At 42.7% G+C, this 136,059-nt stretch overlaps 3 protein-coding genes across 14 annotated transcripts; 1 reads left to right on the top strand and 2 right to left on the bottom strand.

Annotated features, from left to right (window-relative positions):
• Positions 1–14,433: 14,433 nt before the first annotated feature.
• On the bottom strand, positions 14,434–36,538 carry LOC145505294 (putative selection and upkeep of intraepithelial T-cells protein 1 homolog). Its single transcript, XM_081487020.1, has 6 exons — positions 35,521–36,538; positions 27,062–27,409; positions 23,339–23,620; positions 20,891–21,001; positions 18,688–18,795; positions 14,434–14,642 (listed from the first exon to the last, which is right to left on the bottom strand). Exons 1-6 carry the CDS (start codon positions 35,594–35,596, stop codon positions 14,434–14,436), a joined length of 1,134 nt encoding a protein of 377 aa, XP_081343146.1. The 5' UTR covers positions 35,597–36,538.
• A 15,152-nt stretch (positions 36,539–51,690) lies between these two features.
• On the bottom strand, positions 51,691–126,189 carry LOC145504416 (selection and upkeep of intraepithelial T-cells protein 7-like). Of its 12 annotated transcripts, XM_081485175.1 has the most exons (11): positions 125,984–126,163; positions 124,234–124,309; positions 120,762–120,818; positions 79,076–79,210; positions 69,371–69,628; positions 64,591–64,938; positions 63,972–64,253; positions 61,350–61,514; positions 59,527–59,628; positions 53,166–53,288; positions 51,691–51,887 (listed from the first exon to the last, which is right to left on the bottom strand). In XM_081485175.1, the coding sequence occupies exons 6-11, from the start codon at positions 64,835–64,837 to the stop codon at positions 51,826–51,828; spliced, it is 981 nt and encodes a 326-aa protein (XP_081341301.1). In that variant the 5' UTR covers positions 64,838–64,938; positions 69,371–69,628; positions 79,076–79,210; positions 120,762–120,818; positions 124,234–124,309; positions 125,984–126,163; the 3' UTR covers positions 51,691–51,825. The 12 variants fall into 12 exon arrangements, with proteins under 12 accessions (XP_081341301.1, XP_081341300.1, XP_081341292.1 ...); XM_081485174.1 differs by lacking the exon at positions 79,076–79,210; XM_081485166.1 differs by lacking the exons at positions 120,762–120,818; positions 124,234–124,309 and having other exon boundaries at positions 69,548–69,628; positions 125,984–126,160.
• Positions 108,381–128,739, top strand: SLC5A9 (solute carrier family 5 member 9). Its single transcript, XM_081485163.1, has 14 exons — positions 108,381–108,542; positions 110,968–111,039; positions 113,860–113,964; positions 114,269–114,433; positions 115,527–115,632; positions 116,441–116,521; positions 116,834–117,039; positions 117,212–117,347; positions 117,810–117,917; positions 120,707–120,857; positions 122,368–122,536; positions 124,105–124,320; positions 127,386–127,545; positions 128,153–128,739. The coding sequence occupies exons 1-14, from the start codon at positions 108,381–108,383 to the stop codon at positions 128,359–128,361; spliced, it is 2,046 nt and encodes a 681-aa protein (XP_081341289.1). The 3' UTR covers positions 128,362–128,739.
• The last annotated feature ends 7,320 nt before the right edge of the window (positions 128,740–136,059 follow it).

Here is a 136,059-nt window from a genome sequence, read left to right as displayed (position 1 = left end):
TATTTCTGTGTTAAGTATCAGTATCTCCATTTTTATGATCTCTCATAAAATAAATCTGGGCATGATTATTAATTTCTTTATTCTTCTCAGACTCTTTTCCTACCCAACACATCCTCTTGTTTCATCAATACTGTTCACTTTTCCTTTAAAATATGCCTTTTAGAAGTACTTCTCACTAATGAGGAATTGGAAAATCACATTGGGAACTCTGAGGAAGGTAAGTATATTAGAAATTTTGAAACAGGGAGAGGATAGGAATTGATACCATCTATATGAAAAATCTGCAGATGGTAGCCCTACTTGCATTTAAAAATGGAATAAATTACATGAAGAGGACAAAATAGAAGAAAATAATTAATAATGTATTATTCAAACCTTTATTCTGATGATAGAGACTGTTTTATGGACAAAATTACTGAAAATCATATCAATCACACTGTATCATGTATAGTTCTTAGAAAAGTAAGGGATGCAGATTGTTGCCAAAATCCTATTCCTGGAGTTTGGGTAAGGTAGGCATTGAATATTAGTGACAGTATAGTCTGAGTCACAGACTAAAATAAATATATCTCTTGATACCTCAAGTTTATTTAAAAACAGTGAGTTAGAGATGAGCTATTTTTAAGTAACTTTTTTCTAAATCTTTCATAACATATTTTCATTGGTGCACTTTTTATTTTTGAAGGGAAGTGGGAAGAAAGGAGCAAATTTTCCTAATTATTTGACAAAGTTAGTGAATATTGATATGCACACTATAAAAGAGCACAAAAAACCTCATACAACCGTTGAATTTATTCAAGAATCGTACACATAATTCTTGTAAGTGAAATTAAACATTACATGAAAACTAACTTCTGACTCAATCAAGAAGAGGATCAAAAGGATCCTTTACTATTAAGAAATTTATTAGCATAATATAATGCATTGATTAATCCAATGAGAAATATGATAATAATATAGTTGATGTCATTATAGTTATTACATTTCAAAACAATTTCTAACTCAAGCTAATCAAAAGAAAATGTCTATTTTAACATTATATATATTAACCTTCAAAAATAGAGTATTGGAAATATCAAGTATTATTATTATTAAGTAGCTGGATATGAACTTGGGCAAACTCCAGGAGACGGTGAGGGACAAGGAGTCTTGGCGTGCTGCAGTCCATGAGGTCGCAAGGAGTCAGATACAACTTAGCAACCGAAAACAGCAACAAAAGCTGGAGAGAATGCTCCTTGTTCCTTGCATTAGCTTATTTAGGTGATGGGCTGAGATACAGAGTTTTTAAATGAGCTCAAGATCAAAGAGTTAAAAGTCCATGTATTTTTGAGATTTATACCACTGGTAAAAATTTTGGAAGATCTGAGTATCCTGTGGCTTGACTGGTGCTACCCTTTTAGTGCAGCCTGAGATGAAGGCCTCTGATTCTATACACCCCCCACAAGGGCCATGTTTCATTTGAAAGTAAACCTTTACCAAATCAAGAAGTTATATAAAAGCCAAAAAGCTAGAAAATGAATTTCAGAAAGTAAAATGTAGAATCAAATAATATAAAAGCATAAATAAAAAATGTTCAATTACCAACAAAAAATCCTTGATTTTTTCCTTAGTAAAATAGACACATACCACTATTGAAATTTTTTATGAAAAAAAGGGACAGGTCATATGTAAAAATATAACAAGAAGGAGTAGACAGTTCAAGCCATGATGAAACAAGATGTTCCTAAACTCTTCTTTTTGAGCTGCTTGAAAAGATGAGTAAAACATGTGTTTATATGTATGTAAACATATGTGTCAGTGAGACATACATGTATGTCAGTGAGAATGGTGAAGTAAGAAACTTCAAAAATCCTTCTCTGATACAGACTGTATCCCCACACCCAAAATTCATGTGTTCACACCCTAGCCTAATTTACTTGGAGATAGGACCTTTACAGAAATAATGAAGATTAAATGAGGTCATAAACATAGGGTCACGATCAAATAGGATTAGTTTCTGTGTAAGAAGAAACATGAGAACTAGTGCACTGTCTCTCTCCACACTTGTACCCAAAGAGGTAATGTGAGCACACAAAAAGGCGGTGGTCATCTACAAGTCAGGGAGAGAGGTCTCCCCAGAAATGAGACTGGCACCCTGATCTGGGACTTCAAGACCCCAGGACTATGAGAAAATACACATCTGTTGTTTCAGCCACCCACTTTATGGTATTTTGTTATAGCTGCCTGAGCAGGTTGATGATTTTCTTTTATGAGATTAAGTACACTAGGGAAAAAAATATGCCAGAAATCAACTTTTTTCAGAATTCTGGAAAGTAATCACAAGTTTGCAGTCAGGGGAACAATTAGAAAAAATAGCTGAATTTCACTAAGAATAGTGAGCTTTGTGGCATTCTAACTTAACCTGTTCTTATCCTCTGCTTCCCATCTCAGTGGTAACCTTTAAAAGAAGAGCTTAACTCACCTGCTAGTATTGGAAGAGGTAGTAGAATAGACTTCAATAGCAAAGATACAAACAGGATGGAATCCACATGCATGGACTAGATCCTCATTTGTTGCTGTTGTTCAGTCCCTCAGGCTTGTCTGATTCTTTGAGAGCTCGTGGACTGTAGCATACCAGTCTTCCCTGTCCTTCACTATCTCCCTCAGTTTGCTCAAATTCATGCCCGTTGAATTGACGACGTCATCAAACCATCTCATCTTTTGTCGCCCCCTTCTCCTCCTACACTCTGTCTTTCCCAGCATCAGGGTATTTTCCAATAAGGAGGCTCTTTGCATCAGGTGGTCAAAGTATTGGAGCTTCAGCTTTAGCATCAGGGTTGATTTCCTTTACAATTGACTGGTTTGATCTCCTTGCTGTTCAAGGGACTCTCAAGTGTCTTTTCCTGCACCACAATTCTAGAGCATCAATTCTTTGGTGCTCAGCCTTCTTTATGGTCCAACTCTCACATCAGTACATGACTACTGGAAAAACCATAGCTTTGACTATATGGACCTTTGTTGGCAAAGTGATGTCTCTGACTTGTAATATGCTGTCTAGGTTGGTCATAACTTTTCTTCCTAGGAGCAAGTGTCTTTTAATGTCATGGCTGCAGTCACTGTCTACAGTGATTTTGGAACCCAAGAAAATAAAGTCTCTAGTTTTCCATATTTTCCTCATCTATTTGTCATGAAGTGATGGGATTGGATGCCATGATCTTAGTTTTTTGAATCTTGAGTTTTTTAAAATTTATTTATTTTTTAATTGAAGGATAATTGTCTTACACAATTTTGTTGTTTTCTGTAAAACCTCAACATGAATCAGCCATAGGTATACATATATACTCTCCCTTTTGAACCTCCCTCCCATTTCCCTCCCCACCCCATCCCTCTGGGTTGATTCAGAGCCCCTGTTTGCATTTCCTGAGCCATACAGCAAATTCCTGTTGGCTATTTTACATATGGTAATGTAAGTTTGGTAAAGCATCTGCCTGCAATATGGGAGACCTGGGTTTGATCCCTGGGTCAGGAAGATCCTCTGGAGAAGGAAATGGCAACCCACTTTAGTACTCTTGCATGGAAAATCCCATGGATGGAGGAGCCTGGTCAGCTACAGTCTATGGGTCGCAAAGAGTCGGACACGACTGAACGACTTCACTTCCCCTTTCACTTTCACTCTCCATACATCTCACCTTTTCCTCCCCTCTCCCCCTGTCCACAAGTATGTTCTCTATGTCTGTTTCTCCATTTCTGCCCTATACATAAATTCTTCAGTACCATTTTTCTAGATTCTGTATATATGCATTAGAATATGATATTTATCTTTCTCTTTCTGAATTACTTCACTCTAGGTTCATTCGCCTCATTAGAACTGATTCAAATGCATTCCTTTTTATGGCTGAGTAATATTCCATTGTGTGTATGTACCACAACTTCTTTATCCATTCATCTGTCGATGGACATCTAGGTTGCTTCCATGTTCTAGCTATTGTAAATAGTGCTGCAATGAATAATGGGATACATGTGTCTTTTTCAATTTTGGTTTTCTCAGGGTATACGCCTAGGAGTGGGATTGCTGGGTCACATGGTGGTTTTATTCCTAGTTTTTTAAGGAATCTCCATACCATCTTCCATAGTGGTTGTATCAATTTACATTCCCACCAACAGTGCAAGGGCATTCCCTTTTCTTCACACCCTCTCCAACATTTATTGTTTGTAGACTTTTTGATGATGCCCATTCTGATGGGTGTGAGGTGATATCTCATTGTAGTTTTGATTTACATTTCTCTAATAATGAGCAAGTTGAGCATCTTTTCATGTGTTTGTTAGCCATCTGTATGTCTTCTTTGGAGAAATGTCTGTTTATGTCTTTTTCTCACTTTTTGATTGGGTTATTTGTTTTTCTGGTATTGAGTTATATGAGCCACTTGCATATTTTGGAAATTAATCCTTTGTCAGTTGTTTCATTTGCTATTATTTTCTCCTATACTGAGAGTTGTCTTTTCACCTTGCTTATAGTTTCCTTTGCTGTGCAAAAGCTTTTAAGTTTAATCAGGTCCCACTTGTTTATTTTTGTTTTTATTTCTGTTACCCTAGGAGATGGGTCATAGAGGATCTTGCTTTGGTTTATGTCATGGAGTGTTCTGCCTATGTTTTCCTCTAGGAGTTTTATAGTTTCTGGCCTTACATTTAGGTCTTTAATCCATTTTGAGTTTATCTTTGTGTATGGTGTTAGGAAGTGTTCTAATTTCATTCTTTTACATGTAACTGTCAAGATTTTCTCAACACCATTTATTGAAGAGATTATCTTTGCCCCATTGTATATTCTTGCCTCCTTTGCTAGAAACGAGGTACCCATAGGTGCATGGGTTTATTTCTGGGCTTTTTATCTTGTTCCATTGGTCTATATTTCTGTTTTTGTACCAGTACTGTACTGTCTTGATGACTGTAGCTTTGTAGTATAATCTGAAATCAGAAAGGTTGATTCCACCAGCTCCATTCTTCTTTCTCAAGGCTGCTTTGGCTATTTGGGGTCTTTTGTGTTTCCTTATGAACTGTGAATTTTTTTTTGTTCTAGTTCTGTGAAAAATGTGATTGGTAATTTGATAGGGATCACATTGAATCTGTAGATTGCATTTGGTAGTATAGTCATTTTCACAATATTGATTCTTCCTACTCAGGAACATGGAACATCTCTCCATATGTTTATGCCATCTTTGATTTCTTTCATCAGTGCCTTATAATTTTCTGTGTACAGTTATTTTGTCTCCTTAGGTAAGTTTATTCCTAGATATTTAATTCTTTTTGTTGCAATGGTGAATGGGGTTGATTCCTTAATTTCTCTTTCTGATTTTTCATTGTTAGTATGTAGAAATGCAAGTGATTTCTGTGTATTGATTTTGTATCCTGCAACTTTGCTAAATTCACTGATTAGCTCTAGCAATTTTCTGATACTATCTTCAGGGTTTTCTATGTACTGTATCATGTCATCTGCAAGCAGTGAGAGCTTTACTTCTTCTTTTCTGATCTGGATTCCTTTCATTTCTTTTTCTTCTCTGATTGCTGTAGCTAGGACTTCCAGGACTATGTTGAATAGTAGTGGTGAAAGTGGACACCCTTGTCTTGTTCCTGATCTTAGGGGGAATGCTTTAAGTTTTTCACCACTGAGAATAATGTTTGCTGTAGGCTTATCATGTATGGCCTTTACTATGTTAAAGTGGGTTCCTTCTAGCCCATTTTTTTGAAAAGTTTTTAATCACAAAGTGAAATCACTCAGTTGTGTCCAACTCTTTGCGACCCCATGGAATGTAGCCTACCAGGCTCTTCTGTCCATGGGATTTTCCAGACAAGAGTACTGGAGGGGGTTGCCATTTCCTTCTGCAGGGGATCTTCCCAACCCAAGGATCGAATCTGGGTCTCCCGCATTGCAAGCAGACACTTTACCATCTAAGCCACCAGGGAAGCTTTAATCATAAATGGGTGCTGGATTTTGTCAAAGGCTTTTTATGCATCTATTGAGGTTATCATGTGTTTTTTATCTTTCAATTTGTCTGTATGGTGCATCATACTGATTGATTTGCATATACTGAAGAATCCTTGCATCCCTGGAATAAACCCAACTTGATCATGGTGTATGAGCTTTTTGATGTGTTGCTGAATTCTGTTTGTTAAAATTTTGTTGAGGATTTTTGCATCTATGTTCATCAGTGATATTGGCCTGTAGTTTGTGTGTGTGTGTGTGTGTGTGTGTGTGTGTTGTCTTGTCTGGTTTTGGTATCAGGGTGATGGTGGCCTCGTAGAATGAGTTTGGAAGTGTTCCTTCCTCTGCAATTTTTGAAAGAGTTTTACAAGGATAGGCATTAGCTCTTCTCTAAATGTTTCATAGAATTCTCCTGTGAAGCCATCTAGTCCTAGGCTTTTGTTTTGGGGGAGTGGATCACAGCTTCAATTTCAGTGCTTGTAATTGGGTTGTTCATAATTTCTATTTCTTCCTGGTTCGGTCTTGGAAGATTGAACTTTTCTAAGAATCTGTCGATTTCTTCCAGGTTATCCATTTTATTGCCATATAGTTGTTCATAATAGTCTCTTATAATCCTTTGCATTTCTGCATTGTCTGTTGTAACGTCTCCTTTTTCATCTCTAATTTTGTTGATTTATTCTTCTCTTTTTTTCTTGATGAGCCTGGCTAAAGTTTTGTCAATTTTGTTTATCTTCTTCAAGAACCAGCTTTTAATTTTATTAATCTTTACTATTTTTTTTTCAGTTCTTTTTCATTTATTTCTGCTCTGATCTTTAAGATTTCTTTCCTTCTATTAATTTTTGGGGTTTTTTTGTTCTTCTTTTTCCAGTTGTTTTACTTGTAAAGGTAGATTGTCTATTCGATGTTGTTCTTATTTCTTGAGGAAGGATTGCATTGATATAAACTTCCCTCTTAGAACTGCTTTTGCTGTATCCCAAAGGTTTTGAGTTGTCATGTTTTCATTGTCATTTGTTTCTAGGAAATTTTTTATTTCCCTTTTGATTTCTTCAGTAATCTATTGGTCGTTTAGAAACATATTGTTTGATCTCCATGTGTTTGTGTCTTTTATAGTTTTTTCTTGTAATTGGTATCTAGTCTCATAGAGTTGTGGTCAGAGAAGATGCTTGATAGGATTTCAATTTTCTTAAATTTACTGAGGTTTGATTTGTAACCCGAGATGTGATCTATCCTGGAGAATGTTCCATGTGCAATTGAGAATAAGGTGTATTATTCTGCATTTGGGTGGAATTTCCTCAAGATATCAATGAGATCCATCTCATCTAATGTATCATTTAAGACTTGTGTTTCTTTATTAACTTTCTGTTTTGATGATTTGTCCATTGGTGTGAGTGGGTGGTAAAGTCTGTGTTACTGTGTTATTGTCAATTTCTCCTTTTATGTCTTTTAGTGTTTGTCTTATGTATTTAGGTGGTCCTATGTTGGGTGCATAGATATTTACAATTGTTACGTTTTCCTCTTGGATTGATCCCTTGATCATTATGCAGTGTTCTTCCTTATCTCTTGTAATATTCTTTATTTTAAGGTCTATTTTGTCTGATATAATGATTGCTACTCCAGCTTGCTTTTGCTTCTCATTTGCATGAAATATATTTTTCCATCCTCTCACTTTCAGTATATATGTGTCTTGAGGTCTGAAGTGGGTTTCTTGTAGATAGTATATACATGGATCTTGTTTTTGTATCCATTTAGCCAGGCATTACAAAGCATCACTACGAACAAAGCTAGTGGAGGTGATGGAATTCCAGTTGAGCTATTTCAAATCCTGAAAGATGATGCTGTGAAAGTGCTGCACTCAACATGCCAGCAAATCTGGAAAACTCAGCAATGGCGACAGGACTGCAAAAGGTCAGTTTTCATTCCAATCCCAAAGAAAGGCAATGCCAAAGAATGCTCAAACTACCGCACGATTGCACTCATCTCACACACTAGTAAAGTAATGCTCAAAATTCTCCAAGCCAGGCGTCAGCAATACATGAACGTGAACTTCCAGATGTTCAAGCTAGTTTTAGAAAAGGCAGAGGAACCAGAGATCAAATTGCCAACATCCGCTGGATCATTGAAAAAACAAGAGAGTTCCAGAAAAACATCTATTTCTACTTTATTGACTATGCCAAAGCCTTTGACTGTGTGGATCACAATAAACTGTGGAAAATTCTGAAAGAGATGGGAATACCAGACCACCTGACCTGTCTCTTGAGAAACCTGTATGCAGGTCAGGAAGCAACAGTTAGAACTGGACATGGAACAACAGACTGGTTCCAGATAGGAAAAGGAGTATGTCACCCTGCTTATTTAACTTATATGCAGAGTACATCATGAGAAACACTGGGCTGGAGGAAGCACAAGCTGGAATGAAGATTGCCGGGAGAAATATCAATAACCTCATATATGCAGATAACACCACCCTTATGGAAGAAAATGAAGAACTAAAGAGCCTCTTGATGAAAGTGAAAGAGGAAAGTGAAAAAGTTGGCTTAAAGCTCAACATTCAGAAAACTAAGATCATGGCATCCAGTCCCACCACTTCATGGCAAATAGATGGGGAAACAGTGGAAACAGTGGCTGACTTTATTTTTCTGGGCTCCAAAATCACTGCAGATGGTGACTGCAGCCATGAAACTAAAAGATGCTTATTCCTTGGAAGAAAAGTTATGACCAACCTAGACAGAATATTGAAAAGCAGAGACATTACTTTGTCAGCAAAAGTCCGTCTAGTCAAGGCTATGGTTTTTCCAGTGGTCATGTATGGATTTGAGAGTTGGACTATAAAGAAAGCTGAGCGCTGAAGAATTGATGCTTTTGAACTGTGGTTTTGGAGAAGACTCTTGAGAGTTCTTTGGATTGCAAGGAGATCCAACCAGTCCATCCTAAAGGAAATCAGTCCTGAATATTCATTGGAAGGACTGATATTGAAGCTGAAACTCCAATACTTTGGCCACCTGATGTGAAGAGCTGACTCATTTGAAAAGACCTTTGTGCTGGGAAAGATTGAGGGCAGGAGGAGAAGGGGATGACAGAGGATGAGATGGTTGGATGGTATCACTGACTCAATGGGCATGGGTTTGTGTGGACTCCAGGAGTTGATGATGGACAAGGAGGCCTGGTGTGCTGTGGTTCATGGGGTAGCAAAAGTTGGACACGACTGAGCGACTGAACTGAACTGAATATCCCTGATGAGCTTCCCAGGTGGTGCTGCTGGTAAAGAACCCACTACCAATGCAGGAGAGGTTAGACACAGGTTCCTACTCCAGTATTTTGCCTGGAGAATCCCATGGACAGAGGACCCTGGTGGGCTGCAGTCCATAGGGTCACAAAGTGTTGGACATGACTGAAGTGACTTAGCACGCACACACACCTTCCTGATACCTACCATGTGGGTTACCCACTGAATGGAAATTTTTTTCCAATTTTCTTCTAGACTATAACTTGAACTTGTTTCTACCCTATGGTTTTTGTTATTTCAGTCATTATGAAAGTCAATCTTGAAATAAATTTATATACTAAAATTTTCCTTGTGTCCCTTATCAGAGTAAGTATTCTGGCTTCATTTGAAAACTTTATCCCTCTTACATTTAATTTAATGTACAAAATCATTTTTTTAGCTCAATGTACAGAAGATGTGTTATCTATTTATTTAATTTTTATTAGGGATTCTCATGCTAAGATCCTTCTGATGCATTTCCCTGATTGATGTCCCAGATATGTTTAGTTGCTGATAGATATGACATTTAATTCTGATAGGTATAGATTTATTTCTACTTTCAGAGTTACTTTCATTTTCCCATGTAGATTACTGACTTTATTTCAGTCATTACCCTAATTTGTTATCTTCTGTCTTCTGATTACTTTTCTATCCTTTTTAACTTTAACATCGTTTGTACAAGAGCTACAAATGAAATGCAAATCTGAGTGTACAAACATATTTTATTTGCTCTCTACCTGGCAATTATTTGGCTTTGTATAAAATTGCAAGGGAAAAATTAAACTGTGAGGGCATAGATACTTTTCTTGGAGGTCTAAGCCTACTGATCCTCTGTAGTCTATCCATTGTCCCAGATGAAACATTTGGTGCTTGCTTAATCCCTTAATTTTGTAGAAAACCTGTTGAGGAAATAAAATGTACTCAAGCTATCGTAAATTCACATTTTACTAAAGGCAACTAGTTAAAATAAAAACATATTTGAGAACATATTGATCTCTTCCAAGATGCCAAAGACATCTTTGGAAAAGCCATGAGAAACAACTTTTATTTAGAAGTCATTAACTTGACTTCTCTGGCTTAAATCAATGAGAGGAAAATCTCTGCTGGGAGGATGTGTGTAAGGAATAAAGGTATTCTAGAAAGGAGTCTGATTTAATTTGCACAATATCTCTTTGCAACTCAAGTAAATGAATACCCTGGTGAAACTATAATCAATAATATATATTCACACACATACACTATCTCTTCCTGTCTTTTTTCTCCTTTTCTCTTCACCCTCATAACTCAAACAGCAGTGAATCACTCTATATTGTGTGCATTTGCTTGGAAAAGGCTATCGTTGCACAATGTTATCTGATGCTTAATATCACAAGGCACATCAGAAACTGCAGTAAATCTGTGGACTTGCTTTTTAAATTTTTCTAAATATTCTAATGTATCCCTTTAACCTTCTAGAACTTGAAAAGTTGTGAAATACGAGAGACAGAATTGGAATAATTAACTTTTCAAATAAGAGAAGAGCTGAACTCATTCAGTGAAAGGATGCAGAGAAAGAAAGCTGTTACTGAAAAAGCGATGAGATTCATTCTAAACCCTAATACAGTAGACTGGAGAAAACATTAAGAAAAATTGCTGAAAAAGTATTTAGGGCAATTATTTCTTCTTTGTAAAACAAAATTGACCTTATTATGAGAAATGGTTGATTTTCTTTTCTTTTTTTTTTGGCCACACCCCACGGGATGCAGGATCTTAGTTCCTCAGAGCAAGGATCGAACTTAGCCACCCTGCAGTGGAAGTATGGAGTCCTAACCACTAGAATTCCCAACTTTCTAAAATTTAAAAATCTAGTAGCTAATGTAGAGCATTTCAGTTTATGGTCAAGTTTGATCTTTTCCAATTTTGGCCTATTGTGAGGTTGCTGCTATAGATTCTATAATATTAGCAATGTGAGATATATTAGTATTAATAGACTGTAAATGGTGATAAGTAGAATGAATTGGGTCTTTTCAGTCAACTACATTGCACAATCTCTCTTTCAAACCAGTTAACATATTTTCTTGATTTATTCATAAACATCTGGGAAAGCAAAAAATGTAACTGACAAAATCTTTGAGAGGCTAAAGCAACTCCTTCATTAGTCTCCACGGGACAAAGAGGAGCAGTGCTGAGAAATGGCCTTATGATACCACGTGGTTGAAAACAGGATTCATTTTTTAATAACTCTGGTCTCCAGTGTGAAAGACAGTAAAATCTGTCCTTGATTCTAATTCTTCTTTTAATCCCACTTGGTCAGCAGGTAAGCCTGGCTTTTTAGAGGATGAATACTGGCTACAGGCTCCTTCCTGCTCTCCAATATCACTAATCTGTGCCTCATAGGATGCAAGGATAGTGATTGAGTTATTTTCCTCAGTGGCAGAAACTAGGCCTGAGAAGCATAAATCTGTACTGTGGGAAGCACACATTTGTCCTTGCAATTGTTTAATCTCAATGGGTGGAATGTTTCTCAACATTGGAGAGATGATGAAGGGTCTGACTTCAGTCCAGATTGCTATATGTGATTCCTTATGTCAGACCATAGGAAATGACAAAGGATTTGCCTAGCAGGCTCCTCACACCAGACTTGGAGCACCTTGCAGTTTCTGGAGGGAGGCGCAGTCCAGGACTATGTCCTTCACTCCCAGCAGCCATGTTCATATGCATACTTGCATTCCTAGCCCAGGTACCTCTTTTTGGAGGCTTCCTTACTAGAGTTCTCAGCTAAAATGCTTTTTTTAAATTTTTAGTACCCTCTGCTGAGACCTTTTATTGGGGGAGGACATCTTGATTGAATTATTCTTCCCTACTTTAACTCAGGATTGTTCCATTCTAGTTCTCTGTTTTTCCTTCCCATCCATTCTCCCCCTGAGTTCGTAAAATGGCAGGAGTCTTTTGTGCAGTGTTCTTTATAGTGAGACACTATTTCAAACCCAGGTCTCCTGCATTGCAGGTGCATTCTTTACTGACTGAGCCACCAGGGAAGCCCAAGAATACTGGAGTGGGTAGCCTATCCCTTCTCCAGGGCATCTTCCTGACCCAGGAATTAAACTGGGGCCTCCTGCATTGCAGGTAGATTCTTTACCACCTGAGCTACAAGGGAAGCCCTAGTGTTCTTTATAGTGAGACACTATTTCCCCAACCTGTGCTGCAGGTCACCTGACCCTTGTCCAGTGCTGGAACTATGAGGAGCCAGCACTATTTTCTTTTTTGGCCTCTTACACACCCACAATAAGGGGATAAAAGCATGACTGTTACTTTTAGTTTCTCTTGTCATCCTAATTGGCCACCTCAATATTTGGCAGCTCTTGACAGGTAGTCCAGAGAGACCCAAGAGTCAATGGATGCAAAGGTGAGAGAGCAAAGTAACCATTCTTTGTGGTTCTAGGCCTTTTTAAGCTTAAGTAAAAATAATTTCTCTGTATTGTCCATAATAACTCATCATAGATTTGCATGGTATTTAAGGGAAAGAGCCTGTTAGTAATTAAGAGTATATATTTTTATAACCTTGCATACATTTTTTAATGGAACATTTTAGGATTATAGATTAAAAGAATCAAGTATCAAAATTTTTCTTCTTGCATAACTAGTTTTACATTTCCTTCCATTGATTTCATAAGCAGATTATATTTTGCACATAAAACCAGGACTTTCAATGTTGGGTGTTAGGGAATTTCAAAGATATACACTCTACTGTGAACATAGCTTCAGAAATATTCCTGGTTCAGCCTTTGTAGAGGCCTACAAGTTTCTATAATGTTCAATTATTATTATTAACTATAATATTAAATTTTTAATTCTGTCTTTGAGATCAAAATAGAAGAAAATGCCTACACGTCACGAAGAGCTCAGCCTTGAGTGTTTCTGGATCACATGCTTGGACCTTTCAGTTCTGCTAGAATTATCACAAGTGTGAAGTCAGAACTGAGACTGTCATTGGAATCTGAGGCACTAACATTGCCCTTGTAGAAACCCCAGGGAGCCCCAAGCTGGCTACAGTCAGAGAGCCCTTATACAGGCACAAGTCTTCCTCCTCTCCCCCGACATTCCTTCCTTCTTTCTTTCCCCTCTTCCTCCTTTCCACCTTTTCTTTCTTTCTTCTCTTTTTTGGGAAGAGACTATATTGTGTTTATTTCTTTTCAGTGATGTCAGCTGGTACCTTAGTAAGATTTTTTTTTAAATAAATTTATTTATTTTAGTTGGGGGCTAATTACTTTACAATATTGTAGTGGTTTTTGCCATACATTGACATGAATCAGCCATGGGTTTACATGTGTTCCCCATCCTGAACCCCCCTCCCACCTCCCCCCCCATCCCATCCCTCTGGGTCATCCCATTGCCCCAGCCCTAAGCATTGTCTCATGCATCGAACATGGAATGGTGTTCTGTTTCTTTAAGCGAACAGTCAGAGACAGTGAGAGGCAGTAAAGGTAGCTGTTTCAAGAGGCATAGAAGCCCAGAGGAAAAGACAGATTTCACCGGGGTAGAATCTGACCACTTCCGGTCTTCCTCCCCTCTGGTCGGCTCTCTGATGTGTGTGTATGAGCAGATATATGCATATGTGTGTGCAGGTGAGATTTATTTGAGTACACAATATTAGATCTTTTACATCAAAATTCCTCATCTGCATAACCTCATAAGGCATGACTTATTTTCCCCATTTTGTGGAGGAAATAAACATTAGATCAGAAGAGAGAAGCCATTTACCCAGGGTCACTCAGCATCATTAAGCCAGGATAAAACCCAAGCTTCCTGGGTTCAACAATTATGTTCTTTTCGTTAAGCAACCATCCTTCTCTAGCCTGAGTATAACGTTGTCTCAAAATTACCTTCTTTCAGCCCCCTTCCCCACCACTTTGTTTATTAAACAGGGCACTCCCCTCACCTCTTTTTTCTTTGTTCCACAATTCTATTTAGTTAAATTTAAAGTTATCTTGAGACTATTATCATCTTGGCTTGGGCAGCTTCATTGCCCTTGTAGTTTCATTACGTGTACCAAAGACATCATGTTAGAAAAGTATAAATTCTGGCAAGAAAATCTCTAATGTATTATTCTTACATCAAATTCACTGAGAGCTTTGTACATTAACAGATCAAAAGAAAATGCTCAGGTCTTTGTTTTTCCCCCAGCTATTAATGCGCAAGGACTGGAAAGGTCACTTTTGTAGAAACCCAAGGAGCCTCAAGAAGCTGCAATCGGAGACTGTATCTGGAGATCAGTTAGAAGAACGATGTCTTCTGAGTTACCACCCTTCCCATTCCTTTTACCTCTGAGTGTAAAGTAAACAGAGGACATGATCACGGTGATGAAGACCATCAGAACACACAGGATCACAGTTATATCCTCCAGCCACATGACATCCAACTCGAAATGTGGATCTGAAACAGGGACTGTAGAGAGATGCAAGCATTAGAAGAGTCACAGCAGGGAAAGGAGGACTGGGTTACAGACTAACAATAGGTTTGCTTTTCACATTCTTGTTGCTCCATTCTTCTGGGCTTGTATGAGGGTGAAGGAGAAGTAGGCTGGGTTGTGTAGACGATCCTGGAGATGAGCAAATTTGGGCTAAGTGTGGAAGACGGCTGTGAAGAGGCAGATACTGTTTCCTCCACCCAAGCAAGCATCATGACACTTGCTCTGGTTGGCCAGAGTCTGAAGGATGGATAGACACATTATACCTTTGTCTACTTCATGAAGTGCTGCAGGCCCTCAAGAACTCTAGACCTCTTGAGAAATATGGTGAAATAGAATAATCTGGAATGAGCAGAATCTCTGAGATGAAAAAGATATTATAATTCTCAAAAGTTATCCTCATATCTGTAGCAGACGTCTTCTGTAAAGTATGTTTTCTGGGTGATTATAAAAGTGGAGAATATCCCCTCCTCATAATACTGATTAATATGTCTTGTGATGGGAGCACCATTACCAACAGTTAGGGTATCTGTTTCATTACTGGTCAGCTATGCCTATTAAAAATTACTTTCCTATATTAACTCTAGTTTGTTTAGCTGACATGATTGTTCACTGATTCATACTATCTTGTACAGAAGGACAACCAAGACAGACAGGATGGGGAAACAGGAGTCAGGAGTCTTACATTCATGTCCTTGAAATAATGGTTGAAATAACTGACAATATTCTTCTTGGAGAAGAGAAAACTCAAAAGTCACCAAAATTGTTGCCCTCACAATATATTCCATATGGTCGTAGACTGTACAAATGGAGAGCAAACTATTTCCCTAATAAATATCTACTTTACCCTATAATTTGATATAAATTCTCAGCCCTTAACTAGATTGGAGATCCCTTTTATAAGGATGATAGCTTGAATTTTTTAAAAATAGAAAAATTGCCCTGGGAGCATGTGCAAAATGATCAGAGAGTGAAGAGTCTACAAGTCTCTCTCTTGGTCACACACCTCTATTTTTCTCAGATTAACGTTAAGGAGAGCTTCAAAGCTCTTCTCCTAATGGGTAGAACAAAATTTAAAATAAAATTGAAAGAAAAGCTTGGTAATAAAATAGCTCTAGGATGCTAAGAGTATCAGAAGATTGTGTGTGTGTGTCTGTGTTTAAACCTATGCTGACTTTTTAATTTTCTTTCCTTCCTACATGGCTAGGGATGTCCATGCTTAGAAGGAAAGTTAAGGTCATGGTGGGGTGTGAGTGAAGAAAGAGCTTAGGAGAAAAGGGAAAAACGATGATGGCAAACACATGTAGCCCAATCTTCCCACCAGCTGAGACACCAGACAGGGAATTGTGACAGAATCCATAGATAATGCTAATAATAATGATAGTAATAATAGTATCAAATATTAGTGTGGTTTGCACTATGTGTGAACCCAGACTAAATGACTTCAATATATTGACTAATTTAACCTAAAATAACCTTATGAAATAGGCATTATCATCAATATTTTAAGGATGAAGAAACTACAGTTCAGAGACTTTAAATAAGTTCCTCAAGTTCACACAATTAGTAGTATAGCCAAGAAAGCCTGACTCTAGTCTGGCACTGATTTTTGGAAATAAATGGTATACATCTCTTGCAGGTTTCTCTGTGCATGACCTCCACAGAAAGCAGGAAGAGCAGAATATGTCTGTTGGAGACTCAAATGCTGTCTCTTTCTTGTGAAGAAACATTTACCTGCATTTAGAAAGGCAATCTGACTTATTGTAAAATATTCAGAATAAGGGACACATGATTTGAATCCCAGTAATAATTTTATTATTTGCTGGGTCAACTGATGTAAGTTTATCAAATTTTACATTCTGCTGTATCTGCAGCTCCCAAGTGAACATAATAATAAACACTGCATAAAGATGTTAAGAATTAAAATACACAATGTTTGTGGAATTTCCTGGAAATTTGTATTTGTTAAATGAATTGACAAGTGCTTTCTGAATTGATAAACATCAAGAAGGAAAATCAGTTCAGAAAGTCATGACAAACAGAAAGTAGCCTAAATAAGGAGAGAGGCTGCTAAATGAGATAATTATAGAGGAAGCAATATCCATGGGGGAAAATCCATTTTAAGTAAGGAGAAGAAAGTTCAGTAGCAATTAGAAAAGAGATTAGTGGATGGGTGTTACTTGCCTAATTACCAGGAGTTGTGAGCACTATGGGTAGAGGCCTCTGTGATCAGTGACTCAGTTTTAGGTCTTCAAGTTAGAGTAAGCAAAAATAAAATTTTAATTCTCAGATTCACTCTTAAGGATTCCAGGTCTGCTTCGACAATGACAGTGACCTGCAACCTATTCTTGGGGTTTACGGTTATATCCAACAGAAGCCTCATAAATCACTAAGTACCCAGGCAATATTTCCCTGTAATGATCAATTCCTTTTCACAAGGCTGCTGACTAAATATCTCTTTCTTTTTAATTTTATTTTTAGTCTTTCCATAGAGAAACAGTACACTACAGTTATTGAAACAGAGGTCTAAGTGCCTGACTGGGGTCCGGGCTTTGCCATCACTTAGCTGTGCGAATAGTTATTCAACTTCTTTGTGTTCCAGATTTTATCACAAATAAAATCTAGTTCACTGAAGAGTAAGTGTATTAATATTATAAAATCCATACAGCACATAATAAATATTTAATATGTACTATCTATTATCATCGGAGAAGGCAATGGCACCCCACTCCAGTACTCTTGCCTGGAAAATCCCATGGACGGAGGAGCCTGGTAGGCTACAGTCCATGGGGTCGCTAAGAGTCGGACACGACTGAGCGACTTCACTTTCACTTTTCCCTTTCATGCACTGGAGAAGGAAATGGCAACCCACTCCAGTATTCTTGCCTGAAGAATCCCAGGGACGGTGGAGCCTGGTGGGCTTCCGTCTGTGGGGTCGCACAGAGTCGGACACGACTGAAGCGACTTAGCAGCAGCAGTAGCAGCATCTATTATCATAGTATCTTGCTCCTTTCCTCCAGCACAAATGGAGAGATTATTTAGTTTGCTAACATGCAAAGCAAGATTCAGGTATGGCTTTTCTTAAAGTGAAATATAAAAGCAGTTTCAGTCTAGTCTTGTTTAAGACTATTTTGTCTTTATTGCATAGGAGAAAATTAATAAATAAAATCCTCTGAATAGTTCAGCCCCACTTTGTGCATGGGGACCTCAAAGATAGAGCTGAGGACCCATTTTAAAATATGCTGGGTTCAGCTATCCCCAAACTTTCACAATTCCCTTTCAACTTCACCTGCAAAGAGAGTCAAAGAGAAGGATCAGTTTCAGTTGTCCATACAGACCATGAGTAGTAGTAGTGTTAGTTGCTCAGTAGGGTCTGGCTCTTGGCGACCCCATGGACTATAGCCTGCCAGGCTCCTCTGTCCATGGAATTCAACAGGGAAGAATACTGGAGTGGGCAGCCATTCCCTTCTCCAGGGAATCTTCCTGACCCAGGGATCAAACCCAGGTTTCCTGCATTGCAGGCAGATTCTTTACCATCTGAGCCACTAGGGAAACCTGAAAACAGATCATAAACTTAAGCAAAATATCTGTGGACATATAAATCATTTTGAGAAGAAGACTTTTTTTCTTTGTATCAGTCTCTTAAAGTAATCTATAACCCCCAAAGTTTAAGATATACTGAATTATTATCTCCTTTAAGCTCAAAGTACAGGAAGAATTGGCTGGATCTTTGGCAAAATATAGCTATTTTACTGAAGGAAGTATTTTCTTTTGCTAGGGAGAAGAGGCATCAGCAGTTTGTATCATTAAACCTACAAAATTCTGGAGGCTGGAATCCAAATCCAGTGACATGAGGTCCAAATATTTATTGTTCATGGAATTCAAACAAACATTTGAGATATAAGAAGAAACCCAAGCTTTCAGATAAACAGCATTGTCACTCTTCTTTGGCTAAATGTTTTACCAGATACTGAGCACTCGGAGATATTCTCACAAAGTTCTCATCTTTTTGGTCCCACATACCTCTTTTTTTGTAATGCAAATAGAGAATGAGGGAGACAATCATACTGAATGAAGTCACGACTATTAGTATGCCCACTAACCAAGGAGGTTTTGCATTGCAGGAGCAACCTGAAAAAAAAAAAATAGAGGGAGATCACCATCAGTTATTGGCGTGGAGATACTTCGGATTGGGGGAAATGCACCAGAAAAGCAAGATTTATAGTTTAATGCCATCCCTCTGTATTTATTTAGAATAAGACTAAGAGTGGGGGTGCAGGAAATATAGGGCTAAGGCTTAGGACTAGTGGATCCCAAGTATCTAAAGGCTTGGGTCTAAAGCTCTTGGTCACTGGGACAAAAGCAGAGCTGTTTCTAGGATGGGAGTGGTTTGGGGCTGAGGCTAAACAGACCCAGAGGAAAGTAACTCATTTGTCTTTTTCTTCCTCTAGCCCATCAATCAGTGTGCCACATTAGGGAGAGTGAGACAGAGCTATGCACTAGTCCTTACTATATCTAGATTCAAAATAGGCCAGAGTAGGATAGGTCTGGAGACCTCTGAACTGTCTAAGAGACCATAAGAGCTCTGAAAGTAAGAATCTCATGAAAGAGTTGTTAGCATACTGCTTAAAATCTTATTTAGCACACATCATTGTGGTGTCATTTGGCTATCTAGTCTTCCCAAGAAAATATTCTATTACATGGGGGCTTAACAACACAAGTGATGCTCATTCCTCCATTGTGGAGTATTATGCATAGTCTAGGGCTTCCCAGATGGTTCACTGAGTAAAGAATCTGCCTGTCAGTGCAGGAGATATGGGTTCGATCCCTGGATTGGGAAGATCCCCTGGAGGAGGGCAAGGCAACCCACTCCAGTATTCTTGCCTGGAGAATCCCATGGACAGATAAGACTGGTGAGCTACAGTCCATAGGGTCACAAAGAGGTGGACATGACTGAAGCAACTTAGCAGACACACATGCACGGTCTAACTTAATGTTTAAAACCTGGGATACAAAGATTCATGAGCATCATGGTAGCATAGATGACTCTCATTTTTGTCTCCCCATCAACATCAAAAATGTGGCATCCATCCATAAAGAGAAGTACCTCTATAGGACACAGAAGCATATACCAAGGGACCTGGGAGGAGTTCTGCTCACCTGTGTGTCGGGTAACAGGAGGACAGTATTCAGTACAGGCTCTTGAACATAGTGAAGATTGTGAACTGTTTCTGGCTCCTCTTTTCTGTGCTCCTAGAGAACATGCAGAACACTGAGCTACTAAAGAGAGAGGCTTTGTGGAAGTCCAGGTTTTCAGCTAGAAAGAGACCTCAGAAGAATGTGGTCTTGAAAGATAGAGCTATACCAGAAAGGATCTGTGAATTTGAAAGTTTAATTTATTCATTTATTTTAATTGGAGGATAATTACAATATATTGTGATGGTTTTTGCCATACATCAACATGAATGGGCCACAGGTATACATGTGTCCCCCCCCATCCTGAACCCCCTTCCCACCTCCCTTCCCACCCTATCCCTCTGGGTTGTCCCAGAGCACTGGCTTTGGATGCCCTGCTTCATGCATCAAACTTGCACTGGTCATCTATTTTACATATGGTAATGGACATGTTGAATTTGAAGGTTTTAAAACTGAGTACACCTTCAAGTAATGAACAGCTTTTTTGTGTGTGTCTTAAAATTTCCCCCTAAATCATCCAAGTCCATTTCCCCCAAAGCAGCTTGGTTAAGATGGATGAAAACTTTCTCCTTGGGAAAGGTAAGCTACCTGGTGTAACTCTCCCTGTATGCTCTGTTGTGCTGATGCTGTGTACTATTTAAGTGACCTCTATGCAGCTGTTTCTGCCCTGTGCAATCAGGACTTTATTTCCTGCCCCGATGGAGTCATTGTACCATTTAAGCAGTCAAGTGAGAGATACGTGTAAACTGTGTTAAGTGCTAAGTGCTAAATATTTAAAAGCTCTCCCAATCTGTTGGGAAAGCTATCACCGTAGGAAAAAAAAAAACTTTGAATTTGATTGAGGTGCAAGAAAGCTCAGGCTTTCAGACACGCAGCATTGTCAGAAGGTCGAGGAATGGTGAAGAGCATACATTTAGTAACGACCTAAGAATTCAGAACTTTCTGAGGCACGCAGGCTTGGAAATCAAGGGTCATGCAGCTTTAGCTCCCCCTCCCCCCTTTACATCTCCCACCCTTCAAGCCCACTTACTTTGCAATCTGCGATGTAGAGCAACACTGGGTACCATGATAAAGGTCAGCAGTAGAGCCAGAATTAAGCCCAGAGTCAGCTTCCAAACTGTATTCCATAGAAACAATTTATCTGAAATAGATTCATCCAAAGCACTCAAGACCCCACAATGCTGAGACATTAGACCTAAGCTAGTTTGGGGAGGCAGTTATATAATTGGGTGAGGGAAAAGCGACCAAGAGTCTGAAATGGGACTAAGCCAAACGTGATTTAGTTTGAGACTGGAGCAAAGGTGAGTGAAGACTGCTCATTCCAATTCTTCCCATCCATTCTATCTCATGTTCCCCTTGAGGTAGGGCTGGTTTCTTCCCGCTAAGCCTCAGACCAACTCAGTCCTTTAGTCCTTTTGTTTAAGCAACGAGTGTATGGTAGTCCTGAGTTCTCCAATGTGTTCCTGGGGCTGGCATTATTCTTCTTGAATACATTTAGAGATTATGTAAACTTTCCTCCTCTCCTATTTACATGAACAAGTATCTGCTTTTGTTTGCTGATTTGCACATACTGTACAGAAATAGCTGTCATTTCACTGGGAATCTGGTATTTTTCTCCCCAGAGAAATAAACGCAAAAGTATTCTAAAAGTAGTAAATTGCTTAACCTGTTGGGGACTTATTCCTATTATAATAATCTTGAATTGGGATTATTCAATTATTCAATCTCAATTCTCTTGAATTGAGATTACCCCTCTCAGTATTTGGCTCCAATATTAATTTCATAGACATATACAAATACATGTACAGTTACTTAGCAGTTTCCAAGGCACTCATTTTGTTTTATTTCAATCCTTCAAGTATCTATTATTTTTTGCTTATCAACTATGTGCCATGAAATATTTGAAGAAGCTGGGGTATATCAAATACAACCAAGATCTCTACCTCTGTTTTAGAAAAGGAGATAGATAAGTGACAAAAAAACATAATAAATAATCTATATAGTAGGTTAAAAGGTGATACTACTATATAAAAAAGAAAAATGAAAAGTGGGTAAGGTGATAGGAAATCCCAGGTAGAGGAAGTGGTACAAGTTGCATTTTTTTCAAGTTGGTTTGTCAAAGTGGTCTTTATTTCAAAGGTGAGACGAATATAGACTTGAAGGAGATGGGTAATTTATTGGAATTATAGCATTCTGGCAAGAGAGAACAACGGGAGCAAAGACCCCAAAGCAGGAGCAGTTCTGTCTTAGTTGGAGAACCAGCAAAGAGGTCTGTGTGACTGGACTAGAGGAGACACAAGAGAACATTAAGGGATAGGTCAGGTAGGGAATAGGAGCACAGGTAGTGCAGGGCGTTGTGGGTGGTTTTACTTAGAATAAATTGGGGAATCATTGCAGGGTTTTAAACAAAGGATGACATGTGTTTCACATTTTAAATGGGTCTTGATATCCATATGATGAGAATATACTATTGTGGACAGGAGAAGAAGTAGGGAGAACTTTCTAGATGCTATTGCCAGTATTCAGACCATGGACAATAGTGTCTGACTTGGACAGCAGCAAAGGTGGTAAGAAGTGGTGAGACTCTGGATATATTTTATAAGTAAAACTAGTATTATCTCTTGACACATGTGATATAGAATATAGAGAAAAATGGGAGTCAAGGATGACTTCAAGGATTTTTTTCCAAGAAACTAAAAATATGAAGTGTGACTGGGAAGGCAGTAAATCACAAAAGTTAACAGGTAATTAAGAGTTTCATTATAGATCTGTTTCAGTCACAATATTTACTAGATGTCAGTATTGAGATGTTGAGTTTAAAGATGAGACTAGGGTTTGGGAGAGAGATCTGGATAAAAGATATCATTTGAGGAGTTATTATGATTTCGTGTTAAACCATGAGATGGAATTAAGTCACACTAGAAGAAAGTGAAAGTTGCTCAGTCATGTCCAACTCTTTGCTACCCCCATGGTCTATACAGTCCATGGAATTCTCCAGGACAGAATACTGGAGTGGGTAGCCTTTCCCTTCTCCAGGGGATCTTCCCAACCCAGGGATTGGACCCAGGTCTCCTGCATTGCAGGCAGATTATTTACCAGCTGAGCCACAAGGGAAGCCCAAGAATATTGGAGTGGGTAGCCTACCCCTTCTCCAGCAGATCTTCCTGACCCAGGAATTGAACTGGTGTCTCCTGTATTGCAGGCAGATCTTTACCAACTGAGCTACCAGTGAAGCCCACAATAGAGGAAAAAAAAGTCTCAAAGACTATGCTTTGGGAAACTTGTGTTATCAAGAAGTCAGAGTGAAAAAGACGAAGTAGCAGAAGAGAATAAGGAAGAAAACAAGCAAGTGGGTGAACAAAGCCAAGAGAATATAGTATCCTAAAAACCAAGTGAAGAGAGTATATTTATTTTTCTATTTAATTTATAAATTTGATGACAATGGTCATCATCTGAAGAACAAACACACATATCTCACTTGATAGGACAATGCTTGTCCTCTCCTCTTGACCAGTTACAGGGTTTCGACGGTAGCAGGTGACATTCCCATGGGTGCTCTGTATTAGGAGAAGGGTCATCTTCATGTTGAACAATTTGTCTGTATCCTGTGAATGGGATTTTGAGGAAGGTGGGATGATCTCTTCTTTGCTGTCTCTCCATTCCATTTGAGGCTGTGGGAACCAACCTCCTGAATTACACTCCACTAAAAGACCTTTGGTATTAGGAGGATGCACCAGAATCTGGGTTTCTAGGCTTGTAGCTGTTGGAAAGAAAGGGGAAAACAAGATTTAGGTGATGGGTTGGGGAAATATGAGAGAGAAGGAAAGCCCCCTTCCACTTTAAATCTTGTGCCTGTAGATATACTGACAGCTAAGCACTGTAAGGTTCTGATTGTTTCTACGAGCTAATCAAAAGGAAAACAGGCTAAGCCAGACTGAAGGGTTGCGATATACAAACACCCTAGTCCTAAGAAGTCAGCACAGTGCATTTGTTTGATCTATTCATTTAGTAATTCAAAAATATTTATTGATTATTTTCTAAATCTAGGAGACTGAATTTGGTCATGGATGAACAAAAACAATCAAGATCTCAGTCCTCATAGAATTTATAGTGTAACATTTTTCTTATATTTTCATCATTAGTCTCATATGAGTTACTATAATTTATTATTAAATAGTAAATAGCATAAAGTCCAGTTTGCAGCTTTAACTGAAACTTTAATTTATGTGCTCTTTGCATAAAATAGGTAACATATTACTATTGGGTTGGCCAAAACGTTCGTTTGGCCAACTAGAACAAACTTTTTGGCTAACCCAATATTATCAAATAAATTACTATGTACTGGTTTAAAGAAAATAAACAAGTTTTTAAAAAATTTCAGTATGTTGCTGGGGATGTAAGACTTGCCTAAACTGTGAACAAAGAATGGGCAGAGATTTAAAAAATTACTCCATTTTACTTTACATTAAAGTTATTTTAATGTCTGTTAAAATTTCTTCAGTGATGGAAATATTCCACATATCTGTGGTCCAATCAGTAGTGTTTTGCTACATGAGATTTTAGCACCTAAAATGTAATAAATGAGATTAAAGAACTAAATTTTCAATTTTATTTAATTTTTACTTTTAATTTTATTAAATAAAAATTGAAGTAGCCACATGTGGCTAGTGGCTATCACATCAGATAGGTTAGTTCTAGGCAATACAGATGAGTGTCACAATAGCCAATGAAAATGTTATGTGTGAATGGGCCTTGGACCCTACCCTTATGCTCTCACATTTGGGAACCCCTTCAATTAACTTCGAGTCTTCCATTTCCCCACCATTCCTGTGCTATTAAGAAAACTTGAAGACTGAGGTAATTTTGGAGGACATGGAAGATTTTGGATAAGGATTTTTGAACTAGATTTAGAATTAGTTCAGTTCAGTTCAGTCACTCACTCGTGTCTGACTCTTCACGACCCCATGGACCACAGCACGTCAAGCCTTCCTCTCGATCACCAACTCCTGGAATCTACTCAAACTCATCTCCATTGAGTTGGTGATACCATCCAACCATCTCATCCTCTGCCATCCCCTTTTCCTCCTGCCTTCAATATTTTCCAGTATCAGGGTCTTTCCAAATGAGTCGGTTCTTCCCATCAGGTAGCCAAAGTATTGGAGTTTCAGCTTCAGCATCAGTCCTTCCAATGAACACTCAGGACTGATCTCCTTTAGGATGGACTGGTTGGATCTCCTTGCAGTCCAAGGGACTCTCAAGAGTCTTCTCCAACACCACAGTTCAAAAGCATCAATTCTTCGGCACTCAGCTTTCTTTATAGTTGAACTCTCACATCCATACATGAATACTGGAAAAACCATAGCCTTCACTAGATGGCCCTTTGTTGGCAAAGTAATGTCTCTGCTTTTTAATATGCTGTCTAGGTTGGTCACAACTTTCCTTCTAAGGAGTAAGTGTCTTTTAATTTCATGGCTGCAGTCAGCATCTGCAGTGATTTTGGAGTCCAAAAAAATAAAGTCAGCCACTGTTTCCACTGTTTCCCCATCTACTTCCCATGAAGTGATGGGACAAGACACCATGATCTTAGTTTTCTGAACGTTGAGCTTTAAGCCAACTTTTTCACTCTCCTCTTTCACTTTCATCATGAGGCTCTTTAGTTCTTCTTCACTTTCTGCCATAAGGGTGGTGTCACCTGCATGTCTGAGGTTATTGATATTTCTCCCGGCAATCTTTATTCCAGCTTGTGCTTCATGTAACCCAACATTTCTCATGATGTACTCTGCATATAAGTTAAATAAGCAGGGTGACAATATACAACCTTGATGTACTCCTTTTCCTATCTAGAACCAGTCTGTTGTTCCATGTCCAGTTCTAACTCTTGCTTCCTGACCTGCATACATATTTCTCAAGAGGCAGGTAAGGTGGCCTTGTATTCCCATCTCTTGAAGAATTTTCCACAGTTTATTGTGAGCCACACAGTCAAGGCTTTGGCATAGTCAATAAAGCAGAAATAGATGTTTTTCTGGAACTCTCTTGCTTTTTTGATGATCCAGTGGATATTGGCAATTTCATCTCTGGTTCCTCTGCCTTTTCTAAAACCAACTCGAACATCTGGAAGTTCACGGTTCATGTATTGCTGAAGCCTGGCTTGGAGAATTTTGAGCATTACTTTACTAGCGTGTGAGATGAGCGCAATTGTGCAGTAGTTTGAGCATTATTTGGCATTGCCTTTCTTTGGGATTGGAATGAAAATTGGCCTTTTCCAGTCCTGTGGCCACTGCTGAGTTTTCCAAATTTGCTGGCAGGTTGAGTGCAGCACTTTCACAGCATCATCTTTTAGGATTTGAAACAGCTCAACTGGAATTCCATCACTTCCACTAGCTTTGTTCGTAGTGATGCCTCCTAAGGCCCACTTAACTTCACATTCCAGGATGTCTGGCTCTAGGTGAGTGATCACACCATCGTGATTATCTGGGTTGTGAAGATCTTTTTTGTACAGTTCTTCTGTGTATTCTTGCCACCTCTTCTTAATATCTTCTGCTTCTGTTAGATCCCTACCATTTCTGTAGTTTATTGAGCCCATCTTTACATGAAATATTCCCTTTTTATCTCTAATTTTTTTGAAGAGATATCTAGTCTTTCCCATTCTACTGTTTTCCTCTATTTCTTTGCACTGATCACTAAGAAAGGCTTTCTTATCTCTCCTTGCTATTCTTTGGAACTCTGCATTCATATGGGTATATCTTTCCTTTTCTCCTTTCCTTTTCCTTAGTTCAATTTAGAACTAAGTAGTCAGTAAATTGAGCCAAGGAAAAATGGGAATAAGAATGATCATTAAAAAGACAATTGTAAAGATTTAGGTGACTTATAGTGTCAGGTTTTACTAAAGTGTTGCCAAAAATAATTGAAAAAAATAGTAATAAACCCTGAAAGGATTCTGTTGATACTTTACAGATCTAACAGTGCATATGGACATGGGAAACAGACAGTTCTTGCTGATAAAGGTAATGTGTGAACAGACACAATTAGCATTCTTAACCCTCCACTTTTCCCCATTTAAAGACTAACTATATGAATCTGAACTTGCTAACTAAACCCTGACTATGAAATGGTCAGAAATCCTGAGAATTTTCTTAATACTCAGCCTCAGATGGACTGAGAATCATGGATGCATAGAAGCCTCAGAGGGATCCATCCTTACCTGTGACCTTTACCTCTGTGATGGCCTCCTCATAGAAATCACCATCTTTGAAGAAACAGTGGTATGTCCCGTTATCATCAGCATTCACATTAAAGATTCTTAGGGTCACCTTACCCTCTCTAATGGCATCTGTGAGGAGCTCTGTCCGCTCCACATAATTAGAGATGGTTTCTCCATACAAGTCTTTACCATCCTTGTACAGGTGAACAGGTTTTTTGTAGTGGTTCCGGAACCAGCGTATCTCCATGTGTTCTGCACTCTGTGGTGGGGACAGCTGGCAACTGAGCTCAACTTTTCCACCCAGTGGAGCCAAGATTGGCCCCTCTATGCCATTCACTGTGAACTGCTCTGGGAAGGGAGATAGTAACCAAAAGGTGAGAGAATGAGCCAGGACACACCATGTACGTGATTCATATATGTACCTGCTGAGTTCCTAGCTTTCTAGGTATCAAGGGGCCCTTAACATTCTCTCTAAATGCCACCTATAGGACCGCCTTACTTTTTTAGTATCTTTCTAGATACTCCCAAATTTTCCCTTTGAATAGGATCAAGACATAAATTTCAAGAAAATAGAAAAACAGAGACCAGCTAAAAGTTCACCAGGCTAGGTACTTAATAAAGGACAGAGTATTAATACTTTGCCCTTAATAATGACACAGTATTGAGAAGAGTTCCCTGTGCCATACAACAGGTCCTTACTATTTATCTATTTCATACACAAGGTGGTGGTTTAATCACTAATCGTGTCAGACTCTTGTGACTCCATGGATTTTAGCCTCTGTCCATGGGATTTCTCAAGCAAGAATACTGGAATGGGTTGCCATTTCCTTCTGCAGGAGATCTTTCTGACCCAGAAATTGAACCTGAGTCTCCTGAACTGCAGGTGGATTCTTTACCACCTGAACCACCAGAGAAGCCCCTATTTCATATATAGTAGTGTGCCTATGTCAATCCCAATCTTCCAGTTTATCCCCCACATCCTTTCCTCCCTGGTAACCATAAGCTTGTTTTCTACATCTGTGACTGTTTTGAAAATAAGTTTTAGATTAAAAAATAAGTTTTACCATTTTTTAGAGTCCACATATAAGCAACATCATTTGATATTTGTCTTTATGTCTGACTTACTCCACTAAGTACAACAATCTCCAGGTCCATTTATGTTGCTGCAAATGGCATTATTTCAACTTTTATGGCTGAGTAATGTTCCCTTGTATATATGTACCATATTTTCTTTATGCATTCATTTGTCAATGGCTATTTAGTTTGTTTCTATGTCTTGACTATTGTAAATAGTGCTGCAATGAACATTGGGTGAATGTATCTTTTTGAATTATGGTTTTCTCTGGGTATATATCCAGGAGTGGGATTGCTGGAACATATGTTAGTTCTATCCCATCAGGAAGCTTCCATAAGCCTCTTATCCTTCTCTGTCAGAGGGCAGACAGACTGAAAACCACAGTCAAAGAAAACTAACCAATCTGATCACATGGACCACAGCTTTGTCTAACAAAATGAAACTATGAGCCATGCCATGTAGGGCCACCCAAGATGGATGGGTCATGGTGGAGAGTTCTGACAAAATGTGGTCCACTGGAGAAGGGAATTGCAAACCACTTCAGTATTCTTGCCTTGAAAACCCCATGAACTGTATGAAAAGGCAAAAAGATAGGACACTGAAAGATAAATTCCCTAGGTTGGTAGGTGCCCAATATGCTACTGGAGATTAGTGGAGAAATAACTCCAAAAAGAATGAAGAGATGGAACCAAAGCAAAAACAACACCCAGTTGTGGATGTGACTAGTGATAGAAGCAAAGTCCTATGCTGTAAAGAGCAATATTGTATAGGAACCTAGAATGTTAGGTCGGTGAATCAAGGCAAATTGGAAGTGGTCAAACAGGAGATGGCAAGAATGAACATCAACATTTTAGGAATCAGGGAACTAAAATGGACTGGAATGGGTGAATTTAACTCAGATGACCATTATATCTACTACTGTGGGCAGGAATCTCTTAGAAGAAATGGAATAGCCATCATAGTCAACAAAACAGTCTGAAATGCAGTACTTGGATGCAATCTCAAAAATGACAGAATGATCTCTGTTCGTTTCCAAGGCAAACCATTCAATATCACGGTAATCCAAGTCTATACCCTGACCAGTAATGCTGAAGAAGCTGAAGTTGAACAGTTTTATGAAGATCTACAAGACTTTCTAGAACTAACACCCAAAAAAGAGGTCCTTTTCATTATAGAGGACTGGAATGCAAAAGCAGGAAGTCAAGAAACACCTGGAGTAACAGGCAAATTTGGCCTTGGAGTACAGAATGAAGCAGGACAAAGGCTAACAGAGTTTTGCCCAGTTTTGGTCATAGAAAACACCCTCTTCCCACAACACAAGAGAAGACTCTACACATGGACATCACCAGATGGTCAACACCGAAATCAGATTGATTATATTCTTTGCAGCCAAAGAAGAAGAAGCTCTGTACAGTCAGCAAAAACAAGACCAGGAGCAGACTGTGGCTCAGATCAAGAACTCCTCATTGCCAAATTCAGACTTAAATTGAAGAAAGTAGGGAAAACCACTAAACCATTCATGTATGACCGAAATCAAATTCCTTACGATTATACAGTGGAAGTGAGAAATAGATTCAAGGGACTGGATCTGATAGACAGAGTGCCTGATGAACTATGGACGGAAGTTCATGACTTTGTACAGGAGATAGAGATCAAGATCAACCCTCAAAAAAAGAAATGCAAAAAAGCAAAATGGCTGCCTGAGGAGGCCTTACAAATAGCTGTGAAAAAAAGAGAAGCAAAAAGCAAAGGAGGAAAGGAAAGATATACCCATTTGAATGCACAGTTCCAAAGGATAGCAAGGAGAGATAAGCCAGCCTTCCTCAGTGATCGGTGCAAAGAAACAGAGGAAAACAATAGAAAGGGAAAGACTAGAGATCTCATCAAGAAAATTAGAGATACCAACAGAACATTTCATGCAAAGGTGGGTTCAATAAAGGACAGAAATGGTACGGACCTGACAGAAGCAGAAGATATTAAGAAGAGGTGGCAAGAATACACAGAAGAACTGTACAAAAAAGATCTTCACGACCCAGATGATCACGATGGTATGATCACTCACCTAAAACCAGACATCCTGGAATGTGAAGTCAAGTGGGCCTTAGGAAGCATCACTACGAAGCTAGTGGAGGTGATGGAATTCCAGTTCAGTTCAGTCTCTCAGTTGTGTACGACTCTTTGCGACCCCATGAGCCACAGCACACCAGGCCTCCCTGTCCATCACCAACTTCCGAAGTTTACCCAAACTCATGTCCATTGAGTCGGTGATGTCATCCAACCATCTCATCTTCTGTCGTCCCTTTCTCCTCCTGCCCTCAGTCTTTCCCAGCATCAGGGTCTTTTCAAATGAGTCAGCTCTTTGCATTAGGTGGCCAAAGTATTGGAGTTTCAGCTTCAACATCAGTCCTTCCAATAAACACCCAGGACTGATTTCCTTTAGAACGGACTGGTTGGATTTCCTTTCAGTCCAAGGGACTCTCAAGAGTCTTCTCCAACACCACAGTTCAAAAGCATCAATTCTTTGGCGCTCAGCTTTCTTTATAGTCCAACTCTCACATCCATACATGACTACTGGAAAAACCATAGCCTTGACTAGATGGACCTTTGTTTACAAAGTAATGTCTCTGCTTTTTAATATGCTGTCAAGGTTGGTCATAACTTCCCTTCCAAGGAGTTGTTTCAAATACTAAAGATGATGCTGTGAAAGTGCTGCACTCAATATGCCAGCAAATTTGGAAAACTCAGCAGTGGCCACAGGACTGGAAAAGGTCTGTTTTCATTCCAATCTCAAAGAAAGGCAATGCCAAAGGAGGCTCAAACTGTCACACAACTGTACTCATCTCACACGTTACCAAAGTAATGCTCAAAATTCTCCAAGCCAGGCTTTAATAGTATGTGAAGTGTGAACTTCTAGATGTTCAAGCTGGATTTAGAAAAGGCAGAAAAACCAGAGATCAAATTGCCAACATCTGTTGCATCATTGAAAAAGCAAGAGAGTTTCAGAAAAACATCTATTTCTGCTTTATTGACTATGCCAAAGCCTTTGACTGTGTGGATCACCACAAACTGTGGAAAATTCTAAAAGAGATGGGAATACTAGGTCACCTGACCTGCCTCTTGAGAAATCTGTATGCAAGTCAGGAAGCAAGAGTTAGAACTGGACATGGAACAACAGACTGGTTCCAAATAGGAAAAGGAGTACATCAAGGGTGTATATTGTCACCCTGCTTATTTAACTTCTATGCAGAGTACATCATGAGAAACGCTGGGCTGGAGGAAGCACAAACTGGAATAAAGATTGCAGGGAGAAATATCAATAACCTCAAATATGCAGACGACACCACCCTTATGGCAGAAAGTGAAGAAGAACTAAAGAGCCTCGTGATGAAAGTGAAAGAGGAGAGTGAAAAAGTTGGCTTGAAGCTCAACGTTCAGAAAACTAAGATCATGGCGTCTGGTCCCATCACATCATGGCAAATAGATGGGGAAACAGTGGAAACGGTGTCAGACTTTATTGTTTTGGGCTCCAAAATCACTGCTGATGGTGATTGCAGCCATGGAATTAAAAGATGCTTACTCCTTGGAAGAAAAGTTATCACCATCTTAGACAGTATATTAAAAAGCAGAGACATTACTTTGTCAACAAAGGTTTGTCTAGCCAAAGGTATGGTTTTTCCAGTAGTCATGTATGGACATGAGAGTTGGACTATGAAGAGAGCTGGGCGCCAAAGAATTGATGTTTTTGAACTGTGGTGTTGGAGAAGACTCTTGAGAGTCCGTTGGATGACAAGGAGATCCAACTAGTCCATCCTAAAGGAAATCAGTCCTGAATATTCATTGGAAGGACTGATGTTGAAGCTGAAACGCTAATACTTTGGCCACCTGATGTGAAGAATGGACTCATTCGAAAAGACCCTCATGCTGGGGAATATTGAAGGCGAGAGGAGAAGGGGACGACAGACGATGAGATTGTGGGACCTCATCATCGACTCAATGGACGTGAGTTTGAGTAAACCCCAGGAGTTGGTGATGGACAAGGAGGCCTGGCATGCTGCAGTCCATGCAGTCCATGGAGTTGCAAAGAGTCGAACTCAACTGAGCAAATGAACTGAACTGAACTGAGCTGAAACAAACATATGAGAAGAAACAATATCATGTGTCATTAGTAACTGTAAATTAATGCAATCAGATACTACCAAAAATCTATTAAAATGACTGAAATTCAAACACTGACAACATCAAATGCTGACAAAGTTGTGGAGCAAAAGAAACTCTCATTCATTGTCAGTAGAAATGCAAAATGGTATAGCCACTTAACAGAAGAGTTTGGTAATTCCTTTCAAAGCTCATTATGTAATCACTATATATTCTAGCTATCAGCCTTCTAGGTATGCAACCCAAATGGGTTGAAAACTACATCCACACAAAAACTTTCACATCAATGTTTCTAGCATTTTTTATCCATAATTGCCTTCAAATTAGAAGCAAACAAGATAACCTTTAATAGGTGAATGAATAAACAAACTCTGCTACATCCAGACAATGTAACATTATTCAGTGGTAAAAGAACTGAGCCATCAAGTCATGAAGATACATGGAGGAAACTTAAATGCATATTGCCAAGTAAGGAGGTCATTATGAAAGGCTATGTACTATATGATTCCAACTATACGACATTTTGGAAAAAGGCAAAACTATGGGAACAGTGAAAACAGCAGTGGTTGCTAGGACTTCAGCAGGAGGGAGTGATGAACACAAGGAACATAGGATATTTTTAATATGGGGTAAAATGGTTCTGTGTGATACTGTAATGGTAGACACATGGCATTATGCATATATTAAGATAGTACATTTGAGGATTTAAGAGCTGAGCAATGAAAAAGATATGACCACAAGGTGACAGTAGCACCTGTATTTGAGAAGCAGTTTGACAGACTTGCATAGGTGACAGTCCCCACAGTATGAGGGACCATTTAGAGGCACAGGGAACACCATGCAAAAGGGGAGAAGGGCAAGGGAACTCCCAGGGGAGAGACAAGTCAGAGAGAAGTTTTATGTGTCTAGTAATGTCACTCCACAGCACAGTGAAGAGCCAAGGGCTCTGCAGGACAGCAGTGGCTTGGGGTCTCTCTAGCTACAGGGCTTATCTTACTTATGGCTAGCAGATGTTGGGTGCAATTCCAAGGGACATACAAAGCAGAAAGGCCTTACATAGTTAAAAGTGTGATCATTTTTTATATATTTAAAACAATTGGATGTGTGAAAATTTGAGTTTGACACTGGCAAGCTTTCGAGTGAGAGGGACTCAGCCTACTTTAAAGAAGTAAGCAATGTAGGGCCAGGATGCAGAGGCCACTTGCATTCATTTATATAATAATTTGTTAAAAGCCAGAGAGCTTTATAACACGAAGCACAAACCCTAATGTGAACTTGATTTAATAATATTAATAATTATCAATATTGGTTCATCAATTGTAGTAAATGTATTGATACTGTACTATATAAGATATTTGTAGTACGGGAAACTTTGGATGGGCAGGGAGAGGAAGGGAGAATAGGGTTTTGTGGAAATGCTATGTAATTTCTTTTTAACAAATATTTATTTATTTTTGGCTGTGCCCGGTCTTAGTTGTAGCATGCACACTCTTAGTTGCAGCATATGGATTCTTGTTCCCTGACCAAGGATCAAACCTGGGTCCCCTTCATTGAGAGCATGGAGTCCTAGCCACTGGACCACCAGGGAAGTCCCTCTATGTGGTTTCTACACAATTTTTCTGTAAAGATAAAACTGCTTTAGAAAATAGAGTAGTAAAATTTAAAAAGTCAATGAGGATAGAGAGTAGGACAAGATAAAGGGGGACTTCAGAAATCTCATAATTTACAAAATAAAATGAAAATTCAAAGCAAAAACCTCTCTGCATATTCAAAATATAATTAATAAGTCAATACACAATTATGAACTGGTAATAAATAAGTAGGATAGGTACAACAGATAAAAAACTCCCAATATTTAAGAGTTCTTAAACAGCAATGAGGGAAAACCAACAATACGAAGAAGATGTGGAGTAAAGACCTATGCAGGCAGTTCAGAGAAAACGAAATACCATTTTTGTCTGAAAGATATTCGGTCTCACTTATTAACAAAAATGTAAAATACAATTACTCTGAGAATTTATTTTTCATCTGTAGGTTTGGAAAAGATAAAAAGCTCTGATACCTGTAATATCTGAAATAGTGATATTACCTGTTGGTGGAAATGTAGACTAGTAACGATTTCAGAGTGACATATTCAATAGCATAATAAAAACCTTGACCAGCAGGTCTATTCACTGGAATATTTCCTACCTTTGTACTCACAGGTATGCTCAAAAACATATATACGAAGACATTGGTAGCAGCACTATTTTATTTGCCAAAGGCTGGAGCCCACCTAAATGTGCATTGCTTATATTTCTGTCACTTAATAAGCAGCTTTTTCTAGAAATGTTTAAATCTTATACTCCACTTGATGCCTCAGGCTTTCTATTGGTGGTGGTGGTGTTCAGTCACCCAGTTGTGTCCAGCTCTTTGCGATTCCATTGACTGCAGCAGGCCAGGCCTCCCTGTCCCTCACCATCTCCTGGAGTTTGCCCAAGTTCATGTTCATTGCACTGGTGATGCCATCCAGTCATCTCATCCTCTGACACCCTCTTCTCCTTCTGCCCTCAATCTTTTCCAGCATCAGGGACTTTTTCAATGAGTCATCTGTTCGCATCAGATGATCAAAATTCTAGAGCTTCAGCTTCAGCATCAGTCCTTCCAGCGAATATTCAGGACTGATTTCCCTTATGATTGGTTGGTTTGATCTCCCTGATGTCCAAGGGACTTTCAGGAGTCTTCTCAGCACCACAGTTCAAAGGCATCAAAGAATATACAGGCTTTCTATTACTTATCTGTAAATATACTATTATTTCTGCTTTGCATAGATCCCTTTATAAATGTGAATTTTCATCACCTGTCAAGTTTCCACCAGCCTATTGCATCCTTATTTTACTAATAATTCGCATTGATTCCAGTATGGATCTGTGCCTTAGACCACTTCTTGAAGGTATAAATATTACTTAAATTTGTCTCCTAAATATGAATATTGGTTCTCAAGGGCAAGTATTAGGTCTTTATTTGCCTTTTTCCATGGAACCTAACAAAAATCTGGGTACATGATAAAGAAGACTTGCTGATTAGAAATATTTAGTTTTTCTAACCATAAACTGGATCTTATCGTACACATCATCATAACATAACTACATATTAAACCTAGAAACAATAGTCCCTTTTGTTTGGTTCTTGTTTTCCCTGACCTACTTGATATTGGTGTGGCTCAGAAGAGTAGGAGAAAACTTCATACCTGAACTTGGTGTTATCATCTGCAGGAGGAGCATGACGATAAAGTATTTAGAGAAAGATTGTCCTATCGTTTCCATTACGCCTGTGATAAGAAATGAGGCAAGTTTAGAGACAGTGTTAACAGGAGCAAGAAGTTGCAGAAATCACGTATCTCCACATCTTTTTTTCTGCAGTAATGGACTGCCAAATAGTGCCGCCAGATAAAATGTAAGACTCCCAGTTATATTTTAATATCAAATAAAACAGTGACAACTCTTTAGTATACGTACTTTCAGTACAACGTTTGGCATCCTGTAATTTTTATTTACTAAATCTGGCAACCTTGCTCTTAAGAATGGCCATTGTAATCACCAAGTCCAGCCACTGGCTTCTTTCCCATTAAAAGATTGCTTCCTCTCCGGTTAGATGTCATTTGTCTTCTGGTTGTGAACTACTTCCCCAGGGAAAGTGTGTTAGTCCCTCAGTCATGACTGACTCTTTGCGAACCTAAGGACTACAGCCCACCAGGCTTCTCTGTCCATGGCATTTTCCAGGAAAGAATACTGGAGTGGGTAGCCATTCCCTTCTCCAGGGGATCTCACTGACCCAGGGATTGAACCCAGGTCTCCTGAAATGCAAGTGAATTCTTTACTGTTTGAGCCACCAAGGAAGCCGGGAAAGTGGCTGCCTGTTTAGGAGATAGGTCCTAATCTCAAAGGTCCCTCTGTTCTAAACAGAGACACAGTCAGTTACATTTAGTTACAAAGGAAAATCTAAAGACAGAGATTTAGCCTGTCTGGAGGGATAAACCAAGTGGCCATTTTAGAAAGGAATCTGACTTTCTTCCCTTTAGTTGGCACAATCCCTCTGAATTTTCTGCTCCTGGAGGACTCACAATTAGAGACAGATTTGTGGACCTATATGGCCAGTAAAAGCAAGGGAAGAATGAAATGGTCTTTCTTAGCCAATCATGAAAGCTTTTTGCCAGTTCTATAATGACTTGGCTTTTGACTCAGCACACAAATGTGATAGTCATCTTCTTTGTCCTAAAAAAAAAAAAAAAAAAAAGGTTTGTTAAGTACTAGGGGATTATGACAAAATGAACAGACAGTGAATGGTTATAATAATGTGAAAATGCTATGCTCTGTGCCTGATATACAGATGTCTGGAAATAGAAATGAGCCACAGAAGCCAGTAGGCTGAATTCAAAGAAGTTTGGTTGGTGATCACTCATGATGACCATGGGCTGTTTGCCCTTTGCGCTGACAATTGGATTGCTCTGAGGGATGAACCCCATTGGCTTGGACAATGAGAAGCTGAGGAGTGAATGGTCATGAATAAGCCCTCATGGGGTCAGGATTGGTAGAAAGATATTTGGATTTACTTTCAAGAGCCTGAGGTAGTCCTCACTATCTTCCATGTCCCTGCTTATAATATGCTGACACCCCTTGGCAACAAGAAGCTAGCTGCCCTAGCTTGGGTATGTGACCTGGCAACTGGTCTTTCAGTAGATACAGCAGATTGGGAGCACAGAAGGAGTGGTCAGGTAGGATGGCACATTGTCAAAAATGGTGGATTTCCCTTGAAATACAGAGACATTGTTAATGTAGTAGTTTTATATCCTGTATGTTCTAAATAATATCCAAGGCAACTGCCAAAGGAGTCTGGGGTATTCCAGCAGACTTTCCAACTGGTAAGAGATTGGTAAATTGATTATATTGGCTCCGACCCTTCAGATGAGGGTTCTAAGTTTGCCCTGGTATGTGCAGCCACTGTATTTGGCCTAACCCAAGTTTTCCTCTGTCCCTGTGCAAGCCAGGCGGTCACCATTAGGGCATTATGAAAACAGTACCATGCAGGATACCCTCATTGAACGAACAGTGATCAGGGATCATGTTTCAAATGTCATGATGTGCAAGACTAGGCAAAAGTCCATAACACTGAGCGGAGATTCCACCTTCCCTAAAATCCACAAACAGTAGGGTTAGTAAAAAGAAAAAATGGAATATTAAAGCAACAGATTAAATGTCTAGCAGGTAAAACCACCTCAGCCAGGTGCACTAAAGTACTGTCTCAGGCTTGAATACATTTGAATGATCAGCCAGGAGAGCTTGTTGCTCCATATGCCAGACTGGAGATCATTGCCAAGACAATCAAGTCTTTAAATGCACACTGAATGTGCACTTAAAAATGACTAAAATGGTAAATTTTATGTTATATAATAGCTTACTAACATAAAAAGATCTTTAAATGTTCAAACAAAAAGCAAATAGGACAACAAAAGACTATAAAATCTAACACAAATCATGTTTAACCTTCCAGGAAAGTGAATCAGATCACAGAAAAAGAGATCGTTAAGCCAGGGGGATCACAGGAAAATTTCTTATATTATAGAAGCAGTAAAATTCACCCTTGTTCTGGTAATTTTTTTTAAGCTAAATCAAGTGTTTCTGAATATGTTCCTTACCTGTTTAGGGTGACTGAGCAAAAATATTTTTATGAAGGTCATTCAGGTTACATTTTGAAAGCCAATAATTCTGCAGATATAATTTTTTTATAGTCACCTCTAACAAAACTCTTTTTTCAGCTTTTAAAAGTCACCATAAATATTCCACAGTGAGGTATTTCTGTTTATCTTTATTTTTCTTCATCCTAACTAGTAACATTAGAGAAGAGGAATCCTAGTTGCAAAGAATACTATGCAATGGGGATTGCTCACACTACTGCTGTATGACTAAGAAATGACATGCATAAGAATAATATTTTATTTGCTCCTGATCAAACAGACTCTAGCAGTTGAGCCCAGCATTTGCTGTGGCACACACACACACACACACACACACACAAACACACACACATATACAACTAAGGAAAAATAGAGACAAACAAAAATACCTCACGGTGAAATATTTATGGTGACTTTTAAAAACTGAAAAAAGATTTTCCCTAGAGGTGAGTGAGACTTCTCAGTTCACCCCATCCTTTGGAACCCCCAAATCTCATAGTCTTCAAATATAGGTCTGTCAAGACTCTAGAAATGCAGGGACCAGAGACTTCCCAAAAGGCACAAGGAAGAAGAAGAGATGGAAGAAGTGATAACCATCTGCAAAGAGAGGACTGTGTCCCTGAATCTTCCACTTACTTGAGCCTGGAGATCCTGAGTCAGCCCTTCGTTGTCCTTAGAGAAAGAGCTCCTGCTGGGTCACCTGGGCTTCCCCCAGTATGGAGTCTGATCGGCACCAGGCAAACTACCTACCAAAGTCCCTTCTCACTGTGCCCATCCCACTCCCAGCACCTGATGCTGTCAGCCTGATCCTTAGGTTCCTTTCCAGGGGAAATTCCGAGGAGCCTGGCTACCTCCCTCTGTGGGTAGAAGTCTTTGTTCACATTCAGTGACTGCACCTGGCATCACTGTGCTAGCATTGCAAGTACTAACATGACCTGCCTCGCTCTGAAAGGAGGCAACACATGATCTGATTTAGACGTTCGCAGTAATTCGTGCTGAGTAAAATGGCCATGATAAAGACATTTATTCTGAATGCTGTGCCTGCACCCAGAGGGGAAAGGAAGGGAGCTGTGGAAGCACAAGTAAGAGACACTAAACTCAGATTAGGCATCGAGGAAGCTTCAGTGAGGTGACAAAGGTTCAGAGAAGATTCTTGAAACAAAATGGACAGTTAGCCATGTGACAAAAAGGAGCTGAGCAGGTTTTCTAGGCTAAGGGAGCAACAGTAAATTCAGAAAACTTGAAGTAGTTTGCTGTGGCCGTAATGGGAGATATGATGTGAAAATGATGGCAAATGAACTGTAGAGAGAAACAAAGGTAAAATTACAAAGTTTGTCATTTTAAGAAATATCTATAATACATACTTAAGTGTATATACACACATACACACACATATATATATACACTTAAATCTCATATAATATAGGAAACACACATTTAGATAGTATAATGCATAGCTATATGCATAAACATATACACGTGTGCTTCCCTGGTGACTCAGATGGTAAAGACTCTGCCTGAAATGTGGGAGACATAGGTTTAATCCCTGGGTTGGAAAGATCCCCTGGAGAAGGAAATGGCTACCCACTCCCGTATTCTGCCTGAAGAATCCTATGGACAGAGGAGCCTTACAGTCCATGTGGTCACAAAAAGTCAGACACGACCAAAAAATGACTTAACACACACATTTGTGCACAAATATATGGATATATTTATTCTTTATTACACATATTTGGGAATATATGCTTACGGACATATAAATACACTTACATATGCATGCATATCCTAATGATGCATATCTGTACATGTGCATGTGTGAGTGATGATATACGCACATATGAGTAAATCTATGTGACTATATTTATGCGTAAACACATAGACTTATGGATATATGTTAATATAAAAATATAAATGATACATATATGAGATCAGGAAGAGGGCAATGAGAACTTAAAGTAGTATCTGAGGAGACAGTGCATAATTGCGAACATTTGAGATCTATTTAGCATGTAGAATTGATAGGGTGAATTGATCGAAACTGGGGAAATTGAAGACTTTCAGGATGTCTCCCAGATTTCAGCATTCCACTGACCAGATGGATGGAGAGAATATTATTTGAGGTGTAGCTGAGGGGAAGAACATTTTTAACACAAAAGGGCAAAATATGGTGATTGGGATGAGTGAGTTTGATTTGGGATAGATGGATTTTAATGTCCCTTTTAGCTCAGTTGGTAAGGAATCCGTCTGCAATGCAGGAGACCCCAGTTTGATTCCTGGGTCAGGAAGAGCCACTGGAGAAAGGATAGGCTACCCACTCCAGTGTTCTGGTCTGGAGAATTCCATGGACTGTATAGTCCATTGGGTCGCAAAGAGATGGACACAACTGAGAGACTTTCACTCCACTTTTGAAGTCTTAAGTTTATGTTCAAGAAGTACTTGGTTGTTTTGGGTCTGGAGCTCATGATTTATCTTTGTTCCCCTCTTTGAGAGCTGCAGTGATAGGAGCTGCTGGACTTTTCACTGCGGAGTCCTCAGGAAGCCTCCTTAAGACCTTCTCCTTTCCTGCAGGCCCCAAGGCCGAAGGCTGCCCTCTGTTCCCTTTAGCTGTCTCCATCCACACTCTGCATTGCTGTCTGACTCTCAGAACCCTTCCTCCTTGATGCACTCCAAATAAGGCAACTGACCTCTTTCTTTTAAGCATTTTGCTGTCAGTTCTTTTAGAGAAATTTTGTTGTTGTTCAGTCACCCAGTTGTGACTGACTCTTTGTGACCCCATGGACTGCAGCATGCCAGACCTCCCTGTCTCTTACTATTTCCTGGAATTTTCTCAGGTCCATGTCCATTGCATCGATGATGCAATCCAGCCGTCTCATCCTCTGACACCTTCTTCTCCTTCTGCCCTCAATCTTTCCAGCACCAGGGACTTCCAGTGAGATGGCTATTCACATCAGGTGACCAAATTACTGCAGCTTCTGCTTCAGCATCAGTCCTTGCAATGAATATTCAGGACTGATTTCCTTTAGGAAATCAGTTTGATCTCTTTGCTGTCCAAAGGACTCTCAGGAGTCTTCTCCAGCACCACAGTTCAAAGGCATCAATTCTTTGGCGCTCTGCCTTCTTTATGGTCTGGCTCTCACAACCATACATGACCACTGGGAAGACCATAGCCTCGACTATATGGACTTTTGTCAGCAGGGTGATGTCTCTGCTTGTCAACACTCTTTTTAGATTTGTCATAGCTTTCCTGCCAAGAACCAATCATCTGATTTCATGGCTGCAGTCACCATCCACAGTGTTTTTAGAGCCCAAGAAGAGGAAATCTGTCACTGCTTCCACATTTTCCCATTCTATTTGCCATGAGGTAATGCGGCCAGATTAATATTTAAAGTCGGCATTTTCACTCTCCTTTTTCACCTTCATCAAGAAGTTCTTTAGTTCCTCTTTGCTTCCTGCCATTAGAGTGGTATCATCCATTTAGAAAAATTAGAAGGTTAATGAAGTAATATAGGTGGAGATGTAAGTAATTCTAAAATATTAAAAGATGCTTGAAAAACAGATCCCTGGCCTATATAGCTCGCTATACTTCAAGGAGAGTATGGGGTCCATGGTGGAACTCTGCCATTTCATCTGTTACACATGGGGTGAGCAGAAGACCATTAGCCTTCTTTTTCCTGGTCCCTTCCTCTATGGTTATCCTCTGTACGCAAAGCAGAAATATCTACCTAGGTGATTATAACCTATATTGGGACCTCTCAGAAATCAGTCTGAGAGCCTCATAGGACTAGATACTTGAATAGGAAAGAGATACCTGAGAAAAACCCAAAGGAAAGCTCTACACACTCCTCCAGGACCACCTCCTTGACCCTCCTCTCCTGGTGACCATGCTATAGAATGGGGTTCCAGCCAAGGCAAACCGTTAAATCTGACCACTCACTCATGTGCCCAAATCTGGTGTTCTTCCCTTCTCCAGGTCATTCTGGTGAAGCCCTGGTTGGGCTCAGGGCCTGCGGTTGTATCTGAGCTAGCTTCCAACACAGAGCTGGGCAGAATGGGTGCTAAGACATGTGCAGAGAATCTGAAGAGAGATCGTGAAGCACAAACAATGTGAAACTCCATCATCTGTGATTAAAACAAACATTCAGTGAAACATCTGGAGAAGGAATCCCAAAGTTTTCTGTTGTTCAGGTGATGTAATTCCTGGAGTGAAATTAACCCCAATAAAAACATTTGTTAGCATTAACAAGATTATTTTTCTTGTGAAATTCCTCTGCCCTATAACTTTCCCTGCCTCACCCAAGCATCCACCCTACACTATCAATAGCCCTCTGTATCAGATTCCACCCAGCCAGCCAGCCTACACATTTGAATCATCTGGGGACTATTTTAGAACTACTTTGGGGTGGGGAATCCCATTGGCTTAATTAATCGATTAACTATGATTTTATTTTAATTGAAAATTAATTCATCTAACATAAAATTTACCCCATATAAAAGTATACAATTCAATGATTTTCAGTATATTCACAATGTTGTATAACCGTTATCACCATCTAATTCCGGAATATTTTTATCACAACAAAAAGGACCTCTGTGCCTCCCAAATTCCCCTCCCTGAATCCCTTGGCAATCACTGATCTACTCTCTGTCTCTATGGATTTTCTTATTCTGGGCAATCGTATAAGTGGAATTATATGATACGGGGCCTTTTGTGACTGGCTGTTTTTTCACTCAGCAAAACACTTTCAAAGTTCATCCGTATTGTAGCAGATATTCCTTTTCATGGGTCAATAGTACTTTAATTATGGATATACACTTTTTTCATAACCAAGAAAAACTAGTTTACAGACTATTCAGTTTTAATCTTTTTTATTTTCTTTAAGTCTGCATTCCTCATGATAATAAACTACTTTTCTAAAAACTGAGATATAATTAACATTTAAGTTTAAGGTATATGATGTATTGATTTGATGTGGTGAAATATGATTATCACCATAGCATTAGTTAACACCTTTAACATGTCAAATAATTTTATCATTTCTATTTTTGTGCTGAGAACAATTCAGACAATCTCTTAGAAGCTTTGAAGTTTATGACACAGTAATGTTGCCTATAATCACTATGAAATGCTCTTGATCTTCAGAACTTACTTATCTACTGACAGCAAGTTTGTATCATTAAACAACATCTCCCCAGTTCTCCCAGTCCCCAGCCCCTAGTAACCACCATTCTACTCTCTGTTTCTGCATGTTTGGTTTTTCAGATGTCATCGGCATTTTTAAGTTTCCCAGATGATTACAGTATGCTACCCAGGTTGGAAATTATGCCTCCGTAGCTAAAGGAGATTTCTGACTTGCCTTTAAAATTTTGGGGGGCTGTAACAAAAAGACCTTTCTGAGAGGTAGGATAAAGGGGTTTTCTCAGTCAAAGGTATTGGAAGTGAATCCCGGGTCCTATTAGCTCTGATGTTGAGTGACTATTTTTATTCTCTTTGCTGAAGGTGGAATTACTGTGTTATGGAAAAACAAGCTTCATCTTGTAACTGAGAAGAGATTTCACTCTTATTTTCTTCTATCGTGTAATATAATATGAACGCTTGTTTTGACTCTGTTTATAGAGTCAGAGTTTCAAGGTGGTTGATGGGAAAACTCTGCTCTAAACCAAGGAGGACAGTTTATATGATCTTAAAATTTTTCTTCCATTGGTCACACAGGTAATCATCATAAAAGAAGAAAACAAGGAGTAAAATGTCATCAAAATTTAAAATTTTCTCACAGGCAAATACAACATGAAGGATTTCTGACTTCCACTTGGGATTCACAAAGCTGGAATCCTAACAACAAAGAAATCCTGGATAATCAGCAAAATCATAAAATTTTCTTGATTTCTGCTGAATTTGCAAGGAAAACCTCAATGGAATTTATAGTGAATCTGAAATTTCCATGAATGAAAGAGACACAAGCACTGACTTAGCTGAGCAGAGCATGGAAAAAAGAGGAATCACTGTAGACACTGGTGTGAAAACTTGACTAAAGTGGTAGTGAATAGATAAAGGCCAAGTGAGGGCTTTTATGAGAGTACAGATCCCTGGGAGAGGCAAATATGAAAGAAGTTTGCACCTGCCTGCAGGATTGCCACTGTGGACCCCAGTGGGTGTTCATGAGAATGACTGGAGGCAGGTTAAGAGACTATAGAAAGCCATCTTATGATGCAAAGCAGGAGAGGGCAGCCGCCTATTCTGGAAAAGGAAGAGGCTACACCCAGATCACCTTCACTGGAACAATAGCATTAAGTGCAATCAGAGGGACTTCCCTGGCAGTCCAGTGGTTAAGACTTTTCCTTCCAGTGAGGGGGGTATGATCCCTGGTGGAGGAGCTAAGATCTCATGCCTCACAGCCAAAAAATCAAACATAAAGCAGAAACAATACTGTAACAAATTCAATAAAGAATTTAAAGGTGATCCACATTAAAAAAAAAAATCTTAAAAAAAGATGCTGGCAGAAGGACAGCAAACTCTATCACCTGCAGGGCATAGGTGCAGACCTGTTGTTATATCAAAATAAAACAGAAAATTTTCTCTAGCCTTGAAGGAGGGGCAAGAAACTTTACTGTGACTAGACTGTTGAGACAACTCCCAATGGAGGAAACCAGGATGACTCCTATCCAAGCCTCCTATCCAAGACCCAGGCACATGGGACCTGCCTAAATTAGAGCTAAACTAGGATAACAGGGAAAACACCCCCAAAGTCCTGCACAAGGGTAGCAAGCACTGAGTGTCAAACTTTAGTAGATTCCTATTAAGGGAAGGAAGGGAGACCAGACTTCTGCTACACAGGCTCACAAGGAAAGCCTACTGCTGGCTTCCATGCTAGCTCAGATGGTAAAGAATCTGTCTGCAATCCAGGACACCTGGGTCAGGAAGATTCCCCTGGAGAAGGAAAGGGCAACCCACTCCAGTATTCTTGCCTAGAGAATCCCATAGACAGACCATGGGCTCACAAAGAATCGGACACAACTGAGTGACTAACACTTGGGGTAGGACAAGAACATTGAGAAAACACCTCTAACAAACCAGTCCCCCACTCCCAAGTACAAGTACATCAAGATCAAGAATGACAAAGAAAAGTTAAGATGATATAATCTAATATACATATTTGACTATGCTTAGTTGCTCAGTGGTGTCTGATTCTTTGCACCCCTGTGGACTGTAGCCTGCCAAGATTTTCTGTCCATGAAGTTGGATATATACATATATACCTACATACATATATACATATCATACATAACATACATATGTAAATATATGTACACATTATCATGGGCTTCCTGGGTGGTGCTTTGGTAAAGAATCTGCCTGCCAATGCAGGAAATGTGGATTCGATCCCTGGCTTGGGAAGATTCCCAAGTAGGAGTAGGAAATGGCAACCCAATCCAGTATTCTTGCCTGAAAAATTCCATGGAAGGAAGAACCTGGCAGGCTACAGTCCATGATGTCGCAAAGAGTCAGACACAACTGAACATGCATGCACACATTATCATATATTCCTACAATATATGATATATTTGATATATCTATATATTCTTATTCTTGTATGTGCCTTTCGGTGGAACAGATCACTAATACCTGTTATTATTCAATCACTAAGTCAGGTCTGACTCTTTGCGACCCCATGGATTGCAGCATGTCAGGCTTCCCTGTTATTCAACATCTCCCTGAGTTTGCTCAAACTCATGTCCAGTGAGTCAGTGATGCCATCAACATCTCATCCTGTTATCCCTTTCTCCTCTTGCACTCAATCTTTCCCAGCATCAGGGTCTTTTCCAATGAGTCAGCTCTTCGCATCAGGTGGCCAAAGTATTGGAGTTTCAGCTTCAGCATCTGTCCTTCCAATGAATATTCAGGACTGATTTCCTTTAGGATTGACTGATTGATCTCCTTGCAGTGCAAGGGACTCTCAAAAGTCTTCTCCAGCACCACAGCTCAAAAGCATCAATTCTTTGGCACTGAGCTTTCCTTATGGTCCAACTCTCACATCCATACACAACTACTGGAAAAACCATAACTTTGACTATATGGACCATTGTCAGTAAAGTAATGTCTCTGCTTTTTAATATGCTGTCTAGGTTGGTCATAGCTTTTCTTCCAAAGAGCAACAGCAGCTAAGTCGCTTCAGTTGTGCCCAACTTTGTGCGACTCCATAGACGGCAGCCCACCAGGCTCCTCCCTCCCTGGGATTCTCCAGACAAGAATACTGGAGTGGGTTGTCATTTCCTTCTCCACGTCCAAGGAGCAAGTGTCTTTTAATTTCATGGCTGCAGTCACCATCTGTAATGATTTTGGAGTCCAAGAAAAGTAAGTCTGTCACAGTTTCCATTGTTTCCCCATCTATTTGCCATAAAGTGATGAGACCTGATGCCACAATCTTTGTTTTCTGAAGGTTGAGTTTTAAGCAGGCTTTTTCACTCTCCACTTTCACCTTCATCAAAAGGCTCTTTAGTTCCTCTTTGCTTTCTGCCTCAAGGGTGGTGTCATCTGCATATCTGAGGTTATTGATATTTCTCCCTGCAATCTTGATTCCAGCCTGTTCTTCATCCAGCCTGGCGTTTGCCATAATGTACTCTGCATATATGTTAAATAAGCAGGGTGACAATATACAGCCTTGATGTACTCCTTCCCCAATTTGAAACCAGCCCATTGTTCCATGTCCGGTTCTACCTATTGCTTCTTGACCTGCATACAGATTTCTCAGGAGGCAAGGAAGGTGGTCTGGTATTCCCATCTCTTGGAGAATTTTCCAGTTTGTTGTGATCCACACAGTTAAAGGCTTTAGCGCAGTCAATGAAGCAGAAGTAGATATTTTTCTGGAACTCTCGTGTTTTCTATGATTCGACAGATGTTGACAATTTGGTCTCTGGTACCTCTGCCTTTTCTAAAACCAGCTTGAACATCTGGAAGTTCTTGGTTCAGGTACTATTGAAGCCTAGCTTGGAAAATCTTGAGCACTACTTAGTGTGTGAGATGAGTGCAACTGTGTGGTAGTTTGAACATTCTTTGGCATTGCATTTCTTTGGGATTAGAGTGAAAACTGACCTTTTCCAGTCCTGTGGCCACAGTTAAGTTTCCAAATTTGCAAGCATATTGAGTGCAGCATTTTAACAACATCATCCTTTAGAATCTGAAAGAGCTCAACTCGAATTCCATCACCTCCACTAGCTTTGTTCATAGTGATGCTTTCTAAGGCCCACTTGACTTCACATTCCAGGATATCTGGCTCTAGGTGAGTGATCACACCATTGCGGTTATCTGGATCATTAAGATCTTTTTTGTATAGTTCTTCTGTGTATTCTTGCCACCTCTTCTTAAAATCTTCTGGTTCTGTTAGGTCCATACCATTCCTGTCCTTTATTGTGCCCATTTTTGCATGAAATGTTCCCTTAGTATCTCTAATTTTCTTGAAGAGATCTCTAGTTGTTCTCTTTCTATTGTTTTCCTCTATTTCTTTGCATTGATCACTGAGGAAGGGTTTCTTATCTCTCCTTGCTATTCTTTGGAACTTTGTATTCACATGAATATATCTTTCCTTTTCTTCTTTGCCTTTAGCTTCTCTTATTTTCTCAGCTATTTGTAAGGCTGCCTCAGACAATCATTTTGCCTTTTTGCGTTTCTTCTTCTTGGACATGGTTTTGATCCCTGCCTCCTGTACAATGTTACAAACCTCTGTCCTTAGTTTTCAGGCACTCTCTCTATCAAATCTAATCTCTTGAATCTATTTGTCACTTCCACTGCATAATCATAAGGGATTTGATTTAGGTCATACCTGAATGGTCTAGTGGTTTTCCCTACTTTCTTCAATTTAAGTCTGAATTTCACAATATGGAGTTCATGATCTGAGCCACAGTCAGCTCCTGGTCTTTTTTGCTGACTGTGTCGAGCTTCTCCTTCTTTTGCTGCCAAGAATATAATCAATCTGAATATATTATATTGACCATCTGGTGATGGCCATATGTAGAGTTGTCTCTTGTGTTATTGGAAGAAGGTGTTTGCTATGACCTGTATGCTCTCTTGGCAAAACTGTGTTAGCCTTTGCCCTGCTTCATTTTGTACTCCAAGGCCAAACTTGCCTGTTACTCCAGGCATCTCTTGATTTCCTACTTTTGCATTCCAGTCTGCTATGATGAAAGAACATCCTTTTTATTTTTTATTTTTTTTTCTTGGTGTTAGTTCTGGAAGATCTTGTAGGTCTTCATAGAACCATTCAACTTCAGCTTCTTCAGCATTAGTGATTGGAGCACAGACTTGGATTACTGTGATATTGAATGATCTGCTTTAGAAACACAGAGAGATCATTCTGTCGTTTTTGAGATTGCACCCAAGTACTGCATTTCAGGCTTCAGCAATACTTGAACCGTGAACTTCCAGATATTCAAGCTGGTTTTAGAAAAGGCAGAGGAACCAGAGATCAAATTGCCAACATCCGCTGGATTTTTGAAAAAGCAAGAGAGTTCCAGAAAAACCTCTATTTCTGCTTTATTGACTATGCCAAAGCCTTTGACTGTGTGGATCACAACAAACTGTGGAAAATTCTGAAAGAGATGGGAATACCAGACCACCTGACCTGTCTCCTGAGAAACCTGTATGCAGGTCAGGAAGCAACAGTTAGAACTGGACATGGAACAACAGACTGGTTCCAAATAGGAAAAGGAGTACGTCAAGGCTGTATATTGTCACCCTGCTTATTTAACTTCTATGCAGAGTACATCATGAGAAACGCTGGGCTGGAAGAAACACAAGCTGGAATCAAGATTGCCGAGAGAAATATCAATAACCTCAGATATGCAGATGACACCACCCTTATGGCAGAAAGTGAAGAAGAACTGAAGAGCCTCTTGATGAAAGTGAAAGAGGAGAGTGAAAAGGTTGGCTTAAAGCTCAACGTTCAGAAAACTAAGATCATGGCATCTGGTCCCATCGCTTCATGGGAAGTAGATGGGGAAACATTGGAAACAGTGTCAGACTTTATTTTTTTGGGCTCCAAAATCACTGCTGATGGTGACTGCAGCCATGAAATTAAAAGACGTTTACTCCTTGGAAGGGAGGTTATGGCCAACCTAGATAGCATATTTAAAAGCAGAGACATTATTTTGCCAACAAAAGTCCATCTAGTCAAGGCTATGGTTTTTCCAGTAGTCATGTATGGATGTGAGATTTGGATGGTGAAGAAAGTTGAGCACCGTAGAATTGATGCTTTTGAACTGTGGTGTTGGAGAAGACTCTTGAGAGTCCCTTGGACTGCAAGGAGATCCAATCAACCCATCCTAAAAGAGATCAATCCTGGGTGTTCATTGGAAGGACTGATGTTGAAGCTGAAACTCCAATACTTTGGCCACCTCATGCGAAGAGTTGACTCATTGGAAAAGACCCTAATGCTGGGTAGGATTGAGGGCGGGAGGAGAAGGGGACGACAGAGTATGAGATGGTTGGATGGCATCATTGACTCGATGAACATGGGTTTGGGTAGACTCCGGGAGTTGGTGATGGACAGAGAGGCCTGGCGTGCTGCAATTCATGGGGTCACAAAGAGTCGGACACGACTGAGCGACTGAACTGAACTGCATTTCAGACTCTTTTATTGACTATGAGGGCTACTCCATTTCTTCTAAGGGATTCTTGCCCACAGTAGTAGATACAATGGTCATCTGAATTAAATTTGCCCATTCTGGCCCATTTTAATTCACTGATTCCTAAAATGTAGATGTTCACTCTTGCCATCTCCTGTTTGACCACCTCCAATTTACCTTGATTCATGGACTTAACATTCCATGTTCCTATGCAATGCTGTTCTTTACAGCATCGGACTTTACTTCCATCACTAGTCACATCCACAACTGGATGTTGTTTTTGCTTTGGCTCAGTCTCTTCATTCTTTCTGGAGCTAATTCTCCGCTCTTCTCCAGTAGCATACTGGGCACCTACTGACTTGAGGAGTTCATCTTTCGGTGTCATATCTTTTTGCCTTTTCATACTGTTTATGGGGTTAAAGAAATGTACCATTGTTATACACAGTATTTATGAATCTCAAAAACTTTATATTGAGTGGAGGAAGTTAGTCTTAAAAGATTACATACTTCATGATTTCATTCTGTGACTTTCTCGAAAAGACAATGTTATCATGATGGAGAACTGATCATTTGTTAGGAGTTAGAGAGTGGAGCTCATGTCCATTGAGTCAGTGATGTCATCTAACCATCTCCTTCTCTGTCATCCCTTTCTCCTCCTGCCTTCAACTTTCCCAGCATCAAGGTCTTTTTCCAATGAGTTGGTTCTTTGCATCAGGTGGCCAAAGAATTGGAGCTTCAGCTTCAGCATCAGCCCTTCTAATGAATATTCAGGATTGATTTCCCTTAGGATTGACTGGCTTGATCTCCTTGTAGCCCAAGGGATTCTCAAGAGTCCTCTCCAACACCACAGTTCAAAAGCATCAGTTCTTCAGTGCTCAGCCTTTTTCATGGTCCAATTCTCACATCCATACATAACTACTGGAAAAACCACGGCTTTGACTATATCATATGGTAAGAGTATTCTTACTCTATTTTTGTAAGACTCCACTCAACTGTCCAAAGTGGCTGTACCTTTTTGCATTTCTCTCCAGCAGTAAATGAGAATTCCTTTTGTTCCCCGTGCTTAGCACATTTGGCATTGCTAGTGTTTTGGATATTGCATGTTCAGTCACTCAGTCGTGTCCAACTCTTTTTGATCTCATGGACTATAGACCACTGAACTCCTCCGTCCATGGAATTTTTCAGGCAAGAATACTGGAGTGGGTTACCATTTCCTTCTCCAGGGGATCTTCCTGGCCCAGGGATCGAATCCATGCCTCCTGAATCTCCTGTGTTCGCAGGCTGATTGTTTACCATTGAGCCAGTTTTGAAAAGCCAGTTTGGGATATTATCCCCTCTTAATAGTGTATAGAGTTATCTCATTGTTGTTTTCATTTACAATTCCCTCATAGTTTATGACGGAGAAGGCAATGGCACCCACTCCAGTACTCTTTCCTGGAAAATCCCATGGACAGAGGAGCCTGGTAGGCTGCAGTCCATGGGGTCGCTAGGGGTCAGACACGACTGAGCGGCTTAACTTTCACTTTTCACTTTCATGCATTGGAGAAGGAAATGTCAACCCACTCCAGTGTTCTTGCCTGGAGAATCCCAGGGACAGGGGAGCCTGGTGGGCTGCTGTCTATGGGGTCACACAGGGTCCAATGCAACTGAAGTGACTTAGCAGCAGCAGCAGCATAGTTTATGATGCTCAGTATCTTCTCATATATGTATGCCGATCAAGAAGTAACAGTTAGAACCGTGAATGGAACTAACTGGTTCAGGATTGAGAAAGGAGTTTGACAAGGCTGTTTATAGTCACCATGTTCATTTAACTTATATGCAGAACACATCATGAGAACTGCCGGGTTGGATGAGTTACAAGCTAGAATCAAGATTGTCAGGATTTCTCCTGCTCAGATATGTGGATGATATCACTCTAATGGCAGAAAGTGAAGAGGAACTAAAGAACCTCTTGATGAGGGTAAAGGAGGACAGTGAAAATGTTGATTTAAAGCTTAGTATTAAAAAAAAAAAAAACTAAGTTCATGGCATCTGGCTCCATCACTTCATGGCAAATGGAAGGGGGAAATGTGGAAGCATTGACAGATTTTTTATTTCTGTAGAAACTTTCATGGAGGCATTGGCAGGGATTACACTGAAGTTGTATATGCTTGCAACATAATTAGTGAAGAATTTTTATCATTTGTTCCGTAGTGTTTTTCATTTCTACAGTTGGCTGCTTTCATCTCTGTCACTTTGTATAGTGTATTCATCTTGTTCTTTATGTCCTGTAAATTGGAGGTTAAAAGGGAGGTTTAATCTGATTCAGGTTTCTTTTATTTCCTTTTTTTTCCTAAGAACACACATCACAGGTAGTATTTTGTTCTTAACATGCAGAATAATATAATCTCTGGTGGTTTCTCTTTCTGTGATATTAGCAACCACCGATGTTCAGCAACCAGGTTATTAGTATATTTTCAAATTACTTTATTTAAGTTGTCATTATTTTGCAACCATAATATAACTAATTCTTGTTAAATTACCATTTTATTAATCAAATTGTTTTTCATATTTCTTATTTATTATTCATCTAATATTTTAGACATTGTCATTTCCATCTGGGGAAATTTTTTTCTTAGATAATTTCATAGAGTCTACAGTAATGGTACATTCTGTAAGTCCTTGACTAGTTTCCATTTTTACTTATGAGAAATTATTTGAAATGGACAAAATTGTAGGCTCAAAACTCATTTTGCCCTCAGAATTCTATATACATTGCTATTGCTTCTTCTGACATCTAGTGATACACATTGAGTGTCAATGTTCATTTAATATTATGAAAGAAATTATACCAAGAAAGCAATGATAATTAGTCATGGCTTTTGAATTGCAATCTGATTACAGGAAATTTTGAAGGGAATATCATTATCTGAAGTTTCTTGGCCTTCATTTATAACAGAAACAAAATTTTAACAACAAAATCAGATGCATCTCTAGCTTAATACCTATTACTTGGGATTCTTTGGGTGAACAAAGATGGAGAAATGGTGAGATTTGTTCAAGAAAACAGGGTGAATAGAGTTAATGTTCAAGTAGTATCAAGTCTTAGTAAATTTCAGTGAATGGAATAATGTATAAGAGCAGGTTAAATTGATCTACGTGTCACAAGATGTGCTTGGAGAGACATGTATTGTGTTTTTTGGGGGAGGTGCTGGAGATAGAGATGTCAACAAAAAAATTGCCCACATATTACAGAAGGGTAATAAGTTTGAGAAGCACAGCTATGATCCTGTGTGTTACTAGTGAAAAGAAAGGGCAAAAGAAGCTTGAGTCACTCTTCGGTTGCACACTTGAAGGGCCATAACTTAACCTTAGTTATTAAGTAACCATAGTATGTTAATGTATAACTTGACAAAACATAGTTTGGGGCCTTTGTCTTTTCTCTGGAAACAGGATGAACCTTGGGCTGATAACCAGGTGGGAAGTGGGCCTTTGCAGGGGATGGAAAATAAATAAGTGCTGGAAAAATGATAGCCTCAGAGTCAAGACTCTCCCCACCCACTTACCTCTTAGCGTCATGCCTAAAACAATGATTAACAGACTGAAAAATGCCATTGACCAAGCTATAACCATTACCATATCCCGCATCCAGTCATTGTACAAGGGAAACAAAGGATCTGAAATAGAGACTGAAAAAAAAATTTAGTTGAGTTGTGAATTAGGGGGAGAGAATATTCAAGAAATAACATTGAATATTATTTATACTGAGAATTTATTTTTAGAAGTCATTGTTCTACTACTTAAAATGGATTAATTCAGTTAATCCTTAACAATAACTATATAAAATAGATTCATTTACGCTCTTTTGTTATAATCTTCTTTCTTATCAACTTTGAGTTGAGTTTATAAGATGAAACCTTTGGATGAACAGAACGGCTTTTGTGTTTGGGAGGAATGTGAATCTTTGGGAGCTAGACCATTGTAGACAGAATAGGCCCCTAAAAGTATCTGTGTCCCAATACCTGGAACTTGTGAATATGTTACGTTCCACGGAAATAGAGACTTTGCAGAGGTAATTAAGTTTATGAACCTTAACATAGGGAGATTATTCAAGTTTATTCATGCAGCTCCAATATAGTTATATGAGTCCTTAAATCAGAGACTTTTTAAGACTGAAATCAGAGAGATGTGGCAGAATGCAAGGTTAGAGAGAGTCAAATGACAAAATGGACTCGACCCACCATTGCTGGAAGAGCCACATGGAAAGCATGTGAAGAAATCCAGGCAGGCTGCAGTCCTCGGGCTGACAGCTGATAAGGAAATGGGACCTCAGTCCCACAATTTTAAGGAACAAAAATTGGCCAACAATCTAAATAAATTTGGGAATGAGGCTCTATAAATAGAATCCACACTGTGGCAAAATTCCTCTTCACGTTTGGAAAGTGGAAGTGCAAGTCTCTCAGTCGTGTCCAACTCTTTGAGACCCCATGGACTATACAGTCCATGGAATTCTCCAGGCCAGAATACTGCAGTGGGTAGCCTTTCCTTTCTCCAGGGGATCTTCCCAACCCAGGGATCGAACCCAGGTCTCCCTCATTGCAGGCGGATTCTTTACCAGCTGAGCCACAGGGAAGCCTTTCATCCTTGTGACCATAGAACTAGAAAACCAATTAATATAATGGTGCAACAGGCCTAGGAGAATATTTTAGCCATTCTCATTGAATTGTGAAGAAAATGAGAAGGAAAAAGTCACTGCTCCCAAGTAATTTCAAAGGTCAACTGGGAAAACTCTATTAGGTTTCAAGTCCTGAGGATAAACACATATGACTCATGACTCTAGCCTCTAGGCTTACAGCTTTGTTTTTGGAGATATTCTTCCTTCATGAAGGGTAGCACATGTGTGGAGGTGGTTTAGTTGCTAAGTCATGTCCGACTCTTGCGACCCCATGGACTGTAGCCTGCCAGACTCCTCTGTCCATGGGATTCTCTACAATGAAAAATGGATCCCAAAGATAGTCAATATCTAATTACAACCTGGAATAAAGGTTTCCAGGTGAAATATCAACAACCTCAGATATGCAGATGATATCACTCTAATGGCAGAAAGGAAAGAAGAGCTAAAGAACCTCTTGATGAAGGTGAAAGAGGAGAGTGAAAAAGCCTGCTTAAAACTCAATATTCAAAAACTACGATCATGGCATCTAGTCCCATCACTTCATGGCAAATAGATGGATAAAAAGTGGAAACAGTGACAGATTTTATTTTTCTGCATTCCAAAATCACTCAGATGGTGTCTGCAGCCACGAAATTAAAAGATGTTTGCTCCTTGGAAGGAAAGCTATGACAAACCTAGACAGCATATTAAAAAGCAGAGACATCACTTTGCAGACAAAGGTCCATAAGTCATAAGTCAAAGCTTATGACTTTTCCAGTAATCATGTATGGATGTGAGAGTTGAACCATAAAGTAGGCTGAGCGCCAAAGAATTGATGCTTTTGAGCTGTGGTATTGGAGAAGACCCTTGAGAGTCCCATGGACAAGGAGATCAAACCAGTTAATCCTAAAGGAAATCAGTCCTGAACATCCACTGAAGGACTGATGCTGAAGTTGAAGCTCCAGTCCTTTGGTCACCTGATGGGAAGAATCAACTCATTGGAAAAGACCCTGATGGTGAGAAATATTGAGAGCAAGTGGAGAAAGGGACGACAGAGGATGAGATGGTTGAATGGCATCACCAACTCAATGGATATGTGTTTCAGCAAACTCTGGAAGTTAGTGAAGGGCAGGGAAGTCTGGCATGCTGCTGTCCATGGGGTCACAAGGGGTTGGACACGACTTAGCAACTGAACAACAATAACCCATGGAACTCATGCATGGTACCTTATGTGATAAAAGAGTATTTAGAGATGTCATTAAGTTACGAATCTCAAGGTGGTATATTATCCTGGATTATCTGGGTGGGCCCAATTCAATCACAAGTACTCTTAGAGGTAGGCAGAAGTTTACTTTTTACACAGAGGAGAAGACAATGTGAAGATACAGCTGAAAGAGTTTTGAAATGTTATTTCTACTGTCTTTGAAAATGTAAGAAATAATCCATTAACCAAGAAATGCAAGGAGTGAAGCTCTAGAAACTGTAAAAGGCAAGAAAATGGATTCTCCCTAGACTTTCTGAAGGGATTGCAGGTTTTGTGACATACTGGATTTAGCCCAGTGAAATCCATTGCAGAATTTTGACCTCCAGAACTGTAAGATAATAAATGTATGTTGCTTTAAGATACTAAATCTGTGGTAAGTTGGTACAGTGGCCATAGGAAAAACTTTTGTGCTTCAAATAACATCATCAGGGGGAATTCCCTGGTGGTCTAGTGGTTAGGACTTCGCGTTGTCTTTGCTGTGGGCCCAGGTTCAATCCCTTTTCACGGAACTAAGATCTCACAAGCTGTGCAGTATGACCACACACACAAAAAGAAAAAGAAAAAAGGGAAAAGAACACTATTGGGAAGCCAAAGGATAACCTACAGAATGTGGAAAGCAGAGACAAGTCAAGTATCTGATAAGACTGTATATCCAGAATATATAAAGAAATACAACTCAACAGTTAAAAGACAAGTAACACAATTTAAAAATTGGCAAATGATTTAGACATTTATCCAAAGAAAATATGCAAATAGCTGATAAGTACAAGAAAATCCTTCAACATCTTTGCTTATTAGAGAATTGAAAATCAAAAATTATATAGAGCAATGCTTGAGCTGAACAAATGAATGCACATACCATATGGCTAATAGTGAAAGGTATACAATAATAAGTGTTGGTGAGAATATGTAAAAGTGGAACCCTCACACAGTGGTGGTGAGAACTTCAAATAGTAAAGCCAATTTGGAAAATATTTTGCCAGTTATAAAAATAAAAATGTGAAACATAGAATTAATGTGATTCAGCAATTGCATTCCTAGGTGTATATCTAAGAGAAATGAAGACATACATCCACTCAAAATATTATACTCGAATACTCATAGTGGAATTATTAATACTAATCAAAATTGGAAACAAACCAAGAAGCATTATTAACTGATGAGTGAATGAACAAAATGTTCCATATTTATATGATGGAATATTATTCAGGATTAGAAAGGAATGAAGAATTGATACATATTAAAATATGAATAGACCTTTAAAACATTGTGCTAAGTGAAAGGAGTCAGTCAAAAATGAGTAAATATCATTTGATTCCACTTATATGAAATGCTCAGGAAGAGCAAATTAAAACTGAGATGAGATACCACTGAACACACTAGCTAAAATTAGAAAGATTGAGGGAAACCCAAAGTGGAAAACATGAGGAATAAATGTTCTCCATTTGAACCAGAGATCAAATTGCCAATATCCGCTGGATCATCGAAAAAGCAAGAGAGTTCCAGAAAAACATCTATTTCTGCTTTATTGACTATGCCAAAGCCTTTGACTGTGTGGATCACAATAAACTGTGGAAAATTCTGAAAGAGATGGGAATACCAGACCATCTGACCTGTCTCCTGAGAAACCTGTATGCAGGTCAGGAAGCAACAGTTAGAACTGGACATGGAACAACAGACTGGTTCCAAATAGGAAAAGGAGTACGTCAAGGCTGTATATTGTCACCCTGCTTATTTAACTTCTATGCAGAGTACATCATGAGAAATGCTGGGCTGGAAGAAACACAAGCTGGAATCAAGATTGCCGGGAGAAATATCAATAACCTCAGATATGCAGATGACACCACCCTTATGGCAGAAAGTGAAGAAGAACTAAAGAGCCTCTTGATGAAGGTGAAGGAGGAGAGTGAAAAAGTTGGCTTAAAGCTCAACGTTCAGAAAACTAAGATCATGGCATCTGGTCCCATCACTCCATGGGAAATAGATGGGGAAACAGTGGAAACAGTGTCAGACTTTACTTTTTTGGGCTCCAAAATCACTGCTGATGGTGACTGCAGCCATGAAATTAAAAGATGCTTACTCCTTGGAAGGAAGGTTATGGCCAACCTAGATAGCATATTTAAAAGCAGAGACATTACTTTGCCAACAAAAGTCCGTCTAGTCAAGGCTATGGTTCTTCCAGTGGTCATGTATGGATGTGAGAGTTGGACGGTGAAGAAAGCTGAGCGCCACAGAATTGATGTTTTGAACTGTGGTGTTGGAGAAGACTCTTGAGAGTCCCTTGGACTGCAAGGAGATCCAATCAATCCATCCTAAAAGAGATTAATCCTGGGTGTTCATTGGAAGGTCTGATGTTGAAGCTGAAACTCCAATACTTTGGGCACCTCATGTGAAGGGTTGACTCATTGGAAAAGACCCTAATGCTGGGTAGGATTGGGGGCGGGAGGAGAAGGGGATGACAGAGGATGAGATGGTTGGATGGCATCACCGACTCGATGAACATGGGTTTGGGTAGACTCTGGGAGTTGGTGATGGACAGAGAGGCCTGGCATGCTGCAATTCATGGGGTCACAAAGAGTAGGACACGACTGAGCGACTGAACTGAACTGAACTATCCATTGCAGGTGATGTGTAAAATAGTACACACAATTAGTGTGTGTATTTAAAAGAAATTGCTAACCACAGGTAGGTGATCTTTAAACCTGAGGGGGGAAAAAGACCTTTACAATCAGAAATAATTTATATTTCCTTGGGCAGCTCTTGTAAAGACTCAATTCATCTATACCCTGGTCTGTTGGCTCCTCATGTCTACTTCTACAGAATCCTTAGGAGTTTTTTGACTTAGTTCAAATTAAGAAGTCCAGGGGAATTTTGGCTTAGGTCGACTATTTTTCTCAAACATCATATTCAAGTGCTTGGTTTGTTTATACAAACATTAATTTTCCTCTTGGTAATAGAAAGTAGGGTCTTTCCATTGATTTGGTAACTTCTGATGCAAGGTTTGCAATTTCCAGTGGACAGATTAGAAATATAAGATTGTACATGTTGTGGTTCAAGGCTGCCTAGCAGGAGGAAGGGAGGAGAGGGAACCGAGAAAGTTCTACTAGTGATCACCCTAATTCTCTAAAATTCTCTTCTGTGGTTTGACAGGAATGCCTCAAGTAAAATAAAGGGTTTCTTTGCCTTGATTAGATGGCAATTATCTCGTACATTCCTTAGAAATCTCTAAATTATGAACTGCCAAGTGCTAAAATCATTTTTTGAATACCATATTATTAGTGTATCAATTTCACCTCTAAATGATGACCATATTTCATAATAGTCCAAGGAAAGAAAGTGGAAGTCGCTCAGTTGTGTCTGACTCTTTGCGACCCCATGGACTATACAGTCCATGGAATTCTCCAGGCCAGAATACAGGAGTGGGTAGCCCTTCCCTTATCCAGGGGATCTTCCCAACCCAGAAATCAAACCAGGGTCTCCTGCAATGCAGGTGGATTCTTTACCAACTGAGCTACCAGAGAAGCCCAAGGAAGGAATTCAGTATTTCATAAGCTTCCTGAAACTGCATGTAGATTTAAGGGGTATATGTGAGCGCTGCAATTGGATTCATGCTAACATTATATTTTCAAAGTAGACTCTAAGCCTCAAATAGATAAGAAACATTGACCTAGAGTCATGAATGTACACCAACAATGGCATAGTAAATCAGTGACTGGACCCAGTCATATTTTCTGAAGCCGGAATGTTTCTTGTTCCTTATAGCAGAAGTAGTTATGTCCTTAAGTACAGTTGAAAACACTGGCGGTGGTCAAAAGAGCTTCAGTCTCTGACACCCACAATAATCAGTGTCAGAATTTTGTCCTCTGAGATGTCACCTAAACTGTTGATCTTCCTGGTTATGAGGAAAAAGTCATACAGCTCTTGCTAAACAACACTAAGAAAACAGATATCCAGGGAAAGGAGATCTGTTAAGCTCTTAGTAGTAGTCACCACAATTAATCCCATTTACCTCGTGTCCGGAACTTCATATATATAATGAGCATTCCAGAAAAGACTAGAAGACATGATAATTGAGTGACGCTTGAGCTCAACCAACCAAGGTATGGGAACACTAGAACAGAGAGAGTTCATATTAATGAAAGAGGAATGCAGGAATGTGGGTCACCATTGACCTAAGAACCATTATCAGAAAAAGCATAGTCATTGCTTCATGCCCACTCAACCTAGGTAGGGCTAGGATGTGAGTTGACTTTGTGGCTGGTGGCTGACCCTAGTGAAACCGGACTTATGGACCCAGCAGAACTAAGAGGAGTTTTTTTCCCTAATTCTCACCACCTAATCTAGCAGAGTTAATCTGGGGGAACTGGACAGATGCCCTGGGATCTTCACTGGATGTCTGGCAGTTCTGAGGGTTGTGAGATTAGACAGATGGAGCAGTGGTGACACCGAGGTGACTGAAAGAAGAAAACACACTTTAAACCTCTCAGCTTTACTTTCCCTGTCAAGGGGCTTATTTCTACAAGTTTAACAAAGAAAATTAAAATGTTTTACCATATATTACTAAAATATTTATGCATTTATTCTTTGATCTCTATCAACTTCCAGAAGAAAATAACCAGAAATAATAAGATACTCCTCAAAGAAGCTCAACTGAAGTAAAATTATGACCTCAAGTCTTTAAAAGACTTTCCTGGGGAAGACAGAGAAGAGTCACTCATTGTGATGTAATTGGTAGAAATCATGTATCAGTAGATTTTATTTCCAAAATGAACAAAATTCCCATGGTAACTATGGAATGGGCATGTTTCCTGAGTTAATAACCTCCTCAGTCATTAAGGTGTGTAAGCAGAAACCTGAAATCAGTTACTGCAAATAAGCATAATGACTAGAGCATGAGGATTGGAATCAGAGACATCTGCCTTCCAGTCTTGGCTCTATCACTTATGAGCTGTGATTTGTGATATTTTCATCTATAAAATGGTGACAATAAAAGCACTGCCTTTAGGATTAATTTAGGTGACTTTGGTAAAATGAATATTATTGATACAATGCCTAGCATAAGGTAGGCACCCAATAAATGTGGTACAGGGTTTTATGGATTAGGTAGGGAAATGGGTCCAATAGATTATATCTTCTCCTTTGACTCATCTCCTTTAAAATTATCTAGAGTCAATCGCTAGATCACATCCCCCCATCTAGCAGCTTACACAACTATATAGAATCTATTTTGCCTGGACATAAGTTGGGAAAAGAATTGTTTTTAAAATTGTTCTATGTCTTTTTACCTAATGGGTCACTATCATTCAGTGATATGTTCACTCAGAAGGATTATACATTCATTCAGTTTAACCACAAAACCAAATGGAAGAGTCTGGCTATAAACGACTTGTTGGTTTAGAGACCTATCTCTTTTTCACGTTGACATTATTTAAGCTCTAAAAGGGAGGTGGTATCTTGAAAGTTAATGAGAATCTATATAAGCAAAAAGACTATCATCAAATTAAGTGTATTCTAGTGCAAGACTCATAGGATTCATCCATCACAAAGTGATTTTGCGTGAGGCAGACGGCTGGATTCACTTCATGTTGATTGAATATTTACTTAAGAGAGAAAGCACTTACCTTGAGGGCATAGAACTCACTGTGGGTCTGAACAACTCAGCAAACATCTATACTGACCTAGTTTCTAAAACAGCATTGTCCTGGGAAGTTCCTAATTAAGTGATGTGAAGTTCAACATTTCTAAAGTGAGAAACAAGCTCTAAATCTTCCTATGATTGGCATTCATTGACAAATGTTGTACAGCTTTGCCTAAACACCCCATGTGACTTACACAGCACATTAAGAGAGATTCCGTTAATGACTCCACACTGGTTGCAGCAGTTATCTCCTTCCGTGAACCATTGACAACAAAGGAGCACAATAGCCAAAAACAATATCACGAACAGAAGCGATACAAAGAGTGTCATCCAAATGTGGTCTGGGTAAAACAGGTCATCTGAAAGAAAGGGCAGAGCCATTTGAAGATCAATAAACCCACAATATGGAGCACCATTGGATTAGGAATTTTACTGCTAATAAAGCAAGGTTCTCTTTCAGGTCCTGTTTTTTCTTTACTTTTTTGTATGTGGGTGGGGGCTAAAGTTCAGTGGAACTATTTTAGTGGCAAATACAGAGCCTGGAATTGAGTTTGTTTGGGGGGGTAGAATTTAACTTGAGGCTATAGTTGATAGAAGGAAGTCTCTCTCTCTCTCTGCCCCCCTCCCTTGCTCATGCTCTCGTTTCTTATTAACAATTCCAGTGCAAATGCTTCCTAATTATAAAGGAAACAATCAAGCAGAATCCTGTACACCCTGCTTGTGGTTGAGAAGCTCAGTGGCTATAAGACAGCCTCAAAACCGTCTCTTGTGAGTTCTTAGGGTGTAAAGATAATGGAGACAAATAGACATTTATGATCTGCATTTCTTGATAAGGTCTCTTTAATACTAGGGTTATATGGTATATCCCTTAAAAATGTTTATTGTTTCACTTTTAACCTTTGACTTCTAACCTATATGTAATTTATTTCTGTATATAATTATACGTATGAGTCTTTTTCTTCCAGGAATATAGACAATTATTCCAACATCTTATGGTAACTTTTTCATTTTTTTCAATGCACCAAACTTTATACTTCATAATTTGCTATGTGTTTTTTTATGATTTGAATCTCTTTCTGCCATTCTTAGTTTTTAGCATTGATACAATGGCCTACTCCTGTGATGGTACATAATATTCTACGGTTGGAAATTACCACAAACTGTTTAACATTTATTCACAATTACTTTATTATAGGCAGTCAGTTTTTAATCTGATAAAGGAAATTCTTCCTCATTTTTAAAATTATTTTTGCCATTTACAGTTATTCATTTTTCCATACTAACTTCAAACTTACCTTATCCAACATATTTTTAAAGACTTCCAAGGGATTTCTTTATGGAATGTCTTTAAATAAATAATTATATTAATTTTGGATTATTTTTGTCTTCAAGTAGGTGAATATCCTGTTAAAAACTGACTATTCCTCCACAAATATTTATCTCTTTTTGAGGTCTTTTGGGCAGAATATGTGCTATATTTCATAGTTCTGTATTTACCTTGAGATGAAATTTTGTGGTTAATGTTAAGCACATGTTGCTTTTTCCAGATTTTCCTTGGGATTGAGCTTCTTATTATTAGTCCTTGTTCTAGTTCCCAACTAAGGAAATTCATCATCCATAAATATGTGCCTTTTGGTTGCATATTTACAACATATTTGATATTTTTTAATATTAGCAACAACATTTTGAGGCCTAGTTTTTCAGGGAAAATAAAGCTTACCTTGCAGTGTTTTTGTAGATTTCATATTTATTTTATGTTAAATTTTTAATCCGTATGAATATTTGTGAATTGGATAAAAGTCTGAGAGCTGCATTTATTATATGGGATGTGGAAAGTTGTAACAATATTGTTCACACAGCCTATGAAAGCCATTTTTTTCAAAATTATTATTACATGATTCAACTTTAAATATTAATTTAATTGCTTATGATACAGTTTTTTCTCAAATATTATGTTTATGTTATAGCCTATTCCAATTTGAATCCTATCTGAAACCAATAATTGAATACATATGCATGTGTGCATGCATGCTCAGTCATGTCCGACTCTTTGCTACCCCAGGAACAGTAGCCTGCCAGGCTCCACTGTCCATGGGATTTCCCAGGCAAGAATACTTGAGTCAGTTGCTATTTCCTACTCCAGAGAATCTTCTTGACCCAGGGATCAAACAGACATCTCCTGTGTCTCCTGCATTGGCAGGTGGATTCTTTACCACTGTGCCACCTGGGAAGCCCAAATATATCTATATAATGCTTACTAATTTGAATAGGAAACAACTATCTTTAGTGAAACAATAAGAAACATTTGAAAGATTTAAAACAGGTTCTAAAGAAAATTCTTTTTTTTACCATTGATAAAAGAGATCAAGACAAATGCTTCTAAATACTCATTTTTGCCTGCTGCGTTTATGTGTTTTCCTCCTACCTCTCTCCCTATTCCTACTCAGATAATTTGCAGATTTCTCTTAGTCATCTAAAGGACATCTAAAAGGTGAACGCTCCAAAATTCAGTTCTAGGAACCTGGTTTTTTATTTTTTCTATCCTTATTGACTTTGTATCTTGTCCAGTTCCATTGTTTTAAATATTCTTCTTAAAGACATTCACATATGTCTCAAGCCTGGTCTCCTCCATAGAACTTTAAACTCACTATCTAACTCCCAGTTGATATTTCCCTTGCAAGTCTTATCTCTAAGATAGGTTCATTTCACAAACTTCCCCATCTCAGGAGATGAAAACATTTTTTCATGATTCAAATTATCCTATTAATTTTTCTTTATGTTGATACACTGACAACGAAACTCTGACAAACACTCACCAGCCAGGATGATATTTGTTCGTTTCTCTTCACCTGTTAGAGGATGGCGAATGTAGCAAGTCATGTTGCCCCATGATTGGTTTCTAAGGACAAGAGTCATCTTCATGTGAAACAATCTGGCTGCATCCTGTGAATAGGATTTTGATGAATGTGGAATTATCTCTCCTCTGCTGTCTCTGCACTCCATCTGGGGCTTTGGGAACCACCCTCCTGAGTTACAGTCCACCATGAGTCCCTCAGTGCCAGGAGCCTGAACATGGATTTGTGTTTCCAAGCCTAATGCTGGGGAAAATGGGACAGAAAGATCAAGACAGTTGTTGCTTTGAGGTTGGATTAGAAATCTGAAAAGAGTCTCATTAACATTGTGATCTTCAACAGAAGAAGAGGCAATACTCAAATTCACCTCCAAATTACAAAATAGGCAAATTCTGATCACTCTGCATTGTCTGTCCCCTGCATAGTATATTCTTGCATTAGATAAATAGATTTTTCTTATTATAGTATTAGAAACATGTTTGAAAATGTGAATAAATAAAAAGAAACACTGATATACTTTCATATATTTCAGCTTACAGGGTCACAAGGGCATTGGTATGCAACATTCCACCATGAAACTTACCTGCTATGCTCAGATTCATGCTGGCCACATCATTAATGCCACTACCTTTAAATGAACACTGATATGATCCGTCATCAGAAACACTGATATTATGCAGTCTGAGAGTCACTTTCCCCTCTCTAATGGCCTCTTTCACAAACTCTGTGCGATTCACATATTCTGGGGCAGCTTCTTCATTCACTCCACGGCCATCTCTGTATAGGTGAACAAGTTTGGAATTGTCCCCTCTGAACCAGCCCACCTCCATGTGCTCTGCACTTCGTGGTGGGGACAACTGGCAGCTAAGCTCAGCGTGGCCTCCTACTGTAGCCACCACGTGTCTCGTGGGAATGGTTACTGTCCAGTTTTCTGTGGAAGAAGATAGAATACATGGATACATGTGAGGCCAACAACTTCTTTGTTGCTACACATTGTAGGATACACTGAGTTCTTATCATCCGACCTGGCCATTCTAAATGTCCACCTATGACTATATCCCTTTCTAAACATTTCACTACAGAAAAATCAACTAGACACAGAAGAAGTATGTAACGAAGGAAATGAGAGGCAAAAAGCTATGAAATATACAAGAATAAAAATACCAGAATAAATTCATTACTTTAAATGTAAATGGACTAAACTCTTCAATCAGCAGAGTTGGCAGAATGGATAAAAACACATGATACAACTATATATTGTCTGCAAAAGACTCACTTTAGTTCCAAAGACTTGAATAAGTTGAAAGTAAAAGGATGGAAAAAGTTATTCAATGTAAATAGTAACCAAAACAGAACAAGTCTTGCTATACTAATATCATACAAAATAGGCTTTATTGAAGAATAATTGACAAAAATCAGTCCTAAATATTCAGTGGAAGCTGCTGCTGCTGCTGCTAAGTCACTTCAGTCGTGTCCGACTCTGTGTGACCCCATAGACGGCAGCCCACCAGGCCCCTCTGTCCCTGGGATTTTCCAGGCAAGAATACTGGAGTGGGTTGCCATCTCTTTCTCCAATGCACGCATGCATGTTAAGTCGCTTCAGTTGTGTCCGACTCTACGCAACCCTATGGACAGCAGCCCACCAGGCTCCTCTGTCCAAGGAATTCTCTAGGCAAGAAAACTGGAGTGGGTTGCCATTTCCTTCTCCAATTTACTGGAAGGACTGATGCCAAAACTGAAGTTCCGATACGCTGGCCACCTGATGCAAAGAGTCAACTCATTAGAAAAGACCCCAGTGCTGGGAAAGATTGGAGGCAGGAGGAGAAGGGGACAACAGAGGATGAGATGGTTGGATGGCATCACCAACTCTATGGACATGAGTTTGAGCAAGCTCCAGGAGTTGGTGATGGACAGAGAGGCCTGGCATGCTGTAGTGCATGGGGTCGCAAAGAGTTGGACATGATTGAGTGACTGAACTGAACTAAGAAAAAATTGTATATTTAAAGTGTATAGTTCTCAGTCATTATTGTTTCAAATATTTCTTCTATTTGTTTCTCTTTTTCTTTTCGTACTAGCATTCCATTTTATTTTTTCAGTTGTCCCACAGTTTTTAGATTTTTCTCTTAATTTTTTTTTCACTCTTTCTCTAGTTTTCAATTTTGAAAGTTTCTGCTGATAATCCTCAAGCTCAAAGATTCTTTCCTCAGCCATGTCCAGGCTACTAATGAGCCCATGAAAGGAATTCTTCATTTCTGTTACAGTGTTTTTAATCTCTATGATTTCTTTCTGATTCTTTCTTAGAATTTACATCTCTTTGCTTGCATTGCTTATCTGTTCCTGCATGTCATCTACTTTTCCATTAGAACCTTTAGCATATTAGCCACAGTTATTTTAGATTTCTAGTCTGACAATTCCAACAATCCTGCCATATCAATTTCTTATTTTGATACTTTGCTCTACCCCTTCCACCTGACGTTTTGCCTTTTAGTACGCTTCGTAATTTTTTGTTGGAAGCCATACATGATGTATCTGGAAAAAAGTAAAACTCTGATTAAAGGCATTTAGTGAGTTAGTGGTAAGGTGTAGGAGGAGGGGAGATACCCTTCAGTTCTGTGATTAGATTTCAGTCTTTTAGTGAGCCTATGTCCTTGACTATGAACTTCGTAAGTGCTTCTCAGTTGTATCCCTCCTTGCTGCGTGTGTGTGCTCAGTCCCTTCAGTCCTGTCTGACTCTTTGCAACCCCTTGGACCACAGCCTGCTAGGTTCCTCTGTCCATAGTATTCTCCCAGCAAGAATACTGAAGTGGGTTGCCATGGCTCCCTCAAGGGGGGATGGATCAAACTCATTTCTCCTGTGTCTCCTGCATTGCAGGCAGATTTTTTTACTCATGAGCCACCATGGAAACCATATCCCTCCTTCAGTTCAGTTCAGTTGCTCAGTTGTGTCTGACTCTTTGCGACCCCATGAATCACAACACGCCAGGCCTTCCTGTCCATCACCAACTCCCGGAGTTTACCCAAAACCATGTCCGTCGAGTCAGTGATGCCATCCAACCATTTCATCCTCTGTTGTCCCCATCTCCTCCTGCCCCCAATCGTTCCCAGCATCAGGGTCTTTTCCAATGAGTCAACTCTTCATATGAGGTGGCCAAAGTACTGGAGGTTCAGCTTCAACATCAGTCCTTCCAATGAACACCCAGGACTGATCTCCTTCAGGATGGACTGGTTAGATCTTCTTGTAGTCCAAGGGACTCTCAAGAGTCTTCTCCAAAACCACAGTTCAAAAGCATCAATTCTTCGGCATTCAGCTTTCTTCACCGTCTGACTCTCACATCCAAACATGACCACTGGAAAAACCATAGCCTTGACTAGACGGACCTTTGTTAGCAGAGTAATGTCTCTGCTTTTAAATATGCTATCTAGGTTGGTCATAACCTTCCTTCCAAGGAGTAAGCGTCTTTTAATTTCATGGCTGCAATCACCATCAGCAGTGATTTTGGAGCCCCCAAAAATAAAGTCTGACACTGTTTCCATTGTTTCCAAATCTACTTCCCATGAAGTGATGGGACCAGATGCCATGATCTTAGTTTTCTGAACGTTGAGCTTTAAGCCAACTTTTTCACTCTCCTCTTTCACTTTCATCAAGAGGCTCTTTAGTTCTTCTTTGCTTTCTGCCATAAGGGTGGTGTCATCCGCATATCTGAGGTTATTGATATTTCTCTCGGCAATCTTGATTCCAGCTTGTGTTTCTTCCAGCCCAGCGTTTCTCATGATGTACTCTGCATAGAAGTTAAATAAGCAGGGTGACAATATACAGCCTTGATGTACTCCTTTTCCTATTTGGAACCAGTCTGTTGTCCATGTCCATTTCTAACTGTTGCTTCCTGACATGCATACAGGTTTCTCAGGAGACAGGTCAGATGGTCTGGTATTCCCATCTCTTTCAGAATTTTCCACAGTTTGTTGTGATCCACACAGTCAAAGGCTTTGGCATAGTCAATAAAGCAGAAATAGAGGTTTTTCTGGAACTCTCTTGCTTTTTCAAAAATCCAGCGGATGTTGGCAATTTGATCTCTGGTTCCTCTGCCTTTTCTAAAACCAGCTTGAACATCTGGAAGTTCACGGTTCATGTATTGCTGAAGACTGGCTTGGAGAATTTTGAGCATTACTTTACTAGCGTGTGAGATGAGTGCAATTGTGCGGTAGTTTGAGCATTCTTTGGCATTGCCTTTCTTTGGGATTGGAATGAAAACTGACCTTTTCCAGTCCTGTGGCCACTGCTGAGTTCTCCAGATTTGCTGGCATATTGAGTGCAGCACTTTCACAACATCATCTTTCAGGATTTGAAATAGCTCAACTGGAATTCCATCACTTCCACTAGCTTTGTTCATAGTGATGCTTTCTAAGGCCCACTTGACTTCACATTCCAGGATGTCTGGCTCTAGGTGAGTGATCACACCATCGTGATTATCTGGGTCATGAAGATCTTTTTTGTACAGTTCTTCTGTGTTTTCTTGCCACCTCTTTTGAATATCTTCTGCTTCTGTTAGGTCCATACCATTTCTGTCCTGTATCCCTCCTTAATGGGACACAAAGGATACAGCAGACAGGAGTTGGATGTTTTCCTGCCCCCAGGTAAGTTAGACTCTGAGAAAATACCAATAGTTTAGGTTCTGGTAAATTATTGTTTCTTGAGGGCAGGCCTTACTAAGAAGAGCATATTGCAAAGTAGTTGCTCTTCCCTTCCTCCTGCTAAAAACACAATATTGCATTTCCCCCAATAATCCCTGTGAGAGCCTAGTAAAAACCATGGAGGTAAAACTCACAAAAGTGAGCTTTCTAATGATTGAGACCTCTTGGAGTTTTTAACTTTCAGACTTGCCCACACTGAGCCTACAGCAATTCAATTATTACAGTTTAGATTTTCCTACCCTTGTACTGGTTTCCACAAAGATTTATGGCCTGGGAAGTTGTGAGTCCCTCTCTCCACTTAGGGCTTCCCTGATAGCTCAGTTGGTAAAAAAAAAAAATCTACTTGCAATGCAGGAGATTCTGTTTTGATTCCTGGGTCGGGAAGATCCCCTGGAGAAGGGATAGGCTACCCACTCCAGTATTCCTGGGTTTCCCTTGTGGCTCAGCTGGTAAAGAATCCGCCTGCAATGCGGGAGACCTGGGTTTGATCCCTGGGTTGGGAAGATCCCCTAGAGAAGGGAACTTCTACCCACTCTAGTATTCTGGCCTGGAGAATTCCATAGACTGTATAGTCCATGGGGTTGCAAAGAGTTTGACACGACGAGTGACTTTCACTTCAGTATCCACTTATGTATCTCTCTAATTTGGGAAGGAGCAATTTGTCCTATTACCTCAATTCTCTGTTGGATCTAGGAAGAGTTGCTGACTTTCAGTTTTTTCAGCTTTTTCCTTGATAGTAGGCCGTAGTAATGACTTCCAAGCTCCTTACATGCTGAACAGACACTGTATACCTGCTCTAGGTTCTTTCCACAGCTGTGACTCGGTAAGAAGAGAGTGTATGCTGTTACCTGAAGTTGATGTCATCACTTGTAGAAGAAGAAAGCTCACACAGGACCCAGAAAAAGAAGAGGATTTAAGCTTCATCATGCCTGGAAAAAGAGACAAGTAGAAAGTCATAGACTATGAGATATGAGGCAGGAAATGTCAGGATACTCAAAATTAAATCAAGATCATCAATAGGTACAACTTGGGACTCTCCTTTCAGAGTATAACCCCTCTCAGTATTCAGTAAAATGTCTGAATTTTACCATGTCTCCCCACTTTGTTCTTATCAGGAGAGGCCTTCTCAATCCCTCTTTCCCATGAATTCACACTCTGCTGTTTCTCTCTTTCACTTTATGACCTAACTGACTAAATGAGCATTTCCTATGGCACGTGTAACAAATGGAGCAGAAAAAAATATCCTAAGTGAATAAATCAGGGGAGAGAATAAAAAATGGCAAGCACAAAAGCATGAATGCTTAAACATGCATGATAAAATAAGAAGAGTCTTTTTTGGATTATGTCCTTGAACAATTAAGATGAGATCAAATTATGGTGGAACTAAATAGCTTGTCAACAATTTTATATATTATTTATAAAAAAGAAAGAGTACTGAAATATTAGCTAGGTATCTTGTATTTTATCTGGCAACCCTCCTATAACTCATAGTCAGAAACATGTGAGTTGAATTACGAAGTCAGTAAGTAAAAAACAAACAAACATGAGATAATAACAAGAAAAAAAGGGGTTCAAATATTTATACGTCTTTAAGGGAAATGTAAGACTGTTTTCACATCATAGCTGTGTGCTAAAAAAATGAGTTAAGAGCTGAAAGAAGAAGTTCCTCTGGTCATGGGAAACAAAATCTGTCTACTATTGAAACTAAACAAAATTTATCTACTATTGGAAAAAAAAATAAGAAAGTCCTATTTGGCCTTTATAAAGTCCATGTGAAAATATTTAAAGTAATTGTGCTTTAAATTTTATTATTGTACATATCTGATAGATATGACAAATGATTATCTGCAATGCTGGTCTTTAAACAATTCACATCAATGCATAAAAGTAAGCAATGTGTTGGCATAACACCCAGAAAAGCAGATTACAATTTCCAAAGGAATTTAATCTCTAAATGACTCATAGTTATTTTGGTATCTCCCTCCAGTACCTCTCATTCCTATTTAGAATCATTAACTTAAACTTTGAATTTATGAAAGATAAATATCATTTTTTAAAGAAAGCTACAAAAGAAATAAAGGCACATGTTCAGACTTATAACAAATGTTTATGGTATTTTTATTTGTAGTACTCAATAGCTGAAAATAGCTCAAAATTTTACATACAGATAAATGGATAAGCAAGTTGTGATATGTCCATGTGATGTAATTAACTCAGTAATAAAAAGAAATGAATCATTTTTGCACGTGTGTGAATTTTGAAAGGATGGTGCTGAGTTAAAGAAACCAGACATAGAATGAGTTTTGAAGTTTACCTTCTTCTGCAATTTTCTGGAAGAGTTTGAGTAAGATAGGTGTGAGCTCTTCTCTAAATTTTTGGTAGAATTCAGCTGTGAAGCCATCTGGTCCTGGGCTTTTGTTTGCTGGAAGATTTCTGGTTACAGTTTCAATTTCCATTCTTGTGATGGGTCTGTTAAGATCTTCTATTTCTTCATGGTTCAGTTTTGGAAAGTTATACTTTTCTAAGAATTTGTCCATTTCTTCCAAGTTGTCCATTTTATTGGCATATAGCTGTTGGTAGTAGTCTCTTATGATCCTTTGTATTTCTGTGGAGTCTGTTGTGATCTCTCCATTTTCATTTCTAATTTTGTTGATTTGATTCTTCTCCCTTTGTTTCTTGATGAGCCTGGCTAATGGCTTGTCAATTTTGTTTATCTTCTCAAAAAACCAGCTTTTAGTTTTGTTGATTTTTGCTATGGTCTTTTTTGTTTCTTTTGCATTTATTTCTGCCCTAATTTTAAAGATTTCTTTCCTTCTACTAACCCTGGGGTTCTTCGTTTCTTCCTTCTCTAGTTGCTTTAGGTGTAGAGTTAGGTTATTTATTTGCTTTTTTTCTTGTTTCTTGACGTACGCCTGCATTGCTATGAACCTTCCCCTTAGCACTGCTTTTACAGTGTCACATAGGTTTTGGGTTGTTGTGTTTTCATTTTCATTCGTTTCTATGCATATTTTGATTTCTTTTTTTATTTCTTCTGTGATTTGTTGGTTATTCAGAAGCGTGTTGTTTAGCCTCCATATGTCGGAATTTTTAATAGTTTTTTTTTTCCTGTAATTGAGGTCTAATCTTACTGAATTGTGGTCAGAGAAGATGATTGGGATGATCTCAATTTTTTTGAATTTACCAAGGCTAGATTTATGGCCCAGGACGTGATCTATCCTGGAGAAGGTTCCATGTGCACTTGAGAAAAAGGTGAAATTGATTGTTTTGGAGTGAAGTGTCCTGTAAATATCAATTAAATCTAGCTGGTCTATTGCATCATTTAAAGTTTGTGTTTCCTTGTCAGTTTTCTGTTTAGTTGATCTATCCATAGGTGTGAGTGGGGTATTAAAGTCTCCCATTATTATTGTGTTATTGTTAATTTCCCCTTTCATATTTGTTAATGTTTGCCTTACATATTGTGGTGCTCCTATGTTGGGTTCATATATATTTATAATTGTTATGTCTTATTCTTGGATTGATCCTTTGATCATTATGTAGTATCCTTCTTTGTCTCTTTTCACAGCCTTTATTTTAAAGTCTATTTTATCTGAAATGAGTATTGTGACTCCTGCTTTCTTTTGGTCTCCGTTTGCATGAAATATCTTTTTCCGACCCTTCACTTTCAGTCTGAGTGTGTCCCTTGTTTTGAGATGGGTTTCTTGTAGACAGCATATATAGGTGCATATACACAATGGAATATTACTCGGCCATTAAAAAGAATACATTTGAATCAGTTCTATTGAGATGGATGAAACTGGAGCCCATTATACAGAGTGAAGTAAGCCAGAAAGAAAAACACCAATACAGTATACTAATGCATATGTATGGAATTTGAAAGATGGTAATGATAACCCTATATGCGAGACAGAATAAGAGACACAGATGCATAGAACAGTCTTATGGACTCTGAGGGAGAAGGTGAGGGTGGCACGTTCTGAGAGAATAGCATTGAAACATGTATATTATCATATGTGAAACAGAACACCATTCCAGGTTCGATGCATGAGACAAATGCTCTGGGCTGGGGCAATGGGATGACCCAGAGGGATGGGATGGAGAGGGAGGTGGGGGGGGAGTTCAGGATGGGGAACACATGTAAACCCATGGCTGATTCATGTCAATGTATGGCAAAAACCACTACAATATTGTAAAGTAATTAGCCCCCAACTAAAATAAATAAATTAAAAAATAAATAAATAAGTAAATAATTGAATAATTAAAAAAAAAAGAAACCAGACAGAAAATTATACACATTATTCATTTTAAAAGTATTCAGTTTACTATATTTCAATTATACCTCATTAAATTTTTAAATCTACTTTTAAAAATACAATTAAAACACTAGTAATACTCTTTTATGGGTTACTTATATTTAATAACAATACCATCTATACTTAAGGAGAGGATTCTTGGTCACTGGGGATACCTACCATAGCATCTAAAGCATTGGCATCACTGTAAGCTTTTTTGATGTCTTTAAAAAAAGAGGCTATGGAAGGGGTCCCATTTCTGGGACCCAGGGCAGATAGGATTGGTCTTTAATTGTCAGCAATCGAAAACTGAAATATGAAAGCAGACTTTCCTTTTCTTTTTTTTCAGCTGCCCTGGATCTTCACTGTGGCTCATGGGTTTTATTTGCCCCATGGCATGTGGAATCTTAGTTCCCTGACCAGGGATGGAACTGTATCCCCTGCAGTGGAAGGCAGACTCTTAACCACTGGACCACCAGGGAAGTCCCCTAGATCTTCTCTTTTGAAACACCTCACTGTCTGTTACTTTTCTAAATCCACAAGTACCACTAGTCTGTGATGAAAAGATTGGCAAAATACTACAGAATTAGAGCTAAAAGAACCCCTAACACCATGTTTAAGGAGGTGGAATATAGCCTTATCCGTATCCATCTTTCACAATCTGGTCACTTACTTGAGCTCCAGAATCCAGAAGAATCTTCTTTCCAGGTCCTCCATTAAGTTGTCTCAATGTCCGAGGGTGAATCAGCCATGCTGTTGCACTAATAATTGGTAAGAGATGCTACAGAGTGGGTCCTGTGTACCAGAGCATCCACCTATTGCCTTCCAGCTGAACTTGTTTTTATTCTAAATTGAAATCAATACCCTTTCATAGAGACAACAGCAAGATGCCTGTTGTCTGTATTATAAAATCTCAAAACTATTTGCAGCTGCACCTTGCATCACCTGAGAGAATTCGTGTTATCTTTGCAAGAGACATGTACTGACATAACATGCCTTAGCCTGAAATGACATCTGAGCTCACCAGTCTTTATGTATATTCCCCTGGATTTTTCCTTTACATCATGAGCATTCTGGGGAAATCTTAAGGGGAATTCTTTCTCTTATTAACAGACATATGCCATGCAAATTACCTATGTAAGCACAGTTTAAAATTTCCTCTTACTCATTCAGCCCTATTGAATACTATCTATTCTTCCCTACAACTGTTCTGTTTTCCTGCTGAAAAACCATATTACATTCAATTTAGAAAAGGGTACAGGACAAACACTGGAAAAATAATTTTCAAAGCTGTTTTTAATAATGAAACAATGGAATTTTTAAATTAAGAGGAGCCTAGAGAAAACTTACACAGTCTCTGCTAGAAATTATCTGGTCCATAAGGGACTTTAATGATAGTGTTCTAAAAAGGGACATGAACCTAGGTCACTAGTGCCACGAAGTACAGCTATAAAATGAGGCTTATGGAGGACAGACCTTACGAGCTGATAAATACAGGACCAAGAACAAACCTCTAACTCTCCCTCTTTAATAGAAAGCTGTTCTGAGGCCAGGCACTGCTGAACTGAAGGCAGCATGGATAGCGTTCCTTCTGTAATCCTCTGCTGAACACTCTACTTCTAAGACATGAGAAGTAGGAAGCATTCATGTGACTTTAGTCTTGTATGCGTGCTAAGTTGCTTCAGTCATGTCCGACTCTGTGCGACGCTATGGACTGTAGTCTGCTAGGCTCCTCTGTCCATGGCATTCTCCAGGCAAGAATACTGAAGTGGGTTGCTGTACTCTCCTCCAGGGAATCTTCCCCAACCAGGGGTCGAACCCAAGTCTGTAACAAGTTTGTTAATATTTCCTGCATTGGCAGGTGGGTTCTTTACCACTAGTGCCACCTGGGAAGTCCTGACTAGTCTTAGCCTGCCTTCTTGAGCTAACTCAGACCTTTTGAGCCATTTCTGCTGAGCTACCAAAAGGAGGGTTTGGAAATGAGGGCCATCTAGACTTTTTCCTCTATATTTCTGACACTTGGAGGTTCAGTAAATATTTCTTCCCACTGTGTACACAGACTGGACTAATCTGTTTTTGGACCAGAGGAAAGTTTCACAAGGATTCAAAATTTGCTAATCTTTCATCCACATAAACTTTAGGATTATCTAATAATTTTCGGTTAAAAAAAAACATGTTGGAATTTTGATTAAACATAATTGACATATTGAGACTTCTGATCAGTGATTATGGGTATTGCTCAATTTATTTGGGTTGTCTTTATCTGATTACTTGCAAGTGCTATTATCTTTTTGTTAGGCATTAGGGGATTTCCCTTTGTGGAAAACACATAATAAAATTTTGTCTTAGATGAGGATCCTGGGAAACTGTCTCTAAAATGTGGAATTGGATATAGGAAGTTTAATTGGAGTATATACTTAGGATCAACACCAATAGTCAAGTGAGTGAAGTAGGATTTAGCAAGAACTGTTGTTGAGATGTGATGGAGCAACAATGAAAGTTGGTACCACAGGAAGCTGGGATGGTCCATTAGGGTTGCTCCACTATGAGGTGGGGTTGGGAGTTGCAGACCCTCATACAACTACAAGGACAGCCATTGGTACAGACTTTCCTTGTACCCGAAGAGGATGCATGACCTGTGATGAGGGAGTTTTGGTTTGTTTTGGTTTGCTTTGGTTGAGGACAATACCCATGAAGGCATTTAGCAGAGAAATTGTAATCACTGGCAACTTGGGAATGGGTGACTCAGTCTTGTAAGGCGATCTGGAGGGCCCACCAGAGCATCTGCTATATACCACCCCATGCACTGCTTGATCCATATGCATTCAATAGTAAATTAATCTAGAAGTCTGCATGCTGTCTTTTCTTAGTGAGCTTACAGCTGATCTTAGGGCCACAACTAACACCATCTCCCTCTTCTGCTACTTACTCTAGATTCCTCAACCTTTCAGCTATTCCTCTCACAGCATCTCTGTGAGCCTATGTAGCTCAACTAATGTGGTGACTGAGCTTCTGATCCCTGAGATATGTAAGACCTTTATTACCACAACCTTCTCAAGTGATAAAAATTACATTTTACCATTTGCTATTAATATTTGACAATGTGGGTGTCAAGCAGCATGAAGGAACTTTTGGAAGTCATGGAAAGGTTCTATACCTTGAATGTGGTCATGTCTACAAGACAGAGATTTCTAAAAATGCCTCACACTACAATTTTAAAAGGTGCATTTTATTATATATAAATGATATTTCAATAAAATTTTTTAAATTGAGAAATGGAGTAACAAATAAAGCTCTAATGAATCATCTGGCTGCCAAACTATGTAAATTATATACTAAGAACCTTAAGTGTTTGTTGAAATGACTCAGAAGACTTAGTTTATTAAAAATGGCTTTATTACAAAGGACATAATCCAGTAACAACAGTAGAAGGACATGCACTGAAAAGGATTTGGAATTTCCAGAAGTGGGCTTCTTGGTCTACATGTAGGGTAGCCTCACACAGGATATGCATTGCCTCCAGATCTCAGATCACCACTGTGTTTGGTAAAGCATTCCAGGACTAGAAAGCCCCAAATCTACCTATGGTGGGGGTCTCATATTGAACTGTTCACATAAATCTATTCCAGCTATGTGACTAGACTTAGGCTTTGAACCCTGACATTACCTACTCCCTGCCCCCACCAAACAAAATCTGGTGCTAATCTTAAATAAGATTGTCATTCCTAAGCAATGAAGACAGACTGATGCTTCTTGCTTTGTAACAACTTACAGACCCATGGTTTCAGAACACCATTTATTTTTAGTTGATAGATTTTACATTATTTACCAAGGGTCAATAGCTCTGGAGATAAGCATTCAGTCAATCCAGACCATCTGAGATTAACTGATGCTGTAAACAAACATAGTCTTCCCTCCCTCCTTTGTATACCTCTTCCTGATGATGAGCATAAATTACCCCTGTCAAGATAGTGACAACTTTCTTCACCTGCTATTTACTTGGCCTGAGAAACCCAAACATTGGGTGGAACTTCTGATTCCGGCTATGATGAAGTCAAAAAGATAAGACCTAGCATTAATAAACAATGATTAAACAAGAAAAATAAATAAAATACATAAAATAAATTTTAAGAAATGGATTTTTTTTAATTGTGGAAAGAGACACAATAAAATCAATGAGGCAAGTTCTAAATCACCTAGGCTTCTGGAAGGCAAGTTTTTGATTACAGTCAGAGGAACAGAGAAAAGAAACAAAAGGCCTGGCTGAGTTGAGAAGATAGAGATTTCAAGAAGGTAAGGTGGAAGGAAAAAGTAAGGCTGAATTCCAGGAAGAAGGGATCCATGAAGGAAAAGAGCTACTGAAATCTTCAGTTAAAGCACCTTGAACATTTTCTGATTATTAAATAGTGCATGTATAAAGTAGAACTCCGCAAAACTGGGCAAAGGGTGATTAATATTGCCTTAATACCAACACCAAAGGCACTGTAAGAAAACTTCAGAACAAAATCCCCTGTGAAAACTGATTCAAAAATCCTCAACACAATACTAGTAAACAGAAGCCAGTAGCATATTAAAAGGATTATACAACATGATCAAGTAGGATTTATTCTTAGATTAAAGGGACAGTTCAATACAAAAAATTGATTAAAATAATATACTATATTAACAAAATGAAAGGAGAAAAACCACATGATAACTCAATCGCTGCAGAAGAAATATACAACAATATTCAAAATCCTTGCATGATATAAAAAACAACTAGAAATAGAAGAAAACTGTCTCAACATAAAATTTATGAAAACCCACAGTGAACATCATATTCAGTGGTAAAAGATGGAAAACCTTTCCTCTAACATCAAGAACAAGGTAAGGATATCCACTTTTGGCACTTCTATAAAATGGTAGATCAGCAGTAAAAGAATCTGCCTGCCAATTCAGGAGACATATGTTCAGTCCCTCGGTTGGGAAGTTCCCCTGGAGAAGGAAGTGGCAACCCCATTCCAGTATTCTTGCCTGGGAAATCACATGGACAGAGGAGCTTGGTGGGCTACAGTCCATAGGGTCGCAAAGGGTTAGACACCACTTCATGACTAAACACGAAAAGCAATTAAACATAGTACTGAAATTCTAACCAGAAGAATTAGGCAAGAAAAATAAATAAAAGGCATCCATATTAGAAAGAAAGAAGTCAAGTTACACAATGAAGTAGGAAAATATGTGTTGAATGGTGTGTATGTGTGTGTGTGTGTGTGTTATCCATGTTTACTTACTGATTGTTGGTGGACCGAAGATGAAAGGGCATGTATACTATGTGGAAACACTTATGGATAAATAGGGGAGATATTTTTAAGTGTGATATTTTTAAAAGAGGAAGTCAGATACTATGGAAAGAGCACAGAATTGAATCATATACATCTTGAATTTTAATTTTGGTTCTACTGTTTATTGGTTGTGTGACCTCAGACACAATATTTGGCAAACTGTGTAAATTTTCCCACTTAATATGCATAACTTCTGTGTAGGAGTTTTCTCTGAAATCAAGACAGACTATTTATTTACTAAGGAGAAGAGGAATTTACCCAGCAACTGAAAAAAATTTATATCCTACTAAACAGGCTATAAAATCCACATTTGCAAAATCTATTGGCACAAAACTAGAGAAAGAGTCATTCACAATGAACAGCATTAACAAACCCAACGTCTGTACAAAATAAGAAAGAGCTTAGAGTGTGAGAATCTGTTTTTGGAATCCCGCCGTGTGATCAGAACAAAACATTCAATCTTTGAGTCTGTTTCACTATTCTTAGTAGGGATATCAAGCCTCTGTGTTTATGAAAGTACAGATCCCTGGGTCCTTTTCCAGCTTACTAAACTGGAATCTCCTAAAGTGGACATGAAGGAAAGTCAAACGTTTTCTTAGGAAACTAGATTCCCTAGGACAATAAAGATACGATTCCTGGTAATGTAAAAAAACGGCAGTACAGGAAGATGATTGCATAAGTGCCACCTACATAATCCAATTAAAGAGTTAACAACATGACATTGTATGTACATACCGCACATGTTTGCTCAGTAGCTCAGTCTTACCTCTTTATGACCCTATGGACTGTAGCCCACCAGACTCCTCTGTCCATGGGATTTTCCAAGAAAGAATGCTAGAGTGGGTTGCTATTTTCAACTCCAGGAGATCTTCTTAGCTCAGGAACTCATCTCTTATGTCTCCTGTATTGGTAGAAGTATTCTTTACCAATGTGTCACCTGGGAAACCCATGTATATACCACTTACATGTTTTGTCTATTGATGGATACTTGGATTGTTTCCAAATCTTCAGCATAGTGCCTAGTTCACAATGTAGTATTGTGCTCTTCAAATTTTGTTGAAAGGATAGAACTCATGTTAAGTTGTCTGACCACAAACACACACACACACACAAAAACAAACATAAAACAAAGGGACACAGGGAAACTCTGGGAAGTATTGGATGCGTCTGTTACCTTGATTGTGGTGATGGAATCACAGGGGTTTGGGTTTGTTTGAACTCATCAAATTGTACTCACTGAATATGTTCAGTTCTTTGTATGTCAATTATACTTCAATAAAACTCTTTAAAAAAAAAAGAGTTAATGATTAAAATACAAGTGCTCTTTCTCCTAAACTATTGACAGAAGTGTTGCCTCTCAATACTGACAAAGATTCTTTGCTTGATCTAACATATGTCAGGGTCATGAGGCTTCCCTAGGCCCATTGGTGTACTTCCTTATAAAATTTCATTTTACCAGGAACCTTGCTTAATCAGTTTAACCAGAATCCCCACACCCCCCTTACTATCCCACAGCCTCAATGTCTGACCAGGTCCCTCATCCTCCACCATTACCTGTATCATGTCTGATCACCCTGACCTGTCTTCATGCAGCAAAAATCCCTTTAGGTTGGTTTAGTCAGATTTCCCCTTACTCCTGATGTTTCCTTTTAGCGCATTTGCTCACTGACTTCCACCCTGCTGCTTGGCAATAAATTCCCACTTGCCCCTGCTGAATTTGGAGTTGAGCCCAATCCTTCTCCCCCACTGTAAAATTCCATTCCATCCTACTTGATGGCCCTGCATAAAGAATGTATTACCATCTTTAACAAGTGTCATTGAATATTTTTGGTACCATGGTGGCTCCCTTGGAGAGAGAGTTTGGGACTTAATCCTAGCAGTCTTGAATATTTTGCTCACATATCCTCTAAAAGGATTTAAGTAACTCTGTAATCCCTTGAGAGCTTCCTAGGTGGTTCAGTGGTAAGGAATCGGCCTGCCGATTCTTTGGCAAAGGCAGCAGATGATCTAACCAATTTAGATGTTGCTGTAAAAGTATTTTTAAGATATGATTAACATTTAAATCAGTAAGCTTTAAGAAAAGTAGACTACCCTCCACAGTGTGGGTAGGCCTTATTCAGTCAGTCAAAGACCTTGAGAACAAAAACTAAGATTTCCCAAAGAAGTAAAAAGAAGAAAACATCTGGCTCATGGCTGTAATGTAGAAACCCTGCTTCTGTTTCCAGTTTGCAGAACTATACTGCAGATTTTGGACTCAAGACAGCAATGTCAACTCTTCCTCAGATCTCCAGCATGCTGGCTTGCCTCACAGATTTTGAACTTGCCAGTCCCCACAAAGATCTCCAGACTCAGTTCCTCTAGTATATATATTTATACACAGATATTCATATATATGTGTATTATATATATGATAGACTAATTAATATATATCAAAAATGGAAATTAATATAATTACCTCTCCCTGACCCAAATGATAGAATTCCTTAAAATCATTGAGCCCAAAGCTAAAATCCTAAAAATTACCTTGCTTCATTTGCTAAATTAACAGTTTCTCTCTCCATTAGTCATTTGGGACCTGAGTTTGATATCTTTTATTATATTTTTACAGGTATAAATGCTGGTAAAAGTTTCTAAGAAACAAGCAATATCCCTCTGTTTCTAAAACTCTGCTGGAGAAGAGAAACTAAACCAGAAGCTACTTCTTCAGAAAGATACAACTGATGTATCTTTGGCAATACTAATCATGGGGAAAAAAGTAAATAGAATAAATAATATTAAGAATGGAAATCACAATGTAATTGCAAAGTTAAGAAAAAATAAAGGTAATAAGATCGAAACAATGATTGTATACTAACATATTTGAAAATAGATGAAATGAGAAAATTCACAGGGAACAATCAACAGATTGTGGCAGAGACTACCAATTTTCCCACAATATTTGTTATCCTGTCCTTCTATCTCATTAGAACATTTGTTTTTTTAGGTGAGTATATAGCCCAAAGAAATACAAACTGAATTATTCAGCATCTGTTGTAGTCCTGTAGACAGATGAGACAATTAAATACAAGGGTTAATGATGGTCCTACTCCAAAAAAAATATCCACAGAAAGAGGATGTGTTCTCTTTACTTTGGTTCAGGTACTTTCATGAACTACATGGAAAAACAATACAACTGAAGAGATAACTGGTGATTGTGGAATGTACTTCCTGCCTTAGTGAGAGAAAAAAAAAGACATTGCCATCCTGTTTAAGCCATGATTACCTGGAATTTGCAGTAACCTGCATCTAAACCTAATCCCAGAAAAAAAACAAAATTGATGAACTGGATTTCATCAAAATTAAAAACTTCTTATCAACAATACCATTAAAAAACTAAATGGAAAAGACTTCAATCAGAAGAAAATATTTGCGATATATACATCTGACAAAAGGTTTGCATCCAGAATATATAAATAACTTTTACACTCAATAAAAAAAATTTTTTAATTAGTTGGACGGTGAAGAAAGCTGAGCGCCGCAGAATTGATGCTTTTGAACTGTGATGTTGGAGAAGACTCTTGAGAGTCCTTTGGACTGCAAGAAGATCCAACCAGTCCATCCTAAAGGAGATCAGTCCTGGGTGTTCATTGGAAGGACTGATGTTGAAGCTGAAACTCCAATACTTTGGCCACCTGATGCGAAGAGCTGACTCATTGGAAAAGACCCTGATGCTGGGAAGGATTGGGGGCAGGAGGAGAAGGGGACAACAGAGGATGAGATGGCTGAATGACATCACCATCTCGATGGACATGGGTTTGGGTAGACTCCGGGAGTTGGTGATGGACAGGGAGGCCTGGTGTGCTGGGATTCATGGGGTTGCAAAGAGTCGGACACGACTGAGCGACTGAACTGAGTTAGTTTATTTATCTATTTTTTAACTTTACAATATTGTATTGGTTTTGCCATACATTGACATGAATCCACCATGGGTATACATGTGTTCCTCTTCCAGAACCCCCCACCCACCTTCCTCCCCATCCCATCCCTCCAGGTCATCCCAGTGCAAAACAACTCAATAAAAAATTTTAAAACAACCCAACTGAAAAAGATTTAAACAAACACTTCAGAAAAGAAGATATATGAATGGCCAATAAGCATGCTAAAATGTGTGCAATATTACTAGGTATTAGGGAATTGCAAAGTAAACTACACTGAGATTTCACCTCAGAGTCACTGAAATAGCTAAAATAAAAGCACTGACAAAGCAACACATTGCCAAGGATGTGATAACTGGAACTTCTATATACTGCTGTTGTGTCCAAGACTGGCAGTTTCTTACAAAGTATATACCTATCCAATAACCCCAAAATTTCTACTCCCAGGCATTAATCCAAGAGAAATGAAAACACATCTACAAATCTCCTTGTATAAGAATGTTCATAGTAGTTGTATGGTCAGGCCCCTCAAGATGGCTGTTCTCTTGCCCTCTCTACCTCTCCTCTGCTCCACCAGTGTTTGCTTCAGCTACACCTTAGTAACATGACTGATCTTCCTACTTGCCCCAGGTCCCAGATAATGACTGTTCCAGCTTTAGATCAGAACACTCCACTATGCTTCTCAAAAGGATGGTTAGGGGCATGCCCCTCTGCTGTTTTCCCTGGTAACCAATGAACCCACTAGATATCAATTGCTGCTATAACTGATAACCTCCCCCTGCCATCAGGCTTCCCTTGTGGCTCAGCTGGCAAAGAATCTGCTTGCCATGCAGGAGATCCAGGTTCAGTTCCTGGGTCAGGAAGATCCCCTGGAGAAGGGAATGGCTACCCACTTCAGTATTCTTGCCTGGAGAATTCCATGGACAAAGGAGCCTGGTGGGCTACAGTCCATGGGGTCCCAAAGAGTCAGGCATAACTGAGCGACTAACATTTTCACTTTCCCCCTGCCACCAGGAGTGAAGTCTGTCACCATGTCTTGCCTTGCCATCCACAGTACATGGTGGAGTATGGCTCTAGGACCTTCCTTCAGATATGTAAGCTCCCCCATTCATTAAACCATTGATATCTCTGTTGCTGAGTCTGGGCTCTTTCTTCAGTCTTGAAGCTGGGTAAGCACAGCCCTTGTAGTCCTGTCAAAAACCAGAAATAGTCCAAGTGCCCATCAAAAACCAAATGGATAAACTGTGGTGTATGGATAAAGGAAATGTGCTATAGGGTACAATAAACAAGCACATGCATTTTTCAAAATTTTTTGAACTGCACACATGATTTACTTGTTACACTGTAGTGTTAAATTATACCTTGATTATAAACAAGAGAATGATTCTATTGATTATCCTCATTGTTAAGGGTGGGGAAAGATAAATTGATAATCAGTTGATCCGGGATGGGAATTTTTCTAACTACCCTTAATTTTTCCCTTCCCTGGGGACGTTTACCTGTCTCTACATGTTAGAATTTCCTTGACATTTAACAGAGCTCATTCCTGAGGTACGAGTGGGAAAGATAAAGGATAAAGTGGAAAATACTGACTAGGGGAAATCTTAGAAAATTTTATTTTTGAATATTGGCCAAAAGCAATAGTAAAACATGGTAAGCTGTTCATATATGAAAAAATTCACTATAAAGAAAATCCCAAGGAATTGCAAAAATGAAGCAAAACAAAAAACTCCTGGAGCTGATAAGCAGTGATAGCAAGGTTGTAGGATACATGGTTAATATCCAGAAATCAATTGCTTTTGATTCTATCTTTGCCATTCCCTGGGAATATGTAATTATTTAAAAATTAAGATTCTAAAGTGGAAAATTTTATCTACTCTCATAAACTACAAATATCTGTAATCTTGCCTACTTCTGATAACTTGAATGCTGATAATCCATCAAATGACATCAAAAATTGCTGCTCCACCCTATGAGATTTATTGATGGGACATAAGCCAAGAAACCCACAAAAATATCTGAAAAATGAGGTAATTTATTTTAAAATCATCTTATACTGAAACACATGCATATCTGCAGCCCTATCTCTCAAAGAAAATTACTAGTAATGTAAGCAGCTTTTGGCAGGATGTAGTTCTTTGCAGGAAAGAGCTCTCTACAGAAGGCCCCTTTGTCTTGTCACTAACCTTAAACCAGACACCTCTGGTTCTACTCATCTCCAGCCCAAGTGCAACTTTCAAATATTTTGATCACACAATACCTTGACTAATCTATTGGTTCTTTCCGTAGATCAAAGTAGAAATGAAGAATAAATAATTAACAGATGACTAGATCTTTTCTCTAGCATCCCCTTCAGTAATTTTGCCAACAAACTGTGTGAACAAGACAGAATCTAAAGAAAAATCACAAGTTGACAAGCCTGCACACAGTAGGGGATGGAGTCTACGTTGACCCCTATCTCAGTGATTAACTGAGACTGTTACTGAATTCAAGCTTGCTCTGCCAGCCGCACGAGAGGCCAATAAATCTGAGGGACTAGGTGCTGAGACAAAGAATATGACTATTTGGAAAGTCGGCTGGCCTAGAAGATGACAGACGAAGTCTGCTGGAGTCTGGATGCCAGGTTCTTTTATAGGGTCAGAGAGAGAGGCAGTGAGCAACTAAAGTAAAAAGGCAAAATAGAGAGAGGGGGCAGTGAGGAACTAAAGTCAAAAGGGTCCTCAGTCTTGCAAAACATCTCAGGGAAGGGCCAGCCTTTGGAAGGGGGTGTGTTAATCTCTTCTATTCACAGGTGGGCAGGGTCAGCTTATCTTTCCAAACCGAGGCACTTTAGTTTACAATCAGGCAGAGGAACAGGGTCTTCTGAGGCAAGTTATTATGTATGATTGTAATAACAAAACAATGAAAAGCAAATCAAAGAAACAGCTTCCAACATAGAGTCAGAATTGGCTTCTTACCGACTCAATGGACATGAGTTTGAGCAAACTCCAGGAGATGGTGAAGGACAGGGAAGCCTGGCATGCTGCAGTTCATGGGGTTGCAAAGAGTTGGACGTGGCTGAGGGACTGAACAACAGCTACAACAAGATTGCTTTCCTTTTCCCTTTAAAAAACTTTCAGGACAAAGCAGAATCTTCAGAGGTGGTTTTTTGGGGGACATTGAGTCCATCATCTCCCCAGATTGCTGGCATTCTGACTAAAAGCAACTTTCCTTTCTACCAACAACTGCTTCTCGGGTATTGATTTTTCAGCAGCAAGCAGCCAGTCCTAATATGTATGAGTAACATTTTAGTGTTTCCCTGGTGGTTCGGGTGGTAAAGAATCTGCCTGCAGTGCAGGAGACCTGGGTTCAATCCCTGGGTCAGGAAGATCCCTTGGGGAAGGAAATGGCAACCCACTCCAGTATTCTTGCCCGGAGAATTCCATGGACAGAGGAGCCTAGTGGGCTATAGTCCATGGGGTCAAAAAGAGTTGGACATGACCGAGTGACTAACACATTGCACAATTACATAACATTTTGGCATATTTTCATGAGTGCTTACAAAACTTCAGCATGCATGGGAATCACCTAGAGAACTTGTTAAAACACAAGCCACTGGGTTCCACCCAGAGAGTAGGTGGAGTTTCTGATTCAGTAGATACAGGCAGGTAGAGTCCAGGAAGTTCCAGGTAGTGCTGATACTATCTATGGAAATCGAGATCACACCTTTAGAATGACTGATAAACACCATAACTGTATTTTCCAAAATAAAATTAAACTAATTGAGAAATAATACAAAGATTAAGGCAGATTGTGAATTAAAATGTCATTGCAATATTTTAGTCACTCAGTCATGTCTGACTCTTTGCGACCCCATGGACTAGCCTGCCAGGCTCCTGAGTGCATGGAATTCTCCAGGCAAGAATATTGGAGTGGGTTGCCATTCCCTTCTTCAGGGGATCTTCCTGACCCAGGGATCAAACCCAGGTCTCCTACATTGCAGGCAGATTCTTTACCATCTGAACTACCAGGAAAGCCCTTATAAATCATTGGTATAAGATAAAGTTAGCATATATGAGTGGGTGGGTGATTCACGACTCTAGCCTTTAGGCATGTGACATAGAGTCAGACAACTGCTAAATTTACCTCCATTGAGAACACATGTTTCCTGTGAGTTGCCTATTCCTTAGATAGATGGAGGAGAAGAAGTTTCAGGAAGACACAGCTCAGTTTCTGATCCCAAATGTATACCATGAAAGCATGGAGAGGAGTGAGGAGGAAGGGTGAGACCAAGGATATTACTCTAATACCCTTAGATAAAAACCCTTTACATGAGGACTTTCCTGGTGGTCCAGTGGTTAAGAATCTGCCTTCCAATGCAGCGGGGCAACTAAGCCCACACCACAACTAGAGAAGCCTGTTCAGTTCAGTTCAGTTCAGTCGCTCAGTCATGTCCAACTCTTTGCGACCCCATGAACCGCAGCATGCCAGGCCTCCCTGTTCATCACCAACTCCCTGAGTCCACCCAAAATCATGTCCATCGAGTCAGTGATGCCATCCAGCCATTTCACCCTCTGTCGTCCCCCTTTCCTCCTGCCCTCAATCTTTCCCAGCATCAGGGTCTTTTCCAATGAATCGGCTCTTCGCATTAGGTACATAGCAACAAAGACCCAGGGCAACCAAAAAAAATAAAGAACCCCTCTCACAAGGAAGCAAACCTCAACACTGGAAGAAAAACATAGCACTTTCAAACACTGTTATCCCTCTTCTCCAGCGCCACAGTTTGAAAGCAGCAATTCTTCGATGCCCAGTCTTCTTTCTGGCCCACCTCTCACATCCGTACATGACTACTGGAAAACCTCTTAATTTAAAGACGTTGTGACCATCTTTGCATGAAATTTTCCTCTGATATCTGCAATCTTCTTGAAGAGCTCTCTAGTCTTTCCTCTTCTGTTTTCTTCTATTTCCTTCTATTCCTGTGTGAAATGAGCACAATTGTATGGTAGTTTGAGCATTCTTTGGCATTGCCCTTCTTTGGGATTGGAATGAAAACTGACCTTTTCCAGTCCTATGGCCTATGCTGAGTTTTCCAGATTTGCTGGCATATTGAGGGTAGCACTTTGACACCATCAACTTTTAGGATTTTAAACAGCTCATGACTTTAAATTCCATCAGCTCCACTTGCTTTGTTCATAGTAATGCTTCCTAAGGCCACTTGACTTCACATTCCAGATCTCTGCCTCTAGGTGAGTGATCACACCATCGTGGGTTATTAAGACCTTTTTTTGTACAGTTCTTCTGTGTATTCTTGCCACTTCTTCTTAATATCTTCTGCTTCTGTCAGGTCCATACCATTTCTGTCCTTTATTGTGCCCATCTTTGCATGAAATGTTCCCTTGGTATCTCTAATTTTCTTGAAGAGCTCTCTTATCTTTCCCATTCTATTGTTTTCCTCTATTTCTTTGCACTGATCACTGAGGAAGGCTTTCTAATCTCTCCTTGCTATTTGGAACTCTGCATTCAATTGAGTATATCTTTCCCTTTATCCCTTGCTTTTCACTTCTCTTCTTTCCTCAGCTATTTGTAAAGCCTCCTCAGGCAACCACTTTGCCTCCTTGCATTTCTTTTTCTTTAGGATGGTCTTGGTTACTGCCTCCTGTCCAATGTTACAAATCTCTGTCCATAGTTCTCCAGGCACTCTGTCTACCAGATCTAATCTTCGAATCTACTCTTCACCTCCACTGTATAATCATAAGGGATTTGATTTAGGTCATATCTCAATGGCCTAGTGGTTTTCCATACTCACTTCAATTTAATCCTGAGTTTTGCAGTAATGAGCTTATGATCTGAGTCACAGTCAGCTCCAAGTCATGTTTTTGCTGACTGTATAGAGCTTCTTCATCTTCAGCTGCAAAGAATATAATCAATTTGATTTTGGTATTGACCATTTGTTGATGTCTATGTGTAAAGTTGTCTCTTGTGTTGTTGGAAAAGGGTGCTTGCTACGACTAGTGCATTCTCTTGGCAAAATTATGTTAGCCTTTGCCCTGTTTCATTTTGTACCCCAAGGCCAAATTTGCCTGTTACTCCAGGTATTCTTGACTTTCTATTTTTGCATTCCAATCCCCTATGATGAAAAGGACATCTCTTTTTTTGGTGTTAGTTCCAGAAGGCCTTGTAGGTCTTCACAGAACTGGTCAACTTCAGCTTCTTTGGCATCAGTGGTTGGGGCATAGACTTGGATCTCTTCATTGATCACAACCTCGTTGTGGCTAAGGGGCTTGCATAACTCAATGAAGCTATAAGCCGTGCCATGTAGGGTCACCCAAGATGGATGGGTCACCGTGGAGAGTTCTGACAAAATGAGGTCCACTGTATGAGGGAATGGCAAACCACTCCAGTATTCTTGCTATGACAACACTGTGAACACTAAAAACCAAAAAGGCAAAAAGATATTACATTGAAAGATGAGTCCCCCAGGTCAGAAGATGTCCAGCATGCTACTGAGGAAGAGCAGAAGGCAGTTATTAATAGCTCCAGAAAGAATGAAGCTGCTGGGCCAAAGCGGAAACATCACTCAGTTGTGGATGTGTCTGCTGGTGAGAGTAAAGTCCAGTGCTGTAAAGAACGTTATTGTATAGAAAACTGGAATGTTAGGTCCATGAATCAAGGTGAATTGGATGTGGTGAAGCAGGACATGGCGAGAGTGAGCATCACCATCTTAGGAATCAGAGAACTAAAATGGATGGGTACGGGTGAATTTAATTCAGATGACCGTTATATCTACTATTATGGGCAAGAATCTTTAGAAGAAATGGAATAGCCCTCATAGTCAACAGGAGTCCAAAATGCAGTTGTTGTTTTTGTTCAGTCACTCAGTCGTATCCGACTCTTTGCAACTCCATGAACTACGGCGCACCAGGCTTCCCTGTCCTTCACAATCTCCCAGAGCTTGCTCAAACTCATGTCCATCGAGTTGGTGATGCCATCCAACCATCTCATCCTCTGTCATACTCTTTCTTATTGTGTAGCTCTCCCATCCATTCATGACTTACTGGAAAAACCATAGCTTTGAATATATGGACCTTTGCAGACAAAGTAATGTCTCTGCTTTTTAATATGATGTCTAGACTTGTCATTGTTTTCTTCCAAGGAGCAAGCAGCTTTTAATTTCATGGCTGTGGTCACTGCCCACAGTGATTTTGCAGCCCAAGAAAATAAAGTCTGTCAGTGTTTCCATTGCTTCCCCATCTGTTTGCTATGAAGTGATGGGACTGGATACCATGATCTTCAGTTTTTGAATGTTGAGCTTTAAGCCAACTTTTGCACTCTCCTCTTTCACTGTCATTAAGAGGCTCTTTAGTTCTTCTTCGCTTTTTGACATAAGGGTGATGTTATCTGCATATCACAGGTTATTGAAATTTCTCCCAATAATCTTGATTCTAGCTTGTGCTTCACCCAGCCTGTCATTTGTACTTGGGTGCAATCTCAAAAATGACAGAATGATCTCAGTTTGTTTCCAAGCGAGATAACATAGTCATTGAGAAAGTAGATGGCTCCTCAGGACAGCCCGGAAAAATTCCTCCCTCCTACTTTGCCTCATACACCAAAAGCTTTTCCATCTCCCCCACCTACTCATTGGCCCTTTGCCAATGCCTAAGCCTTCCCAACCATAATTCAAAGTTTCACCCCACCCCACCCTGAAAAATTAAAAGGGAAGAGCAACGGAAGATAGATAATGACACATCAGTGTCAGTATGTCACATGTCACAAGGAATTGATGTGGTTTCCTAGAAGCAAAATCTGATAGCATGAAAGTCTTTCACTCTAGAAAGTTCAGTCATGCTTTAAACAATTATTGTAGTTATTGACTATGTGTCTGGCATTATGATGAGAAGAATCAAGCCAATCCCTTATCTCCAGAGTTTATGGGAAGTAAATGAATCTACAGATCCTGATGCTGGGAAAGATTGAGGGCAGGAGAAGAAATGGGCAACAGAGGATGAGATAGTTGGATGGCATCATTGACTCAATGGACATGAGTTGGAGCAAACTCTGGGAGATAGTGAAGGACAGGGAAGCCTGGCTTGCCTCAGTCCATGGGGTTGCGAAGAGCTGGACACAACTTGGTGACTGAATAACAACAATACAAATCTATGAGGGAACAAAGCAATGGATGGGTACAGGGATGCTCAATGGACAAAGGTGGCAGCATGTGCAAAGGCCCTGCAGTGGGAGGCCGCTCAGGTTGTTGCCAGGAGACAAAAGACCACAGTGAGTGGAGTGTGGAGAGTGAAAGGGAAGGAGTTTGGGGGCAAATGAAGCCGTGGGGTAGACCACGCAGGCAGCAGTAAACAGTGCTGACATTCCTGGTAGGTTCTAAGCATGTGCTTCTAATGTGCTCAGAGATACATCTGAAAAGGTCTTTTTGGTTTTAGCGCAGAGAACAATTGGAGGAGGGAGGTAAAGCCAGGTCAGTGGAGCTGCAAGCACTTAAGTCACTTAAAAACATGCTTCCTCGGCCCTGCTCAGGCCACACCCTGGGGCCAGACAGAACTGAGATGAGGACTTGACCCCACACTCAAGCAGCTCAGGGTGTTTTCCGCTGTCTGCATGGGGTTTTGCCCCTCCAGTGCTGCTTTGGGGAGACACCCCTCAGGACTGAGCCTGACAGATAAACCCTGGCTTTCACAGTTCATTTCTCTAAGCAGAGATCTGCATTTAAGGAAAAAATGTCACAGGACAATCACCTTCCCCTACCCCCACACTCCCATCACATTTAATTTTTTAACTTAAAAATCTTAAACGAGTTTTTAAAGAAATACTCTGTACTTCCACAGAAAAGCCAGGCTAGCACTGGGTTTATCCATAGCCAGGCCTCCACTCTTCACACCATTGCTGTTTTCCTTGTTCAGTAACTGAGTTATGTCTGACTCTTTGCAGCCCCAGGGACTGCAGCACGCCAGGCTCCCCGTCCTTCACTATCTCCCAGAGTTTGCTCCAACTCATGTCCACTGAGTCAATGATGCCATCAAATCATCTCATCCTCTGTTGCCCCTTTCTCCTCCTGCCCTCAATCTTTCCCAGCATCAGGCCATAAATCACTATAGACTCTGAAGTCCCCATTTAAGTAGCAAGTGTAAACATGACCCTATCCAGCTCTGATATGGGGAATGTGCGATCAGTGAGAGCAGTGATTTGTTCATCATGAGATCCCCAAAGCAAGTGCTAAAAAAGTTAGGCTGAGATTGCCATTACCAAATCAAACATTCCTTTCCTTTTCAAATTGCTTTTCCTGGGGCTAAATGCTAGACTTTACAGCTCTCATAATTAAATATAATCTTGGTAGAATCAAATCAATTATAGAATATGATAACATCTTGGCTTTTGATTCTCTGAATAGAAGTTTAATTCTTTTTACCAAACAGGATAACCCTTTAGCCAATGTCTTTATTTAGATCATGAAATACATTTGTTAGGAACATGGCCAAGAAAAGAGCTGCACGGTTAAGTGATAGAGACCTGCCTCAAGGTTGTCATAGTGGCATAAACCATCACAAGTCCATCAGACATACCATGTGTCTCCAAGAGATTTGGGGAAATATCTTTTTGAAATCAAAGTATGAAAATGTTTTCGAATTGTGATGCTGGAGAAGACTCTTGAGAGTCCCTTGGACCTCAAGGAGATCAAACTATTTAACCCTAAAGGAAATCAACCGTGAACACCCATTGGAAGGACTGATCCTAACGCTGAAGCTTCAGTATTCTGCCCACCTGAGGCGAAGAGCTGACTCAATGGAAAAGACCCTGATGCTGGGAAAGATTGAAGGGAAAAGGAGAAGGCGTCAGCAGAGAATGAGATGGTAAGATAGCATCACCAACTCAATGGACATGAGTTTGAGCAAACTCCAGGGGCTAGTAAAGGACGGGAGAGTCTACAGTGCTGCAGTCTATGGGGCTGCAAAGGGTTGGACACCACTTAGTGACTGAACAACCACAACAACATGAAAAACTTTGTCTGCTGATCCCACCACATAACTGATGCCAAAGAAGTTGATTATTTGATCAGTAGTTTCTCTTATATTTGTTGATGGGTGAATCCTGAAAATACAGGCAAAGGAGTGAGTCTAACAGGACTTGAACTTCATAGCTCCCATCATTCACCATGTCTTTGTCCTGGTATCCACAATTCATCTTTAAGAAGCTGGGATTTTCTGCTGATGTTTAAATGTACGTGGGTGTATGTTTGCACCCCATGCATTTGTCCACTTTAAAGGGAGACACCGTCTCTCCTGCCCTTGCTGGTCCTCCCCCCGGGCACTATATCCCTCTAGCCCCCATGGGTGCTCTCTAGTCGATTTCACAGACCAGTGGTTTGAGATGATGTTGTTCCAGTAGACCACATCCTCTCAATTTCCCTATAAGCACGGACTCCTCTAGTCAGGGAACAATCCCCTCCTGACTCAGCCAAACCTGTTACAAAGGAGAGGCTAGTTGCTCCCTCCCAGGATTTTGGTTAAGTGCAATGCTAATGTGCAGAATATGCCTCCAGGATTTCTTGCCTCACTGACTTATACTACCCTTCTGCTTGGACTTTGTCTTCTCTCCTTTTCAACTCAAACCCTACTTATTCTTCTTGCCAGCTGAAATCCAACCTTCTTTAGAAAGCTTGAATAGTATCCCCACTCTATGTGATGAAGTCCTCTTTTAAGCTCCTCATAGGTATTATACAAAGATTTTAGAGTAAGACGCCCACATAAGTTGACATCTGAATTGTCACAAATAAGCCATTTGGTCACTCTGTGCTTTGGTTTCTTCACCTGAAAAATCTCATATGTATGCCCTAAGGATGAAACCACACTACAGGCTGTTTTGCTGATGAGTAGGCCCTCAAAAGGGGCTTTCCTGGTGGCTCACTGGTAAAGAATCCGCCTACTAATGCAGGAGATGTGGGTTCGAACCCTGGGCCTGGAAGATCTCCTGGAGAAGGAAATGGCAACCCACTCTAATATTCTTGCCTGGGAAATCCCACAGACAGAGGATCCTGGCAGGCTACAGCCCATGGGGTCGCAAAAAGAGTAGGGCACCAGTTAGCAACTACAACAACTGTAGTAATTAGGTTTCCTTTTATATAGTAGTGTTTATGACTTCATCTTTGCTTCCTCCCCCACTTCCTACCTCCTCCTCTATGAGCTCCTTGGGAGACAACCTCACTAATTCATCTTGGCTCAGTCCTATAAAGAGCCTGGGGTGGAGAGTGTTCATTCATTATTAGATAAACTGAAGTCGCCTAAAACTCTGTGCTGTCCAATCCAGAACTCACTATCCATAGGTAGCTATTTACAAGTTAATTATCATTAAATTTAATTAAAAATTTTGTTCCTCATTTGTATTTGTCACATTTCAAGGGTTCAATAGCCATATGTGGTTAGTAGCTACCATTTTGAACAGCACATGTTTGGAATATTTCCATCATAGCAGAAAGTTCTATTGGACCACACAAGTCTAAATGTTAAATACAGAGACATATTATCCAGCAACAGCTCGGATTTCCAGCTGCCCACATAATCCTCGTTGATGCTAGACACTGCAAGCAGATGGGATCACACATAAAATAGTATCTGAAGTGCCAGCAAAATCTCTTTGTTGTTGTTGTTCAGTTGCTAAGTCCATGTCCAACTCCTTGCAAGTTGTGGTCTGTAGCCCACCAATGTCTCTGCTGCTGCTGCTGCTAAGTCGCTTCAGTCGTGTCCGACTTTGTGTGACCCCACAGATGGCAGCCCACCAGGCTCCTCTGTCCCTGGGATTCTCCAGGCAAGAACACTGGAGTGGGTTGCCATTTCCTTCTCCAATGCATGAAAGTGAAAATGAAGTCGCTCAGTCGTGTCTGACTCTTCACGACCCCATGGACTGCAGCTTGCCAGGCTCCTCCATCCATGGGATTTTCCAGGCAAGAGTACTGAAGTGGGTTGCCACTGCCTTCTCCCACCAACGTCTCTACTTCTCATTATTCAAAGGTAAACAGCAATGGGAATATGCTGAAATCTGCTCTATTGCTCCACCTTGTGTTCAACGCTTGACATTGCGTATTCAAAGTAAGGAACTCATAGTGATAAATGCCTTATTGCTGTTTAGTCCCTAAATCACATTCTGACTCTTTGCAACCCCATGGACTGTAGCCCGCCAGGATCTTCTGTCCACGGGATTTCCCAGGCAAGAATTTGGAGTGGATTGCCATTTCCTTCTCCTGGGATCTTTCCGATTCAGGGATCAAAACCATGTCTCCTGCATTGCAGGCGAATTCTTTACCACTGAGCCACCAGGGAAGCCCGAAAACACCTCTGTTAAGGAAAAAAAAAAAAAAAAAAACCCAAAAAACAATCTAATGTTATACCTCAAGTAACTAGAAAAAGAAGAACAAAATAAACCCAAAGTTATTATAAGGAAGGAAATAATGAACATTAGAGCAGAAATAAATGAAATAGAGACAAGAAATACAACAGAAAATATCAACAAAACTGAGTTGGGTTTTTGAAAGGATAACAGACTTAATAAAGTTTTAGCTAGAAAAGCTAAAAAGAGAGAGAAGACTCAAATAAAATCATAAATGAAAGAGGAGACATTACAACTGATACCACAAAAATATAAAAGATCATGAGGTTTCTATGAACAATTACATGCTAAAAAATTGGATAACCTAGAAGAAATGAATGAACTCCTAGAAATATACAACCTACAAAGCCTAAATTAGGAAGAAACCAAAAAACTAGAGCACATCAATAATGAGTAAGGGGATTGAATCAATAAACCAAGATCTCCCAACAAAGAAAACCCTAGAATGAAATGACCTCACTGGTAAATTCTACCAAATATTTAAAGAATAATTAATGCCAAACCCTTCTAAACTCTTCCCAAAAATCAAAGAGAAGGGAACACTTATAAACTCATTCTTCAAGGCTTGCATTTACCTTAATACCAGAGCCAGGCAAGGTCACTGCAATAATAAAAAATTATAGGCTGATATCCCCGATGAACATGAATGCAAAAATTCCCAACAAAATACTAGCAAACTAAATTCAAAGCACATGAAGAGGACCATACGCCATGACAGAGTAGAAATTATACATCAGTAAAGCTGGGAAAGACTAATTCTTTCCCACAGCTCACAGAATCGGTAGAGGAGGCAGTGTTGTGGACTCACACAAGCAATGTCTTAAATGCAGTGGACTCTGAATGCTTCCTTTCCACAGCAAGGGCTAATGGAACATATACATGAATCTCTCTGACCTCCAGACTCACTTAGGATGGTCACGGGCGTTCACCTGGCACTTTATACTTGACTGCCTCTTATGGCTGCTAATTCTTACAACAATCTCGAGATCTGCAGGACTAGTTTCACTATGTTAGAAAAGAGACTTGGAGTGGGAGAAGCAGTTTGCCAAGGTCACACAAATAGTAAGATGAGGAACAGGGAATCAAATCCAGGTTTGACTGACTCCAAATGCCCGGCTCTTTTCTCTGGTTCCAGTTCTAACTGAAACTTCCCTGTGGGAAGATATCTGATCTCCACTTTCTTCTAAACCAAGACAGTTGTAGCACAGAACTAGAAAGAGCAAATTCCTAAAGTTTGTCCCAAACAGCACCTATTTTTTGTCCCATATCCATTTATGAAATGATAACAAGCTGTGGTAGACAGCTGCCACAAAGTGTAGAGATGGTCAGAAAAAGACCCCCCTGATGAGAAGAGCTGACTCATTGGAAAAGACCCTGATGCTGAGAAAGATTGAGGGCAGGAGGAGAAGGAGATGACAGAGGATGAGATAGTTGGATGGAATCACCTACTTCAGTTCAGTTCAGTCGCTCAGTCACATCTGACTCTTTGCAACCCCATGGACTGCCACATGCCAGCCTTCCCTGTCCATCATCAGCTCCCGAAGACTGGCGTGCAGCAATTCATGGGGTCCCAAAGAGTTAGACATGACTTAACAGCTGAACAACAACAACAACATAGAGATTTTTAATTTTAGAGACTTACAGAAAGTCAGCATTTTGAGGAGTTTCAGAATATTTCAGGGAGATAATTGGTGTCCCAAAAGTTTCAGAGAAATACAGAAAACTCTAGATATTTACATAGTTTAGAGAAATATTGAGAGAGTTGACCAGAAAATGAAAAAATCAGAGAAATATTGAGATACTTCTCTGACACACTGACTCCTATATGCCAGGAATGTCTCAGAGAACTTTTGACATCTTGCTGCAATTGAAAAACCCCATGAATCCCTCATCTATCTACAGATATTGTCTATGGGAGTTTAGTCTTGATTATAACATGGGTATGAGAGAGAGTGAAGAAAGAATTCTCACCTATTGGCTCCTCACCTATTAGAACTTTAGAGCCTCTTGATGAAAGTGAAAGAGAATGAAAAAGTTGGCTTAAAACTCAACATTCAAAAAACTAAGATCATAGCATCTGGTCCCATCACTTCATGCCAAATGGGAAAACAATGAAAACAGTGACAGACTTTATTTTCTTGGGCTCCAAAATCACTGCAGATAGTGACTACAGCCATGAAATTAAAAGACACTTGCTCCTTGGAAGAAAAGCTGTGACCAACCTAGACAGCATATTAAAAAGCAGAGACATTACTTTGCCAACAAAGGTCCAACTAGTCAAAGCTATGGTTTTTCCAGTAGTCATGTATGGATGCTAGAGTTGGACCATGAAGAAGGCTGAGTGCCAAAGAATTGATGCTTTTGAACTGTGGTGTTAAAGAAGTCTCTTGGATTGCAAGAAGATCAAACCAGTCAATTGTAAAGGAAATCAACTCTGAATATTCATTGGAAGGACTGATGCTGAAGCTGAAGCTCCAGTATTTTGGCCACCAGATGCGAACAGCTGACTCATTGAAAAAGACCCTGATGCTGGGCAAGATTGAAAGAGAAGGGGACAACAGAGGATGAGATGGTTGAATGGCATCACTGACTCAATGGACATGAGTTTGAGCAAGCTCTGAGAGATGGTGAAGGATGGGGAGGCCTTATGTGCTGCAGCCCATGGGGTGGCAAAGAGTCAGACAGTCTCTGTGCTGAGACTGAGCTGAGTTGCTGAGCTGAGCGACTGAACAACAGCATTGGTTTCTCTGCCCAGGATGGTGGAATGAAGATGCTAAAATGTGTCCTATGTCTTCCCCCTGTGGTCATCTGTTGAACTTCACATTCTGAAAAGTATGTTGCAGGGGCCCATGCCCGGACTGATCCCAGTCTGAATTACCCTCTTTTTAAAGAGGGAATTATAAAGCGTAGACCTTATAATTCACACATGACTATCTCCCTTCTCTAAATCCCTACCTCAGTTTAAATAGTTATCGTTGTGTGCATTCATCCTGCATTTGACACCACCAACAGAGCATTTCCCATGGATGCAGAACTGGGCAAAGTGTTTTCTAGCCTTTCTTTAGTATTCACAAGCAAGCCAGGGATCCTGAACACTAAGCCTAAAAGAAGTGAATTCACTTGTCCACAGTCACGCAGTTAATAAGCTGAAGTGCTGTCATTCAGACCTACCCGTCTTACTTCAAATCCCTCATCCTTTTCTCTGTCCCCACCTCTGAGCTCTTCAGTTGAATTTCCTTAAAGGAAGGCATCTAAGATCTGCTTTATTTCTGCCAATCACGGGCCAAGCACAGGGTTGGATACACAGTAGAAACTTGGTGAATGATGGTAATTTAAAGCTAATTGATGACTGATTGATTGATCACTTATTGATCAATGACTGATTGGGGTCAGTGATGGCTTAGAAAGCCCTCCTAGGACAGATGGCTTTCCTGAAACCTAACAGTCTTGGTGAGACCACTGAGATATGGTACACTTCCATTTGCTGCATGATACAAAGGCAATTTTTTCCCGCATCACATTTGCCAGCATCAGCATAGGGGAGCCAGGAGCCCTACCGAAGCAGGTAAACTTTCAGAGAAAAGTTCCACAGGAAAAGGGGAGGAGGGGTAAATGCTGCAGACCAACCAGAATGTCAGAGGCTAAGCTTCACACTATGGAGTCTAACAGAGCAAGCATCACACGCCTTCTTGTTGCTGTTTAGTAGCTAAGTTGTATCTGACTCCTTGCAACCCCATGGACTACAGCAAGACAGGCTTCCTCCTCATTTAATTATCTCCTGACGTTTGCTCAGATTCACGTCCATTGAGTTGGTGATGCCTTACAAGGAGCAAATCTCTCCCTCGGTGAGACTCCTTCTTTCCAGTTGTTGGCACATAACTCTGACAGCTCCTCACATGTGATCAGGCTTCTAGCTGCAAAATGAAATCCAGGTGAGGGGCCTGGTCCAGTCTGGCAGGCGTGGGGCCTAGCTGGGGACTGGAGCAGTGGGAATGGGCTGGAGAGTCTCTTAGAGCCCAGTGCAGGAGGAAGTCCAGCTTAGAGGTCGGGATACTGTGCTCAAGCCTTGCTCCCCCGCTCTCTTGCCTCCTGACCTTGGACAGCGCCTGGAATTCTCTGAGCAAGGACTCGAATTTGCTTTCACTGGTCCTTGCACTGAGTCCTTGGGGAGCCCCCAGGCTGCTCAGGGTCTTAGCTCACAGGGGCCCATCAGAGCTGTTGTCACCCTAGCTGGGGACATAGCCAGGAACAGCCCAGAGTGGTCAGTGCTCTGATGGGGAGCACATGGCCCCCCAACCTGGCCACTAGAAAGGCAGTGAAGAGCAGCCTGAGGAGAGGAGGGGAGGAAGGGAACCCCCTGGAGGAGCAGGAAGGTCAAGGGCTAGGCAGCCAAGGCCTTAAACACCCATCCTAGCCCCGTGTGCCTGAGGAGGAATCCTCTGCAGTCTCCTGACAGTGGGAGCTGTCCAGCTTTCACGCTCCAGACCCTGGCCTATCCTGCTGGTGTCTCTCCTCCTTTCTCAATGCCCCCAGCCTAGACCATCTTGGACACACATACAGTTCTTCACAGACCCTCCAAAACTCTTCTCTCTCATTTTCACTAGAGGGTGAAAGAGGCCGCCTCCACCCCTTGCTGAAGGGGAAGTGGGAAGGGTCACCAGGTCACTCCAACAGCTTTTTGCAAAGCAAATGCCACGGGATTCTAGCTCAGTTCGAACAAAGTTTTGGCTGGCCCATGGAGTGTCCTCCAGCCAAAAATGCCATTATTTGAGCCACACCTCCTGCAGGAAAGGGCCAGTCAGCTGGGCTCAGTCACAGGCCAAGAGTGCCAGGGCAAGTGAGGACTCAGGGTGAGTGTTCAGTGCCAAGGGAGTGTCTGTGGCTCAGGCAGCAGGTGCCCTGGGCTTAGCTGTTGCCATGGTCCCCATGGCATGACTCCCCGGGTGTCCTGACTCACTTTTAGAATTCCAGGGAGGATATTCGGCACCTATTATATTGTCCTCACCCATTGGACCTCAGCAAAAATTGAGATAGAAACTGTCCCATTGCAACATCTCATTGAATACACATTATCTCACTTAATAATCCTAACTCTTTAAGAGGTACATATTATTGCCTCACTTTGCAGATGCAAAATCTTAGCCTTGGTGGGTTAAATGATTCTCCCCTCACAGGTAAGCTAGTGAGCAGCAGAACCAGGACTCATACTCTGACTCCAAGTCTTGGCTCAGCTACTTCACGGATGTGGGACTCCCCCCGGGAGCTCAGGGAACAGCACAAACATGTGCCAATCACACCTGTGGCCCCACGCCAAGACCTTCTTTCACGCTCCAGACAAAGCCCCAGTTACCAAGTGTTGGCCCCACCCCGCCTCTTAAGAAACCTGTTTACTAGGCATGTGCGGACAATGGCAGCCGCAGCGGCTAACTCTGAGCTGCAGGCTTCAGATCTGACCCTGGGGGTGGGGAGAGCCCCAAGTCCAGGACAAGATCTCTTTCTCAAGTTCAACATCAGGAAGTAAGGACAGGCACTGTCCCTCAGAACCCTGGGCCCAGTGGGCTGGAGTGAGATTTCATCACCAGGGGGAGGAGCCAGGCTGGTCTAGGTCCTGGACTTGAGTTGTCAGAAGCCAGGTCAGAGTCACATCAGACTTGGGAGCTTCTGCCCAGAGGTGAGGCCGAGCTACTGAGCTCTGGAGGTTCCAGGCTGCGCTGTGCAGGTAGGGGTCTGACAGGGATCATTTAGTGATGAGTGTTTTTACTTCCTTCTTTTTCTTTCCTCTCCTTTCTCCATCCCTGGGTCTCTGTCATCATCTTTCTCAGTCTTACCCCCCTATATAGATGGCAATACTTTCTTCCTGTAATTAAGCCTCCGGTCTGTCCACATGAGCCCCCATCCTACCTGGGACCCGGGAGTAGGTGTGATCTGGACCTGGGTGCAGTCCAAATGACTTGGCCCTTTGGTGGCTGGGGCAGGAGGCCCCATGAAGAGTTTAGTGCCTCCCTTGTCCTGCACAGGCGGCGTCATTTTCTCCTCCATCACAGCCCCTCCTCCAGGATCAGGCCTGCTTTCCTCTCTCTGCCCAATGCAGAGCACAGCCACTGCCCCAGGTAGTGGGGCATTCTTGGGAATGGTGCCCCCTGGAGTTGTGTGATGGGACAGCCCGGACAGAGGGCCTGGCCCGGAGTGTGCTCAGTGAGTGACTGGGATCAGTTAAATGGAATTGCAATTGAATTTGAATTTAGAGGAGCATGTGAAAAAACAATAGCATCACCAGACCACGTGGGCTTAGGGCTAGGACACTGGCAGGAGAGGGGCAGAGGTGGCCAGGGAAAGAAGGGTGGCTGGGGGCTGAGGTGGCAGGAAGGGGGCTGACAGGTCTCTGGAATCAGGACCCAGACCCGGGGGGGGCTCCTGTCCCCTCTGAGAGCCCCTAAAGGAAGGGAAAAAATGAAGCAGTTTCCTACCCACCGTGAGAATGGATAAATCTCATCTCTCTCCCTGTAGACACAGGACTAGGACAAAAGGGTTGTGTGATGCAGCCCAGCTTTTAGAGTCAGTCAGGCCTGAATTCAGAACCCAAACAAGCCACAGTTACAGGACGTCACCAATGAACCTCAGCCTCTCACCTGTAAAATAGTGATGAGAAAACCAGCTCATTCAGTTAATACAAAATTGTGATTGTATTGGGGTTGTGAGCTACACAGATCTTCTGCCTTGTGCTGGTAGATATTAGTCTTTACCTCCTGTTGTTCTGGAAGAGGAAGTTCTCAGCAGGAAGGTTGGCTGCTGAGAGGTTTTTCAGGAAGAACTTGCAAGTAGCCAGGTTGGTGCCAGCCAGAAGAATAACACCATGTGCCCTGGTTTCTTCCTGGGCCTGGGAGCACCCCAAGGAGACAGGAATGTCCAAGCAGCAGCATGAAAGGGGGTTTCCTTCCACATGGAAAACTCAGCTTTCCCAGTGTGGACTGGGCTCTGGGCTCTGAGAGCCCCTCTGTATCAGCATTTCATTCTCAAGCTCAAGATCTCACTTTTAGAGCTTCATTCCCTCAGTCGAAGGTGTCGTTGGTTAGTCGGCCCCTTTAGGATTTGAACAAACCCAGGGCTGCTTCTCATCCATAGCTCCGTGTTAGGGATAAGTATTTGCAGGTGCTGGGAGCTGAGTGGAAGTTCCACCGAGGGCGTGGGGCCCTGATGTGGAGGATTCTGGACCTTGGCATCAGAGGTGGGGCAGGGACCCTGGGGACAGGAAGCCACAAAGGTCTGCATGCTTCCAGTTCAGTAAGAACAGCCCAAACCCTGTGCTCTCCATCCTTTCAACTGGGTGCCCTTCTCTGCCTGAACCTCTGTGCCAGCTTCCTCAGTCCCATCCACCCCCATGCTGGCCCCAGAGGGGTTCTCTAAGCTGCCAGTCTCACCACCATATCTCCTCTGGCATCGCCGTCTCCCTGCAGACCCTGCGCCAGGAGCACCCACCGCAAGCCCTCCCCTGAAAGCATCACTGCTGTTCACTCTTCTATGCCTACTGGTCCCTCTGCCTGGAGGCTCTTCCCCTGCCCCTGCCCCTGCCCCCAGCCCACCTCCTCGTTCCAACATTGTGTTTAGACACAGTTTCCACTCTCAGTGCATTGATTCTGCCCATCACTGGGAAGAAAAATGTGAATGAGATATACAGGTTCCATATCTAAGAGAGACACGCTCTAAATTGACAAGTACTTTCAGGGAGATAAACAGGGCTGCAGGCTGAGATTGTGGATGTTCCCCAGACTGGGAGTCAGAGAGGACTTCCAAGAAATGATGATGATGAAGGACAAAGAACAGACCAAGACCTGGTCGGCACAGCCCTGTTGGGAGTGGCACATGTGCAGTGCAGGAGTGAGGAACACACACTGAGTTCTGACCCCAGCTCCAGGGGCTCGGGAGAAGGAAGAGCTTCCACATGAGCAGGTGACCAAGGATGAAGGTGCTGTGGGACAAACTGGTCACTATGACAGAGGATGGTGGGTTAGCAGTGATGAGCTTGAGGATAGAGATGTGTTTGCTCACCATGGGCCCCGTGGTTGCTGGAGGCGAGCAGAGGAGCAGAAGGTTGGGAAGGAGCCAGGCAAACCCAAGCACATGGGGATAGGGAGATGGGAAAGGTGAGCTGTCCCACTGGACTGGCGTTTTGGTAGTGACCTCGGAGAACAAGTTCATGAGGGTAGTGGGAGTAGCTGGCCCAGGAGTCCAAGCAGAACTCTGGGCTCCAGAATCTTCCATGAGGGCACATCCTGAAGCCTAAGGGAGACCCAGACTGCAGGTGCCAGCAGTAAGGGGACTGATCTTCCATTTACTGTGAGCTACACGTGGGGGCTTCCCTGATGACTCAGTGGTAAAGAATCCACCTGCCAGTGCAGGAGACGCAGGTTTGATCCCTGGGTCAGGAAGATCCCCTGGAGAAGGAACTGGCAGCCTGTTCCAGTATTCTTGCCTGGAAAATCCCACAGACAGGTAAGCCTAGTGGGCTACAGTCCATGGGGTTGCAAAAGAGTCGGACATGACTTAGCGACTAACCAACAATGCGTGGGATAGAAAGGATGCAGGCAGTGAGATTCGAAAAGCAACTGTCTCAAGCAACTGATGTGCGCAGCCTGTTCAGTGGGGTATAGTTGTCCCTTCACCCCAAAACTAAGACTCAGGCTGTTCTGTGAGTGTCCTGGTTACATTTAAACCATGACAACACCCCACCGTCACTTTAACTCTGACGTATTATTATTGATAGATAATAATATTATAGATATTATTCAGAAATTATAACCCCGAGAGCCATGTCCTATTCCACACGCCTTTCTTCACTTGAAGTTAAGGCTTCTCCCTGCAGTTCCTGCCCTCAGCTGGGCTGGCTGCAGGCTGGCCTGCCTTGGGAAGATGGAGTACCATCAACTTACTTTCTTCTCACTCCCCTCATCCTGCTGCTCCCCAGGACCTGCAGAGCCAAAGAGGAGAAATCAGGCCAGAAAGGTTTTGACTTAAAGGCTGTGGCTCAGCTCGTGACCTAACAAGTTTTAGTCTGATTCTTCCTTGCGGGTGCTCCCATGGTCCACTCGGGGTTTGCTCAGTTGGAAGGGCCTCCCCAGGGCCCCCTGCCTCCACATCACATCCCTAATCCATTCTTCCATGGCTTCTGGGAATCCGGAGCTTCATTTCCCAACTCTTCCAACTGAGGCCTCAGGCCCCTTCCAGGTGGCCCACTGGACAGTGTCTCGGCGGGTCCCCATGCTGTCTTTTTCATGCATGTGATCCATACCTAGTACACACACATACACAGGAGGAAAACATCCACACACTCTTTGCCCAACCCCAGAGTACAGGTCAATCTCACCCTGACAACTCCTGTCCACCCCATGTGGAAGCAGCGGGGCAGCCACAGCTCCTGCCTTCCCCACGCTTCAGGCTGAGGCAGACTGCAGGGATCCTAACTGCAGGGCCATGCACCAAGCTCTCCAAGTTTCCCTGCCAAAGGCCCTCTATTCAAAATCTTGGGGCAATGGGGAAGCAGCCCCCAACACCTTTCCCCCTTTTTGCTGGGAAAATATAGCAAAGATATATCCAGAGAAACAGTCACAAAATACTTTTATATCCTCTTCACAGAGCCTTTTTGTGATCCACAAGGCTTTAGTGTAGTGAATGAAGAAGAAGTAGATGTTTTTTCTGGAATTTCCTTGCTTTTTCTATGATCCAACCGACGTTGGTAGTTTCATCTCTGGTTCCTCTGCCTTTGCTAAACCCAGTGTGCACATCTGGAAGTTCTTGGTTCATGTACTGCTGAAGCGTATCTTGGAGGATTTTGAGCATGACCTTACTGGCATGTAAAATGAGTGTAATTGTATGGAAGTCTGAACATTCTTTAGCACTGCCATTCTTTGAGATTGGAATGAAAATTGACCTTTTACAGTCCTGAGGCCACTGCTGAGTTTTACAAATCTGCTGACATATTGACTGCAGCACTTTAACAGCATCATCTTCTAGGATTTTAATTAGCTCAGCCGGAATTCCATCACTTCCACTAGCTTTGTTGGTAGTAATGCTTCCTAAGCCCCACTTGACTTTGCACTCCAGATATCTGGCTCTATGTAAGTGACCACACTATCGTGGTTATCCAGGTCATTAAAAATTTTTTTGTATAGTTCTTCTGTGTATTCTTGCCACCTCTTCTTAATCTCTTCTGCTTCTGTTAGGTCCTTACTGTTTCTGTCCTTTATCATGCCCACTCTTGCATGAAATGTTCCCTTGATATCTTGTTTTCTCGATGACATCTCTGTAGTCTTTCCTATCCTTTTGTTTTCCTCTATTTCTTTGCATTGTTTTTTGAAGAAGGCCTTCTTACATCTCCTTGCTGTTCTCAGGAACTCAGCATTAAGTTGGGTGTATCTTTCCCTCTCTCCCTTGCCTTGCACTTCTTTTCTCAGCTATTTGTAAAGTCCCCTCATAGGAATACCAGACCATCTTACCTGCCTCCTGAGAAACCTGTTTGCAGGCCAGGAAGCAACAGTTAGAACCAGATATGGAGCAACTGAAAGGTTCCAAATTGGGAAAGGTGTACAACAAGATTGTATATAGTCATCCTACTTATTTAACTTACATGCAGAGTACATCATATGAAATGCCAGGTTGGATGAATCACAAACTAGAATCAAGACTGCCAGGAGAAATAGCAACAACCCAGATATCCAGATGACACCACTCTAATGCCAGAAAGTGAAGGGGAACTAAAGACTGTCTTGATGAGGATGAGAGAGAAGAGTGAAAAAGCTGGCTTAAAACTCAGCATTCAAAAACCTAAGATTGTGGCACCCAGTCCCATCATTTCATGGCAAGTAGGAGGGAGAAACACAGAAGCAGTGACAGATTTTATTTTCTTGGGCTCCAAAGTCACTGTGGATGGTGACTGCAGCCATGAAATTAGAAGATGCTGCTCCTTGGAAGAAAAGCTATGACAAACCTAGGCAGCATATTAAAAAACAGAGACATCACTTTGCCAATAAAGGTCCATATAGTCAAAACCATGTTTTTTTCCAGTAGTCATGTATGGATGTGAGAGTTGGACCATAAAGAAGGCTGAGTGCTTAAGAATTTTTGCTTTTGAATTGCAGTGCTGGAGAAAACTCTTGAGAGTCCCTTGGACTGCAAGGAGATCAAACCAGTCAATACTAAAGGAAATCAACCCTAAATATTCATTGGAGGGACTGATGCTGAAGCTCCAATCTTTTGGTCACCTGATGTGAAGAGACAACTCATTAGAAAAGACCCCAATACTGGGAAAGATTGAAGGCAAAAGGATGATGAGATGGTTATATAGCATCACTGACTCAATGGACATGAATCTGAGCAAACTCTGAGAGATAGTGAAGGACAGGTCAACAATAGGCATTTGAATCTTCAGTTGCCATCCAAGAGTGCCTTGGTTGAGGGTTGATTTGCCCTATTTTCTAGGTCTGTTTGCTCCAGTTTGACTTGTACTTTGTGGCATCCTTTCTGCTTTGCCTGGTTTTAATGATGTCTCGTGCACTGTCTGACCATAAGTAGCAATTCTCCCAGCTCTTCCTGTGCAGCCCTGCCTGCCCTGGGCAGCTTCTCTCCTGCTAAATTGTTGTTTCCAACAGGCTGTGAGCTGGAACATAAATGCCAAAGCACAATTGCCAGGTCCGAGTTGGGGCCTCAGGGCTCAGCGATATGGCAAAGGCTTGAGGTTTGAACAGAGGCTTTATGACATCTATTCTGGTGGTTTCACAGCCTTTTGCACCCCAAGCTCTACACCCTCTGCACTCTCTAGGCTCTGAATCTCCAAGTTGCCTGATGACCTAACAGATAGTTCACAAGAGTGGCTGAAGTCAGCCCAAACCAATTTGTTTGGGGTTAGGAACTCCGGGAGATACTAAAGGACAGGGAAGCCTGGCATGCTGTAGTCCATGGGGTTGCAAGAGTCAGACACAATCTGGCGACTGAACAACAACAAAAATGTCCAGTGGGTTGCAGCTCAGCCTCAGGCATCTGTGATGGGTGGCTGGGGGGCCAGTGCATGAGCAGCAGAACCCTGAGGGCCAGGGTGGGTCCCTTGGGTGGTGGGCGTAGGAGGAAGTACACACTCAGGTCATCTCTCCACTATACTCCTCTTCTCTGGAGTGATCAGTCTGGATTCCTCATTGTGATTGAGGAGCCTGAGCTCAGACATCTCCCTCTCTCCCTGATTAACACTCAACCATGTGGCCAGCCTCTTAGCCTCTACACAGCTCACCCCCAGACAACATGGGGCCCAGAGAACTCTGATTCATCTTTAAATATGAGCAGGGAGGACCCTTCTTCTGTAAAGACTTGGAGTTACATCTCTACCTTCCTGGTGTCAGACACTAATGGGTGCTGGACCCCTGAGCTGCCCCCACAGCTGAGTTTACTCCAGCCTCACTCCCAATGCAGTGGCCCTGCTCCTGAGCTCAGCATGGCCTATGCCTGATGTTCTGAGCCAGGGGTCCAAGGAGCTAGGAGGAGGGGTGTCCCAGGAGCTATATTTTACTTCCCTTTCTCCAAACAGGGAGGGAAGCGGGCCTGGCCCTCTACACCCAGGCCTGGAATCTTCATAGGATGCTGGGTTGGGTGTGGATGGTAGTGAATAGGGCCCCCTGCTCCCTTGGCCTGGATCCCTGGCCCCTGAGTGTGCAGCCAAATGCAGAGCAGACGCTCCCAAGACTGAAATATCCCAAATTCAGCAACTTTAAAAAGGCAGTACGGGCACACCTGTGTGCCTGGTGCCTGGGCCCCTTGGTGGTTCATGTTCATTTCTTGGTGTGGCACCCCCCCTAAGAGCAGGCAATCACTCAGGGTTTGCAGAGGCTCTCAGGAGAGCACCCCAAACTCAGTGGCAATGTGAGGCCTCACTGAGGAGGACACCAGGCTCAGAGTCACTGAGCAACATGCCCACGGTCAGCCTGTTGTTGGAGACGTGCAGTTGGAACTTAAAAGCAGGCTGCGCAGGCCTCAGGCCTGGTCTGAGCCTCTGTCTCCTGACTCCCTGTCTCAGGGCATCTGCATCTCTCCCTGGACCTGGGAGGGCCCTCTGTCCTTTCCTGGAGCACTCCTTTGTCACAGCACAGGGCAGGAGTGTAGACGCAGCAGGTGTGAATCCTAGCCTTGCTCTGTAGCTTGGAGGAGACCATGTCTCTGCCCAGGCTTGTTTCCTACATCTTGAAAAAAGGAAATGACACCTGGGTGGGTTGGAGGTAGGAGCACTTGACATGGTAGACACTTTGCAAGGGTCACAGCAGACCCCTCCTTCTCCCTGCATCTCTTCCATTGGGCATAAGGAATGTGCATGGATCTGACCGTTAAGACACCCCAACTCCAGGCCAAGATTCACCTTTACTTCCAGGGTCCCTTTCCCTTCCTGGGTCTCAGTTTCCTCTTCACATAAGCATGACCTTGAACACCTTGACTCTGAAGTCTCCCCCCCACGCCCTGCCCAGTCCAGGTTGCCAAGACCCTGCTCTTTTCCTCCTGTTTTTCCTCCTACTCCTGCTCCTCTTGGGGTGGGAGTGTGCGTGTGTGTGTGTGTGTGTGTGTGTGTTTGCAGGGAAAGGGAGAGGCCTGGGGCTGGCAGTTAGGGGAAAGGGGCGGGAGTATCAGGACTTTATGTGCCAGTGGGGCTCAGGAATGGCTTAGCAGCCAATGTTGCTCGGGCCTGTTTAATCATTACAGGAAAGGAATGAAGCCAGGAGCACCTCAAAGTCCAGTCTGGTTGTGACTGACTAGCAGATGAGCACAGAGCTGGCAGCAATGGGGCCTGGAGCTTCGGGAAATGGGGTCAGCACTGCGACAGCTCCACGCTCAGCGCCAGGTCCCGGAGTCAGCCTGCACACCTACGATATCGTCGTCCTGGTCGTCTACTTTGTCTTCGTCATCGGAGTAGGGATCTGGGTGAGTAGCCTGGAGGTTGGAGGTTGGCAGGGGAGTCAGAGACCATCTCATCTGTGGCTGGTCGTGGAGCTGGGGACAGGTGTGGGCAGAAGGCAGGCATGTCTGGGAAGCACAGGGACCACTGTAGAAGGACTTTAAGGGGGGATCACTCTCTCAACCCCTCCATTTAGAGATGGGCAACTGAGGCCCAGAGAGGGTTGTGACTTGTCTGAGCTCACACAGTGACCCGAGGCAGGCCAGGCCTGTACCCCAATCTCTGGACTCCCTGTCTCTGTGAATCTGATGCCTTTGACCCCATGCACCCTTGGCCCCCTGAGTCCCATTCCTGCCCTCTTCCTCATGCCAGATTCCCCAACTCTGTGACTGCTTGACTCCTGACCCTACCACACCTTCCACTGGATAGCATCTAGGCATGGAGCTGTGCTTTCTAAAAGAGCTAGGGCAAGTGTGCTCATGGGAAGGGAGCCAGGTGGTTCCCAATGGGTTCTGGTCTCCAGTGTTCACCGGAGCCTCGGTGCCATGAATGGGGGCCAGGCTTGGAGGACAGGGAGCCCTGAGTTCAGATGCCATCTCTAACAGTTAGGGCAGCATGACCCCGGAAATATACTACAGAGCCTTAGTTTTCTCACCCAGACAATGAGAATAAAAAGGACTACTTGGTTTAGGAACATGACACATTTAAGGATCTGGTACAGTGCCCGACACACAGCCTGCAGCCATAAATGACCCCTATTGTCTCTGCAGCAATCCAGGGAAATGCCAGCACTTTTAGACTCCACTATGAGGCAGAGAGGGATCTGAGTCCCATCTGGTCACTTACGAGGCTGTGGCAAGGCCAAGAACCCTCTCTGGGCCTCAGTCTCCTCATCTGTAAAGTGGGACAAGCAGTCCCTGCTTCCCAAGGTGTGTGAGGAAGACCGGGGCAAACAGGCTCGGTGGCTCCCAGGAGACCACAGCCCTGAGAAGCACCAGCTCCTCTCCTTCATGACTTTGGACAAATTGCTTCCCATTTGGGGACCCCAATTTCCTCATCTGTAATGTAAATTCTTCCTGTTCATCTTTCCTTCCCGAGGACCAGGGGTGACACAGAAAGTCCAAGCAAAGGCTTGACAAGCCTCAGGCCCTGCACAGCAGTCCTGCCCTACTTAGAAATATATGTCTTTCTCTCAGGGGAAGAGATGCTTCTTTCAATTTCCCTTCTCTCTTCCAGTCCTTCAGGCATTTCTGATGTCTGTAGACTCAACCAGACATTTACTGTCTTCAGCATCTTAATTTGTTTTGTCACTAAGTCATGTCCGACTCTCTGTGACCCCATGGACTTCAGTACGCCAGGCTTCCCTGTCCTTAACTATCTCCCGGAGTTTGATTGAACTCACATCCGTTGAGTCAGTGATGCTATCTAATCATCTCATCCTCTGCCATCCCCTTCTCTTCCTGCCTTCAATCCTTCCCAGCATCAGGGTCTTTTCTAATGAGTGGGCTCTTCCCATCAGGTGGCCAAAGTATTGGAGTTTCAGCATCAGTCCTTCCAATGAATATTCAGGGTTATTTCCTTTAGGATTGACTGGTTTGATCTCCTTATAGTCCAAGGGACTCTGAAAAATCTTCTCCAGCACCACAATTCGAAAGTATCGGTTCTTTGGCACTTAGCCTTCTTTATAGTCCAACTCTCACATCTTAATAATGGCTTTAAATTTATCCCCCCTACCCTCTACCCTGTCTCTGCATTCTGAGAGAAAGTTCCTTCATTCCTTACTCCCTTTCAGTCCTCAGAGTAATTCTTCAAGCAGGCAGCCACTGACCCCTTCCTGGTGCAGGACAGTGTTTGCTCCAGGGTCCTGAGTGAGCCTCAGTGATGTGATCTGACTTGAGGCATGGGCAGGAGATCCCCCCCAGCCCCGCCATTCCCACTCCTGGCAGAGCCCTGCCTCTCTCTGGGGACCAAGTGCTTTGCGTCCTCCCAGCCCCCAGGATGGGAATGTGGCTGGGTGGAGGGAGCAGGGCAGTCTCCCCATCACGGTAGCCTGAGGATGAGATCCCAACTCACTTCCTGAAGCAATATGTTGATGGGGTGGAGGGCAGGATAGGGCACAAGAGGATATGCCAATAATCTGGGTGCATGCACAGTGCCATGCATTCAGTAGGGCATTTCACACATCCCACCCCACCTCCAACCCTGCACCCCCTTCCCCATTAGCTCCTTTGTTCTTCACACCAGTCCTGGTGGGTGATGTGATGAGCAGGGGGGCCCAGAGAGAGCAGCTGACCCCACCAAAGCCCTATAGCTTAAAGATGGTGAAATCTCCAGCCTCGGTTCCCACCCCATGTTCCCACAGTGTCAGCAACCAAAGGGCAGGGAATCTGGGGCAGAGGGTAGAGCCTAGGGAGATTCGGGATTTCCTCACTCTTGCTGTTTCCTTTCCAGTCGTCCATTCGTGCGAGCCGGGGGACCATCGGCGGCTACTTCCTGGCGGGGAGGTCCATGAGCTGGTGGCCAGTGAGTTCACCTTCCTCCTTCCCCTTCCCCCACCTCCCAGTCCCACCTCATCTCCTTCCACCTGGACCAAGACTACAGCCTACGAGTGGTTTCCTGGCTCTGGACTTCTTCCCTCAGGTCCAGAGACACCTGGCAACCTGAGAGATGTTGCAAATGCACAGCTGGGACCCGCGTCCACCGGGTGCCTCCTAAGTGTGGGTCCCGGGCAGGATGCTGGGCCTACAGAGCCCACCCAGAGTGTTCTCACTCTACAGGGGCTCAGAGCTGAACCAGGCAGACAGACTAAAAAACTTGATGGCTGCTCAGCTGGAGGGGAGCATGGGGCCTGTGAGTGCATGGAGGAGACCTCTATCCTCTGGACAGTGAAAGTGGGCTTAGGAAAGATTTTCTTGGGAAAGCGACACATAAATACTGCAGTTCAGGGAAGGAAGTCCTAGAAGTAAAATTCCACCATCCTGAGGTCTTTGTGAAGCCCAGGCCCTCCCATCAGGCCTCCCCACTTGCTCCTCTTGGTCCTCCAGGCTAGCTTCCTCTTCTTGAAATAAGATGGAGGGAGGTGAGCCCTGCCTCAAAACTAACAGTGGAGAAGTCAGCCCCTGGGGACCACTGAAGCTGGGCAGTGCCCAGGCATGTCTGACACACAGCATGTGCGTGCGTGGACTCACCACACCCACATACTCACACCCCTGTCTTGATTCTCACCAGCCTCCCCACCCAAAGAGCAGTCTCATACTCAACAAAGAGCAGAGGAACCCAGGAGGCCCACAGGGCTCTCTGGAAGTTTCGGTGTCTGGGACAAGGAGAGGTGCAGGCAGGAGTATGACAGAATCCCTAGGGATGGGGGGTCTTTGGGCCTGGCAGTTCACAGGAACAGGGGCAGGGTCACTGGTGCTGCCAGCAGCCCCTCACCAGAATAATGAGAACCCCTTGGAGGCCGTTCTGCTCAGCTTGTGCCCCCACCCCCAGCCCTAAATTGCAGCCCTGGAAGTGAGTCTGTGAGAAGAACAGAAGAGGACCAGTACATCTCCTCGGGTCCATCCAGGAGGGTGAGCAGGGGCTGGCCTGGATGTTCAGTCCCGCGGAGAACAGAGCTCTGGGGTGTGAGGAAAGCCAAGGCTTCAAGCAGGATGGGGTGCCCCAAAGATGGAGGTGGAGCCAGGCCTGGGAATGTGCACCCTGTGGGAAAGAGGATGTGGGGCTCCCTCCTTGGGAGACAGGGCTGGAGCTGAGCCACCTGTGCTGAGAGCAGCTTCAGTCTGATTCTGGGGCGGAACCAGCCGCGGATGAGGACTCTCGGTCCCTCTGCCCCGCTGGAATGTGTGTTTCTGGTGTCTGTGATGACTGTCCAACAACTTGCCTGCTTCCCTACTCAGCCAGTCCCAAGAAGTGCCTGGTTCCCCTCCCTGTGTCCTGAGAGCTGTGTGGCTGGGAGTTAAGAGCAGAGGGAGCAGCAGAATCCTTGTCTCAGAGGGGCCTTGGGGGTCCCCTGATGACCTTGTGAATGAGTTAGGAGCCCCGGGCAGGGTGGAGGTGAAGACACCTCGCTACCCTGAGAGCAGCCTGGGGAGCCTCTTCCTCCAAAGTGGAAGGCCCAGTGCTCTGTGCTCTGGCCAGGGGTCCAGCCCAGCCGCAGCATCCCAGGACCACCAGACAGAGGGAGGGAGTATGCGCGGGCAGCAGGTGGCTCAAAGTCCTCAGCTAGGTCAGACGGGTCATTATTGCTGTGCCTTGCACGGCTGCCTCTTCTCTGAATGTCTCAGTACTTTCCCTTCTCACTTTCTACTACCCAGCGCCGCAATTTTAGTAAGGTGACACAGGGTCCAAGACTGGCTCTTCCCCTCCAGCCCGCAGCCCCTCCTCTTACCAATAATGATCCTGTCTAATAATAAAAGATAACCCTAATGAATGCTTACTAACTGCCTCGCATCCATCAAGCAGTGGTTACTGTAGCAGATGGCCAGGGTCGAAATCCTCATTCCGTCACTGATTAGTTCTGGAACTTGAGCAAGTTATTTACCTGTGCCTCAGTCTCCCTGAGAACAATGGAGATGATAACAGAACCTTCCTCCTGGGGTTGTCATGAGGAGTCACTGAGTTGCTAAATTTAGAATAGAACCTGGCACTTGGCAATGCTGCTTGTGTACAGACTGCTATGACTGTCATCATTATCTGGCTAACAGCATTGCCTCAGAGTAGTTGGCTGCCTCCAGGAGAAAAATTAACTCAGAGGCTGGCCCAGCCTGTGCCTAGCCCCCGTGGCTCCTCCCCTGGAGGAGGAGGAGGCTGACCCTCCCCTGGAGTCTGCAGGAAAGGGGTGGCAGAGGGCCTCCCCCATCCTTCTCATGGGACTCTCCTTCTCCCTTTAGCCTTCTTCTCTCCAGAGGCCCTTAGACCCATGGCCACAGAGCAGAGCTTCTTAATGGACCTTGCTTCCCTTGTCTTTTCTTCTTTCCCACTTTGCTTCTCAAATCCCTGGGTGGCCTGGAGGCAGTGACTTCATTTCTCCTAACATTAACTCCTTCCTCTGTAAAGTGGAAAGATTAGTACCCATCCCTCCAAATACTTGTGGAGATTGAGTGTATTAGTGCATATAAAATGCCCAGCACAGTGCCCAACATACAGTAAGTGCCTAATATGTGTCTGTTCTGTTTGGCCTCCTCATTGCTCCCCCATTTCCTCTCCTTCCTCTGATCTCACATTTATGAGTTCAGGTTCTGCTCTCTCTGCCTCCTTCCCAGATCCTGAAGCTCATAGTCCTGACTCCAATTTGTTTCAGATGAAAACTGACCCCTGACCCTTGACCCCACTTGTGCCTTGCAGATTGGAGCATCTCTGATGTCCAGCAATGTGGGCAGCGGCTTGTTCATCGGCCTAGCTGGGACGGGGGCTGCTGGAGGCCTTGCTGTGGGTGGCTTTGAGTGGAATGTAAGGAAGCTGGTCTGGAAGATTCTCAGAGATAGAGGGGGTCTTAACCCACTCTACCCTACACTGTCCCTGACCTTAGTGCTAAGAGAAACCTCAAAGGTGCTTGGTGAGGCTGCATGGTAAATGGAAAACCCATTTTACAGATAAGGAAACCAAGACCTGATGGACCTCATCAGAGGTCACACAGGGCTGAAATCAGGCCTCTGGTCCCTTACTTCCCCGCCCAGAGCTCTCCCCTGCATGGACCACCCCCGCCTCCATCCGCATTTAGAACATGGATCCCTTTTTCTTCCCATTCTCCCAGGCAACCTGGCTGCTTCTGGCCCTTGGCTGGATCTTTGTCCCCGTGTACATTGCAGCCGGTGTGGTCACAATGCCGCAGTACCTGAAGAAGAGATTCGGGGGCCAGAGGATCCAGGTGTACATGTCTGTCCTTTCTCTCATCCTCTACATCTTCACCAAGATTTCAGTGAGTACCTGTTCCCATGTGGCCATATCATGTCTCTCTGAAAATGCTTAGTAGAGGGCACAGCATGTTGTTGTTATATGTATGGATGGATGGATAGATAAATTGATGGATGGATGGATGGATGGATGGCTAGATGGATAGAAGAAAGATAATAGAAATGGAGGATGAATTCACACCCCTTCATCACATGCTCCCCCCACAGCAGCAGGGTAATTAGAGATGGACAATAAATGTTTGTTGAGTGAATAACAGTCCCTCTATCCAAAGAACTCACAATTTCAAGTTCATTCAGTCGTTTATCTTCCCATTAAATTAGTCTTCATTCAGCACCGAGAATGTTACATTAAAAAGGACATATTCCTCCTTGGAAGACAAACTCAGGGCAAACGATTTGCACTAGCTCTGGGGCTGGATCGAATGTTTTGGGTCCTGTGGCCCATTGTGGGCCTCCTGCAGCTCTGTCACGTTGGAGCCCCTGTCATGGATCACAAAACACTCAGGAAAGGGACCAGCAAGCATGCCCTGGGTCCAGGGCTGGAAAAACTATAGCCTCTTTTCCACCAATGCTTGTAAGCAACCTTAAATCAGCTCAGGCCAAGGCTGTGACCCCAAGTCCTCCAACAAACCCCAGCACGTGGGTATCCAGGATCTGTGTCATCTGCACTGGGCCTGCTCTGTCAGGTCACCTGGGGCCCCATCAGGTCCGAGGGGGCTGGTGCTCTTTCGGGGAGCAGTTGGAGACCCTCTGGGTCCCCACCCTCTCCCCCGGTGGCCTCTTCCTCCTGACCCCCACTCCTGCCTCATTTCCTTAGTCTGCTGCTCCATCCTTTCACCGCCAGTACAGGACTCTGGGAGTGCTGCTGGATCACAGGGTTCTCAGGCTCAGAACTGTGTGCCCCTCTGCTCTGCAATCCCCACGGCTCCTCAGTGTCCACAGCCAAGCCCATCCTCCCAAGCATGTCACTTAAGGCTCATCCTCATTGTGCTCTGAGGGCCAACAGCACCTGGCATCACTGAGCAGGAAGGAGACCTTCCCCAGTGGCCACACAGAGGGTCTTGGGTGACCTGGACTCCTGGGTCCCTGTCCCTGCAGACTGACATCTTCTCTGGAGCCCTGTTCATCCAGATGGCCTTGGGCTGGAACCTCTACCTCTCCACGGTGACCCTGCTGGTGGTGACGGCCGTCTACACCATCACAGGTAGGGCCAAGGGGAGGTCATGTCGGGTGCAGGTGCCGGGAACAGAGACAGGGAGAGGTGGAATGGGAAGCTCCGGACAGCAGGGGCACAGAGGTCCAGGGAGGGACAGAGTGAAAACTGACCGGGAGAGTGAGAAAGAGAAGCAGGAGGGGGAAAGAGAGAGGCAGGCAGAGATGCAGAATCAGAGGAAAAGGTGGAAAGACACAGTGCATCAGAGTAAAGGGGAGGCCGAAAGGGGAGAAACAGGAGGAAGCAGAGCTGGCCCGAGAGAGCCAGGGCAGGAGAGAGACTAGGAGACACAGAGAAAGATGGACCGCAGGGAACCGGGTGATGAATGGGGGACTGTCACCCGGGCCAGAGTCACCACAGGCTGCCCCAGGCAAGAGCCACAAGCCTGCCTTCTCCTGTCTCCTCCAGAGCCCCTCACACAGGCCTGAATGCCCAAGATGTGGGCTTAGGCAGACTTACTGCTGGCTAAGGTGTGGGGGAGTTTAAATGGGTGCTGGGGTGGGGAGGAAGGAAGGGAGGCCTCCTGGGGGAGCTAACAGCGCAGCCAAGGACGGGACTTGGTTTATCACAAAACCACTGCCAGAGCACAGAAAGAGCAGGACCCGAGGGCCTATGACCATGACCAGCCTCACCGCCGGGCAGACTGGAGGAATACGAGGGGCGGGGAAGGCAGAGGCCAGAGTCCACCGGCTGAGGGCTCCGTGTGTCCTCTGGTCTCCCCAGTGTGGCCAAGCACAGGGTGGGCACCCTGAGAGGAAGGCCCTCCTGGTGCTGACGAGCCCTCTCCTTGGGTCCCCAGGGGGCCTCACGGCCGTGATCTACACAGACACACTGCAGACCGTGATCATGGTCGGGGGAGCCCTGGTCCTCATGTTTCTGGGTAAGAAAGAGGCCTGAGTACATCCCTGCCTCCCTAAACTCCTCTCTGATCTGGCTCTGGCCGTCACCTCCATGGTCTGCAGAGCACAGAGCCATTCCCCACTCCAGGCAGGGCTCCCAAAGAACAGGATTCTCTCTACACCAAACCAAGGTTCTTGAGCCTGAGTCCCACTTCCCTCTCTCATCCCCAAGTCCCAGACGAGTTCCAAGCTCAGGGATCCCACACAGGACTGGAATTCGTCTGGGGGATGGATAGGTGACAAGCCCAGTGGGGCCCCAGGGCTGTTTCATTCACTGAGGTCTCTCCCTGCAGGCTTTCAGGAGGTGGGCTGGTACCCAGGCCTGGAGGAGCGGTACAGGCAGGCCATCCCTAATGTCACAGTCCCCAACACCACCTGTCACCTCCCCCGGCCCGACGCCTTCCACATGCTCCGGGACCCTGTGAGCGGGGACCTCCCCTGGCCAGGCCTCATCTTTGGGCTCACGGTGCTGGCCACCTGGTGCTGGTGCACGGACCAGGTGATGCCCTTACCAAGCTTGGCCCAGCTCGCCACCACCTGGGAGGGCTCCTGTGGGCAAACCGCGTGTGCCCATGGGTGTGGGGCACAGCCAGTGACCACACCAGGGCTCACCAGGGCTGAGCGGAGCCTGAGCCAGCCCAGGTGGCATGCTTGCCCTGCTGCCTTTTCAGGTCATTGTGCAGAGGTCTCTCTCCGCCAAGAGTCTGTCCCATGCCAAGGGGGGCTCCGTGCTTGGGGGCTACCTGAAGATCCTGCCCATGTTCTTCATCGTCATGCCCGGCATGATCAGCCGGGCCCTGTACCCAGGTAAAAGCCAGTCCCCCTCCGGGCATTCTGGACCAGAGCAGGGACCACACACACTGTTTCTATTAAGAACACATAGTAAATAGGTTAGGCTTTGTGGGTCTGACATACAGTATGTATTTCAGTAGAAAAAACTTGTATCTGAATGTCATTTTAAAGTCCAGCTTTCTCTTTATAAGGGAAAGACAAACTGAGGCACTCATGGTGCCTTGTAACGATATTTACTATTTGTTAAAATAAAAGGTCTAAAATCTAAAGGAGTCTGTCAGGCTTTGCAGAGTGGTATGTGGTTGAGAAATTTACCAGATACCAATAAACCACAAGACCCAACATCAGCCTATCCTTGGACTCTCTAGACGCTGGCCCCTGCCAGAGTCACCAGTGAACATAGGGTCAGAAAGCACATATTGAGCCAACCCAAGAAGGCATGGAATAATTTGGGTCTAACTGCCATCACTTCTGCAGATGAGGTGGGCTGTGTGGACCCCGACATCTGCCAAGGGATCTGCGGGGCCCGTGTGGGATGTTCCAACATTGCCTACCCCAAGCTGGTCATGGCTCTCATGCCCGTGGGTAAGTCCATCTCCCTCACAGCATGCTTCACACCAGCTTTCCAGCATCACCCAGTACCCACTATCCAGGATAGATTGATTGCATTAAGGATGGACATGGATGGGAAGAGAAAATGAGAACATTTACCTCCATACCCCACTTCCTAATACACACACACACACATGTTCACAGGCATCTGCAGGCCACTGCTCTGTGCCCTGGCTCTGGAGAGGCAGGGATAAAAGGCAGGACTCCATGCAGTCTCCAGGGTAGAAGGCACAATGCAATGTGACCAGTATGAGGACATAGTGGGGATGAGGGACCCATATGAAGGCACCTGACCCACTTTGGGGGAATATGAAGAAAGGTCTTCCAGAGGAGAGGAAATAGAGCTTAGTCCCAGGGGACATCTTAGTCAGACAAAGGGGGAGGGGCATGGGAAATGTCATTCTGGGGAGGAGGGCTGCATGTGCAAAGGCCCAGGGTTGAGAACGTGCATGAAGTCTGAACTGAAAATTGCCAGTATGGACTCAGATGCAGCAGGAATGAAGATCACCTTTGTGGGGAGGACATGGTGGCCATGCCCCACTGTGTAGCATGGCCTTTACTCTGAGGGCAGTGGAGGGTCACGGGGGTTTCAGGCCAGCATGCATGATTAGGGGCTTCTCTAGGACCTTAGACGGTAAAGCATCTGCCTGCAATGCAGGAGACCCAGGTTCGATTTCTGGGTCGGGAAGATCCCCTAGAGAAGGAAATGGCAACCCACTCCAGTATTCTTGCCTGGAGAATCCCATGGACAGAGGATCCTGGTGGGCTACAGTCCATAGGGTCGCAGAGAGTCAGACACGACTGAGTGACTAACGCACACACACACACACACACACACACACACACACACACACGCATGATCAGATGTGTGCTTTAGAAAGATCACTCTACATGGAGAGTTCAGCTTAGGGGGAGGCAGGGAGATGATTACTGAGGGATTTCCAGTGGTCCAGGTTGTGATGGTGGCTTGGCTAGGGTCAGTGGCTTTAGGGATAGACAGGAAGGGTTTAGATGATATTTGTGAGACAGAATTGGCAAGACTCAATGACTGATCACTTTTGAGGGACAAGAAAGACAGACAGATCCAAAGAGGGCTTGCAGGTCTTGAGTTTATAGTAATATTGAGATTGGGGACACACAAAAAAGGGCAGGTTTATGGAGGAAAGTTGAGTTATCCCCTCCATCCTGTAGAAATGGTGGAGGTGAAATGAATAAAAGAAATAGTGGAGGTGGGGTGGAGGCCCAGCTGTGATGGAGCAGACGCAGAGGGACTGGCTGAGAGAGGTGGGAAGAAGGTAGAGGAAGAGTTTGGGATAACTTGGAGGTGTCCAGTTAGAGGCCAGAAATTTATCATTAACTAAGAGAAGAAGCAGGGGCCCCAGAGGAGATGCTGTCCTAGATCAGAGACACCTTGAGCCTTCTAGGGAGGCAGGCAGGGGGTGGTTAAACATTTGGACTGAGGGTAAGGAGGACTAAGGTGGATCTGGCCAGAGAGTCGTGTTTCTAGGTGCTTCCTCATCTGAATCACACAGACCAGATAGCAGTAGGCCCCACCCTCCCTTGTTACAGGTGTAAAACAGGCCCAGAAAGGATCAGGATTGGTCCAAAGATCACACAGCTAGTTACTTGCAGAATCAGGAAACAAACCCATAGCTCTGACTGTGGGAAATAGTAAGGAGGTTTCTCAAAAAACTAAAAGTAGAACTACCATAAGACCCTGCGATTTCACTCCTGGGTATATACTCCAAAAATCCCCCAAATACTAATTCTAAAAGATACACGCATGCCATTGTTCATAGTAGCACTAGTTATAATTGCCAAGATAAGGAAATAAGCTAAATGTCTATCAACAGATGAACGGATAAAGATGGTATGCACACACAGACACACACAAATGGAATACTACTCAGCCATAGGAAAGAACAAAGTTTTGCTATTTACAGCACCATGGATGAACTCAGAGGGCATTATACTAAGTGAAATAAGTCAGAGAGAGAAAGACAAATATGGTATATTATCACTTGTATGTGGAATCTAAAAAAACAAACTAGTGAATATAACAAAAAAGAAGCAGATTCATAGATACAAATAAGGAACTAGTGGTTCCTGGGAACGGGGGACCCTGGGGTGGGGAAGTGAAAGATGCAAATTACTGTGTATAAGATAGGCTCAAAGATGCATTGTACAACACAGGGAATATGACCAATATTTTTTAGTAACTGTAAATGGAAAGTAACCTTTAAAGTTTGCATTACAAATTAAAATAAATAAAATAAAAAATTTAAAAAGCTCAGAGCTTTCTGCTGCCCAGGCTGGGGCTTTAGCCTGGCACCATAGTGTCCATGATAAAGGTAAAAAACACTGAAAAAAACCTCAATAATTAATAATCACCTTTCTCCCAACCAGGGCCCACTAACTAAGTGTCTACAGGTTTAAAATCCAGATTGAGATGGCCAAGCTGAAGAGAACCTTAAAGCTCACCTGGTCCCACATCCTTTAACGTGCAGATGAGGAAACTGAGGCTCAGGGAGGGCAGATGACTTGGCCATGGTCACAGAGGAAGGCAGAGGCAGAGGGTGGCTGGGACCAGCCTCTAGTTCTATGAGTTTCCTGGGTTCCTGGATGGGCACCTCATTCAACACCTCCACCATCCCTTCCCCTCCTCTGAGCTCCTGACTCTGCTGGATGCTGGCAGCCTCTATAGCTCCTGGCAGATCGGCCTTCACGGGCCAGCTGTCCACAGACACCTCGTCTCTCCCCAGGTCTGCGGGGCCTGATGATCGCGGTGATCATGGCCGCCCTCATGAGCTCACTCACCTCCATCTTCAACAGCAGCAGCACCCTGTTCGCCATTGACGTGTGGCAGCGCTTCCGCTGGAAAGCAACAGAACAGGAGCTGATGGTGGTGGGCAGGTGCGCTGGCCCATCCTTCCTGGGTCCTCTCCCTGTAGGCAGACTTCTTTCCTCCTCTGCTCCCTGCCCTGCCCCAAGGAGATGTGGCTGGGTCTGGGCCCTGCCCCGGCAGTCAGAGCACCTGGGGCCTAGTGCCACCTTTCTCTCTGACATCAGGTAAGTTCTTCCCCAACTCTGGACCATTCGCCTCCCTCCAGATGAGGGAAAAAAGTCTCTTCCCTGCCTGCCTGTTCAACTTTATCTTGGAACTGATCAAGAGGGTAAATGAGAGAAGGTGACAAAGCATTTAATCAATGAAAGATGAACTGTGTTGATGGGAAGGAGTTAGCAAGCAGCTCACCCCCGGTGTCTTCCAGACCAGCTCCGGCTGTCATCCCAGGCTACCAGAAAGACTACTCATTCACTCCATCAGACTCACTCTCAGCAGGCATCCTGCATCATACTTTTGTGCTGGGGATGCAGGGGTGATTTATATGGTCCTGCCCTGAGGGTGCACACAGTTTAAGAGAAAGGCAGAAACACAGGTAATGCAATGAGGGACCTGGGTGGATGGAGATGTTCATAGAAAGTTCATCGCCAAAGGATGCAGAGCTGAATACTCAGCTGAAAATTTTGAACCTTGTCTCATAGGTATTCATTTATGCTTTTCAAGACATAACTTAGTGGCTATTTTTACTTTTTCTCCCTAAGTTGGGGATTTATAGTTTACATAAAGAGGACCTTTCTGAAATCTTTGCTTCATAATTTAAGGTTCTATAACTCAAGTTTCTGAATGTTCATTTTCCCTGTTGGTAGATGGTACTTGAGTTTAGATAACTTACTCTTGTCCATCTCCTTACCTTTGCCCTCACTGCTTCTTCCATCACGATGCCTTCTGCCCACGGCTGCCTAAGGGATCCCTAGTGCCCACTCATCTGTGCACCCCCAGCTCTATGCCCAGGGACTGACCATTGAAGGATCTGAGTGCAGGACCGATTGTACAAACGGGTGGATGATGAGAGGGGAGTGAATGGCAGCGAGGCCATTAGGTAGCTGCTGCTCTACTGGGGCCAGAAATATAGAGAGAATGGGAGGGAAAGTCTGGGAGAGGACAGAATCTCTGCCCACCTGTCAAGTTTTCAGCAATCAGTGGGGATTGGGCGCCATCTCCTGGCAATATGCATTATTGCACCCAACATACCCAAGAACAGTTTTTCAACCAGAGGCCCTTTACTGAGGTGAATGATGAAGGGGAAAGGTATGGATTTCTTCCTGAAAGCAGATGGTACACACACCCCCTTCAAGGGATCTAATTTTTAAGTTCTAGAGTTTTATTTGGATTCTATAATTCTAATGTTCTGGGATTTTACGAATCCAAATTTCTGTAATCTTTTCATCTGTGATCCTGGCCTTCTATCAGTCTCTGATTCAGCGACCACGCGTTCCTCTCCTTTCTCCCTTCCTGGTTCCCACTCACCCCCCTGCTGTGCTGCCCTGAGCACTCCTCACAGTGCCCTGTGCTCTCCTGCAGAGTGTTTGTGGTGTTCCTGGTCATCATCAGCATCCTCTGGATCCCCATCATCCAAAGCTCCAACAGCGGGCAGCTCTTCGACTACATCCAGTCTGTCACCAGCTACCTGGCCCCGCCCATCACTGCCCTCTTCCTGCTAGCCATCTTCTGCAAGAGGGTCACAGAGCCTGTGAGTACAGCAGCACACCTGTCTCTCCCAGAACATCAGAGGGTCAGGAGAGCTACTCGGCCCATAACCTGACTGCCCTCTCCAGGCTTCCAACTCCCCATCCACAGCAACAGGTCGAGATTTATTCATTCACTCAAAAAACATCAATCTCATTATGGAGGCTCTGGGGATGCAATGGTTTACAAAGTTCACGTCTGCCACCACTGGGCCAGAAGGAGGAGAGATGATTCCACATGTGGTGATAGCAAAGCAGGATGGCCTCCCAGGTGGTGCTAGCAGTAAGGAATCCGCCTGCCAATGCAGGAGATGAAAGAGATGCAGATTCAGTCCCTGGGTCAGGAAAATTCTCTGAAATAGGAAATGGCAACCTGCTCCAGTATTCTTGCCTGGAAAATTTCATGAACAGGGGAGCCTGGCGGGCTACAGTCCATGGGGCCACAAAGAGTAGGACACAACTGAGCAATAAAAAAATATACACGAATAGGATGGCTGCTATGGGAGCAAAAAGCAGCAGCGCCTGACCTATGGGATGCCTGGGAGGGGGTCACAAAGTGACATCTGAGCTGAGATCTGAAGGCTTAACGGGAGAGGAAAGAGTGTTCCAGACATAAGGGTCAGTGTGTGTAAGAGCCCATGGGGACAGGAAGATCTCTAACACTGTAGGATTCTATATGTCAGCAGGTTAACAGCAGAGAGGATGGTGAAGCAAAGTGTGAGCTTACAGGGGTGCAGGTGTGCCATTCATGAAGCTGCACTGAAATCTAACAGATCCTGGGAGGCACCAGGAGGGTAACCTTGGTCACTCCCTGGGATAGCTTGGAAAAGAGAGCCCCAAATCCATTTTCTGTACCTTGGGGGAGGTAAGGAACGTTGTGGACATGACTGCACAGGGACCACGTGAGAGCCCAGGGTCATCATGAAGAAGACCACAGAGACCCCTCCCTCAGTGGGGTAGCTAAGCCAGGCCTCTGCTGGGTCTACTGTTTGCAGAGCTCAAGGCCCCCTGCTGATAACCAGAGTGTACACCGGGACTCAGTTGAGTTCTAGAGGTGTCTATTCATTCCAGAATTTTTGAAACTGGGCCAGCATCTCATATTTTGAAAATAAAAGCCTTCTAACCCTTATACCTGGGAAACATGTGTAGGTTAGGGTCTAACAGTGCTACAGAGAAGATATGAAATTGAGCTTTTCTTTAAAAAAGAAAGTGCTCTAATTCTGATTTATTATAATGGGAATTTGGGGAGGAAGATCCTGGTTTTCCCCGCTGATTACAAAGATTCCACTCTAGTTGAATATTAAACATCTATCCTTAGTAATTTGCTTATCACTACTCATGAGTGAGGTCGAGTCACTTCAGTCATTGTTCCATCGTGAAACCTGGTCTGTCTGGTTCTGGAGCCCATGTCCCTTCCAGTACATCACTCCACCTGCCTTTAGGATAAGACAGCACCTCAGCATTCATGGGGAACTCACTCAGGCAGGCTTGCACACATTGTGACAACCTGTGGCTTTTAGCTTCCGAGGATCTCCCACCTGGCTCCCACCCCTGGTGTGCCCTCTTTTCACAGGGAGCCTTCTGGGGCCTCCTGTTTGGCCTGGCGGTGGGGCTGCTGCGCATGCTCCTGGAGTTCTGCTACCCAGCCCCAGCCTGCGGGGAGGAGGACCACAGGCCGGCTGTGCTAAAGGACTTCCACTACCTCTACTTCGCGCTCCTCCTCTGTGGGATCACGGCCGTCGTCATCGTCACTGTCAGCCTCTGCACAGCTCCCATCCCTGAGGAAAAGGCAAGTGGAGTGCTTGGAGTGAGGCCCCCATGCTCCCCTTCTGCAGTGCCTGGAATTCCACCATTGACCTTCCCTCTACTGGGCTGTGGTCACAGATGTCTGGGGGATGGTGAGCTCCTTGTGCTGTTAATTTCCAAGTGAAAAGTACTTCATTCGATTGGAAACTTACTCAGTGGGCAGTTACTCTGGGCCAGGCCCTGTCCTGGGCTTACAAAGATGAACGGTCCCTGCCAGCCACTGTCCATGGGAAGTGGGGAGCGGGAGGAGGAAAGGAAGACCTCAACACCACCAACAGTTACTCTACCAAGAGAAAGCACAGAAGGACCAAGCTCAAAGGGAGCAGTGGAGAGTAGGAGAGGCAGGCACCCCTGGGGGAGGGGAAGGGTGGTCTGATAAGGTCACTTTGAGTTGGACCTTGAAGAAACCAGTCTATGAAAAAAGAAACCATCTAGCAGAGTAAGGTCAGCTGGAAACCCTCACAGTTCCCATGCTGATGGATTTGCCATGCTGATGGATTTGCCAGTCCTCAGACAAGGATGCTCTGTCTTTTGAAACTTTGTTTTCTTTAGAGCAAAGGGCATTAGTTCGCTCAGGCTGCCATAACAAAGTACAACATACTGAGTGGCTTCAATGACAGAAATTATTTTCCCGCAGGTCTGCAGGCCAGAAGTCAAGGTGTCAGCAGGGTTATTTCCTCTGAGGCCTCTCTCCTTGGCTCATAGATGGCCATCTTGCCTCTGTTTTCATGCTTTCCCTATGTCTGCCTGCGTCCTAATCTCCTTTCTAAGGACACCAGTCACACTGGATTGGAGTTCACTCATCACACCTCATTTAACCTTAATCACTTCTTTAAAGAGGGGCTTCCCAGGCGGTGCTAGTGGTAAAGAACCCACCTGCCAGTGCAAGAGACCTAAGAGATGTGGGTTCAATCCCTGGGCTGGAAAACTCCCCAGAAGGAGGGCATGACAACCCATTCCAGTATTCTTTTCTGGAGAATCCCAGGGACAGAGGAGCCTGGTGAACTACAGTCCATGGGATCACAAAGGGTCAGACACAATTGAAAGAACTTAGCACACACCTCTTTAAAGAGCCTCTCTCCAAATTCAGTTACACTGTGAAGTAGGGGGTGATTAAGACTTCAGCATGTGAATTTGGGGGGAACAGTATTCTGCCTGTAACAGAGCCCATGCCAAAAGTTGGTCCCTGAAACACTGGGTGGAAATAACTAATAACACTCCTTACCTTTAGAGTTGGCAAAACAATCTATACCTTTGGTGTAATGAAATCCTACAAACCAGCAGCGTCTTCACAGATGAGCCAAGAGGTTGACTTCCCCAGGGGACTCACTCCAGATATGATCTCCACCCACTCCTTGATCTTGCAGCTTCCCCTTTATCTGCTGTCTCATTCCACACCAAAATCTTTCCCAATGAAAAATCTCCTCCCTGGCTCCTGGTCTCCTCCAGATACAGTTGTCTCCCTCTCTGAGCATCAGCAGCAAACTTTGTGAAGAATGGCCTCCATCCCCAGCCTTCGCTTCCCTCTCGGCTACTTCCCATCCTGCTGCTGTCTGGCTGGTGTCCCACTGCCCTCTGTCGTTGCTCACGCCAAGATGCCCAACAACCTTGTAACTAAAAATCAATGGCCACTTCCCCGTCCTCACCTTAAGCGGATTCTGAGATGAACCAGATATCACTGCCCACATGCTGCATCCTGGAGACCTCTTTTCTGCTCACTGTATTTTTTTCCTGCCAGCTGACTGCCCCTCTGCCATCGTCATGGGGTTTTCTTCCTGCTTCTTAAACATCGTTGTTCCTTGTGTGAGCTGTCATTTCCTCTCTCCCCCTGTGAGCTGTCATTTCCTCTCTCCCCTGCCTGCTTCCTCAGTCATCATAGCCTGCAGAGCTCACTCCTTAACCTTGACACTGCCCCCTCCTGTGACCTCTGGCTGCTCCTTTTTTCTTGTTTCACTTGCACAGCCGGCTCTAGGCTGGATCCCATCAGTTCACTCCAGGAGATCTTTCTAAAGCCTAGAACTCAACCTCTTTCCTCTGCCTCTGTCTTCCGTGACTCTCCACTGCCAGCCAGTTTCATTTAGGGTCAGCTCCTTCACCTGACTGCAGAAATCACTATGTGGGGCATGAAGGAAAGTTACATGGCTCAAAATAGCCTGGAGTTAAAACTTCCCTCCGGGTCCCCCCACCATTCTATGCAAAACAAAGAACTCTCTCACTGGAAGGAAAAAAAAAAAAGGACATTAAGGTTGATTACGCCCAGCTCCCAGCCGGTACAGCTTCTGGCCAATCTCCAGAATTCCTTGCCCCAGCCTTTTAAGAGATAACTACTCCGAACAACCTTGGAGAAGAACAGGCCTCCTTGAGACAGTAGATTTCCACATATATGCCTATATATACTTACTCTTTTCTTGGGTTAGTGCAGCAGCTCACTAATCTGACTGCTGCCCCTTCTCGCCCCTTTAAAGGTGATCTGTTCCTGCGAAGTGCCTATCTATTTCCGAGCCTCACCTTTTCTAACTCCCTTACCCTACAGGGAGCCTGTCTGCCTGTCCCCAGTCTTGCTTCTCCCTGTCTGTGAGCTCTGGGAGGTCAGGGGCCCAGCCTGATCTGCTGAGATTTTGGCCCCTGGCAAGAGGCCAGGAGCAGGTGCAAGGAGTTCGAATTTTCAAAGGACGGGTGAGTCGAGTCTCAGAGCCCGGCCTCCTCCAGCCGCGAGCTCCTTCCGTGCTCTCCACGAGGCTCTGCCGGCCCCCCAGGAACGGGGTCCTTTATTCTTACAGCCCGCGCTGCTGCTGCTGCTAAGTCGATTCAGTCGTGTCCGACTCTGTGCGACCCCGTAGATGGCAGCCCACCAGGCTCCGCCGTCCCTGGGATTCTCCAGGCAAGAACACTGGAGTGGGTTGCCATTTCCTTCTCCAGTGCATGGAAGTGAAAAGTGAAAGTGAAGTCGCTCAGTCCTGTCCCACTCTTCGCGACGCCATGGACTGCAGCCTACCAGGCTCCTCCGTCCAAAGGCACCTGAGCTGAGACTGTTTGCTTTCCCTCCAGCTGGCTCGCCTGACCTGGTGGACACGGCACCGCCCCCGCTCTGAGCTGGAGAAGCAGCCCCCTGAGAGCACAGCGGGGACAGCAGAGGTGGCCTCTGGGGAGGGCCCCGCAGGGGCCAGAGGAGCAGAGGACCCCAGCCAGGGCCGGGAGCAGCCTGGAGGTAGGCTGAGGGAATACGGGGCGGGGAGAGGGGGGGACGGGGGGGGGTGTGGGGTGGCGGAAGGGAGCGATGGAGAGAGACACCGGGTCATGGGTCCCTGAAGACCCCATTTGGGGGTTCGTTTGGGATGGAGTCTCTAAGGGAATCCTCAAAATATCACCCTTCCCCCTTCCCAGATGACTATTGATATTAAACGGGTAAGGCAGATGGGAGCCGAAATATTGCCCTCATTACTGAGAAAGTGCAGGTGTAGGATTTGGTTTATACCGCAGGGCAGTGTGCTTCCTAATGCTGAGCCACTGGGTCCTCGGGCGCTCTGAACTGGGATGAGCTGGATTACCCTCACCCCCAACACCCTGCTCCCGGAGATGCATCCGCTATACAACAGTTTGGGGTTTCAGCGTGACGCCCTAGCTCAGCACCCCGCCTGCGGCTTGTACCCAGGCTAAGCTGACCGCTCCGCCTGCCCCTGCCCTTTCTGTGCGCCTGGCTGCCTTCCTGGGTTTCTCACCATCTCTCTCCCGGCCCTGCTCTCTCATCATCCCCTTTCTCCCACCTGTGCTCTGCCGCTCCCCTGTCTTCCTCCCCTCTGACTCCTGTCTCTCAGCCCCACGCAGGTCCTGGGGACAGTGGCTCTGGCGCTGGCTCTGCGGGCTCTCGGGGGCCCCGGAGCAAGCACTGAGCGCCGCCGAGAAGGCCGCCCTGGAGCAGAAACTGACCAGCATCGCGGAGGAGCCGCTCTGGAGGAGCGTCTGCAACATTAACGCCGTGCTCCTGCTGGCCGTCAATGTCTTCCTCTGGGGCTATTTTGCGTGACTCCGCACGCCTGGCTTCGGCCCAGGCAGGTTCAAGACTGCCAGGCCTGGCCGGCTGCAGACAGTCTTTCCTCCCGCCTCGATATCCACACAGAACCCCCAGAGGCTGAGACTAAAGGAGGCCCTGACGAGTACCCTGTCGAGGCTGCACATTGAGGAGTGGAGCCAGGAGGCCCAGAGAGGGCGCTTGGTCTGCTCAGGACACACAGCAGGACTTGCACTGGGTCTTGGGCTCCAGCTCTCACCACTACAGAACCTTTCACTCCTACCTCAAAAACAGTTTTCCCTCCTCTGGTGAGTCTGTTCAGGAGCTTTTACTCTACATGTGTCATGAGGTCAAAGAAGTGGAAGATAAAGAGTGGCAAGAAAGTTGCAAAAATCCTCCAGTGTCTTTGCTCACCCTTACCCTTTCCTTGTCCACCTTCTCCCCCCTTTACTCTCTGGCTCCCAATCCCCACTCATCTATTTCCAGCGGAACCTCCCCAGGAGGGCCTTATACTCTCACTGGCAGCTCTGCAGTGGTGGCTGTCAGACTGCAAGAAGTGAGGGACCAGGTGGAGGGTAAGCAAGGCGGCAGCTGGCATTGGGGCAGGGAGCTCTTCTTGGCACACTCAGATCTGCTGCTTCCTACTCTCACATACAAACATGCACCAAGTCTCCAGCCCTTGAGGGACTTGGAGGCCAGCTGGAGAGACTGGGCTTGTTGGAGAGAAGAGAGATGAAGACCGGCTGCTTGGTGCTATGAGTAAGCCTGGAAGAGGGGCAGCGAAGACCACCTAAGAGCCCCTGCAGCTGCGCCTCTGCTCTCTCCCTCTGCCTGCCCGGCATCCAGCTACCCTGGAAAACACCATGACCTTGCCTGGGTGTCCCTCCTCCAGGAAGCTGCCTGATGCCCACAACGGGATCAAAGTCCCATTCCTGCTCCCACACCCTCTGGACCTGCTTCTGTGACAGTGCTGATCACAGTACTGTGAGATTTGCCTCCCAGATCAGACAGCACTCCAAGGGGCGGGGACCAAGTGACTTTGTACCCAGAAAGTAACAGGCGTTGCATTAGTAACAGTAAATGTTGAATTGTAATTCTACAAAGTCCTGGCTGGGTGGTGAGCTGGGTAGCTGGGGGTGGGGAAGAATCTACTTCAGTTAAAGTTTACACTGAGTCTCAGATGTCTAGAATGAAACTACGGCCCTTTCCCATTGCCAAAGACACCCATGAGAATGTCCCTTCCTTCTTTTGCCTTCGTCTAGGCTGACCCTACTCTCATGGGATCCATTTTAATGCTGACTTTGATCATCACTTTATGTTAATCACTCATCATAATTGAATACAAATAAAATTCTTGTTTTGAGGGCTTCAATACATCTGAGTATATGAATACCTCTTGTAGCTGCTGCCTCTACATTTCCATGCCCATCAACCTTTTCCTGTTCTGTGTCACCTCCCATGTCTATGCTATCCTTACTGTTCATCAGGACCCTTTCTGGGCACTCAGCTGTTTCCCCTAATTTCCCTCAAACCATCTACATAAGGCATTTATGTGCAACCGATTATACTAAAGGTTTGGGGAGGGGAAGAGCTGTAAGCTACAGAAGCACAACTGAAAATTAAATATTGAACATCCCCACTTCTCAGAGCTCCTCTTCAGCCTGCTCTGAGAACTTCCCACGGGTCTTGCCAAGTCCGGCCTCCTGCTACTCGCTGGGGTCCCCAGCTCCCTCCCAGCAGCTCCTCTCACATATCCCTCTCCGCTTCTCTTTCCAGGACCTCTTCCTCAGTTCCCCCCGCCTTTACTATACTGAGTCTCACCTGAACTCCAGACCTGTGTGCTTTAATCCATAGATTCGTGAGCACACCATTAACCGTGGTCAGACAGCAGGAAGGGTGGTCATTCTCCTTCTCTACATCCTGTGCCTGGTTAATTCCTACTCATTGCTCACATCTCAACATGAAAGTCATGTCCCTCCAAAGGGAAGCTATGTCATCCCAGTCACCATCTCAGCTTGGCCACCTGCATCCCAGAGCGAGTGAGTCCCCAGTATCCAGCATGTAGTCTCATGGTTCCAACTTGACCTTTAAAGAAAGTGTCAGAGTAACATATTTGCATAATTACTACATTTACGCTTATCTCGTCCCCTAGATTGTAAAGTCCCCATCACCTAGGAAGTTCTTTGGTCCATGTTGGGTGCTAAAAAAATCTAAGTAAAAGAATGAATGAATGAGTGAAAAAGCATCCTTAGCAGAGGAAATCAAATATTCAAAATAGAGGTGGGGAAAATCTTGACATAATTAGGAAACAAAAAGTAGTTTAAAATATCTGGATTGGAGGGAAAACTGGGCAGGATGCCGCTACTCCACAGGGCTTCTCTGTGCTGCAAGCAAGCAAAAGGCACCTTGCCTTCTTGTATCTGAGACTCCTCACCAGGGCTCACAGGTGTGGCCAGAGCCCAGGCTGCATCATCTCTGCCCCCACATGGCCCTTGGCCTGGTGCATTTGTGCAGGACCCCACACATCTATCAGCAAAAACAAGACTAGGAGCTGACTGTGGCTCAGATCATGAACTCCTTATTGCCAAATTCAGACTGAAATTGAAGAAAGTGGAGAAAACCACTAGACCATTCAAGTATGACCTAAATCAAATCCCTTATGACTATACAGTAGAAGTGAGAAATAGATTTAAAGGACTAGATCTGGTAGACAGAATACCTGATGAACTATGGAAGGAGGTTCGTGGCATTGTACAGGAGACAGGAATCAAGACCATCCCCAAGAAAAAGAAATGCAAAAAAGCAAAACGGCTGTCTGAGGAGGCCTTACAAATAGCTGTGAAAAGAAGAGAAGCGAAAAGCAAAGGAGAAAAGGAAAGATATACCCATTTGAATGCAGAGTTCCAAAGAATAGCAAGGAGAGATAAGAAAGCCTTCCTCAGCGATCAATGCAAAGGAATAGAGGAAAACAATAGAATGGGAAAGACTAGAGATCTTTTCAAGAAAATTAGAGATACCAAGGGAACATTTCATGCAAAGATGGGCTCAATAAAGGACAGAAATGGTAGGGACCTAACAGAAGCAGAAGATATTAAGAAGAGGTGGCAAGAATACATAGAAGAATTGTACTAAAAAGATTTTCACGACCCCAACAATCACGATGGTGTGATCACTCACCTAGAGCCACACATCCTGGAATGTGAAGTCAAGTGGGCCTTAGGAAGCATCACTATGAAAAAAGCTAGTAGAGGTGATGGAGTTCCAGTTGAGCTATTTCAAATCCTAAAAGATGACGCTGTGAAACTGTTGCACTCAATATGCCAGCAAATATGGAAAACTCAGCAGTGGCCACAGGACTGGAAAATGTCAGTTTTCATTCCAACCCCAAAGAAAGGCAATGCCAAAGGATGCTCAAACTACCTCACAATTGCACTCATCTTACACTCTAGTAAAGTAATGCTCAAAATTCTCCAAGCCAGGCTTCAGCAATATGTGAAGCGTGAGCTTCCAGATGTTCAAGCTGGTGTTAGGAAAGGCAGAGGAACCAGATATCAAACTGCCAACATCCACTGGATCATCGAAAAAGGAAGAGAGTACCAGAAAAACATCTATTTCTGCTTCATTCACTATGCCAAAGTCTTTGACTGTGTGGATCACAAAAAACTGTGGAAAATTCTTCAAGAGATGGGAATATCAGACCACCTGACCTGCCTCTTGAGAAACCTGTATGCGGGTCAGGAAGCAACAGTTCGAACTGGACATGAAACAACAGACTGGTTCCAAATCGGGAAAGGAGTACATCAAGGTTGTATATTGTCACCCTGCTTATTTAACTTATATGCAGAGTACATCATGAGAAATGCTGGGCTGGAGGAAGCACAAGCTGGAATCAAGATTGCTTGGGGAAATATCAATAACCTCAGATATGCAGATGACACCACCCTTATGGCAGAAAGTGAAGAAGAACTAAAGAGCCTCTTGATGAAAGTGAAATTGGAGAGTGAAAGAGTTGGCTTAAAGCTTAACATTCAGAAAACTAAGATCATGGCATGCATCTGGTCCCATCACTTCATGGCAGATAGATGGGGAAACAGTGGAAACAGTGGCTGACTTTATTTTTCTGGGCTCCAAAATCACTGCAGATGGTGATTGCAGCCATGAAATTAAAAGACGCTTACTCCTTGGAAGGAAAGTTATGACCAACCTAGATAGCATATTAAAAAGCAGAGACATTACTTTGCCAACAAAGGTCCATCTAGTCAAGGTTATGGTTTTTCCAGTAGTCATGTACGGATATGACAGTTGGACTATAAAGAAAGCTGAGTGCCAAAGAATTGATGCTTTTGAACTGTGGTGTTGGAGAAGACTCTTGAGAGTCCCTTGGACTGCAAGGAGTTCCAACCAGTCCATCCTAAAGGAGATCAGTCCTGGGTGTTCATTGGAAGGACTGATGTTGAAGCTGAAACTCCAATACTTTGGCCACTTGATGTGAAGAGCTGACTCATTGGAAAAGACCCTGATGCTGGGAACGATTGAGGGCAGGAGGAGAAGTGGCCGACAGAGGATGAGATGGCTGGATGGCATCAGTGACTCGATGGACATGGGTTTGTGTGGACTTAGGAAGTTGGTGATGGACAGGGAGGCCTGGCATGCTGTGGTTCATGGGGTCGCAAAGAGTTGGACATGACTGAGCAACTGAACTGAACCACACATCTAGGAGTAGCAGCCCCAAAATGTTGGGGAGTGGCTAGGGAGGTAAGGGGGGTTAGTTCAGGGAGGAGGAGCCCTGCTGAACTTGGGACTTCATCATACCTGGATAATTGCCCCAGTCAGAATCTGTTATCTCTTCTCAGTCTCTCCTCCTCCAATTCACCCTGTGCATGATGTTGAGAGTGACCTTTGTAAAATGCAAATCTTGAGTCATTTACCTGCTTAAGATTCTTTGCAGACAGTGTTTCCTAGCCTGGCATGAGGCCTTACCAAAACTGCCAGAAATAGTCCCGGAGTTCAGTGCTTAGGCCCCTTTCTCTACCCCAGCCAAAGAGAGTAGGGACTTGGAAGCCTGACCTTCTGAACCAAATCCCAGCTATGCCACTTGCCAACTACACGATATTGGGAAAGTTGCTAATCTCTGTCTTCATTTCCAGTCTACAAAATGCAGATAGTAATTTCAGCTACTTCATTGAGTTTTTGAAAGTGTTAAATGAGTTAATTCACATAAATTACTTAGAACAGGGCCTGGAGCAAAATTAAAGTCAATAAACAGTAGTTATTATTACTACTATTAGTAGCAGGTGCGACGGAGGCAGGGCATGCTGTTAGAGCAAAGCGAGAGAGCAATTAATTCTGCCTGAGGAAACAACAAAGGACATAATAGACAGTTCTTATTGGAACTGGACTTTGTAGGATGAATAGGAGTTTTCTAGCAGTTCATACAAGATAGAGGGATAGTATGCACAAAGTTGGTAACATGCAAAAGTGCATGGTGGGTTCTGTAAAATAAGGATAATGTTTATTCATTTGTAAATACCAACCCTGTACATTTAATTTCCCCTTATAAATCGTGTTTTGTTTCAGCCTCTCACTTCTAAGGCAGTTAAAGTTTATTGGCCAGGACAGGAGGGAACGAGAGTTTGGCCGCTGCAGCAGGGGATGTCACTGCCCCACCCACATCCCCTAGGCATGATTGCCGGGTGACTCCCACTGAAAGACTCTGCAACTCTGCTGAGGACTTCCTCCAGCTGCAGAAAAATACTCGGCCCTCCCCATAGAACGGGCTGGAAGTGCTGGGGAATTAACCACCCTTCAGCCAATGAGAAACAAGAGCTGGTGGGTCACCGTGGAACCATGGGTTCCTTGACCCCTTCCAGTGGGACAGCTCGGAGGCTTGTTCTAAACCATCTCCAGAGGCTCTCAGGGGGATTGAGCCCCAGTTGCCCACAGAGTTAAGGTGCTCATTACAACATCCTGAAGAGCTGCCTTCCCTTCCCTGTCTTATTTCACCACCCCATGCTCTGCTTCCCGGAATCACCTCCTAAATAAACTGCTTGCACTTGGTTTCCTGTTCTATTTCTGAGGAGGTCAAACTAAGAGAGTCTCAGGGACTTGAAGGTCCTCACGTCCTGGCTGAATTTTGCTAATTGCTTTGGGATGCTCCATACCTCAGCTTTTTCATCTTTAATAAGGAAGGTGCAAGGGTTTGAATTCATTGAGATGAAATCTTGGGAGCCTTCTAATGCTGACACTGTATGCTTCTAATTTGATTTCACAGTGATCTCTTCGGGGCGGGAAGGGTGGGGGGAGCGGAGGGGTGAGCGGTAGTGGAGAGCATCCAGGGAAAGCAAGTCGCGTACCTTCACGAGAATAGAAACAGCACAAAGAGAAAAACTGACAAGTAGTTTTCGGAGAACTGAAATGTGATTGCCGTGAGCAATAATAACATTAAGAAGCAGCTTTGGGTGGTGAAAGGAAGATGTTTAAAAACAAATAGGTGTTCTTAAAAATACCATGAAGAAGGTATTCTTTGAGTGATTTGCAACCGAGTTTAGATCCCCAAAGCACTCAATATGTGAGACTGTTAACTATATCCCTGGGTGTGAGAGTTCACATCAGTTAGAAAGGGGTGGGGACTGCCATAAGCCCCGGCAAAACAGTGTCAGTTTTCCATTAACCTAGAGCGAGCATCTCTCTAGACTTCCAGCCCTAGGTAAGATGACTGTAATTTCTCCTTTTCTCCAGGGTGATAAGTTGGGAGAACTTTAAAGTCTATCATATAAATATAATCGTAGTGGCTTAAGTTGAGGTAATTACAGTTTACTTTCATATTTCAAGATCAAATCTCAGCTTTTGCCAGGACTCACAAAGTAGAAATATCAGACTTTTTACTGTGATCTTATATAAACTTTACAACTTTCACTTAAAGAGGAAAGGAAGAGCACCATTATATCTTCCCCTGAATAGAATACAAAAGCCTGGGTCCATCTCTCAGTATAGTTCATATGTAAAGTTTAGAATAATATACGTCCAGAACGGGAAGGAACCTCAGGAGTCAGCTAGCTTAGCCCTCCCACCCTCTTCAGTCAAGGACACAGTATCTCAGACAGTCTCCCTGACAGGCAAGTTTAGCCAGCATCTGCTTCAGTCAGTCAGTTCAGTCGCTCAGCTGTGTCCGATTCTTTGCGACCCCATGGACTGCAGCACGCCAGGTTTCCCTGTCCATCACCAACTCCTGAAGCTTGCTCAAACTCATGTCCATCAAGTTGGTGATGCCATTAGCATCTGCTTGCACACCCCCATAAAGAGAAATTGACTACCCCCCACCCCCGAAAATGGAGCGACCATCGTCAGATGACACCGATGATAAGCAAGTTTTCTTTTGCTGCCTAAACTTTGCATCCCTGCATTTCCACCATTTACATCATTCATGTCACATAATTTGTGACAACATCACATAAATAATTTATGTTAAAATTACCCCACCACCCCCACTATTTGTGATCTATTCTTAAAGAAATAATTCACAAAACTGGGAATATCCTGTAGAACTTCACATTTATCTGGGATGGGCAGTACACAAGGACTAACACGTGCACACTCAATTGCTTCAGTCATCTCTTTTCGACCCCACGAACTGTAGGCCACCAGGCTTCTCTGTCCGTGGGATTAATCCCAGCAAGAATACTGGAGTGGGTTGCCATTTTCTCCTCCAGGGGA

This window comes from Giraffa tippelskirchi, chromosome 5, assembly GCF_054371585.1.
Source record: "Giraffa tippelskirchi isolate mGirTip1 chromosome 5, T2T-mGirTip1v1.2.pri, whole genome shotgun sequence".
In the NCBI taxonomy this organism is placed as follows: domain Eukaryota; kingdom Metazoa; phylum Chordata; class Mammalia; order Artiodactyla; family Giraffidae; genus Giraffa; species Giraffa tippelskirchi.
Note: the sequence above shows the minus strand (reverse complement) of the source record. Positions and strands in the feature narration are given on the sequence as shown.

Excerpts from the sequence above, each read along its gene's own strand:
- LOC145505294 (XM_081487020.1), bottom strand. The coding sequence starts at position 35,596 with ATGGAAACGATAGGACAATCTTTCTCTAAATACTTTATCGTCATGCTC. Across the intron at positions 21,002-23,338 it reads GACAAGCATTGTCCTATCAA|ATAAATTGTTTCTATGGAAT; the intron begins GTGAGATATGTG and ends AATCTATTTCAG. Across the intron at positions 18,796-20,890 it reads TCTACATCGCAGATTGCAAA|GTTGCTCCTGCAATGCAAAA; the intron begins GTAAGTGGGCTT and ends TTTTTTTTTCAG.
- LOC145504416 (XM_081485164.1), bottom strand. The coding sequence starts at position 69,626 with ATGATGAAGCTTAAATCCTCTTCTTTTTCTGGGTCCTGTGTGAGCTTT. Across the intron at positions 64,939-69,547 it reads AGTGATGACATCAACTTCAG|AAAACTGGACAGTAACCATT; the intron begins GTAACAGCATAC and ends CTTCTTCCACAG. Across the intron at positions 53,289-59,526 it reads TATGAAGTTCCGGACACGAG|TCTCTATTTCAGATCCTTTG; the intron begins GTAAATGGGATT and ends TTTTTTTTTCAG.
- SLC5A9 (XM_081485163.1), top strand. The coding sequence starts at position 108,381 with ATGAGCACAGAGCTGGCAGCAATGGGGCCTGGAGCTTCGGGAAATGGG. Across the intron at positions 117,040-117,211 it reads GGTGCTGGTGCACGGACCAG|GTCATTGTGCAGAGGTCTCT; the intron begins GTGATGCCCTTA and ends CTGCCTTTTCAG. Across the intron at positions 117,348-117,809 it reads CAGCCGGGCCCTGTACCCAG|ATGAGGTGGGCTGTGTGGAC; the intron begins GTAAAAGCCAGT and ends TCACTTCTGCAG.